At 49.3% G+C, this 122406-nt stretch overlaps 7 protein-coding genes and 2 pseudogenes across 8 annotated transcripts; 8 read left to right on the top strand and 1 right to left on the bottom strand.

Moving 5' to 3' along the window:
• The first annotated feature begins 5097 nt into the window (after positions 1 to 5097).
• Positions 5098 to 12384, top strand: LOC119248833 (membrane-spanning 4-domains subfamily A member 12-like). Its single transcript, XM_037515705.1, has 5 exons — positions 5098 to 5169; positions 5775 to 5831; positions 7412 to 7528; positions 9262 to 9369; positions 12202 to 12384. The coding sequence occupies exons 1-5, from the start codon at positions 5098 to 5100 to the stop codon at positions 12382 to 12384; spliced, it is 537 nt and encodes a 178-aa protein (XP_037371602.1).
• MS4A13 (membrane spanning 4-domains A13) lies at positions 12284 to 33562 on the top strand. Its single transcript, XM_054697500.1, has 9 exons — positions 12284 to 12572; positions 14729 to 14841; positions 16771 to 16911; positions 21652 to 21708; positions 23020 to 23139; positions 25443 to 25538; positions 30018 to 30743; positions 31474 to 31596; positions 33420 to 33562. Exons 2-7 carry the CDS (start codon positions 14791 to 14793, stop codon positions 30081 to 30083), a joined length of 531 nt encoding a protein of 176 aa, XP_054553475.1. The 5' UTR covers positions 12284 to 12572; positions 14729 to 14790; the 3' UTR covers positions 30084 to 30743; positions 31474 to 31596; positions 33420 to 33562.
• Positions 27190 to 29185, top strand: LOC119250279 (proteasome subunit alpha type-4-like; annotated as a pseudogene).
• Positions 33563 to 33660: 98 nt separating the features above from the next.
• LOC119248832 (39S ribosomal protein L11, mitochondrial-like) lies at positions 33661 to 34614 on the top strand (annotated as a pseudogene).
• Positions 34615 to 51189: 16575 nt separating this feature from the next.
• Positions 51190 to 66271, top strand: MS4A18 (membrane spanning 4-domains A18). Its single transcript, XM_054697554.1, has 9 exons — positions 51190 to 51219; positions 53951 to 54014; positions 57329 to 57392; positions 59028 to 59067; positions 60948 to 61061; positions 61476 to 61532; positions 62387 to 62476; positions 64440 to 64553; positions 65876 to 66271. Exons 1-9 carry the CDS (start codon positions 51190 to 51192, stop codon positions 65984 to 65986), a joined length of 684 nt encoding a protein of 227 aa, XP_054553529.1. The 3' UTR covers positions 65987 to 66271.
• An 8064-nt stretch (positions 66272 to 74335) lies between these two features.
• On the top strand, positions 74336 to 80207 carry MS4A15 (membrane spanning 4-domains A15). Of its 2 annotated transcripts, XM_037518282.2 has the most exons (6): positions 74336 to 74575; positions 76947 to 77069; positions 77687 to 77743; positions 78536 to 78628; positions 78921 to 79034; positions 79283 to 80207. In XM_037518282.2, exons 1-6 carry the CDS (start codon positions 74351 to 74353, stop codon positions 79397 to 79399), a joined length of 729 nt encoding a protein of 242 aa, XP_037374179.1. In that variant the 5' UTR covers positions 74336 to 74350; the 3' UTR covers positions 79400 to 80207. The 2 variants fall into 2 exon arrangements, with proteins under 2 accessions (XP_037374179.1, XP_037374178.1); XM_037518281.2 differs by lacking the exon at positions 76947 to 77069 and having other exon boundaries at positions 74351 to 74575.
• An 8685-nt stretch (positions 80208 to 88892) lies between these two features.
• MS4A10 (membrane spanning 4-domains A10) lies at positions 88893 to 97702 on the top strand. The gene is made up of 7 exons (XM_037515704.1): positions 88893 to 89075; positions 89423 to 89542; positions 90436 to 90492; positions 92093 to 92218; positions 93369 to 93479; positions 94030 to 94155; positions 97577 to 97702. Exons 1-6 carry the CDS (start codon positions 88893 to 88895, stop codon positions 94141 to 94143), a joined length of 711 nt encoding a protein of 236 aa, XP_037371601.1. The 3' UTR covers positions 94144 to 94155; positions 97577 to 97702.
• Positions 97703 to 110135: 12433 nt separating this feature from the next.
• On the top strand, positions 110136 to 116996 carry CCDC86 (coiled-coil domain containing 86). Its single transcript, XM_037517840.2, has 4 exons — positions 110136 to 110997; positions 113315 to 113444; positions 114861 to 114935; positions 115106 to 116996. The coding sequence occupies exons 1-4, from the start codon at positions 110192 to 110194 to the stop codon at positions 115223 to 115225; spliced, it is 1131 nt and encodes a 376-aa protein (XP_037373737.1). The 5' UTR covers positions 110136 to 110191; the 3' UTR covers positions 115226 to 116996.
• PTGDR2 (prostaglandin D2 receptor 2) lies at positions 115543 to 118329 on the bottom strand. Its single transcript, XM_037517839.1, has one exon. It carries the CDS (start codon positions 118324 to 118326, stop codon positions 117109 to 117111), a length of 1218 nt encoding a protein of 405 aa, XP_037373736.1. The 5' UTR covers positions 118327 to 118329; the 3' UTR covers positions 115543 to 117108.
• Positions 118330 to 122406: the final 4077 nt, after the last annotated feature.

Below are 122406 nucleotides of genomic sequence, written 5' to 3'. Positions count from 1 at the left end.
AGAAGGTTTGATGATATCAAAAGGACAGGACCACAGCAATACAAGACAGGCTCACCAATGTCCTCTTTAAATAAGATTTATGGCCTCCCTGGTGGCGCAAGGGGTTGAGCAGATTGGAGATTAGAGGAAGGAGCACGAGGTCACAGAAAGCAGATCTACAGGATATAAACCTCATATTCACAAATGTTATTTGGGAGCTAAAGGAAATCACCCCAAGAATCACAGCTATGAATCTATTTCTTTTTCCTTGTTTATAATAACCATTTGTGGATTAAAATTTGTTTCCATTTTGAAAGTTATCCCTTAGTATCAGATGTTTTCTACAATGTGTTTTCTGCCAGTCCAAGTTTTAGCCTTTTTCAGTTGTGTCTAGCATCTGAGCAGAGTCGGTTCTGGATTCAATTCTTACTGTGAAATGAGTCCATACCTCATGGGCAAAGGCTAAGAAACATATCTCACCCACTGAACAGGCAATAATAATATAGCCAGCCCATGCGTTTGTAACAGGTGTAATTCTAAGAATTTTGATATTTAAAATGGCCTTTAAGAAAGGTACTCTTACTATTCTCAAGAAACTAAGGTAACAAAGCTTATTAGGAAGTTTTGTCATACACTGAGTTAGTGTCAGAGTTGGGATTCTAACCGTGAGTTCATGCTCCCAATCATGACATTCTGCTATGCTACACGGTCAGTGTTCGCGTACTGTAAATGTTAGCTCACTAGGCAGCTCACCTGAGACTGGTTGAGGAGAAACCTTACTAACTTAATCACTGAATCACCAGAAGACAGCTGGTTAATAAAGTGTTCTCTGTAGCATCAGGAGACACTTGTTTTATTGTTGGGGAGTTACAAGAACAGAGTTCATACTGTCCCAAAGGCTGGTCTGGCAGAAAACTCCACAAGCCTCCAGAGTGGACAGTGAGGCTGTGGCCAGGACCTCCACCCCGAGGATCATGAGCTCAACTTTCTAGTCCTGGCTCTCCACAGATGATGTACACCACCTCAATCATGGCATTTAACTAGTCCAGGTTTGATTTCTCTTCTGTAAACCAACGGGGCTTGGATAAGATAATTGGAAAGACTCTTGCCTACCCTGAAATACCAGGATTCTCTGAATACATGATCTGAATAAGTGTCCCTCTTAAAACACCCATGAGCTCCTCGTACATCATCCCAAGGATGAGGGCATCCGTAATGCCTGCATTCTGGATATTTGTGATGTATAAGAAATAGTTTGAGAAGAAGGTCCCCCCCAAAAGAAATCTAAGGACAATGTTTTTTGTGTTATGATTTTTTTTCAAGGATTAATAGTGATGTCCATAACTAGTAGTGCTGGTTTACTTCCAACAACACTTCCCTTGGCCACAAGAAGGACCTGTAAGAGCTACTTTAAACTTCAGGAAGGACATAAACAAATGAGAGATGTCATGAATATGTTTCTTAAAGAGAATCAACTTAATTGACCATGGAACCTAATTGACTATAGAACTTATTTTGAGTCAAACAACCTCCACCAATCTCTGCCTCGATGAGATTTCTAGGTAGAAAGTGAACAACTTAACTCCCCGCTAATGACTACAAAAGAACACCCACTAATTTCTCCTTATCAATGGCTACTAACTCTCCTGCTCTTACCTAGCAATGATAAAGAAACAGTAAAGCCACCTGTTCATTGTTACAAAGACCCCACACTGAAATATCCTGAAGACTCCAATCCAAAATTCCAGCAAATGACCTAACCTAGTTAGACCCCCTCCCCTGCTTAACCTTTTAGAACTCCGCTAACCCCTATCCCCTATCCTAAGATGGAACACACCTTAGGCCTGTCCCTGGCTGTGGACCTGGACTATGATCCTCTTCTCCAATAAATACATTTGTCATTATTTTACAGCCTGATTATTTATTGACTGATATGACCATTGGTGAATTCTCTACTTGGAAAAGTACCAACAAATAATTATAAATCTTGGACTGTTTTTCTTACAATCTAGTTGTATTCTCAGCCCTGTATTGGTTTTTGTTTTGTTTTGTTTTGTTTTTTTGTTTACTGCTGTAACAAATTATCACAAACATCATGGTGTAAAACAACACAAGTGAACTATCTGACACTCAGTACATCAAAAGCCCACCGCCAGCCTCACTGGGCTGAGATCAAAGCACTGGTAGAGTGGCATGCCCTTCTGGAAGCTGTAGGAGAGAATCCATTTTCCTTGTTTTTTTCTGGTTTCCACCCATAATCCTTGGCTCATGGCCACCTCCCTCCATCATGGCCTCTCGCCACCATCTTCCACCTGCTTCCATCACCACAGCTCTCTCTAACTCCCTTCTTCTCATCCCTCTTCCACTTTTAAGGTTCCTTGGGGTTCATTAGGTCCACCCCAAAAAACCAGGAAAATATCTTTGCTTTTAAGATAAACTATCAACCTTAATTCCAATTGTAACCTTAATTCCCCTTTGCCATATAACCTAACCCGCTTACATGTTCCTGGATTAGAATGTGGACACCTAGGGGGAGAGGGAAAGGCACATAATTCTACCTGCAACAATCGCTTCCTTCTTTCTTGGTCCTTCAGAAGCAGTGAAGTCAGAATGGATGAGTGGCTGGATGGCTGATGGATGGCTACACAGGCAAACAGACCCTACAAAATCAACTAGGAATGGAAAAATAAGTTTATTTTCCAAAATAAAGTGTATTCCCCTCCTTTACTTCCTTCTGAGGATATGATGTACCAGATTTCATTTTTAAAAAATGATTATGTTAGTTGTCATTGTCTAGTATCTGCTCACTTGTTCACCTCCATTTTCATAAATAATTGGCATTTGACAAGATTATCTTCAGTTTCTTTTATGGATAAATGCATCATGTTTTTTTCTATTGTAACAGGACAGAATGAAGTCATCCACGCCAACACCCCAAACTAATGTGCATGAACAAATAAACAGTCTTCACCCACCAAGCAACCTCTTGCCTCCTGAGTATCAACCATCTTCAAGTCCCACAGTTACGAGCCAAGTTCAGAATGGACAGCAGCCCTTCGTCATTTCAGGAATGTTAACTAACAATTACCCGATTCAAGGAAATATACAGACAGTGAGTCCAATTACAGGAACAGAACTTAGAAGCTTTAATACAGAAGCAGTAGCACTTGGGGTAAGTCTACTTACTACTAGAATTTCAACGTTGCATGTGCAAGGTATTATTGTGCTTAGAAGTCACAGTTGGAGAGAAGTTTCTGATCTCATTGCCTCCATACACTCATTAAAAAGTTCTGAATGTCATGCTGGAAATGATCCCTTTTCGAGCCACATATAACTTCATGTGCATCTAGACTTTATCCTGAGTTCTTTTAGAGTCAAATGAAATTCTAATAGGTGACAAAGTATTCTTCCTGGCAGGACGGTGTAGTAACATTGATGTGATGGGAGCACTGCCACTTCTGCCTTGATCTCCCTTCTGCAGAGGACACTTGGACACCCCCAATCCTGTCTCTGGATTAGTTGCAAGGGTGGCATTTGTATATAGGTGAATTCATATTAGATTGAACAATTCATGGCTACCTTAAAAACAGAAGGAGCTACAAATGGACAGTCTGGAAAACAGGGTGAGGAAGAAGTAGGGAGACACATCATCAATGATGCCGCTCACCCAGCCCCCATGTAGATGTGGTGACTCGACTGCCCTCCTTGTCACTGTCACTGTCACTGCCCTCCTTGTCACATTACCTCAGTAATGTAAAACAAGTGCTACTTCTAAGGCTCCTCTTGCATGGCAGAATTGGTCAGTCAGCTGATTCTCAGCCTTAATTCCTCTTTTGCAACCTTAACTCCCCACTGCCAAGTATAACTGTCACATTCAGATGTACCTGGAAGAGAGTGTGGGCATCTTGGGGGAGCGGAAAGGCACCCACCACAATCACTCCCCTCTTTCGATTGTCCTGCAGATACAGTGCAGTCCTCCTCATGCCACTCACACAACCCACCAGGCTGCACACTCTGTCCCTGCATGTGCTTCTAACTTTTTTGCTAGAATGTTCATATGAATTATACTGAGTGCCCATTACCTGCTGGAGACTCTTCTGGAAGTCCTACTACATATTTCACGTTTCAACATTTTAGGAAAGTAAAAGTGAGCACTGGTTCCCCCGCCCTAGCAGGCTGTGGAGGTGGCCCCTCAGCTCCTCCCCCTGCCAGGTAAGAGAAAACGCCCTGCTCCCAAGAAGCTACTGGAACAAAGCAGCACCTCACGCTGTGGACCCGACACAGTCGTTGGGAATATTGCAGAGAATAAAACAGGTGCAGTCTCTGCCCTCACAGCACTTAGAACCTAGTGGGGGAAATCTAAGTGGGCATTCTAAAGAATTTGTGTACAGAGCATGTTAGAAGGTGATAACATGGAGAGGGGAAGGAGGAGCAAAAGGCTTAAGAAGACCCGGTGAGGGTCTTCTAGCAGTTGTAAGATGGCCAGGCTGCACTCTGCTTGGACATGACATTTGCGCATAGGCAAGAAGAAGGGTGAGCCGTGCAGATAGGAGTGAGTAAGGTCTTCAGGTGAGAACATGGGATGTGTTTGGAGAACAAGGAGGAGTCCAATATAGTAGAACAGAAGGAGGAAGGAAGTAGAGACAGAGGATGACTGAATATTATCAAGCATATAGTTACAGCCCAGCGAATCATTTTTCTCCCTGTTGCTAGTTCTCCCATGACTGGGGTGACCCAGCCAGAGAAACAGTCCATTTGAAAAGTATAGTCACCACGTCACAGTACAGGCATTTTTCTTGAGAGCCTTCTCTGGGGATGCTAATGCATATTTAAGCAGTAGCACTTCTGAAGAACTCTCTTTGGGCCACCCCTGCAAGTCTCCTTGGCTCCAGCATATGTCAGAAGCTTTGGGGACCTCTCCTGCTGTAGAGCTATGACTCGATGACACCCATGGGTCTCAGCAGAGCTAAGCAGTCACTGCCATGAGAGCAATGTTTTGCTATTGCCTGAAAACAAAGAAGCAATTTTAAAATGTCTGTTTTCTTTTTCTAGGCGATCCAGATCGTAATTGGATTTTTCCACATTGGTCTCGGAATTCTTTTGGGTTTTCTATCCACTATGTATCACAGTCATATGATGTTTTACTCCCTGACATTTTTTGGTGGATATCCATTCTGGGGCGGCCTCTGTGTGAGTAGATTGCCAACGTCCCTCTCCTAGTCAGTTTATGCAGTGTATCCTCATGCAGCCTATATATAACTCACTTTTTAATAAGCCCTATGGTTGATCAATGGGAGAAATTAGACAAATAACATTTCTGACTGGGGATAAGGGAGAGCAATGTTCTCCATGTTAAATTGCAGCTTAAATCCATACCCTAAAAGATCACTCTGATCAAGGCATCAATAAGCCCAAGTTTTCATTCCCTATTACATTTGAGAGGGAAATGCATGGGTTGGGTGGAGAATGGCAAAAGGACGTGATTGGGAACATGATTAAAAAACATGGAATTGATGATGAGAAGAGATTGAGCAGTGAGCTCAGAAGTCATCAGAACAAGGAAAGCTTCCAAGAGAATGAGTTCTTTGTAAACCTGCAACTAAAACACAAAAATAAAAGCAAATAAAAAAGACATCCTCTCTCAGTTATTCCAGAAAACTGAGACATGTGAGAGAAATTTTAAGAGGGAAACTAGATGAATATAAATAGAACAGCCTTTCTTAAGGAGGAGGAAGTCCCTGGGAAGAATCAAAATCCCCACAGCACCGCACAGATAAATGTGTCTCTTTCTACAGTTCATTGCAGCTGGTGCTCTCTCTGTATCAGCAGTCAAGCAGCGTAATATTTGTCTGGTAAGCTATCCCGCTTCTACTTTTTAAACCCTTTTAGAAAGATTTATTTGGAGAGGAAAATTAAGAAGGAAATTCAGAAAATTTGAAGGAAGCATTTTCCCCCCAAATATCTGTCATGGCCCCGCGGTCTGTATGTCTCCACGTGAGCCACACAATCTGCCAGTCAGCGATGGCCGCGCCTCACATCCTGACGGCAGCGCACAGGGTGGGAATGAGTCAAGCCTAGACGGTCTTCAGCTCTTTCTTGAGGGGCACCTGTTCAGCTGGGCCATGATTCCTGGGACGCCAAAGAGGAATTCGGAAGCCAGGAAGCAGGGGCTGGGCACTTCCAGATCAAAGACTAGGCGTTAGTTCGTGCCCCTTCTCAGTTCTGCCCAGGCTTGGAGTCTCCTTTTTAATTTGCATGTATCTGCTGCCCTTACTCAGATTTGTCTTTGGTTTTACGGTTCTTTAAATCATCCCTAAAGCACCTAGCTAGGTACATAAGAAGGGTTTATCAGGGAGCCACTGAGACGGTCGCAGCGCCCCGCCATTTGCAATTTCCTGGCCTACTTTTGAAACACGAGAGAGAAAATGATTTGTTAAGAATGAGAGCCAACCAAAGCAGAGGTGGTTTCAAAATTACCTTTATCCCAGCACAAAAGGAAAGAATGGGAAAATGTTGCTAGCTTCAGCTAGACTAGACTGAAATAAAATAAAGCAGCCTGGGACGGTTGTGATCCATAAACAAAAGAAAACACTTCAGAATCATGTATGGATCCTTTCCCCGGAGAGGGTCCCGGCATACAACCTGTCCAGTTGGAAATACAAAGTACTCAGTGTATTCCTATCAAAGTACACCTGAGGCCATTTTCCTAGGAGTCTGCCTTTTAGAGGATTTTGGGGGATGCGGAGGTCTCTGCAAGAGAACACACTCTATGCAAAGAGCTTGCTGAATTTCAAACCGTTATTGCAGAAACTGGGGGATGTTTGATGCACTGTCTGTATATCTCCACCCAACAAGTCTAACATTCCTCGTTCTAAACCTAGGGTTCTTTATCCAGTCCTAAAAAGGACTGGATTCTGTGTTTTCAGCAATTCCTAAACTTTTCAGCAATGTTTCTTGTGTGTATACTTTTCCACCTATAAAATTAGATGGAATCTGTATCTATCTATGATACACAATATGCTTTAGTACCACCACCTATGACGGTTGATGATTGTAAGACTTCAGCGAGATAGTTCATTTGAATATTTTAATCAGTACCTATTATAGAAAATACTCATTCAAAATTTATGTGTAAGTTTATTTTTTTTAAAGGGGCTGTAATTGTTATTGTCCCTGAGGCTTTTATACAAATGTAACAGATGAGCTTCTGCTTTGTACTTACACTTTTCTATAGATTTTAGAAATCCCCTACATTTAAGCTGCCCACAGAATAGTTTTCATGGTAACTAGGGTAGAGGGGAAAAAAATCATCTCCACTTCAAATAAATATTTTTTTAATTGCAAAGATTAAGGGCCATTAAACTCCACTGATTCCTACTACATTTAATTTCATTTATCCTATGTGATTTCTATTTACTGATATCTCCATTAGATACGAGGCAGCCTAGCAATGAATATCGTGAGTTGTCTTTTTATCTTCCCTGGAGTGATTTTAGTGCTAATAGACATGAGCCTGAATGGGTCATACAATCAAGACTACGGGGTATTGGTAAGTCTCCCCTAACCTTTCATTGTCTCCACTTCCTTCTCTTAGAGCGTGTCTGCTTTTTTTTCTCTGTCACTACTGTATAGTAGATTTAGTGTAAAATCCCTTTTTCCTTTCTTCTTTTTTAAAGATTTATTTATTTATGCATACAAGAACTGGGGTACAGGCCAGAGGTGTGGGGGTGGTGGTGAGAGGATTCACCAGAGACAGAGTGGGAAACAGAACAGACGGATCGACTGAAACACACTGCTGAGGGGAGCAGTGGGCGAGTCAGGAGAGGTCTGCTGTGCCATGAGGGTAGTTCCCTGGCTGGGGCTCGAAATTGTGCTCCAGTGGCTGAGGATAGCTTCATAGGTTGCATCTTAACCCCTTGCACCACCAGGGAGGCCCAAAAGCCCTTTTTCTATTCCAGCTTTACTGATGTGACCTCTAGGACTATAGAATAAAGTGGGAGAGTTACTTCTAGAGATGGATGAAGGCAGAAGGGCATCCCTTATTGGTCCAGCTAACTGTTAATCACATGGTCAGTGGGAAAGATTCTAGAGATGCCTAAAGGTACCCAGATAGTAATTTCCAAAGATTTAAAATTGTATGTAAATAAAATAATCAAAATGAGTTATTTTATTAGAGTAAGACTCGTATGAGAAGATAGCAGAAACCCAAAGAATATGTGACTATGAAACATAGTGTGTTCCTCTGAATATTCTCAAAACAGAATCCTCATTATCATCTTATATGCCAAAGACAAACTCCAACGGTGACCTCAGGAGTAAAGTGTAGAGAAGAGCTTATCAGGATGCAAAAATATGAGGGTTCCTCCTGGTATATAAGGTGGAGTGAAGCAAGGACACAAACTTTATCTGTAAGGCCAATCAAAAAGAACAAAAATTAGTCAAAAATCAGCTTTTAAATTGACATCAACTAGAGAAATAATAGCTACAGAACTGAATATAAGTGCTTTAGTATTTCACACCAAAAAGTGAAAAATGACTTAATCACCAAAAACCCAGAAGTGAAGAAAGGAAAGATGAGATTTCAAATAGTGTTAAACATCTTTTTTTTTTCATAATAAACCATCATTTAATGCTGTCTACATTGAAACTTGGAGGTTGAGGACCTGTAAGTTCTCAACTTCCTCATGGATTTCATAAATTCTTCAGTTTCTTTAATTTGACTTCTTTTGATTCTTTTATAATTGAGTATTTCCTCTTCAAAAATGTGAAGTATAAAATGATTCCATTTTTAATGAATATTCTCTTGCTCTCTCATCCCTCCCTTGCTTTTTCCCCCCCCTCTCTTCATGTCCCCATTTTTCTGCTTGCCTTCTGCCTATGGATGGAGATCCAGAATAAAAGGATCAAATGCTAATTTTTGTTAATTCTAGGCAGTGGCATTTGGGACAGTGGGTTGTTTTCTGTGTTGCTTGATTTATTGCGGGGGGAGGGGGGAGTTCTTTTTTGTGAAAACAGGAAAGCCATTGCAAAGAAAAAAATTCTACCTCTTTCCTAATGTTTCTAAATCAAATAGTCTATTGGCCAAAGAGAAAATCTTCTAATACATTAAAGAAAGTCTGAAGTTAATTCATACTCCCCCGAAATAGACAATCAATGATAACAGAAAACTCATCAGGGGGAGAACTGATGATGAGCCACAGCACACAAGCAAGCCATTGGCTTTTTGAAACCTGCGTGAGGCTCTCCTGATCAATGTCTCTCTGTGTTTATTTCTGATTTCAGCTTGCTGGGAAAGGAATTTTGGGCATGTTGGCTATATTCGGTGTTGTGGAGTTTATCATAAATTGCATCACAGCCCATCTTGCCAACCAAGTAGTCTGCGCCAATCAGGTGAGCGGAGCCTCTTCTCTGTAAAATAATCTGAATATATGCTGGAGAAATAGAGACCTAAGTGTCAGCTAAGCCCCACAGTGGGCTACCAGAGCACTGTTTGAACGTGACTCTGGAGGGGTGAGGCTGCTGAATAGGATTCTAGTAACAAGACTGTTTTATTCATTCTTTCCAGCCTGTCCTGGTCACTACAGCCATAACCCTAGCCAATCCTATGACAGTAGGATCTCCTTATGGTCCTTCTGTAAGTGATACCCCTCCAGCTTATGGCATTAGGAGCTAAAGAAGAGGAACAATCTACATGTCAAGGCAAAGAACTACTCAGCAGAAACTTCTTAAGGAGCTGGCCATTATTGTCCATGCTGGATGCTGAATTTTAAAGGCTGCATTTGTGATTTGCTCTTAGTTTGTCACCGGTGACAACTGTCTCCCTGTCACTATTTTTTCTTTTCTACCATTGACACACACTGGCAAAGATGAAGGACCAAAGGACTGAAAATGATTGTGCGACTGTCTTAAAATTAGAAAATTCCCTGTTAATGTTACTCTTTTTTTCAATAAAATGTTACTAGGTACATACATCTTCTTTGGTATTTGTTTGAATTCATTTTGGCTCTCTAGTGGTAGAACCATAGATCTGACAAAGCAGTCTGCAAAGCACACTGATACATTTTTTAAACTTTTTTACTGATGTGACATTGCATTTTAATATGTTTCAGGTGCATGTATGTGTATGTCCTATGTTAAGTTCCACACTAAAAGTCCAGCCTATCCTACACCACACCATTGTCCCCTTTGTCCTGATTTACCCACCCCACCACCCCCTTCCTTCCCTTCTGGTAACCACTAATCACTCTTCTAGTCCAAAAATTTACTATTTTTTGTTTTATTTAGTTCATCTGTTTATTTTTTCTCTATACCACACGAGTGAAATCATACAGTGTTTGTCTCTCTCAATCTGGCTTATTTTACTAAGCACAATGCTCTCTAGGTCTATCCATGCAAATGGCAGGACTTCATCTCTTTTTACAGCTGAATAGTATTCCATTGTGGATACAGACCACATCATTTTTATCCATTCATCCATCAACAGGCATTTTGGCTGTTTCCAATTCTTGGCTATAGCAATTTTGCTGCAATAAATATGGAAATGCATATATCTATTTGAATTAGTGTTTTTATAGTTTTAAGGTAATTAGAAGTGAGATAACTATATTATTTGGAATTTATTTTTTTTTTTTGAGGTATTTCCATCCTGCTTTCCATCATGGCTGCACCTGTTTACATTTCTACCAGCAGTTTACCAGGGTTCCCTTACAAGGGTTCCCGTCTCTCTACTTCCTCTCCAACACTTGTTTCTTGTCTTTTTATTTTTTTTAGTCTTTCTTTGGGGAGGGGTGTAGGAGAACTGCAATGTAGGCCAGAAGTGGTGGGGGAGAGGTGAGACAATTTATCAAAAACAGAGTGGGGAGAAAAACGGGTGGATTGACTGAAATACACTGCTGACGAGAGTAGGGGGCAAGAAGGGAGAGGTCTGCTGTGCCATATGTGGGTCAGCTCCCTGGGTAAGGATCGAACTCAGGTATTAAAGGTGATAGCACTGAGACTTAACCCCTAGGCCACCAGGAAGGCCCCTGGGGTGGTTCTAATGACATTAGGACCTACCTAGACAAACTGAAACTTTAGCCAGAGTCAATACACTCAAGTCAGAGAAAATGAAATTTAGTAACAACTAACCACACTCAACTAGACTTTCCCAAATAAGGCAACCCTGTTTAAGCTATTGACAATCAATTCATTTGCTTTGATTCCATGTCTTCTCTACAAAAACACAAATATGTATTCATATTTATTCAATGAATTTGAGAAACTAAATTGCTATAGTACTTAAGAATAGAATTAAAACCCTCTATGACTTATCGACCAACACAGAATATAAAAGCCTGGGCATAATTTTCTTTTAATTGTGGTCACTTTGGTATCACAATGTAAGGGTGCCAGCTATGAGGCAAAAGACAGAGTGGGTTTATAATTGGCTTTCAATCTCTTTCATGATCATAAAAGATCATAGCAGCTTTGAAATACTTTTAATTTAACTTAACAAAAAGGGGTGATAGAGGCACTCATGAGATTTATTTAAAAAAAAAATCAGTCTTCCTGAATGTTTTGCTCACTGGTTATCATTCACTAAATACTTACATCCTAAGTCTTAACTTCAAATTTTCTGAATGACAAAGAAAATTTTCCTGAAATGAATGAGAACCCACACTATTTAATAGCTACAGGGATGTCTTCTCTTGGCTTCTTCAACACCCCAGTAAGCTAATAGGATAATCTGCACTTGCCAGTTAAATTAAGATCACATTCATTTCTTGCTTGAGTTTGCTGGTTTACTGCTTCCTCATCCATCTCCCCAGCTCCTACTCCCCAGGTAGTAGGAACTACGCCTTCTGGCTGCTACCTCTGGTTCTTTACACAGATCTTCATAAACATTTAATTACTGCCCACATCAAGCAGAAAACTGAAGCCTGGAATAACCTTGGAGGGAAACTCACCTCAGTAGATGGCTCAAAAAGTCATCCCAGTGTTTACTAAATACTGACAAGAGCACTGCGGTTACTTAAGTTTAAAAGTGGGTTGTGGGGGAGGCATCAACTCATGTTACTGGCCTTTTTCAATAGTTACACCTTCTAAAGAGCATTTGTGGATAGAATTTTTCTTTGAGGACAGAAAAGGTGAGGATCGGGCCTTCCACCCCTGATCCTGGCGGCTCAGCAGCAGCTCTCTACTACAAAGGCACCAGCTGGGCCAGTATCCCCGTGCCATTCCCAGCCAGGCCCACCAGCCCGATCACGTGGTGCGGAGCCGGTCACGTGGTCCGCCTGCGCAGGCGCACGAGGGCCACACCCTGCCATTGGAGGCCCGGGCAGCCTGAGCTTCCTGCCCGAGGGCTGGCTGCACACGGGGCTCCCTGCAGCCTCGGTGATGACTGCTAGGCCCGGCCTGGAGACCTGACCCGGAGGGTTCCGCACCTGAACTCTGCCTCCTGGCCTACACACTGGCAGGGCGCGGGAACCTGGACGGGGCGCGGGAAGACCCCTTCCTGGGGGCAGGGCGACCAGCCCGCACGGGACTCCCTTAGCCTGGGCCTGCACCTGAGGACGAAACTCGATCGTTGGGACCTTCAACAAGTAAAATGCGGGGTAATGTCACTTTGCCTGCAGGATTTCTTGAGTGTCAGGAGCCCATCAATGGTCGTGGGGACTGAATTCAGTGGCCCCCATCCGCCCTCTCTTTCCCTTCCCTCGGCACAGGTCAGGCCTCACCTGTGCGCCCCATCTTTGTTTCATCACACAGGTGTCTCGGGGTCACCGCTCAGACCTGGCCCTGGACATACCAAAATAAAGTTGACCTCTGGGGGCTGATACTTGCTTGGGAGCCGGTGGTGAAAGTCGAAAGGCAACCCTCTCAGCGACAGGAAGCAGATGGAGAACACGAGGGGCCGAGGGGGTGGTGGGGAGGCAGAGCGGGCGCCCCAGCGAGGGAGGGCATCTGAAGCCCGGGGGCTGCTGAGCATGGGGAACAGTTGGTGAAGGCCTTTCTGTGCCCGGGGAAGTCAATGAGTTTCACCCCAGCTAAAGGTGGAGGAGTACTTTCTAAATATGACTTTTGTGACTTTTCCAGCTTTTCTAAGTAAAGCAAGTTTAGGGATGAGGATAGGGCTGTGAATAAGGACTAGGGGCTTGTTCTACCACTGCTTTTGGATTAGCCAGGGGGTCCCCAGAAAGTAAATGATTAATTCTATGTATTTTAGTTCAGAGTTGTTGTTTTCTAATGCTGCTTAACTGGATTATAGAACAACCAAATGTAAGGGGGGGGGTGTGTTTTAAATTTAACCATTCCAGGAATATATTGTAGCTTTTCTTATTTCTTCCATTCATCACTTTTGGAAACCAGAGACTCATTAAAATAATCAAATGAGATTTTAAGGGTGTGATAAATTTAAGGTCACTAAAGTCAAACTCCAGGGCTTGAGTTCTAAAATCATCCCTTAGATGCAGGCGTGGCTAAGAGATATGGCTTATGTTACTGACCTAAGTATGTCCTGCTGGAAGATGTAGAACAATTAATTCCAGATCCACCAGAAAATATAATTTTTTAAATTTTATATATTTTTACATCATTTTTCATTTTTGCACAATGTGTGCATTTTCATCTTGGTTATAGTCCCCATACAATTCCCCCCCACCCCACCCCACCCCCGGTTTTGATCCTACATTCTTCTCTCTCTCTCTTTCCCACCCAGTGTGTCTCTCATTTATAGTTGCTTGTTGATTTTGATTTTTACTTTATTATAATTAGTATTTTTTGAATATTACTCAGCTATCAAAAAATATAAACTCATGCAATTTGCAGCAACATGGATGGAGCTGGAAGGGATCATGCTCAGTGAAATAAGCCAGAAAGAAAAAGAAAAATACCAGATGGTCTCACTCATAGCAGGAATTTAGAAAACCTAAATAAGGGACCAGGAAAAAGACTATAATAAAGTAAAAACCAAAATCAACAAGCAATTATAAACCAGAAACTGGAAATATAATTATTAAGCAGGTTTTTCATCTTTTTTAAAAAGATTTATTTATTTGTGCATACAAAAACTGGTACAGGCCAGAGGTGTGGGGGATGAGAGGATTCACCAGAGAGAGTGGGGAGAGAACAGGCATATCTACTGAAACCCACTGCTGAGGGGAGCAGCTGGTGAGACAGGAGAGGTGTGCTGTACCTTGTGGGTTGCTTCCTGGTCAGCCGGAGATGGAACTCTTGCTGCAGTGGCTGGCTATCGCTTGTTAGCACTGTCTTTAAGCCTGTGTGCCACCAGGGAGGCGCCCTAAGCAGGTTTTTGTCTTTATATCCAAGTGCCAGGGAGAAATGCAGAAATAATATAAAGAAAACTATCACAAGCCCTTTTTTTTAATGAAGACGTACAATAACTTGATTTTGAAAATGCAAACATGGCATTATGAATTGTAATGAATTGATTATGAATTGCAAATGAGTGGATGAAAGCTTTGTTAAAAATACTGTTCCATGGGTGTTCTTTGTATTTTACCATCCAGAGACACACTGTTCTCTAAAAAGAGAAAATATATATACTAGCATTTTTAAGTCATAGAGAGGCTTTTCAGTTATGGAGGCCATTATTCAGGAAAGGTGGATGCAAGTTGATACTTCTAAAAATTATGATCTGGAAAGAAGGTGATTGCTCCTTAATTTGGGGCAGTGGTTGTAAAGCAATAAGAATCAACCATAAGAATTTTCCGTTGAGCAAAGTGTGTGTGTGTGCTGTATTGTTTTGCAGAAGTTTGCTAGTAAAAACAGCGCAAAGATCAGCGACAGTCATCTAGAGGAAATGCTGGTAGTATGGCATGTGTGAGTAGAAGACTTTCTGAAGCAGATGGTCTTGTTTTAGGGGTAAGTAAGACTTCCCTTGAACTAAATTCACAATCATGCACTATTTTTATTTAATAAGGAATATTCTTGGGTCTAGAGAGGGAATGATTTGGATAAGGCACAACTCTCATGTCCCTTCATGAGCAAATATTTGCTTAGATGGAAGGGTATATACTGACTAAGCCAGCATACACGGAGAATAAAGGAAAAAAGGGGGAAAAAAGAGTGTTTTTATTGACTGTGAGAGATCTGTTGCTGATCTCCTTTAATTACTGTATTGATGTCTAGACAGTAGGATGATTATTAATTCATGTCTTTAAATTATTAACAAAGTTTATCTAGCTCTCTTATCACGAAGGAATTACAAAGATCACTCTTTATGTGTAAAGGGAAGAAAACTTCTCCAGGGGATGTTAACTTTTCCTGTGAGTTGGCTTGTGTAGACCAGCTGTCTCAGTCTCCTACCTGAGTATTGAGCAGAGGTTCTTAATTGCTTTGACGTCACATAGCCTTTTGGACATAAAAAGAAAGCACTAAATCTTCTCCCCAGACTCATGGACATGCAGTTGTAATATCCTCTGCACTCTTTTTATTATTTGAGGGGGAGGGGGAGGTGGGAGATATCTGTGGCCTTGGAATTCATCCATTGACTCTAGTTTAAGAACCATTTTTTTTTAATTAAAAAAAACACAACAGCTGTATTCTTCACCACACACTAGCACTCTTGCTTTCCTATAGAGTTCTTACCAGGCTATTTGGCTCTGTCATAGTTTTATATAGTTTTATATAGTTTTATGACTTGGCTAGTCATAAAAAAGCAAACACTATTTTTCAAGCCCCCCTCCTTTTAATAGTTGGGAAAGTTATGTGGAATTAATGTTCTTTATTCTGATGTGCTTAGCAAGAGGTATTTACTGGATGCCTCTGCTACACTGGCCCACATATTGGAGGTTGGTGATGACAATGGAACAAGTCCAGTGTAGGTCCTGAAGGGATTGCCATCTAAGAGGATTTTCTCCCAGTCCAATCCAAAGAATCTCTAAGAATACCATTCCTCCAAATTTGATGCAGAAACTACATTCTAAATTTATAAAAATACATAAGATTGTTACCAAAAAATTAGTCTTTCTATAAAAAACTTCTCTAATATCAGCTGATTGCATTAATGTATTAAATTGACAACTTGCTTTACAAAGAGCTGGAGCTATTGAAACATAAAATAGCTTCCAATTAAGGTTTATATGAAAGTAAAAATAATGTTTAAAGAGTTTTAAACTAAAATTGTCATTTGGTATTTGGCCTATCCATTCACATATAAATTCAGAAATATATTTACTGGAATTGTAATTATCTCCTTACAAGTTAAAGTGAGTAATAATTCCACATTTCCCTAACCCACCCCTTATCCAACAGGATGACCTTGTGCAAGCAAGTCAACTTTAGAAATTGTTTGTGTCTCTGTGTTGGACTGCACCTCATTCTAGCATGCTGAGAAAAAGATCCAAACCAAGTATGCTTTGAAGAAAAAGATAAACCTTTATGAGTCAAAAAGTGATTCACCCTTAATAAGTCACTAACATAAAATATGGGATACATGGCTTCCTGTATCCAAATAGATTAGTAACCATTTATTCTCTCAAGTACCTTCCATATTCTCCTCTCGTGCTACTACTTGATAGGAATGATAACTAGTAGTAGAGTGACAATTCAGTTACAGGAGAATTGACCAGAATTAATACTGAACAGTCTGATATTTCAGGTGTAACTGATTCCTAATTGGTAACCCTTAGGGCCTTTTTGGGTTTAGTAATCCAGGAAAACATAGTTTCTTGCATTGTTGCTTTATTCACATCTTTTGTAAAAGTGTTGACTGTTTCTTACAGTGAACACTGATTGGATTGATGTTGTAAATTATGTGGTTTCAGTACTAACAGCATTCTCTTCTCACAGGCTATCCAGATTATGATTGGCAGTTTTTATGTTCTCATGTGGTATTTCCTTTTGATTTTGTATATGGCACAAATTGAAGGAGTCTTTGGGATTTATGAACCTATAACTTTCAAAACAGCAAGTTTTCTATGGGGGCTTACTGTGAGTAGAATGCATTTATATGACTTAATCATTCAGTAGATAATATGACATGAGTGGAAGAGAGGGAACAGTTTCTAAACAAAGATTTTTTTTGTAGATTTATGTAACTAAATCCCACGTTTTTACTCAAAGTCAAATTCCTTTTTTCAATAAATGCTGAGTACCTGTAACTTACCAGTATTGTTCTAAGACAAGTGGACATGGAGTGAACCCACAGTGACAGCCCGGGGTTGATTGTGCTGAGTGTGTGGAGGATGAAGACTCTTAACCATAATCCTCACTACAATGGTTAATTTTCATAGTTGTGGTTTCATAGTTGATGAGTCTATGCCATACATTTTCTAGATTTGTCATTATCTGTACTCTTCTGTGGTTTCTGGACAGTCATATGGTAGGAGGGAAATTTGGAGACTGTGGTATATCAGAAACCAAGCAAACAAAGTGTAACAAGTGGTGGGGAAATACCAACTATATGAAATTCTGTTGTTTTGTCTAATAAGACAAGGCTAAGAACTGCCCATTAGATTTAGCAATATGGAGGCCGGCAGTAAATTTGGCAAGTAGTTTCTACAGAATGATGGGGCAGCAACCTGATTGAAGTAGGTTTAAGAAATAATAGGAGACAAGGAATTAGAGGAGGCAAAGCCACATAACCTCTTTTAAGGGCTTTGTTGTCAGGGGGTATGGTGTAGTGGGGTGATAGCTGGGGAAATTTTGGTTTTCTTGTTTCAGCAAGTTAGAAGTATCATGTCTTTTTATTTATTTATTTAAATTGTAGAAGAACTGGGGTGTAGGCCAGAGGTGCAGGAGAGTGAGAGGATTCACCAGAGACAGACTGGGGAGCAGAACAGGCAGACTGACTGAAACACACTGCTGAGAGGACCAGCGGGCGAGACAGGAGGGGTCTGCTGAGCCATGTGGGTTGCTCCCTGGCTGGGGACCAAACTCAGGCTGTAGTGGTGATAGCACTGAGACTTAACCCCTGTGCCACCAAGGAGGCCCCATGTCTTTTGTTAAGGAAACTGAACCAGCAGAGAGAAAACTGAGAGCATGAAATAAGTGTGTGGGGAGGGGGTGGAGGGAGGTATTAGAATTACATATTTGTGCAGAGGAGAGATGATGAATTTTAATATGCAAATAGCAAGAAGCATGGACAATCATCTCTACCCGTGGTCCTCAACTAGAGGTGATTTTGCTGCTCTCCAGATGATATTTGATAATACCTGGAGACATTTTTGTTTTCACAACTAGAGGGGGGTGCATCCGGCGGACAGAGGTTAAGGGTGCCGCTAAACATCTTACAATGCACAGAGCAACCCTCACAACAGATTATCGGGATAATCTGTTGGCTTTCGGGACCTGGTTGGATAATGAGCTGGGTAAGAGGGCTGTGTGTTTGAAATGCCGAGTTCCGCCACGTGGGTGCAGGCTTGCAGCGAGGAGGGAAACTGCTTTAATCAAGATTTGTGGTTTGACCATGTAATTGTGATCAAACAAGGGTGTATTTGTAACAGGTGGCCACGAAACAAGATGGTGAAGGAGAGACTATAACAATGGGCTGAAGGATTCAGATGGGATAAATTCAGATGGGGTCAAAGGATTGTCAGAGCATAAGCTAGAGAGGTAGAATGTGGCTCTCAGAGTAGACACTTGAAATTGAGATTTGAGAGGTGTTACACGTCTTCTCAGAAACAAAGACAAGATACTGGAGGAGAGTGACAGATAGGATGGAGTCAAAGGATCGGAGGAGAGAAATTCAAGGAACCACAAGCTCATGTTAAAAGAATGTATGAACATATGTATAAGTTAAAATTACTAAAGATTAAGAGATGTAGACAAGAGCTAGAGATGCAAGGATCACGATCACCAGAAAGAGAAGCGTGACCAAAGGGACAGTAGATAACTTCAACCAGCAGAGATAGTAGGTGAACGAGTCCAGTGGCATTTGATTCAAAGCTAGAGGTGCGAGAATGGCTGGAAATAACCAAAGGAGCAGAGAGATCACTCACCCCAGGCTTAGCCTCAGTGTTATAAGGGCTGTCAGATATAAGATGGTCACCGTTTGAGAGGGCTACAGGTGAAGCAGTGACCTCTGGGAGATCCCTGTCTTTGTAAAATGTCCTGCAAGTGTCAGAGCTTTCCCTTAGAACAGCAATAGGAGAAAAACACTGAGCTTTTCACTGATATCCAGATGATTCATGTTTCTCAGTGATTAATTTTTCATGTTACATCAGTAGCATATGTAACTGCTGTAGTAAATTACCTAAAATTTTAATTTAAGCCAATGTACAACTTCTCATTTAGGGTGATAAACTTTGAAAGGCGTTTTTGTAAAGCACATAGTTTGATAATCTAGTTAGAGAGTGTTCTGGTTTACAATTCACAAGGTATTTTCACTTCATATTTTGGACTAGCTCTTACCTTCACTGTGTACCTCCTTGGAAACCTCAGCTTTGGTTACAAAACGAAGTGCTGAGTGTGTAGATTTATGTTACCCTTGAGTATTTTTCTACAAGTTAAGCCTTTGATTTAGATTTGTGTCAAAGCCACTAAAGCATGTAAGTCAGAAGGGAGTTGTGCAATCCACCTTCACACACCATGGCTTAGCTACACACTTCTGGGAGATAGACTAAGTAGCCTGGTGTGAAATAGTGGAGCCTCTTTAAAAAAATAAGGCCAAAATGTAAATAGCAGCTGTTACCTTAATAATGGCTACAGCCTCAATTAAGAGGTTTTTTTAATTTTATTTTTATATTTCCCATACAATTGCAACCCCCTTATTTTGACCCCAATCCCGCCTTTCCCTGCCCTCCCCCCGCCATAGTGTGTCTCTGGTTCATAGTTGTTTGTTGATTTTGATTTTTTTCTTTCTTATAGTTATTCTTTTTCCTGGTCCCTTATTTAGGTTTTCTAAATTCTGCTATAAGTGAGACCATCTGGTATTTTTCTTTTTCTTTCTGGCTTATTTCGCTGAGCATGATCCCTTCTAGCTCCATCCATGTTGCTGCAAATTGCATGTGTTTATCTTTTTTGAATGCTGAGTAATATTCCATGGTGTATATGGACCACATCTTCTTGATCCAGTCATCTATTTTGGGGCATTTGGGTTGTTTCCAAAGCTTAGCTATTGTAAACAGTGCTGCTATAAACATAGGGGTGCAGGTGCTCTTTGGAATTGATGTTTCTGTGTCCTTTGGTTAAATACCTAGGAGTGGAATTGCTGGATCATATGGAAGCTCTATCTTTAGGAGGTTGAGCAATCACCACACAGCTCTCCATGGTGGTTGGACCAGTTTGCACTCCCACCAGCAGTGCAGGAAAGTTCCTTTTTCTCCACATAATCACCAACATTTGTTGTTGCTAGATTTTTTAATATGTGCCATTCTCACTGGTGTGAGATGATATCTCATGGTAATTTTGATTTGCATTTCCCTGATTACAAGTGATGTTGAACATTTTTTCATATGTCTGTTGGCCATTTGCATTTCCTCTTCAGAGAAGTTTCTTTTTAGCTCTTCTGCCCATTTTTTGACTGGATTATTTACTTTGTTTTTGTCGAGTCTCATTAGCTCTTTGTAGATTTTTGTGATCAGTCCTTTATCGTGAGTGTTGTGTGCAAAAATGTTCTCCCAGTCGGTGGGGTTTCTCTTTGTTTTTGTTATTGTCTCTTTTGCTGTGCAGAAACTCTTTAATTTGATGTAGTCCCAGCTGTTTATCTTTGCCTTCACTATCACTACTTTGGGTGATGTGTCTGTAAAGATGTCTTTGATGTGCATGTCATGTAGTGTTTCGCCTATATTTCCTTCTATATTTTATGGTTTCAGGTGTTATGTCCAGCTCTTTAATCAATTTTGAGTTGGTTTTTGTGCCTGGTGTGAAGTAGTAGTCAAGTTTCATTCTTTTGCATGTAGAGACCCAGTTTTCCCAGCACTATTTATTGAACAAACTTTCTTTGCTCCAGTGCATATTCTTTGCTCCTTTGTCAAAGATAGTTGACCATAAATCTGTGGGTTTGTTTTTGGGTTTTCTATTTGGTTCCATTGGTCCGTGTGTCTGTTCTGGTTCCAATACCATTCAGTTTTGATTATTATGGCTTTGTAGTATAGTTTGAAATCTGGGAGAGTGATGCCTCCATTCCCTTCTTTTTTTTTTTCAGGAGGGCTTCGGCTATTGAGGGTTTTTGGTGGCTCCATATGAATTTCATCAATATTTTTTCTATTTCTTTGAAGAATGACATTGAAATTTTAATTGGAATAGCATTGAATCTGTAGATTGCTTTTGGTAGGATGGCCATTTTGAAAATGTTAATTCTTTATAAACACAATTTGGAATAGACCAGTGGATCGCTTTCCTCATGTCTGGGTATGTACCCAGTAGTGTTCATCAGTGACATCATCTCACTGGTAAGGATAGGTTAGAAGTGGTAATGGAGTGAGTTCAGAAAGCATGCACAGATAGACACAGACTTGGTCCCCTGATCAGGACTGCCTGAGTCATCTTTGGCATAAACTGTGACCTGAATTCTGCCACTGTCCCCTCTATATGTCTGTCATTAGTGACCCTATCTTTAATTACTAATGATATACGCTTGCCCTGACCCCTTCCATTAATAAAACTTCTTTATATTTTGTTGTGTTTAGTATTCTAAAAATGATTGACTTAGAAGAGGGAGTTATTAAAAAACACTTTAAGTGGATGAGCATTATCAATGAGTATTTATAATATGTGTTTTATATCCAGTTTATCATTTCAGGAGTCTTGGTAATAGTGGCAGCAAGGCATCCGTCTCTGCAACTGGTGAGTTGGAATGTTTCGAGTATTCTAGAAATCACTTGTCGAAAAGCGAAATACTTTTGATGACAAAATAGTGAGTAAGCAATTAAGTTATCTACCCTACCTGTAAAATAATTGAAGGTACTAAGTGGAAATTCAGGAGACGAACTTAATGTAGACAAACATGCTACACTTGTTAGAATCCTGTTTGTGTAAAAGTTTCTAAATTTAAATATGGGCATTTTTTTTTTGTTTGATAGTCTGCCTTCTTTTAACATTATATGAACTTTACTGTTCAATAGTAAATAAGATTTACTATTTTATAAATAGTATTCAATAAAATTCAATAAAATTAATGGGATCTAGTGCCTTTATAGAGATGCAGTGCTTCCAGACAGCTATACTGTCCTTGCCAGCCAGTTTGAGAAAAGGGTATATCTTGGAACATGGTAGAAGGAGAATCTGTCCAGAGTAGGGATACATCTATGACCTAGGTTGAAAGACACTGCAAAAATAAAAAAACTTAGACTCTTAGACCTAAAAAATGCCATAGAAATAAATTCATCTGATCCCATAATTGTACAGATAATAAAACCAAAATCAAAATATTTTGATGAATTTCCTTAGAGAATGAAAACCCAGGATTAAAAATCATTGAATCCTCTGCAAAGAGTTTGTTCTGTGTTTCTATATAGATCAGTTGCCCCTTGTTTATTTTTGCAATTAGAAATATGAGTTGGAGCCTGGCACACTCCAGGCTTATAGGTGGGACAGCACCATCTGGCACAAGTGATCTTTATTTGGGGACACTGGGGTTCCTGGACACTGTGGACACTATCTGGGGTGAGACATCTGGGCACTTGTGGTCTTAGAAATTCTTTCCTTTTCCCAATATCCTGTTTGTTAAATAAATCCTAAAAATAAAAAAATAATAAAAATAAAAAAATAAAAATCATTGAATCCTATTTCACTTATTTCTACAGTCATTTTCCATCTTTTTTTTTTCCTTTTTGTAGTGGAACTCCTTTTGTTCAAATCATATATTGTATAGACTTTTTTCCAACTAACTCAGAAGATTGTAAAATGCAAATATTTTTGAGCCCAAATGGAAGATTGATGCTTTTTGGTATGATAATATTTCACTGTTTATTTCCCAATTAACTAGGTTTCATATAAACCAGAAATTATCATTTTACTCAAATGACAAGATTATCCACACTTGTAAAGCCATAAACCAGATCAAAGTTTTAACTTGATTTTTTTTGTAACGATATACATTATTCAACCAAAGTGTTTATTCTGGTTATTACCAATTTGTCCTCTCTCTCTTTTCAGATTACATACGCTTTGATCATGAACATCCTCAGTATAGTTGTTGCAGTTGCTTCAGGAATTCTAGTAATTATTGAGTTGTCTGACTTTAATTCTGTATCATATAGGAATTTTGAACAAGCGGTAAGTGATCGATCCTACTGGCACATCTTTGTATCAAAATGATTATTCTCTGTATGTGGCTCTTGGACAAATGTCTTCTCTGTTCCTTCATTTCTTTTTCTGTAAAAGGAGAAAATGCTAATACATGTCTGTTAACTGCTCAGTCTCCCAAGGACTGTGGTTCTAATGGCCACCTTGACTCTTCTGCTTGGATATGCTTCTAGCACCATCTCTCAAACTCAGCACATTCAAACTAGAAGATACCTACCTCTTCAAGTACTGTATTGCAAAACTCCCTTAGTTTAGTCTCCTAGACTGAAAACATTCATATAATCCTTCACCGTTCTCTTTCCACTGTCGACCCAGTTACCAAGTATTGTTTGTAAGTTAGGGCTGTCTCGTTTGTGAGTGACGGGAAATACAACCCAAATTGACTCAAGCCAAAACAGGGCACTTAACTAACTTAAGCTGGATTCAGATGTATAAATCACATGTCAAGAACTCAGCCACTCTCTGTATATATTGTTTTCTTATTTGAACTTCTCTCACAGACATCTTGCTGCTCTTAGGGAGACAGTTTGAGAATAGTATTAGCACATGTAAATTAAGGAATGTGGCAAAATGACTTCTTACAATCTTGCCAGCCCATTGGTCAGAAGAACTTTCAAACTAAAATCTATGATTGTCTCTGCCAACAAAACTAAATCAGGATTCTTAATCTTGCTATTTCAGTCCCTCTATAGTTTTTTCTTTATCTTCCTGTTAATATTGTGTGTGAATGAACTCTATACCTGAGTTAAGCTTTTTATATCATTTTCTCCAGGCATGTTATACTCATTCTTACATTCAGGTTTTGCTTACATTATCAAACCATATGTCATGTGATGTGTATTTTATGTTTTATATGCATTACTGGTTCTACTTTATGCCTCCATTTCTTAATTACTTTGCCGCACTTTTAATTTATGCTATTAAATTATTTCTGAAACAAAATAGGTTGCAAAGAAGCAACTGCCTAGAATGTTACTCCCCCTCCCTTCATTTTTTTTTAAAGATTTATTTATTTATTTATATAAGCACTGGGTACAGTCAGAAGCATGGGAGGGTGAGAGAAATCACCAGAGCCAGAGCGGAGAACAGAACAGGCAGACTGACAAAATACACTGCTGAGGGGAGCAGGGGCACGGCAGGAGAGGTCTGTCACGCCATGCGGGACCCTCGCCCGATGGCTGGGGATCAAACCGGCGCTGCAGAGGCTGCGGGCAGCTTTGCAGCCCAGCGCTCAACCACTGCACCACCGGGGAGGCCCTCTTTGTTTATTTTTTGTCTGATTTGTCCATTGGTGAGAGTGGAGTGTTGAAGTCTCCCACTGTATATGTATTTTCTTTAATGTTGGTTTTCAGAGCTGATAATTGTTGTCTAATATATTTTGGTGCTCCTTCATTTGGAGAGTATATGTTGATGAGTGTTATTTCTAAGGAAGGAGTTTTTTTAAATAACAGCATTTTTGTCAGCTAATCCCTACCACCTACCAGTTTCTTGCATGTGAAAGATATTAAATAAAGCCAACGAAAGAGAGAGAGGAATTGAAGAAAAGGAACATGATGTTCTTCTTCCTGTCTGAATATTATTCTTGCCTTTCCAAGGCTAGTACAAAGATTAAAGTCATTAGTCCATGTTAATAGCAATATCATTCATCTTGATAGGCAATTGAAAATATTTTTCTCATGGCAACAGAGAGATCTGCTTTATTTATCCAAGCAATTACAGTCACTCATACTGAAATGTTCTTTGATCTTTTTGAATTTACTCATTCTTCCATAGGATATTACAGCAATTTCTTTGAGATTTTAATCCTAGCACGTCATTTTACATAAGTTTTTGATTAATAAATGGGTTTAAATATATGAGGACTGCTTGATAAAATCTCTTGGTAGCAATCTTATAACTTGAGAAAAGAGAATCCAATATTATATCCAAATCTAAATAATTATTTATATCCAAATCTAAATAATTTGAATAGTGAGCTATTTCAGAGACTCTGTAGTGAAGAGAGAATGAAAGTTGTAAGAAGTAAGACAAGAGTGCTGAAGACCAAGAAAGGAAGTTGCAGACAATAATTAGGGGAATGAAAACTAAGAAAAGTGTAGCAAAAGGCCAAAGAGCAGAAATGGCTTAGGAAATCCAATGGTGAAAGGTTATTTACTCCTCCTCTGTTCCTTAGCTCTGATACTAAGAGCTCCTTCTATGAACATATTTGCACTTAATAAACAATCATGCAAGATTTTTCCCTTTTTTCTTTCTTTCTTTTTTTTTGGTTTCAGAAATTTGGGAGGGGAGTTTCACGTATGTTAATGATGTTCTACCCATTGGAATTTTGTATTGCACTTACCTACTCAATCTTCAGCTGTTTTAGTTTGGTAAGTATTATCCACTCTCTGGCCAATGGGAAGATACGGATTCCAAGTAAGTATGTTCTATGAGGAGAGGAAGTACACTGATAAAGTATGTTTGGAACTAATAAAAATGGAATATGTGATAATACTTTCTTTACTTTTCAGTTTGTATTTTTAGTGTTTATAAAATTAAAAAAGGAATACACGAACCTAAATAAAAAGTAAAATAAAATTATACAATGAAAAGTTATTGTCCTTTTAACGTAGTCCTCATTATACCCACATGTACAAATCTAAGCTAAAAGACATAAAGACACACAGTTTTCCTTTTTACTAATTATGTAATCATATATTATACTTTTCTCAACTATCATAAACATCTTTCCTTTTTAAAACATATCTAAACAATGGCTTCTATTAGCTTCATATTTTTCCCTAGTATTTATTTTAATATTCTTTTATTGCTGCATATTTAGCATTTTCCCAGACTCTTAAATATTATAAACAGTGATGCAGTGAACTTCCCGATAAATCTGTGCATGCGAAGCTAGTATTTCTGTAGGTATTCAATCTGTAGAAGTGTAATTGGAAATTTAATAACATCCCAAAATGCAGTAATAATTCACAGTAACACAGTGGTTTACCAGGGTGATTATTTTCTCACAAGCTTAAAAAAAAATCTGGCCCAAAAAAAAAAAAAAAAAAGAAAGTATCAGAAAAAAAAATCTGGCATTCAGCCATTCTTTCACAATTATTTATAGAGAACCTGCTATTTACAGGGCACTGTAATGAGCAATAAGGATGCAATGATTAACTCGGAACAGCCTCCCTACAGCCAGAGAGCTTGCATTCCAGTGGGGAAAAGACAATAAACAGATACACACACATCCCCACACACACTAAAATCCAGAAAGTGGAAAAATGAAGTGAAAAAGAGTAAGGAGATAAGGCAAAGATTGTTTTATAAAGGATGATAAGGGAAGGGCACACTAGGCAGGGACCAGCTGAAGTAAGTACAGCTGAAGTGAGGTACAGAAGTAAGTCTGTGACTACAGGGAAAAAGCATTTTCCAAGAGTAGGGAGTGGGTGAGACTTCCAGAATGGTTGAATGGGAATACGTCAGATTTCCCTTAAAAGAAATGATGCAGCTGGACAAAATTGTCAATAAGCAACCTTTTAAAGATTCTGGAAACTTACCAAAGCATACAACAAGTTGAGAAGTTTCTGACTCCCAGAAAGAACAGTGGATGTGCATGACATTTCAGCTTGGAGCATCTCCAGTTCTACCCATTTGTCCCACCTCCTAAGATTCCGTTTTGCAGAAATTCCACCTGTGTGGGGTCATACTGTTAGAACCAGTAGCCACACTGCTGAAGAGAGCTGATTTAATTTGGAGCAGAGCACAGAAAGTTCCATGACTAAGGGTGTTATTAAAACTGGTAGACAACCTGGAAAAACCAATGTCATTCCTGTCCTGAGATCCCAAACTTCTTGAGGCAAGAAATTGATTGGCAACCATCCAGAAATGCAACAGGCAGATTTTGAAAACAGGAGAGTTAAGTGCACCTTGATGGCATGCTGCATGCCTTTGTGTTCTGGAACATTGTAACTATGCACAGAGTTATGCACACACTAAGGAGACTGGAGAGGGCCCTAGTGAGCTACTCACTCTTCGATGAGTAAGACCTTTGTGAACAAAGTAAAAGCTGGCACAGATTTACAAATGACCTAAACTTTGACTACATTCCTTAAACTGCATTGATTGAAAAAGAGCAGAAAGGGCTATCACATACTACCACAAACTGGGTGGTTTAAACCACAGAATTTTATTTTCTCACAATGCTATAATCTGGAAGTGGAAGATCAAGGTGGTGTTGCCAAGTTGGTTTCTTCCTTAGCTTCTCTCCTTGGCTTTCAGATGGCTGTCTTTACATGTCTTTGCTGTGTTGTGTCGTAATCTGCTTATAAAAACATGCCATCTTGGATCAAAATCTACTTAATTAAAACATCATCGCTACTATAGAGACTTTAACGAGGCACGGGGGATAAGACTGTAACATGCATTTTGGGGAGGACACAATTCAACACATAACACACCACCTCTGCACAATCATTGATGAACCACTTGTGCTGGCTATGGAGAACCTGAAGAAATCACTTTAAAAATAAAAAGAAAAAAGGAAGAAAAACAGTAAATGATACGACAAGAAACATACATTGCAAGGGACAGATGCCACAAAATTTGTATAATCCAGTCACAGAAGACAGCAATAACATCCAGTCCTGGGGAAAGATGAGGCAGTCGGAATCCGAAGTTGTTCCAATATATTATCTATAATGTCCGTGTTCAAGAAAAACATGACATGCCAGTATCAGGAATAGTAACCCATCCATTAGAAAAAACAATGGATACATCATCTTTTGAAGGGAGAGGAAGACAAACTTTGGACTTCACAAAGACTCCCAAGAGCTACAGGGAAAACATGCTGAATTAAAGGATGGTGGTATTAAATAAGAATATCTGTCTATTGCCTTGATTGTTGAGATGGTATCATGGTGCTTGCTTCTATCCAAACTCGCTAAATTGTACGTGTTAAATACATGCAGTTCTTTCTATATGTTATACTTTAGTTATTTTTTATAAACAAAAATATCAATAAAAGAGATGGGAATTATTTGAAAATGGCAATACTGAAATTCTAAAATAAGTTACTGAAATTAAAAAAAAAACTAAATGGACTTAAGAGCAGATTTGAGGTGATAGATGAGCAAATCAGCAAACATGATGTAAAAATATGGATCACACTCTCTGAAGAACAGGAGGGAAAAAGTAAACAGCATAGAGAACAGCGATACTTGCAAACTGAGAATCCCAGAAAACTGGAGGAATGAGAAAAAAATTGAACAAATATTGGCCAAAATTGTCCATATTTGATGAAAAACACTAACAACTAAGAAGTTTAATGTCCTAAGTCAACTATGCCACGTAAGCTCTTGGACGTGCAAGCTCCTGGCTGGGAATTTTAGCAAACGAAGGCATTTTGCTGGCGGCAGCGACAGTGTCCACTGGCTTCTTGATGACAGAACTCTTCTCCAAAAAAAATTATAAACTCAATGAAGACCTGGTGCTGATGGTATGACTAAGGAACTGAGGCTTGTTGCTCAAAGGTTTTTATTAGAGCATTGGGAGTTGCTGTGAGCAGAGAGTCCTGTGATTCCTTGTGAGCAGTTGGTTCCAGCGCTGTGTGACCTCAAACAAGCTCTTACATAGTTTGGAGGACAATGTCCCATTGGTGTTTCGTCACTGTGCATTGAATGGGATAAAGTGTGACTCAGCCCCCAGCCAAGTGATTCTAGTAGATTTTCCATGGAAAGCCCCACATACTGGAAATAACAGCACTGCAGCCAGGTCCACATTCAAGCAAGACTACAATGAAGGAGAAATGACTTTGAAGTCGGTGCCTGCTTTGTTGTGGATGTTAATAAACTGTCTGCTGATGAGACAATGGAAAGACAGTTCTCAAACAAAAAGAAGTGGAACAGTTGATCAAAGAACATCAAGAAGAAACAGCTAAGGCTGAGCAGGAGAAGAAAGAAAAAGAACAAATAAAAAGATAATAGAAGATAAAATCAGGGATTTTATTACTCGTTTGGCCACCATTTCAGAGTAAAAGGGATCCTTCCACGTAGAAAAAGTTTGACTTTTTTTTTTTTGACTTGTATAGAGGGAAAATAAGACATCATCAACTGAATTGGGTCCTTATTCTTTTTTTCTAATTGAATATTGTGATGATTACTGTTCATGGACATCTTACCCCCTCCACCCATTTTTTTTTTGAGGGAGGGGTAATAAAATTTGAAGAGAATGGGAAAAAAAGATACATATCTAGGATAAAATATATGTTTGATATAATCAGTATGCATAGTAGCCCCCAGAGTAGAAGCAGTTCAGTTGGGTGTGTGGTCAATATTGAGGTACATTACTAAAATTCTACGTAGTAACTAAAATGTACTATACCTACATTTAATAACACAGGGAAATCTCAAGTATTACACTGACTAACTCAAAATAATGCATATTGTATGATTTCACTTATAAGATGTTTGAAACCAGACAAAACTAAAACTACATTTTAATGTTTAGGGAGAGTGCGAGCTAGTTCGTAAATTTGGAAGGAAAAGAGAGGATTGATTACCTAAAATTCAAAATGACATTTACTTGGTGGAAAAGAATAGGTAATAACTGGGAAGTGTAGTTTTGGGGCTGCTGGTATCTGTTCATGCTCAAGAAGACCATGAATATTTTTATTGTAAAACTGGAGGAATACCAAAAGTTTTAAGTGCTTATAGGAATGTAAAGGATGGGTTAAGTTAGAGGTGGGTCAAAAAGGAAGCAAATGGTGCTTTAGCATTTTATTCTATGAGCATCAGTTTTGCTTGTGTTTACAAAACACTAAGTATTATATGTATGATTTTAGGAAGTATGATATGATTTTTTTCCAGTGGGATTTTTGTGAAGATAAGACTGCTTCACTCGCGTCAGAAGAAGAAGCTGAGACCCATTTTTAAAACCCTTCAAACTGTGAGATTTTCCCTGATACTCATGCCTGCTGTGGGCCCTAGTGACATCTCTGTATAACAAAGTTGCTACAAAACTCAGATTTTGTGCAAGAGCAAATACAAAACAAGTTGGAAAATTTCTTCTCGGTGTGCAGTAAATTTCTCTACACATATTTTTGTAGACTCCAAGTGGAACTCTTTTCCCTTTTTAATTATATTATTACAAGGAAGAATTAATTTTCTAGGTACTCTGAGTAGCTGTCCTGAAAGTGATTAGTGATTGTCTGCAGTGCCTTCTGTAAAGACTTAGAGCATGACGCTGTATAATCTATGTCCTTTCCGTTAAAGTGTGCATTTCACTTTGAGTTCTTCTACCGGAACTAGCTTCCATCTAAACAAAGTATGAATCAAAAACGCATCCTATTCAATCGTTTTTCTTTGTTCCTTGCTGCCCTGAAAGTCTCTGCTGTCTCTCTCCCTTTCCATTCCCTGTCCTGCTTATCCCATGTCATTGCTTGCATTATCTGTTCAACGGTTTCCTGAAGCAAACAGGCTGCCTTTCCGCAGTAAGGAGAATTTCCCAAGGATATGTTTTGAATCCAGATTCACCCCCTCTTCTAATATGGAAAAGAACTTCAGAAGCCTCACTCGACAATACTAAGCATGGCAGTGAGTACATGTAGCTCTTTTCAGTGTGTTGTTACCACTTGTTTTCTACCTTGTCCCTAAAGAGATTTCATCAGTTATTACCTGATACTGTAAAATTCAGATTTTCAGTTCTGGGAATTTCAGTGCTTTGTTCCTATCTATGCACTCAACAAACATTTGAGTGTCTACTATATGCCAGTAAATGCATTAACCTCTGGAGTAGCAAAGTGGATTAATAATAAGATACCACACAGTTTTTCTTTGAGGAGAGAAAACAAAATGGTAACAAATCAAGACTACGTAGTATGACACTCGTGTTAACAGAGGTATGAAAAAATTAAAGTAGGACAGAGTAGATAATGGTCCTTCTCTTGATAAATAAGAGAACAAATAAGAGAAAGAGCAAAACTTTATGATAAAATGGCGTAGAACCAACGTCAGATTCCTAGTTTGAATGTTGTACTAGAATCATGAATTGTGAGCACCTGGGGAAGGACCATACGGGGCTTCTCTGTGCTCTTTGTCAACCTTAGGAATCTCTAGTTTTTACAGAATAAACAGTGAAAAACAAATAATTTCAGGGTAGTGATGTGACGGGGCTAGGCAGGGTCTTCAGAGAGGATGTTTCTTTCTTAAACTGGGTGGGGGTTACAAGGATTTTTCACTTTGGTGTATTCATTAAACTGTACACTTGATATGTACAACCACCTCTGATTTAATTCAGCCAAATTTTTCTTTTTAACAAGAACAGATGACACCAGTCAGCTGAAAGCATTGGGTGAAGTATTCAGTAAAGAGAACTCTGAGGCATGAGCCCTGAAGGAGCTTCCATTTAGGCCAGGAGGATGGGGAGAGGACAGAGAATTGATGACTGGTAAGTCACACAAGCGGTGCCGCCCCCTCCCCTCCCCAAATGTGAGTGCCTTGGCAGTGCAGCTTTGCCCTTGATGTGTCATCCGAAGCAGATGCTGCTCCTCTGCCCCTCACATCTGGACTAACCTTAGCACTTGCTTCCATCAACAGCATGTAACAGAGCATTCTCAAAAGGCTAGCATCCCGCCAGCAAGTCTGAGCTAGCTGTATCTAGCTAGTTTCAGAATACTGTGTGGTTTTTTAAGGAATTTACACATCTCCCCTAAGTTGACAAATTCATCGGGAAATTGTCTTCCCAGCATACTCTCATGGTTCCTTTAAGGTCCGGGAGACATGGAATGACGTCCAATCTGACATTTATGATTTTGCTGATTGTCACATGCACTCCTTTTCATCCTTGGAAGTCTTCCTTGGGATTTACCCATTCTCTTAATCTTTTCAAAGAACCACCTTTTGGGTAATCTGTTTTCTCACTGATTTCTATTTTGTAGATCTCTGCTCACTCTTTCTTTCCTTCTACTTTTTTGGGTTTGTTTGGGCATTTTGTACTGGGAGTTCAAATGATTGATCCTAAACTTTCTTTTCTTGTATATTTTTCCAAGCTATAAATTTTACCTGCGATAGCTAGCTGCACCCCGTTAATTCCGATATGTTTCCATAATTTATCAAAATATTTTCTAACTTATACCATCATTTCATCTCAGAAGTTTGCTTTTCAATTTCCAAATACTAGGGGATTTCTAATTATCTCTTTGTTACAGGTTTATAGTAGAACACTGTCAACAAATAACTTACATACAGTCAAAAAACCCAGTAAGTCTGGGTTGATGGCCCAGCCAATGTGATCCTGATGACAATGTACATTCTACAGTTGTGGGGTTCAGGGTTCCATAAATAGCCATTAAGTTCACAGAATTTACAAATATTATATACTCACTGAATTTTTACCCACTTTTTCTGTCAGTTATTGAGAGAGGAATGTTCAGGTCTCCAAGTCTGATTGTGAAGTTCACTATTTCATTTTTTAGTTTGGTCAACTATTCTCTCACATATGTTGAAGCTATATTATTGCACACATACAAGAGGACTCTTGCTTCCTGGTGAATTGACATTTTTTATGATGATTTTAAAATGTCCCCTTTTTTTACCAAGCTGGTGACAGAGTAGGCTCCTGAAGTCCCCTCTTCCCATAGACGCACCCCATGTACAGCGAAAACTCTGACACCTTCAGCATCAACAAGTGTTCCTAGCACTTCCCACAGCATTGCCTTTAGTCAGTCATCAAACCATTTATCCTCGTAAGTGGGGACACAGCGTCAACAGAGGTACTTTGATTCCTGTATTCATTCCTACTATGTGCCAGGCATGCCCAGTGTCCTCACACTGAGTGGTCAGTAGTTTTAAAAAAAGGCCCATGTGGTACCTGGGCACCAGGAAATGCCCTCAGGTTAGGATTCCAATAGGTTTCCTCGTTGGAACCTGCTTATAGAAGATTTCAACCTCTGTAGCCATATTTCTGTTTTCAGGGTAAATTCATATGAATTGTGAGGTCCACATACGGTGTCTCATTGTAGGTGCAATCTAAGAAACAAGGACTAAAAACATTTCATCCTCATTCACGTGTCTGTTAAAAAGGAAAGTTGAGGACTTGAGCCCAGTTTGCTGACCAGCGCACTACTCTTCAACTGCTACACTTTGTGGAGAGTAAAGGTAGAAAGACTTTTGCTGACACTTAAACCTGCAGGAAATTGGAGAACTGGAGAATGGCCTTTTTTCTTTCTTTCTTTCTTTTTTTTTTTTTGTCCCCGATGGCAACATCCCTAGCAGCCAGAGAGCCACGGCAGCCCAGAACCATGGACAGAGGGTGATTATAACACCGGCAGAAGAGAGCCGTGATGATCAGCCCCCCGCCGCACCTTCCCCTCTTCCCGTGCTAAGTCAAAGCCTACAGACCAGCAGAGCTTCGAACCCACCCCCCAGCGCGTGGTGTCCACGAGGGTCCTCGCGCTGCACACTGGGGGTCGCCGTCCTGGTCACAACCGCAGCTTTGGAACAGTGCCAGGGCATGGGGGTCACCACCCAGCTGCAGCAGCTACTCAGCGAGCGAGCGCTGCAGCCACGCCTCGGGCAGACCGGTCGGGACCCCCTGTGAGATCATGCTCCCCTAGCCAGGATCCGGAGACTCCAGAGGTAGGTCCCAGCGCCAGGTCTGCAGAGTTTCAGTTCCCCGTATTTGCTCCCCAGTCTCTTATTTGCTCCCCAGCACAGTCCTACAGTGGCGGTGGGGTTTTGCCCACTTAGGAGCAACTTAAACTCGAAGAGCAAGAGGGGAGGGCCGGCCCAAGATGGCGGCGCCCAGAGCGTCGCTCTTCCTGTCGCCCTGAGGCGAAGTAAGGCCGGGAGCAGCGCATCCTGCCGAAGCTAAGCCGGGCGCTCAAACGCTCAAGAAACCCGGACCGTGGTCCGGGCAGGCCAGGCTGAACCCGGGCCTCCGCTGGGCCCCATCCTGGGTCAGCGAGGCGTTTGCGTCAGTCAGTTCTGCAAGGAGTTCAGTGAGAAGACAAAGGACGTGAATGAAGGCGTTCCTCTGCCCGCCAAGAGTTTTGTGAAGCCGGATAGGACATTTGATACCAAGTCGGACAACCCACTGAAGTTTCCTACTTCCTGAAGGCAGCTGCTGGGATTGAACAGGGAGCCCGGCACACAGGGAAAGAGGTGGCCGCCTGGTGACCTTGAGGCACATGTATGAATTGCCCGCATCAAAGCTCAGGATGATGCCTTTGCCCTCCAAGATGTGCCCCTGTCTGCTGTGGCCCGCTCCATTGCTGGCTCTGCCCATTCCTTGGGCATTCGTGTGGTGAAGGACCTCCGTGGGGAGGAGCTGGAGCCTTCCAGAAGGAGCGGGCCTTGTTCCTGGCTGCTCAGAAGGAGGCTGATTTGGCAGCCCAGGCCGAGGCTGCCAAGAAGTGACCCCTGTACCCTGGACTCCATGGTTTTGAAGGGAGCATCTGGAAAGGGGGGGAGGGGGAGGAAGTGTTGGCACACTGTCCCAAAGTAGAGGAAGAGAGATCATACCAGCCTAATAATTTTTTCTTGATACTATGTTTTTACATATGTGGCTGTATCAGGGGATCAAACCCTAATAAACATCCTTTTTCACCCACTCTCAAAAAAAAAAAAAAAGTGAGTGTGAACGGAAGGCAAAGTTCGTACATGAATAATATAAAGACAAGGTCTAAGACTTGCAGATGGTAGAGAAGAGCTTAGAGAGCAAAAGCCCCATCAGATGCTCAAGATGGGGAAGAATACATGGTCAGCCCAGGTGAGAAAAGTTACAAGACAATTTAAAGAAGAAAAGACTTTTTGTTTGCAAAAAACAAACTATCTCTTACTAGTCTTAGCAAAATGAAGATAGAGTTACTGTGATTTGTGAACAGATTGCTTAGGCATTTAAGAGCTCCAAGTCAGCCAATTTTCTAAGGGAAAGCGAAGCTCAAACAGTGAGCCTGCAGCAATTGAAGATGCCCTGCTTCCTCGCTGTGTTTGCTGTTCTCCGGTGGCCTCTCCATGCTTCCTCTCAAAATTCACTTTCTCTACAACTCCGTCCTTAGGGAAGGAGGTAACAAAGCCACAGGTCCTCAGGTTTTCCACCTTCTGATCAAGAGAACAGCCTGAACAACCAGAAAAGCAGAGCATGGACCCAGCTTGCGTTGACTGCTCACCTTTGACCCAATCAGGCAGGATCAGGGAAAAATTCTCATAAATATTAAATATGGAACCTGTTACGGGTTATTCAGAAATCTCAAAGGTGGTCTACAATTTTAATGATAGCCATCAGTGAGTTTTAGTTGTCTTATTTCTCAAACGCCTATATTCTTGTATGTCTCTAACTTGTGAATCCTATCGTACCAAAGTAGAATAGATTGCATTTTATTTTTCAACTTCCCGTGTGGCTGATGATATAAGCTTGCCATGTGGATTCTGCCAATGGAATCTCCCCACCAAAGTTTAATTTGAGAGAACACAACATGGAATAAACCTGATTCTATGAATGTAGGGATGTGGTAATCTCTAGAGGGATTGATGGGTTGAAGCAGCCCCCACATACTTTTTATTACAGCCCAATCTGTTGAGATATTTTCAAGATAGTGATATTGATGGTTGGGGGTGGGAGGGTCATGAATTGTTGGGAGAGACCCCACGCAGTGAGCAGAACGGCCTTGACCTGAGTCCCTAAGGCATGTGAAAACACATGCATCTCAGAGGAAAACCTCTGAGTGACAGGATCTGGAGTTGAGTGCCCAGAATGTGACCTCCGTGGAGTCAGGCCTCTACATCTCCACAGTCTTAAAATAACAAAAATAATGAGCAAAATTCCCATTCTCTAGCTAGGAGGCGATAAGATTATGTGCATGAGAACTAACCACCTGGCACCCTACTGTCTGAAGTAGATAATAGTAAGAAAGTAGACTAATCATTCATATGTGTTGTTATTATATGGTATGCTTTGATGTTACACCTGCTGCAATTAAAATAGTATATAATAAGCACTAAGACAATAAAGATTTACTGCATGCTGGACATGACAGTCCCTCTGATTTCCCTCACCGTCACGTCCCAGGTCCAGGATTCACTAGAAGTCCATGGTGGAATCTCTCAAGGGACTATAAATCAGCAAAAACTAGCAGGCCTAGAATTAGATTTTCCTCTCAATTATAAATTTCTTACCAGAGAAAATAAGTTGTCTCCATATTTTCCTACAGAAAAGAAACACATTTCTCGGCATCTTATTGGAAAATGCCACCGCGTATATCGCTAAGAAAGGAAACAAGAATGCTGGGGGTAAGAACTAGATGCTACTTGAGCAAGCAAATGAGTAGTGTTACAGTTTCTAGATATGAAAAGGAGGAGATGTTGGCCACCTCTGTTAGGCACTGCCCAAATGGAGGGGAGCTAATGAAAGTGTCCTGAAGTGGTTATGTCATGTTTGCGTGTCCCACCTGAAGCCTGATGGATGAGCTGTGCACAGACTAACATAAACTAAAGCAGAAATTGTGACTATCAGCTACTTTTAAATAACCCCAAACCGTTACAAACTGGTCATATTCAATCCCATAAGGTGTACTCTGAGTCTAGAAATGGATAGAAAAATGCCCCTTTGGGGCACCTATAAGTTATTTCAAGCTTGGCTCATGACATAGTCCTGAATAAAAGGGTCAGATTTTGGGAACTAGCTAGAGAGCTTTGTGAACACTGGATATAAGGGCCCTGTGTCATTGACACCGGCACCCAGGCACCCTGGATGACTCCCAGCTAGTGTAACAGGTTAGAGTCTTTTGCACTTCCCACCAATATTAAGAATCAAATCAGCAAGAGTAAAAGTTGGTCCAAGAACATTCCCAACATCTCAAGTGAATTATTACCTTCACTTATTTAAGATTTTCCTGGTCCTGTACCAGAATTGAGCTAAGAGTCTTACATAAACCAAGCAATGAACCAAAGTTTCCTCTTCTCAATCCCAATCTTGTGATATTAAACAACGAGACTCCTAACACCTCCCTCCCTTTCTCCATGTACCTGGTCTGAGTTTGAGAAGGGTTAGTAAAAGTGTGTCCAAGAAGAAACTAGGTCCATTTCTGGCCACATTGCAGTCCTTCTGCTGAGATCTATCATTATCCAAGGGTTGGTTTAGTTCTCGCTTCATTCAACGAAACATTCCAAACACCACTTCTGGACAAGACGGAGTAGACCTACTCCTCCCTCGTACTGTCATGAATTACAGTTAACACTTTGGACAAACACAAAAGGCAGAAGAGCTAGAGACCTTGGAATTCAAGGAATGCCACAGTGGTGAGTTTCCTGGGTTTTCTTTTTGCTTCAGATATCCAAACTGGGTGCTCAAGAATTACATAGCCCAAAACACTAATAAGCACAGATCAAAAAAGGAAAAAAAATACACAAGAAAAGTCCATTTTCTTCAACGTTAGCAGATCATGTCCAGCAGATCATGTTGTCTACAAAGACAGTTTTATTTCTTCTTTTCCAATATATATCTTTTATATCCTTTTCTTACTGGTTAGCTAGAACTTCCAATTTGATGTTGAAATGAAGTGAGGGGATGTGGTTGCCTTTTGCCAGATGTTCATGGGAAAGCTTTGACTTTCTCACAATTACGGATGATAATAGCTATCACTTTTAGTGGATAGTCTTTAACAAGTTGAGGAAGTGCCTCTGTTTTAGTTTGCTGGAGTTCTTATCATGAATGGGTGTTGGATTTTGTCAAATTGTTTTGTACTGCATCTGTACAATCTGTACAATCCTATGATTTTTCTATTTTAACTTGTTGATGTGATGAATTACATTCAATGATTTTCAAATCTTGAGCCAGACTTGCCTATCTGGGATAGATCCTACTTTCTCATGGTATATAATTCCTTTTATAGAGTGTTACATTCAATTTGATAATATTTTATGGCGGTTTTTGCATCTAGCCTTGTGAGCAATAGTGACCTGTAGTTTTCTTGTAATGTCCTCCTCTGACTTTGATATTAGGGCAATGTCTGCCTCATAGAATTTTAGAATTTTTCTATCTCTGCCCCCAAAAAAGTTGAGATTTTTATAGGGGTTGTATTGACATTTTAGATCGTTTTGGATAGTATCGACATCTTAACAAGATGTAGTGCTTCAGTTCATGAACATGTGCTTTTTGATATCTTAAGTTTTTTCAGCACTGTTTTGCAGTTTTCAGTGTACATCTTAGTTAAATTAATTCCAAATTTTTTATTCTTTCTTAAGCTATTATAAATGGAAATTCTTTAATTTTCTGATTGCTAGTGTACAGAAGCAAAACTCATGGGTTTTGTATGTTCACTTTGTATCCATAACCTTGTTGAATTTTTTCTAAGATGTAACATTTTTGTGGAATCTTTAGGTTTTCCTATATATCAGATCCTAGCACCTGCAAGCAGGAGTCAATTGATTGCCTCCCTTCCAATGTGAATGCCTTTTACTTCTTGCCAAATTGCCCTCACTATTACTTCTAATACTATGTTTAGTAGAAATAGTAGAAGTGGGGATAATTGTTTTGTACCTAATTTTAGAAGAAAAGCTTTCAGTCTTTCACCATTAAGTATGAAGCCAGCTGTGAACTTTACACATGGACCCTCTGTTGGGTTGAAGTAGTTTCCTTATATTGCTTTTGTTGATTACTTTATCAAGGAAGAACACTGAACTTCTCAGAATGCTATTTTAGTTACTATCCTATTTTTCATCTGATACTTTTCATGGGGAAGTCTTGGAGCTTCCTAGTCTGTCAACATGCTAACAGTAAGTAATATCTCGAGTGTCATAACATAGAATACAAAATACCCTAGATACAACTAGAAATCGCTCATCAAAAAACAATCAAAAAACAACAACAAACAATCTCATCAAAAAACAAAAAAACCCCAGGAAGATCTCAACTTGCATGAGAAAAGACAGACAATGAATAGCTTGCAGCAAGAAGATAACACAGATGGACATGTGGGTGGACAGAAGAAGAAATCGAAGACCAAATTCCAGGTCAGGGAAAATGAGAGAAGGTCAGAAATACCAGGGATAATACCCTGGGGGATATAGAACCACAGCTGCCCATGTGCACCGTCTACCCCATAGTGACTGGTGGACGTGGAGGGGGATCCTCTCTCTTAGTGCTCCAGGACTCGTGCCCTGTGATCTCTTGAGCCAAGTAAATAAAGAGGCTCCTAGTACGCTTTTCTTGGATATGTCAGTGTGGTTGTATCTGCAAACTGCTCTGCTATAATAACAAACCCTCCTCCTCGTCCGAGTTTAACATTGAGAATCCTGAAAAGAATTTCAGGTTGATTATCCTTCTTCACCACCTTGGCTTTTTCTTGATGTACTCTCCTTTCAAAAGGTAGACCGGAATAGTAGTAAGTAATTCATGGCATTTTTTTTCTCCCAGGCCATACAAATAATGAATGGTCTGATTCTTCACCTCCTGGGAGTGATGTGGACACATCTGTTTCTCACACAACATAGTGCATTTGGAAAAATTTATCATCCTCTCGCATTAATGACAGCATACCCATTTTGGGCATCTGTGATTGTGAGTAATAATCTACTCTCTGTTCATTATTCATTAATTCATTAAAGTTAATGACTTTCCGACCAAGTTGAGCAGAAGGTCAGAGATAGAACACTGAAAAAGCGCCATTCCTGTTCTTAAGAAATACAAATCTAGTTCAAAAGGAATGTATGAATATGAAAAAACTCAGATTCTTACCATCAATATTCTTTTTTATTAAAAGATCACTCCTTACATGCCCTTGGTTATGAGGGTCAATGGTAAGATGCGCAAGGAGCATTATGGAAAAGCAGAAAATGGTTGGTGGCTACCTGCCTATTGATAAGACACTTACTGTACCATTGGGGCCAACCATATGAGACAGCATAATTGCTAAGCAAGTAGTGTCCTTTCTAGAACTCGTGTAGGAAAAGAAAATGAAATCTTTTTGTTCTATTGGCCCAAGAAGAATTTACACAGAGATTTCTAATATAAATGTTATTGTGTCTGACAGTATAGTGAGTAACAATAGCCATTGTCCCTACAAAGTCTTGAGTGAAAGGCTTAAGAATAATAATAAGAAATCCATTCATAATTTGTTATGTCAGCCAACACTTACTGAGTACCCATTATGTTTTAGGTGCCTGAAATATATCAGTGAACCAAACAAAGATCCCAGCCCTTATGAAGATTTATTGTAGCAGGAGGTAGTATGTTTGATGATGAGAAAACTATAGAAATAACAGAAAAAGTAGAGTAAGGCGAAGAGAAATTGGATTTCTGAACAAGTAAAGGGTTATGGGATATTGTAAGCTGGATGCTCTAGGTAGATCTCATTGGAAAAGTTACTGTTAGTAATCTATCACTATATAACTAATCACACAAACAGTGGCATGCAGCCACGAGTCTTTATTTTTTATTCCCACATATGTAAGTTGGCAGAGATTGAGTTGATCTGAGCTAGAACTAACCAGGCTTGGCTTCAAGCCACAGGTCACCCTCCTCAGGCTGGTGGCTACTGGAGGCACATTCTCCTCACCAGGAAAAGCGTCACACCCAATCACACACTAGTATTTTTCAAACCGTGGCTTATCTTGGCTTATGCCTACTAACATTCTAGCCGAAGCAAGTGACATAACCAAGTCCTAAGAGTCACACAGTCCAGCCTCCATGTCACCATGTATCAAAGATGAAATCAGTGCCTGAGAGTGATCCTAATTCTCCTGTTGCCATACCACATCCCACTAACTGATCTCTAGGCCCTAAACCCCCCTTCAGAGCCCTGTGTGAATAGGGAATTTACATCAGTGAAACAGCAGATGTGCTAACTGAAAGTCGTTTGGAATTTACTGTTGCTCATATACCCTTTGGATTTTATCAATCAAAAGCAAATTAACGAGAGAGTGAATGCATGTGCTTCTACCTCAGCACCTGTGGCCTCTGCATCATGTGATGAATGGCTATAGCCATTTTATTTATGGCTGAGAGGTTTTGCCTGAGAAACCTTACAGCCATAAATAGAGAAAACATTGGCTTGGTATAGTTTTCTTTTTGACAACTTTGTTTTATGTTTTGATTTTCTGGGGGAATTTTCTAGAATGAGAACCCCAAGTGGAGAAAGTCCAGCATACTAAGGAGGAACAAAGGGTCTTCTCTTTGTTCTCTTGCTATATGTAGAATATCGAAGATATAACTAGAAGACAAAAATAAAACACTTAAAAGGTCTAGGAAGAGGGGCCTCCCTGGTGGTGCAAGTGGTTAAGCACCGCACTGTGAAGCAATCCACAGCATGAGTTCGATCCCCGGCCGACCAGAGAGCTCCCCACACGGCTCTGCAGACTTCTCCTGACTCGCCCGCTGCTCCCCTCAGTGTATTTCAGTCAGTCTGCCTGTTCTGTTCCCCACTCTGTCTCTGGTGAATCCTCTTACCCCCTGCATCTCTGGCCTGTACCCCAGCTCTTATATGCATAAATAAATAAATCTTAAAATAAATAAATAAAAGGTCTAGGAAGAGTCCCAAGAAAGATATGTGGAAGTAGAAAAGATAACAGGAAATTAAAAAATCAATAATATTTGCCACTTGTCCACACCTTGGGTCCTGTGGTACAGTTCTTCTTCACTGCAGGATTTTGTAAAGAAAACAGACCACTACAAGACCTATGGGAACATGGAAACGTGTGAGAATTGAAACCATCATAAATGTGGGCATTCCCAGAGTTGAGAAGTTGAGTCAGAGAATGGGAGTTACCACCTGCTCCCGCCGCAGGTAGGAGCACTTGCAGTAGTGGGCAAGCGGAAGGTGCAATTAAATTGAAGAGTTGTGGGCTCCTGGCCACGAGAATGGGCTGCAAGTGGAAGAGCATGGAGAAGTCTGTGCTACCTCTGGAAGACAAAATGGAAAAACAGTGGAGGAGAGGAAGAGAAACGAGGCCACACTTGCTGTCTCTGACCGCTGACCCACTGAGAGCGCTAGTTTCTGCTCTCCTCCCTTCCAATGTGAGTTGGCATTTTCTCTTGGTAATTGTAAAAGGAACCACGCAAGGAAAGAAATTCCAGTTTCTGAAATACCAGCTTTAACTTGGTGGACCAAGTTAAATATAAATAGTTCAGCTAATTTCTTTATAGATGACTTACTACAACAATACAGTGACACAACAAGGAAAAAACACTAATCCCCACTTTACCAATGAAAATGCAAAACTAGTTTAAAGGATTTCTCTTGACTCACAGAGAAGGCTAAGTGCAAAGAATTCAAAATCAGATCCTTCTGACCCCAAAATGCCTTTTAGTACTGACCTATCTGGCTTCATTTTGTGGGTAATATCCCTTCCCTCTACTACTAAGTGAATTGTTAATTTTTTTAAGGTTCTGAGAAGTGTCCATTCATTCATGAAAGCTGCACCAATGAGGAAAAAATAATTTCTGGTACACCATCGCTGTCATCTTTCTAGCAAGTACTAGGACAAGATGGAAGGACTCAGAACAACTACTCATGGAATATCTATGTCATTCTCATATTAAAATATGTAAAATGAAGCTTTAATGTTTTCTGAAAGATGTTTTCTATTACTAAACATTTTAACGTTATATTACTGGGGGAAAGGGGCAGGCAATGAGGGAGGCTTTTATGTTATTTTATTTTAAAGATTTATTTATTTATTTATACATACATACATACAAGAACCGGGGTACAGGGCAGATGTGTGGGAGGGTGAGAGGATTCACCAGAGACAGAGTGGGGAGCAGAACAGGCAGACTGACAAAATGCACTGCTGAGGGGAGCAGCAGGCGAGACAGGAGAGGTCTGCTGCGCCATGTGGGACCCTCGCTGGCTGGCTGGGATCGAACCAGCGCTGCAGAGGCTGCGAACAGCTTCACAGCATGGCGCTCAACTGCCTGTGCCACCTGGGGAGGCCCAATGGGGGAGGATTTTAAAAAATTATAAAAAATAAAAATACTTAGACGTGAAATCTTCAAGATAGAGCATTGTTCAATAGTCAACTCATTGACTTATTAACTGAGATAGTTTCTTGTACTTCTCTTTATGGACTCAGTAAATTGTGATGGACACAAAAAAGTAAATTTTGACTCTTTCTGCCCCATAAAAATCTGTATTATTGTCCATTTCCAATACATGTGTTACATTAATGACCAAGTAAGCAAATATTTTAAAAATTATAATTTTAAGTATTATGTACAAAAGAAAGTGCTCTTCTAAAGGATAACTGTTGATCCGAGGCAATCTTACTTAGGGGACGACTCCTCGTTCTTTATGTTCCAGACACACTGGTCTTTGCTCTATTCCTAAGACAAGTAAAGATTCATGGCTTCCCCTTGTCTGCAATGGAGAGCCCTTGAATTATTTCCTGGGTAATTTTCTCAGCTATCTCACTGAATGGTTAAGATGGTCGTCTTCATGTTACATCATTCTAGAGTTCTCTTACTCTTTAAGTTTATAAATAAACACATTGACTGGCTATTAATAAATGTGACTTCCATATCCAGTTTATCATTTCAGGAATCCTGTCAGTATACATGGAGAAGAAGCGTTCAATGTGCTCGGTAAGTCTGAATGTTTGTAGCCACTCGAGAGATAACAGTTTGATTTGCCCAAAGAAGGAAAGTCAATAGGGAGGGACCTTTGTTTCTGGGTCACTAGAAATCTACCCTAATTTTGGAGGAAAAAATTTTTAAATATAAGGATTTTAAATTTCTGCTGCATTTTTATTTTTTTAAAAAAATAGGGTACACTCCAATTACTAATTTTTTTGTTACATTAGCCACAAAAAATAATTCAGGGTGTATGAAGTTCATCATGGAATTCTAGAGCATAAATCATTGAATACAAATTAAAATTTTGCTTATAACATGTAAATTTTGATACCTTGAAATGACCTCATATCTGTTGTTATATTTTTTTTCTCTTGATTCTTTACATGTCTGGGAACTTTGCATTATATGGTGGATACTAGATATTATCAGGGTATGTTAATTCCTTGAGAGTATTTTGGATTTTGTGTTGACAGGTAGTGAGATGGTAGAATAAGAAATTAGAGTGACAGCTGATATGAAGAGCTTGACTTCAGGAATGACAGAGCAAGCAATTCCATGAGCCATTTTTTTTCTGTTTTCAATTTTGTTGAATTTCTTTTTTTTTTTTTTTAAATTGAGGTAACATTAGCTTGCAACATTGTAGATGACTCAGAGGTAAAGAGCACACCTCTTCAGATGTGTGGTACCACAGCACAGCCACCACCAAGCCAGCACCATTGTCCATCACCATAGTCCATTGTCCCTTCCCCGCTTTGCTTCTCAGCCCCCCTCCCCTTCTGGAAGCCTCTGTTCTGCAGGCAGATATCAAGGGTTTGTTTCAGTTTGTTTTTGTCTGTTCCATTGCTTTGTTTTTTATATTCAACATATGCATGAAATCACCCAGTGTTTGTTGTCTTTCTCCTTCTAACAAAGGAAAACTATGGTGGAAAATTACTGGCGCTTAGATAAATGTATAATTTATCTGATAACACAGATTTCAGAATAAAGTAGTTTTCACTTTTATTATCTAATTCATGTAAGATCGCTAGAAGGAATTCTCCTGTGCAAATGAGAATAAGGAAATTGTAAGATAGGAGCCCCCCATCTTCCTAACAATATGCATCGACCTTCACCTCGCCTCGCCTCGCCTCTGGGCCAAGCGCCCTAGAGCGCAGCCACATGCTGTGCATGTGCTGTCGAGTGCGTAGCCTGGCTGCAGTAGGTCTGAAACAGCTTCCGGCTGTGTATTTCTTCTCTCTCCAAGATAAAATCCAAAAACCCGCTGTCTCTTCAACAAAACTCCCTCCAACACCCGTTCTTGCATTGTAAAAGGAACCATAGCAAACTCCTGGGACCTGACCCCATAGGCCACAATGAATTTGCCTATTAGTTTTCTATTCACATTTAACGTGCTCTTGTTTCTCTGCCTCAGTAGTCTGAAAGTTCCTTGAGTGCAGAAACCCTTTCCTTTCTCCTTCTTTGCTAACACAGACCATAGTTTGCCTGGTACAGAACAGACATTCAATAATCATACGTGCTACATCAAAAGCTTTCTTCTCTCCAAATTTGTTCGTTCTTTTGGGGATTCTGAAAGGTCTGCAGTTATGACCTTACAGAACTTATATAAATCTTGTACATGCCAGTGATGCATGTGGACAGCATGACCGAGTCATCTCTTTATCTATTCCAGATAGCCTATGGTATCATAGTGAACACCTTCAGCGTCTGTATGGCAATGATTGGTCTGGTGGTACTATCTTTTGAGCTTCTATTATTTGCTTTAACTGCAAAAGATCCTATTTGGTCACAGGTAAGTACCAAATTTCTGTGAGAATCTCATCACAAATTTAGAATTACATTTAAGATTCTTTGGTGAGTGATCAAAGTAGTTAAGTACTATATAAGATATCAACCTTAGTTTATTCTTTAGCAAATGCTTCTACTTCCAGTGTGGTTCAAACTACAGTTTATGCTCCTCAACCAAGGGTCACCCCAAACCTCAAGCCAAATGAAAGGTAGTGTAAGTATTAATAGATGGGGTATGAGTAATTCAGCGTTATATTCCATTCTGGCCCCACCTGTTAGCTAAGATATTGGTATGATAGGCACTCTCAGCTCTCACCTGTATCTCTAAAAGCAGTTCTCCCAGATCTTAAAAGATAGTATACCAGGCCTTGATCTTCAAAGAAGAACTAGCATCTTTATGTACTTACGATGCCCAGAGGTTCACATTCAGTGTCGGGGCTCTAGTGCATAGACGCTACAGCTGAATCTGGGCATGTGTGTAATTTGGAAGACATGTGTGCCTGCGTGGTGCCAGTGTGGCTGTGTGGACATCTTGGTGCCCTGCTCTGTGTCTGTCGGCAGGGCTCTGTGTGTCTGTTTAAGTGCACCTGTGTTTGTGCTTCAGGTCTGGGTCTGTCCGTCTTTGTGCACAGGGACTAGGCCTATGTGCACGGTGTTGGTGTGGAGAGGAGGGACTAGGAAGGCCAGGAGCTGGGGGTCAGTGCTAAGCAAGTTAGGTGGGAATTGAAGCCATAAGTCCCAAAGCCTTCTTGGTGGAATCCTGTCCTTTTATCCAATCTCACCTGCCCACGGCTTGATGGAAGTCAAAAGGGCTGGACCTTTGACCAAAACCTAAAAACCAATTTTTCTGGGTTGACTCCATTGTATATTGCATGTTTCTTCATTCCTAACTCAAGTAAGCAAGCTCTCCTTATTTCAACACCCCAGACTCTTGATTAATTAGCTAGTAGTCCCAAAGCATTGTTGCTTTGCATTTTGCTGAATTTTTCTTGTGTCTGTGGAGGTTTGAGAATGATTTTGTAGCAATGGGATTGCAAAGGTCCTCAGAGAATGATTCATGTATCAGGTTCAATAAGAGAAACAAGTTTAGAAATGTTCAGCTGCTTGCTCTGGGTCACAGGGTTATTTATTGCAAAACCTTTCTTCCAATTGAAAATGACCTAAGTTTCAAGTTCCTCCACCACACAAAACTGAACCCTAACAGAAATCAATTAAATGGCCTATCAGAGAGAACTACCTCACTGCTGTAGGGCATGCTGATATTTTATGACACATACCTGGAAGACTGCCTTACACTAAAATCTTAAGTAAATACAAACTTGCAGATATTGCTTAAGATTATGTTTGCATAAGAATTTCTCACTTTACTGGATCAGGGTACACTTGCAGTCTTTACTCTTTCATTTTCCCTTTTAATCTCTTGAACCACCAGTGCTCACATTAGTTAAGAATTCCAATATCATCTTCTGGAAGCCCCTTCCTTATGGACCCTCTCAAGTTATTCAAGAAAAATGGGAACCAAAGGCTCAGTGTTGACTCCAAACCTCTGCTGATGGAATCCTAGAGCATCTCGGCAGGCCACCTACATGCCCACAATTTCTGATGTCTTGACTTCTGTTGCTATCGGATGGTGCCAGTACTGAAAACTGATCCATCTGGCCCTTGGTGCCTGGTCACAAAAGTGCTTGGGGTCCTTGAGGCTTGGGTTTCCAGTATCTTAGAGTTCATGTTCCTGTTCCCAATCCAGCTACCCTTGAGGATTTGGGTCCATCAGGGTTTATAGTTAGAGGTGCGATCCCGAGAAGAAACCACCAAACTCTAGAAGATATAGGCCTCATGTGGAACCTAGGGCGCAATCCACGCCTCCTCTTCCTTCACTGTAAGGTCCTCTGTAGGACCCTTTCCTGACAACAGCCTAATTCTGAGCATCTCACCTCAAGGGTGTCTCAACTCCATCTTCTCCAGAGGTTCATCAAACTCAAGGGTAATGTGTTGACTCCAACAAAGAGGAAAACATAGGCAATAGTTCTCAGTCATCTGGCAGAAATTTGTCAGTTAATAATCACCCTAAGATCATGCTCAGTGAAATAAGCCAGAAAAAAAAAAAAAAAGAAAAATACCGGATGGTCTCACTTATAGCAGGAATTTAGAAAACCTAAATAAGGGACCAGGAGAAAGACAAATGATAGTAAAGTAAAAATCAAAATCAACAAGCAACTATAAACCAGAGGCACACTACAAGGAGGGGAGATGGGAGTAGGATCAAAACAAGGGTGGTGGCAATTGTATGGGGACTATAACCAAGATGAAAATGCATACATTGTGCAAAAATGAAAAATTATGTAAAAAATATATAAAATAAAATAAAATAGATTGTAGTATTATGGGGACTGCACCTGAGGGGAGGAATCAAATACTGTCTAAAAATTAACAATGGTATAAGAAAATTAATAAACTAAAATGTTTTCAGTTAAACTAGAATGTTTAAGATAAATAAAATAAATAGGCTGTAAAAAAATAATAATCACCCTAAGTTAGCAAATGTGATATATATGCCCATCGTTGCTGAGGGGGGATAGGAGTTGAGTTGTTTATTCTTCTATTTTTCATCTTCTTCCTACAATTTTATGATACTTTTATTATTTTTGAGGTGTTCATATATGAAAGTCAGTAAGGAATGTATTTCTTCTTTTTTGGAAATAGAAAAGTGGCAAAATGCTTTCAGAATATTTGCTCTTATTCACCTTCTTGGAGTTGTTTGCGGCAAGCACAGTGCTTTATTGGGGCTACCGTGCAAAAAAGGCAATGTACTAAAGATGCGGTGAGTATCTCATCTCCCGCTTGGTGAGTCCGAGGATACTGGTTTCTCTTACGAACCTTGTTTGAAGACCTAAATTTCTACTAGGAGTTAAGCGTAAATAGTGTCATCTCTAAATTGCGATTAGAGGGCGATTTGGTGATGGGTGATCTACGGTGACCCCACATGAGGGGAGAAATTCTTTATTGTGAAAAAACTGTCAAGAATGTAAAATAATGGTATTCAATAAAAAATAAGAAGGGAAGAAAGAAATGTGACTAGCGGTATCGAAAAAGACCCTTCCTAACTACCGTGCCCTAGACAGAGGCGTTGTGTGTTATAAGACATTTTTATATTTACTCCCTCATGAGAGAAGAAGGTAGAAGGTCAATGATTTTTCTGGCTCAGGTCTGTTTAATTCAATAGCTGTTCCCCTGGAAACAACAACAAAAACCCTTTGTGGAGGCTGTTAGCCGCCAGTCGGAGATAGTTTACCGTTAGACATGAGGAGAAGTAGGTGTGGAGGAAAGAGAAGATAGTTTCAGTGGAAATGTTCTTGACCTTCTCTTTCAGTTTCTTTGTCCTCAGTTGCTCAGTTCTCATTTCTTTCAACAACAAAAACCCTTCGGGGAGGCCGTTGGCATCAGTTGGAGATAGTTTACCACTAGACATGAGGAGAAGTAGGTGTGGAGGAAGGTGGAAGACAGTTTCAAAGAAAATGCTCTTGACCTCCTGTTTCACTTTCTCATTCTCAGTGTTGGTATCGCTGACGCAGAGAACTTGGGTGACAGACCCGCTTCCCTTTCCTCCCCAGGCCTGCACCCGGGGGCGGCTCTTCAGCATCAGTGCCGTCAGGAGGACAACTCAGGAGCAGCCAGAGTCACCGTGAGGAGGAGAGCAGCCTGGCCGTAACCCAGACCAGACACGGGGGTGTGGGGGTCGCAGGAAAGACCCAGAATGGCTGAGACCCGAGGGTCTTGCATCAGAAAAAGGAAAAGGAGAGTTGAGAGAAGAGAAGGAAGGAGATGCTGACAGATCCCGTCTTCAAACATTCCTGGCCCTCGTTATTCTCTGAACAAGGTGGAAACTGGAAAGCCCCAGCCGGACAGGCCGGGAGTTGGGGTGGGGGGGGCGCCCCTTCTCACCGTGCCCCGTGTGCTTGCAGGGACCGACGGCCTCCCCCACTCCCCCCGGTGCCCCCCGCGCCCCCCTGGTCCCCCCGCAGGACTTCAGCCCTCGCCTCGCTCGGCCGCGGTCAGGCGTCTGTGCTGTCCCTCAGCAGCGCACGATCCGCACCCCGGGGACGGGCTCCGCTCTCCGCCTCGTCAGTGTAACCCGATTAAAGTGAACGTGGTGCTCAGTGAACGCGAGCTCGTCTTCAGCTGGAGCCGAAAAGCGTGTCCCTGCGTGTGGTGCGCGCGCGGCTGTGTGTGCAGAGCCCCCCGGGCCTTCCAGGGGAGCCCCGCCGCAGGCAGGGAGGACGCGAGCGAACGAAAGAGCATCAGAAACAAATCGCTAATTTGAAAATCTCCCCGAGAATATTTCTATTGGCGTTTTCCCAAAATTCGCCCCAAAATCTTAGAGTTCTTTACTTTAGAGTGTGCTCATACCCCAGCTCCCCTCAGCTACCTGACAGAAACGCAAGCACCATCATCACCGCCGTCAAGAAAGTGTAGAGGTGAATGAGGCACTTCTCTAAGAGGCTTCTTGGAAATATATTCTAATTAATTCCACCTCAATATTTCTTTTCCCCCATTTCAGTAATAGAATTTTAAATTGATAGATAGTGATAGATATGATTTTTTTTCTCCTGTGTGGGGATGTGAGCATAAATCTCCCTGGCCTGTTGGGAATCGAACCCACGCTGCAGAGGCTGCGTCGCTTCACAGCACGGCACTCAGCATGGCGCTCAACCTGCTGCGCCACGGGGGAGGCCCAGCCACCTGGTTTTTAACAAGTGTTCCAGGTCGTTCTGATGCTCTCTCAAGTTTAAGAACCTCTGCTCAATGGTATTTTCTCTAATGATTGTTACTGCTTTTAATTTCAAACATCAGCTCAAATGGTGGTATGTATAAATGGTGTCTCCAAAAGCAGCCCATGCCACATGTAGACAGCCCTACTCAGAAGCTCTTCCAAAGAATGCTAACTCATTAAGCAGACATCCAGATAGAACACTCCCCAAGTTATCACCTGGAAGATTAAACGTTGACTTTCCCCTCCCTTAGATTTGAGCAGCGTGTTGGGTAAGACTCTGTCCCAGCCCATCCATTTCTTGCCAAAGCCTCTGGTAGATCCAAGTCCCTCAAACCTTCCCTTCGGTCAACTCTTCTTCCCATATCCCACCCAGATGAGACCACTGTCAAGTGTACTTTTTATGTCACATAAAGTTAATCAGCAACCAGGAGTTGACAGAAAGAGGCTGAACAGATACAGAGGTGAGGAAGACATAAGCAGGGAAATCAGTCTTGGCCAAGGTAAGGTGCCATAAAATTCCCTGAAGGACTAACCCCTGGACCAGTGCAAAGTCTGCCAGTTCCCCTGAAATCCAAGAATATCCCCACCCTCAGGCCTGAGCACTGCACAGGGATGTAGCTGCCCGCTTAATGCCTGCTGAACAAAATCAGTGTTCTGAAAAAAGAAGGAAGGAAACATTTATGGAGCCTTAATATCTACCATTAATCTGTTCAATGCCTTTCACCTGCATTCTCTCTCCTTTCACATTCAAAACTATACAAAATAGCACTAGCTATGTTTTTAAGAACAAGAAATCTGAAAATCTGGGCCTCAGAAAGGTTAAGTAATTTGCCCTACTCCACACTATTGGTGGAGCTGGGTTTGAATCCATGTCCCTTGCCTCCAAGACCCACACTCTTGAACCAACTCATCCTGTAATGCCAGCACTGTCCTGCCAGCAGTACCAGGTACAAGTTGGAGCCCCAAAACTAGGCGGTGAGGCCACCACCTTTAGGATATTAAAGCTCCACCTAGCCACTCAACTCTGCCCCCTAGTTCCCAGCAGCTCCCTGGCTCAGGAAATCTGGCCCCTGGCACACTGGGAGTTAACAGCGCAGGGTACCTGTGAGTTCCTCAGCTTGGATGTGGGGGTGGATTTCATTTGGGGCATCTTTCACTGACTTGGAATTTGCTCCTCACCATTCTTCTGTTAAACATGCACAGACTACTCCAGTGGGCTGCTCATGCTTCCAGCCTCTTTACAGCAAGGTGGCCTTTTTCTAGAATGTGCCTGTTGAGGCTCAGAGCGTTCCTCCCCAAAACATGCCAAAGTGGCATGTTGAGTACTGTGAATTAAAGTGCTTGAGAAACAGACAAAGCAGGAATTCTACTCTGACCCCTTCTGTCTCACCGAAGGCAGGAAATAAATCTCCCTTGGGACAGGCACTCTCATGTATGAAGAGGGAAGAAGACATCCTTGTTACCAGGTAAGGGATTCCAAGCCTTTTTGGCCTATGTAAATAAACTTAGCTCCTCACTAAATTAGTGTCCAAATCAAAAATGTCAAAAATGTCTTCATCCTGTCAATTCCTCACAAATGTATTGTCTATTTGTCTCAGATTTATATATGCATGATGCTGTGTTCATCTTACAGGTCCCGTATTCAGATGGCATTTCTGTACATACAAAGTTAAATTGGTTGATCTGTTAATCTGCCTAGAGTGCATTTCATTATCAGGCCAACCAAAAAGACTGAGAGGAATAGGGAAAATTCTGTCCAACACACCTCAGAACTCTCCTAGCCTCTACCCACTACCTAGACACATAAAATTAACCATCCACATTTTTATGTATTTGTTACAATGGTGCCCCTACTTCTCAGCACCTATTTTCTGTATTAGCCAAGGTTCTCCAGAGAAATGGAACCAATTGGTTATAGATATGAGAGAGGAGATTTACCTTGGTAATTGACTCACAGCAGCTCATAGGATTACATAGGCTGCCCTCTGTAAGCTGGAAAGCCAGCAAAGCTAGTGGTATTGAAAACGTGGTGGTGCGATGGACCTTTCCTATTCCTGCTTATCTTGCAAGAAAAGTCATCTTTGATGACTCCAGGGATTTTTGCTGCCTGGACCATTTACCAAAGGGGCTTGGCAGTCAACAGCGTGTTGAATCGGTCCTGAAAAGATGTATGAAAAACATTTTTGAGGGCCTCCCTGGTGGCGCAAGGGTTTAAGCACTGCATTATGAAGCAATCCACAGCCTCTGCAACATGAGTTCGATCCCCTGCTGGTCCTGTGGGAGCAACCCACATGGTGCAGCTGACCTCTCCTGTCTCACCTGCTGCTCCCCTCAGCAGTGTATTTCATCAGTCTGCCTGTTCTGTTCCCCGCTCTGGCTCTGGGGAATCCTCTCACCCCCCACACCTCTGGCCTGTACCCCAGCTCTTGTATGCATAAATAAAAAAATCTTTAAAAAAAGAAAAAAAGAAAAAACATTTTTGAATAACTGGAATGACCTAAAAGAGCTGACTATTTAAAAGACACCTGAGTTTCTGTGCTACAGAAAGAGAGCTGAACTACTTTACTACCCCTTTTGTAGTGCCTTTTCCATTGATGAGATTTTTAAATTTAATCATCTTTCCCTTCCTAGTACAGAATGGGAGGTGTCCTCACCAATGGATTTCCTGCATAAATGTAAATTTCCCTTACTAAAGGGTAACTTACTCTGTTTCCAAAGATTTTTCCGTGTCTGCTATTCTCCAAATAATAATACTTATGCCAAAGAGGCATACCGTGGTGGCACAACCTACCATTCTCCAGTAGGTACCCATACCTCTGCTCACACTTCTGGAATGCCATGTGACTTTTGTGCAGCTTTTTTAAAAAATTTTTTTAAAGATTTATTTATTTATGCATACAAGAACTAGGATACACGTCAGAGGTGTGGGGGATTCACCAGAGAGGATTCACCAGAGAAGATTCACCAGAGAGGATTCACCAGAGTGGGGAACAGAACAGGCGGATCGACTGAAATACACTGCTGAGGGGAGCAGCGGGTGAGTCAGGAGAGGTCTGCTGCACCATGTGGGTAGCTCCCTGGCCAGGGATCAAACTCGTGCTGCAGTGGCTGCAGATAGCTCCATAGGTTGCGTCTTAACTCCTTGTGCCACCAGGGAGGCCCCTTTTGTGCAGTTTTAATTCCACTCTCCTGTCAATGTCCAACCTAAGTTGGGAGTTCCATTCAATGTCCAGCTACTCAACAAGGGGACCGACTCCACAGACCAGTCCAGCAACTTCTTCCCAACAACTGACAATCTGGCTATTGTTTTCCGTAGTCCTAACTTGTACTGTGATTGTAAAACAATGGTTCTATTATTCTCTCTTGCTTATTCTTTTGAATTTCCAGAGATCTTTATATTTCAGAATGGAGGCATACCACCTGTCACATGGCAGACGGCCAATAAAATTCTGTTAATGGATTACTATGGGTAATCTATTGACTTATCCTAACAGCCCACTTCTAGATTTAGCAATCCCTCAAAGGAAAACTTTGGAAAGCTATAAATAATCCAAGGGACAAATCAACCCAAAGTGGAAGCCGGAGAATGAATTCCTTTGAATCAAAATGAAACTGAAAAGAGGACTTTGGAGCTTCAAAGAGAAACCTAATTTTTCTTCCTTCACCAGGAATTTCTAGACCAGACTGCAGAGGTCCACAGAGTCTGAAGAAGGAACAGCCAAAGGCACGCCACAAATACAAGGTAAGACTTCTGCGAATTCTCTCCAGACTCTGCTGGAGACTGTATCATACCAGGAGAGACATGGGCCTCACCTGGCCCTGGGAACTGTCTCTGGGGAACTACAAAAAAGTCAGGGTTCACATATTGCTTTTTTATAAAAGCTTTTGAAACTAGTGCACTCCAGCAAGACACAGAACAGCAACCTAACCTTGGCACTGCAGAGCTGGACTTCTGGCAGGCAACCAAGAGTCAGAACAAGTTCTTAAAACTACTTTCTAGCTCTTCATGGACACAATGATCTGTAGCTAGAAGGCTGCGGAGCCTGCAGGCTGCTGGCTCGCCCCCTCCTGAGTCCAGCAGCATGTGTGCACTGTGATTAGGTTTATTTAGATCTAGAACTGGTAGAGAGTCCTCAGACAGAACTGCCTCCCTCTGCTCCTGCTGGGAAGTGACACTGAAGGGGTCTGAGGAGTGGCCACTGTAGGACTCAGCCGTCTGTGCCAGAGTGTGCCCTTCAGGAAGCGAAAACACGGTGAAATGAAGATAAACGTAAAAAAAAAAAAAAAAACTAATTTGAGGGCCTCCCTGGCGGTGCAAGGGGTTGAGACGAGCCTATGGAGCTGTCAGCAGCCATTGCAGAATGAGTTCGATCCCTAGCCAGCATGAGTTCGATCCCAAGCTGCCCACATGGCACGGCAGACCTCCCCTGACTCGCCTGCTGCTCCCCTCAGCAGTGTGTTTTGTCGGTCTGCCTGTTCTGTTCCCTGCTCTGTCTCTGGTGAATCCTCTTACCACCACCCCACCCTTGTACCTCTGGCCTGGACCCCAGTTCTTGTGTGCATAAATAAATCTTTAAAAAAAATTAATTTGAATCCTAGAACCACTCTTATCAGTCAGGTAAACACAGGTGAGTCGTTCTAACTTCAGAGCCTCAGTTTCCCTCGGGGAGGGCCAGTGCCTGAGCTGTTGGGTTGTAGCTGAACGCAGGCCCACTGTCTGCTGACACGGGAGCTACCAGCCAAGCCCCAGCTTTCAAGAAAGGAAGAGTTTATTGCAAGCTCACACACATGGCAGGAGACTGGAGGGAGGCATGGCCCAAATCTGGCTCCCCAAGGATGAAGCTTTGGTATTTAAGGGATTTAGGGACAAAGAAAGTATTAAAATGCAAGTGGGGGCCTCCCTGGTGGCACAAAGGGTTAAGCACAGCACTGTGAAGCTATGTGCAACCTCTGTAGCACAAGTTCAATCCCAGCCAGCCAACTAGTGAGCTACCCACATGGTGCAGCAGACCTCTCCTGCCTCGCCCGCTGCTCCCCTCAGTAGTGTATTTCTGTCAGTTTGCCTGTTCTGCTCCCCACTCTGTCCCTAGTGAATCCTCTCATTCCCCCGCACCTCTGACCTGTACCCCAGTTCTTGTATGCATAAATAAATCTTTAAAAAAGTAATAAAAATAAAATGCAAGTGGGTAGAGTCTGGCAGCTTCACTCTGCTAAATCATAGCAACTCACAATTGGGTTCAGAACTGCAACAAAGCTGAGTACCCCCCGATTCTGCATACTATCATTTAACCATGATCCGGGCATTTTTGGTCCATTTTCCATGGCTATTTTCAGTTCAGATGGTGAGCGTGTCCTTGAGAACAGTGAACACGCTTCAGGGCCTGCACTCTGAAATACAGCTTGGCCAACTCATGAAAAGTCTGGTTTTCTCCACATTTAATTAGGGGAGGGTATTTTTGTCCTACTGTTTCACTCTTGCAAGCCCCGCTATACTTGCAGGATAAGCAGAAGCAGGAAAGAACCACCAAAATTCAAGGGGACAGACCAATAATTATCCTTATGGAAGAGTTGGAAGAACACTTAGAAGCCACTGAGCTTAAAATAAGGAAAAACCTAGGCCTTAGCTCAAGTTCTCTACAGCCAGTATTTTTAACTGCCAACGTTGAAGGGAAGGGGCATGAAACCACCAAGAGAAGTGGGGGGCCTTTCTGTGTGGTAGTAGAGCCACCTGGGAAGGTCTGTAAGACACAAATTACTGCACCCTCCCCTGGGTTTAGATTAAGTAGGTCTGGAAGGAGGCCAAGAGTTCCCATTTTTTTTTAAATTTATTTATTTATGCATACAAGAACTGTGGTGTAAGCCAGAGGTGCGAGGGGTGAGAGGATTCACCGCAGAGAGTTGGGAGCAGAACAGGCAAATTGACTGAAATGCACTGCAGAGGGGGGCAGCAGGGGAGACAGGAGAGGTCTGTTGTGCCATGAAATCTAATGAGACCCCATTAGTGCTGATACTGCTGATCCAGACATCTCTCTTTGAGATCCGCTGCCATTGAGTCCAAATGTGTAGGGTAAGAAAAAAGTATCAGGCTTTTCCACCCTCCCGCCATTAGATTGAATGCACACCTGATGGTGGACACCTGGAGTAGGGCGTGGGCGCGTAGGTGGGCGTGCCTGAGCAGAGTGGCTGGGCATATAAGGCCAGGACGCCAGAGGAACAGAACCAGAGAAAGAGAAGAGAAGGGAACAGCAGAACCACCAGCAGAGAACAAGAGAGAGAAGCAGGGGCCACAAGAGAGCAGAGAGCTCAGAGTGTGCCTGCTGTGTGCCTGGTAAATCCCAATAAAAGCCTGCTAAAGCCGCTGAGGGCTCCAGGACTCTCTCCTTTGCTCGGGTCATAAAGAACCCGCCCTGTGACATCCGGCCCCTACAAAATGGAAACAGTATCAGTTGTTTGAGATCTGTGAGGCTAGACATTCAAAACAATGGCCCCTTTCTCTCAGAGACAGATGGTTTCAGTTCTTCTATCCTAGGCTCTGTGCCAGAAGCTTACTCACTTAATCTCCATAACACCCTTCGAGAAGGTGCCATTATTATTTACCTTTTGATAAGGAAATTGAGACCTACAGAGCTTGTGCAATTTGCTCAAGGTCTAGTAACTAGTGAATGAGGGAACTAGGAAAGGGACCGGGGCTGTCTGAGCTCTTAGCCCTGGGGCTGTCTCTTGCTTTTAAGTTAATTTTTCAGCTGATTAATATTAAATAGTGCCAGTCAATCGGCCAGCACCAAACCCAAGTTGACAGTTGGAATGTTTTTCTCATTAGGGGCCCTAAGGTATGTAAGGAGCATGTAAAATTTAAGTGGAGACAAGACAGGCAGCCACCACAGCCCGCTCGCTCCGGGTCATCCCACCCTCCGAGACCTTGGGGTCCCCAGGAGGCTGTGGGCCTGCCTACTCCCATTATACATTTGCTCCTCCGTGGGAGAGTTGAGAAATTCTCCGGGTCTCTCTCAGCTTATCAGAGATCAAATGAGGACCCTCTCCCATGTCTCATTCCAGGTGATCCCCGACTCAACCTTCTGCAGTCTCAGGATCTGCTCGTCACAAAGGCCACTCTCCCAGTGTAAGTGACCAAACCGGGGCTTTCACTCCCTCCCAGAAAGCCCAACTCTGAGTCACCAGACCGGCTTTACAAACACAAATTCAAGATGACTGTCAAGGGCAATTGGGTTAGCGCCCTAATAACGCTGCCTACACCCCCCCCTACCACCCCCCACCCCCACCCCCACCCCCAACCCCCAGTGGTGGGATTGCTGTGATTTTATAGGATGGGCGTTTGAAGCTTTGTATTTCCAGGTCGGAGGAGGTGCGGGACATTCCGGGTGTTGGACCTTCCCAGCAGGGAATTTTCTCCGCAACCAGAAGATGTTTGTTTCTGCTGTCACTATCAACTCAGAGAAAAACAGAATTATTAGGGTTAAAATGTAGTCAGTTTTTCCAAAACTTCCAGAAAAGCAGTTGGAGGAAGTTAAGGGTTAATTGTAAGGAGTGAGTTAACAGCTCACACTAAAGAGGGCATGTAAAATTTATTCCCCAGGTTTCTTGTTGCAAATTGGAGGGGATCTAGCTACAATAATCTCTGGTACCCTGGGCCATAATGATTTTAACACAGAAAAAAATATAATAAATCAGCAAAATTTCTACACGATCCCCACCCCAACGGTAGCATGGGCAAGTGCCGGAGGCCAGACCTGGCAAAAGGTCGTGTGAGGGTTCCTGCAGGACGAGACAGTGTAGATGAATGTGAGGGGGGAAGGGTATCGGGAAATGAGGAGACACAGACACTTGGTGAGGTGCAAGTATCTCCTGCCGATGTATAAAATTTATTTATACATCAGAAATTTTTTATTTGATCATTCCATCATGCAATCATGATTGATTTTATTTTTACATTGTTTCAGAAATTATTATGATCATTAACAGTGCACAGCCCTTTCTTAATTTTCCCAGTCTATGATTCACTTGGTTACTTGGTTACATTAACTTGGTTCCATTATTTCCCTAGGTGATGCATGTTATTCAGAAAATAGAAACAGGTGCCACACACAATGTGATTTATGCCGTCAAGCTAAAAGATTAAGCAGGCCCTGTAAGATCGAGGGCGGCTTCCTATTTTCTGTAGAGAACCACAGGGTCCCGGGACCATGGGAACATGTGGTGTGTTTTTCTCGGACCGTTTCGCCTCCCGGGGCTCCTCAGGGCCTTCTCTTGTGGGGACTTTTACCGGGCTCAGTTCCATCAGCTCTATCAAGCGTGGCTTGTAAAGAACTCAGTGTTACTCATGGTAACTGAATTACAAATTGGAGGACGTGGAGAATTATTGGGAATCGTTTCATGATCCATCATGTTGGAAGGCACATTTCTCAAAGCACTGAGGGGTGCATTACCGAAACTGGCGTGAACGCCAACACTCATTGTGTTATTCTAAAGCTTGTAGAAAATTTCTATGGTTTCAATAACTGCCATAAACAAATGAAAGGAAGCCAGCTATGGAGTTTTCTGACTTTTCAGAAATCTTCCTCATGCCTGGACCTTGTCAGACAACGTGGGCTCCCTGACTTTTCAGGAGTTTTCCCGCTTGTTTTGTCTATCATGCTACATGGTTTTTATTTAATGAAGATGAAACTGAACAGTGGGGTAAGATGCATTATTCACCTCATCAGAGGAGGGAAAATGCACTTTCTTGCGTGTTTTGCAGGAATTGTCCACCATGGCCAAGCAGGAGCTTCGGACCAACGGTATGCCTGGTGGTATTGCCCCAGAGAATGTCCGTGGTATCCAGTCTGGAAGCTCCCTAGCTTCTGGAAACCATGGGCAGCCTTTGGGGGAGACCGCTTACTCAAACTCAAGAGTGACGCAGTATGATGCAGGAAGAGTGAACTTCCAGACCCCAGTCGTGGGGGTGCAGAGCCCAGTGGGAGTCATACAGAATCAGCACATCCCAGGAGCCACAAATCTCCAGACCCGGCCCGGGGGCCCACAGAATCCTCCAATGCACGCCTCCAGCCAGCCCCAACAGGGCACGGCATTTGGGTCACTTCTTACATTTGATCCCAGGAAATTCATAAATATGGAGACCAAAACACTAGGGGTGAGTGGGCCATCTTGTTTGGGGTCACTGCATAAGCCCACCCCTCTACACCACATGGACAAGGAAGGATGTAGCGACAGGAAGGCGCAGGGCAGGTTTTCTGTGACCCGAGTGGAGGGGTAGAGGAGGAGAGTCCTGGAGCCCCCAGTGGCTTTTGCAGGCTTTTATTGAGCTGACCAGGTTCATGTCAGGCGGGGGTGCAGGGGGACCGGGAGGCTGGCAAGCCTCCCAGCGCCCAGCAAGTCTTCACTGTTTCTGGGCTCTCTGGCCTTCTCTCGTGGCCTCTTTCTCTGCCGCTCTTCTCCGGCATCCCCGTGACGCCACCCTTATAGGCCCAGTCTCAGCCCGGGTGTGCCCACTTCCGTAGACCCACACCCGCTCCAGGTGTCGGCCATCAGGCGTGCGTTCAAGGCTGCAGGATTCATCATCAATCCTAATGGCGGGAGGGCAGGGCAGCCTGACAATCATTTACCCTACAAAGGGATAGAGGACGAAGGACAAAAGCAGGGAGGGTGGCAGTCTCTGGAGCTGGACCAGAACAGCCCCGCCCTCCCTCCCTCGCCTGCCCTCTCCCGGCCCGAGGCGCCCAAGGCGTGGTCTTCGGGAGAGGTAGTAAAAGGTGATAACGCCTCTCCCCTCTCCAGCTCCTGGGGTAAAGATCAGCAGAAGTTTCCCTGAGACAGCTGTCAGCTGGGAAGGCAGGCGGTCCAAGTTTCTGGGTGATTCATTTGCTGGGTGTCCTCGGGCACCCCCTCTCCCTTCCCTGGGCCCCATCTCCTCATCTTCAGGAGAAAGCCTAGCACGCTGCCACCTCAAACTGCCTCTCATGTTTTGTGGTTTCCTCTTCCACCAAGGGGGTTCTGGCTCCATCTGGTAACCTGCAAAGCTCAGTTTGATTCCATTTATGAAGCAGAAAGCAGGTCTGTCCTGCACCCCACTGGACACCCAGCCAGCCCCCCAAGTGGCGCCTGGCAGGTAACAGCGCCCAGTCCTGGGCACCTGCCCAGTCAACACAGCCAGCACCTGCCCGTGCAGAGCTGAGGTCCAGGATGCCGAGAAGACCAAGGAGGGTCTTGTTTGGGTCGGAGTTGTAATTATAATATGTGCTGGCGGTTGCCAGAGAGATACGCGCAGACCATCACGGGCACGGGCACCCACAGGGGGCACAAGGCCCTACTGGGCCATGAGGGTGAGGACAGGTCCAAGAGCAGGACAGGCTCACAGACAGGGCCACAGTGGCCAGCACGGGGCCGGCTCCCAGCCTCGTGGTTTGCTGCCAGAGTCCGGCCCAGGCTGCTTCTCAATACGCCTGGCCCAGCAGAAGGCGGGTGTTTCCCCCTCTGCTCTAAACTGTCTCCCGGGGCACACGAGCAGCACCTGTGGAGTTTTACAAAGCACCCAGGCAAGTCCCCACCCCAAAGTGGGGATCCAGTTGATGAGGGGTAAGCCTCAAAACCAGTGCCACCACGGGGATTCTGGGGTACAGAGCCCGCTCTGCTCCCTCACAGAGACTTGTCCTCCCTGCAGGTCGTGCAGATCCTCATCGGCCTGATCCACATCTTCTCTGCAGTCAAGCCTTGGGAGTATTACCGATATTCTATAACTGCAATATCAGGGTACCCGGTCTGGGGAGGCATATCCGTGAGTACAAGGCCACGTGGCCTCCTCCCTGGTGCAAATTTCAGGTGTTCCAGAAAAGAAGGTGTGGGCCCTGCACTGGGGGAGTGAAAATGTGGAGGCAGACGGATGCGACAAGGCGTAGGGACCTCAGAGACAGCTGAAAGCCCGTGCAGAGCTGAGGTCCAGGATGACGAGAAGACCAAGGGGGGTCTTGTTTGGGCCAGAGTCGTAATTATAATACTCACTGGCAGTTGCCAGAGACATACGCACAGACCGTCACGGGCACCCATAGAGAGCGCAAGGCCCTACTGGGCCAGGAGGGTGAGGACAGGTCCAAGAGCAGGGCAGGCTCACAGACAGACAGGGCCACAGCGGCCAGCGGTACAACACAGGGCCATACGGTGCAACATCTCGCTCTCTTTCTCGTCTGCATAGTTTATTATATCTGGATCCCTCTCGGTGTGTGCTGAAACGGACCCCGACCCTTGTCTGGTGAGTCTCACTGCCGTCTTTCCCCAGCCTGGGCATTAAAATTCAACTCTCCACCCAACACGAGAAAGAGGCCTCACATAGTGGGGTGGCCTGGCTCTAGGTTCAGCTTTTACATCCTTTATCGCATTGGCCCCCACGCATCTATGTAGTTCTATTATGTTCCTTTTGCAGAGGAGGAAACTGAGGCACAGGGAGGTCAGGTGACTTGCCTAAGATCACACAGTGGGAACGTGGCAGAGCCGGGACTGGAAGCCAGGGCTCGCTGACTCCAGGGATTGCTTTTGCCCTGTTGCATTTTACTCAGAAACAGCAGTTTGGAAAATGCACAAGTTTTCACAGCACAATGACCTAGGGGGTGCCCTGAGCCATTTCAGTCATTCCTTTAAGGTATTTCCTGTCCTTCCCTTTGGCTGGACCTGGAAAAAAGTGAGGGGAATGTTCACCTTTAACATATTAGAGTCCAGATCACAGGCACAGGGCTCAGAATTCCCCTGCAGCTCTGCACTGTTGTCTCTGTCTCAACAGTCAGCAACACATGTGCTGCTGTTTCCCCCAGATCTCTGCTCGCTTCTGCAGGGCACTGTGGCGTCCTCCCTATGTCTCCCTCCACCCCACCTTTCCAGTCTCCTCTGCTGCTCCTCAGCTGATTCTTGGGGTATTTTCCCAGTTAATTGCAACCGCTGCCCTACACAAATCTGCATCTCGATGAAGAGTGATCTTGTCCCCTTGTTGGGAACAAACCAGCCTCTCCACTCTGCCTGACCCTCTCTTTCCCACCCTGACTCCATTTCTCCTACTCCCCGAGAGGGCCCACCTGCCCGGCTTCACCGCTTCTTCTCCCTCGGCCTCACCAGGTCAACGGCAGTGTCGGCATGAATGTGGTCAGCGCCATTTTCTCTCTGGCTGGCATCAGCATTCAGCTTACAGATATGTTCAAGTACCCGGTGAGCATTCGGGCTGCCTGGGACCCTTCACTTCCAAAAGACCAGAAGGGCTTGATTTAGAGGTTGTTCCAGAACAGGAAGGAATTAAGCTGAAATCCACCCCGGGATGACAATCGCTAGGTGCAAGAACTATGTAACCATCCCCAAAACCCTGTGGCCTCTGAGGCAGGCAGGGCAGACCCCTCTGCAGACAAGGACAGAGACTCAGCTGAAGCCCTCCCTACTCCCCCCAACACACACACCCCTGTCCTATTACTGCTCAGAGGCAGCAGGTGCCAGCAGCTGCTACACTCAATGCATCAGATCACCTGCCCCGGAAAGGTACATAGAGGGGACCACCTATTGCATAAAAGGAGGTGCTGGTGGTAGGCTCTTGTCTTATTTGAGGTCCCCCAGATGCAGATGCTGAGACAAGAATTCAGGCACAAATTATTCAAGTCCAAAGTTATCCCAGAAAACCCCAGGGTGGGAAGGAGAAGGAACAGAAGCCTCCCTATAAGGTGGCTTAAGGCCACCCCATAAGTCCCCTCTGGAGCTCAGTGCCGCTGGGGCTCTGGAGGGCAGTGAGGCCCATGCATCTTGGAGTCACAGCCTGTCCTGGGTAAGAGAGCTGGGGTGCTTTTTCCCCAGCTCCCCTCAATTGCTGACTGCTAACTGCTTCTGAGGAGCACCAGGGGCCCAGATTTCCGGCCAGCACCTTGGGGTAAAATCAGCGCTCTGCAAAGCAAGTGGTGAGGAGTCAGCCAGAGAGGCCAGACAGCGCAGCGGGCTCTGGGCGGGGCATGACCAGTGTCCACATCTGCCTGGGCCTGAAGCCCAAGGTCAGCAGTAACTTGTTCCACAGTTGCCTGAAACCTGATGCTCTCAGCACTCCCCAGAGAAGGCTGGTGGGTACAGGGGTGTGGGCAGTCCATGAAGGGGGCGCTTGAGGTAGGCCCAGCTGCTGCAGCCTTGTGTCTGAAGATGGCAGCACCCACAAACCCAGAGAGGGCTCTTGACATGAGGCAGCAAGGACATGCCTGTGTGGGGTGGATCAGAGTCCAGCCACAATGTCTGCCTGTCCTAAACGTGGTCATGACAGTTGGGGCCACCGTCGATCCAGGGAGTATGAAGGTGCTGCAGCACCTAGTATCCACCCTCCGTTGCAGAGAGGAGCGTGGAGGGTTAGGTGTTGGGGGTGTTGCACACAACCCTGTGCCCATGCCCACCACGTGGTGGGTGGGACCAAGGCCTGGAGCCCACTGATCTCCAATCAGACTTGGCCAGGGCCAAGGCCAGCCCAGCACCAGGGCTGTCTCAGCAGAAGCTCCGAGGGGCCGAGTTCAGCCTTCTGAGCAGCCTCCAGGCCAGATGCAGGTGGTGGGGCTGAGAAAGCCAAGGGCCATGCACAGCCGGCGGATGCCCCTGTCTTGCTGGTGCCCCTTCCCTGAGCCTCAGCCAAGACACCCAGCTCCTTGCCAGAGTCCTCGCTGAGATGAGTCTCTGTCTGAGTTCCGGCCAGAGCTGAGTGAGATGAGAAGTTGGAGCAGAAGGAAGCTCCGGCGGTGATGGATGGGGAGGAGAAGGGGCGCGTTATCAGGTCATCACCGCTCAGGGCCGCCGGGGCTTCACTGGAAAGATGGTGCAAAGCAAGGCTCAGTCACCCCAAAACTAAGGGGGAGGAGCCAGGTATTGATCCCCTGAGCCCAAACCATCCTTAAGAGAGGGCTGCCGTCCAGGGGCATTGATTTCTGGGGACTTCAGGCCTGTTGTGCAAACAGCAAAGTGGGCTCCCGGGGCTGCAGAGGCCCCGAGCACTGGCAGCTGGTTGCTGGCGTGGTGTGCACAGAAGGCACCAGCTCCCAGGTGCCAGGTGCAGAGAACCTGGGCCTTCTGGGTGAGGGCGGGGCACTTGCTCGGGGGAGCCTGGCAGGTGTACTGTCCCTGGACTGACTGAAAGTCTCCCTTTCCTCTCTGCCCCTAGCCCTACGGGGTGATTTTCTCAGGTAGTCTCCTCCCGTTCGCCCTGCTGGAGTTCTGCCTCGCCTGTATGGTCTCACATTTGGGGTGCCAGGCCGTGTGCTGGAATAAATATTTGGTGAGTGTTGGGAAGCAGAGCATGCTCTGGAGGGCAGGGGGTGACCTGATCACAGGGAGAAATTAGGCCTGAGGGAGTGTCTGTCAGGTCAGGCTGCTATAACAAGCGTACCACAGGCTGCGTGGCTTAAAAACAGCCAGAAATCTTTCTCACAGTCTGGAGGCTGGAAGTCCTAGATCAGGGAGCCCGCGGGGTCGATCCTGGCGAGGGGCCTCTTGCTGTCGTCTTCTTTCAGCCTCATGGCAAAAGGAGAATAGAGAAACTCTCCAGAATGTCTTTCATAAGAGCCCTGATCCTACCTGTGGACTCCTTAGCCGAATCCAAAAGTCGTCTTTCCAAAGCCAAGGTGCTCCCCACTACATCACGGGGTACCCACTCCCCAGCCTGCTGGGGCCGTTTCCTTGTGCTTCTCCAGCCTCCACTTGCCCCCAGTCCTGAGCCAATGTGTGAGCTAGATTCCATCACCTGCCGGAGGCCCCTAAGGCCAGCGGTGCTGAGACAAGGAAAACACCAAGGTCATGGCTGAAAACCTGATCAGCTCGGGTGGGAGGACGGGCCCGTGGGGATGTTCTTTCTTGTGTCTGTGAAGCTGTGTCTGGGGGACAAACTGGATTAGAAAAAGAAACAGAACGACCTGATGGCGCAGACCCGTGGCGGGGAATGTGTGCCGGGGCAAGGCCAGATGCTAAAAGAACGCTTCGTTGTCTGTAACCAACTGTGGGCGGGTAGGAAGGCTGCTTGTAGCAATAAACACGAGCTGCCCGGGGCACTCGGGACGCTTGAGCACAAATGAGAGGCCTTGTGTCCCCAGGCTCCCGCTTAAACTTTATTTTGTGTCTGTCATTGCTTGGTAATTTCCACGGCCCAATCGGATTCCTCTCTGCTGGACTCGGCCCTCACCCCACCACCCCCGTCTAGTCAGCAGTGTCTGTGGCAGCTAGCTTTGAGTGCACGTCGCACAGCCGCAGGTGGCATGGCTTGAACAGTAGCCTCTTCTGTGACCCTTGGGGATCATGTCTGCTGGGCAGCTCTGGTCTGATCCGGCCCCGTGGACCCCTGCAGACCCCCGGGAGTCGCGGTAGCTGGAGGACCTCAGACGGTCTCAGCCGGGGTGCCTGGCAGTTGACAGGCGGCCTGACGATGCAGACAGCGGCCCTGCTGCCTCTCATGAACCAAGGCCGGCCCCGCTTGCTTTACGGCCGGCCTCGGTGTCCCGAGGAGCAGCAAGGCCCCAGGCGTGCGGCCAGGATGAAGAAGAACCTGTGGTCATTTTTGCAGTTTCCCACAGAGGAAGATGATGCCTCATGCCCTTTGCCTTTCAGTACGTCACCCCGGTTCCATTGACTGTCGTCAACACAGTCAACGCAGCCAACACCACCAACCCGGCCGGCGCTGCCGCCAGCCCTGTCAAGCCGACTTACTGCAGTGCTTAGCTGGGTATGCCACCCGCCCTAGTGCTGTCGCTGATTATTCCCAGGGCTAGAGAACACGGGACGTCTGTTTCAATGACAAGGAGGAACCGTCACCGCAGGATCTTCCTTCTCCCCAAGCCCTCCACGACCTTCACGCCAGCACTCAGCCGGGCCAGCACAAACAACCATTTTTCCTTCTTTATTCCTAAACTGCCTTCTTATTTTTTATTGATGTCTTTTTAAAATTCATTCATAGTCTCCTGGTGGTTCTGGGCATCTTTTAACCTCCATTAAAAAATGCAGACTAGGGAGCCTCCCCAGTGGCGCAGCGGTTGGGCGCTGGGTTGCAAAGCTGCCCGCAGCCTCTGCAGCACCGATTCAATCCCCGGCTGCTCCCCAGCCACCAGAGGAGGGTCCCGCATGGCGCGCAGACCTCTTCTGCCGCCCGCTGCTGCTCCCCGCTCTGACTCTGGTGAATTCTCTCACCCTCCCGCGCTTCTGACTGTACCCAGTGCTTGTATAAATAATAAATAAATCTGAAAAAAAAAAAAGAATATTATAAAAAAAAAAAATGCAGACTATACCCCTCTGTGATTTTCTAAGCAGGCAAATGGTCGGAAAAGCATCAGACAGAATCAGAGAAAAAGTGAAAAATAAGTTTAATAGCACGTAGACCTTCTGTATACATGGGAGAGACCATAAGACTGAGCCCCTCGCCCGCAAGCCTTCAGACTCCATCTTAAATAACTCAGCCAAGAGGATGCTTGGGGGGAGAGAGTTGAGGTCAGTTAGGGAGGTCAGGGCTCAGTCACCAAGGGTAAGGCTGTTATGCAGATTTAGATCTGCCTTCCCCATGGAGAAGAGATCACAGATTGGGTCTCCCAGACAGTGAGGGAGGCCACCTGAGGGAGAAGAATCCCCTTTAGACATGTAGATGTCGTTCGCAAAAGGGAACCTCCACTCGGCCCTCATAGCCCTCCCGTGAAATAAACCTCTTTGGGAAAAGACACCTTTTGGGGTGGCAGAATTTTACTCCCTATAGTAACAACAGTAAAAGCCTCACCGGCAACCACAAGAATTATATTGCTCACGTGTGTGTGACCTGGGCAGGACTCACTCATGCACTTGTGTTTAGACGAGGGCCAGTGAGGTCACCCCCTGCCTCTGGGGGACTGCTGGGCTGACTTGCTTCTGCTCCATCTGCTCATCCCCCAACAGGCTCGCCCGGACGTGGCCACGTGGCTGCATTTTCCAAGGGAGAACAGAAGCAGGTGAGGCCTCAGGTCAGAACTGGCATACAGCATGTCTGCCATGTTCTGTCGGCAAAGGAAGTTGCAAAGTATCCCAGGGTCTGGAAAAAGACCAGTTTGGGCCACAAGAGGTGCAGCTATGGCACCATGGTCGCCACCATCAGAAGGAGCAGCGGAGGCGAGGGCAGCTCTTTTAAGCTTGTCTTCACAAAAGCAAGAGCACGTGATGCTGGGGAGTGAGCCACACCGCCTGCACGGGACCAGGAGGCCGGGCCACGCTCAGAAAAGACATCAGTCAAGTCCATGCTCCTGTGCTGTCGGCCCACTCCTTAGCCAATAAAATTTAACTCATCTATTCTTTACCTTGCTCCCCCAAAATCGATATAAACCTGGTCCCTTTCCTGGGCGGGAAGACATTTGAATTTTTGCTCCCCTGTTCTTGCCAATCAACTCAAACCTTTTTCTTTATTTCAGATAACTGCTGTCATAATATTGTTTTTACACACTCCACGCAGCAAGCCCGTCAGCTCCAGATCAGCTACGTGGAGAGGGAGAGAAGTACGGCCATTTTGCAATCAACCTGCCGACCTTTGCCCGGCTTAGCTGAGAACTGGTCCAGGCCATGCCTTACCCCACTGCCCACCTCCACCACCAGGCCATCCCCCTGACTTTCCATGGCCTGAGGAGCTTTTTTTTTTTTTTTTAAAGATTTATTTATTTATACAAGCTCTGGGTACAGTCAGAAGCACGGGAGGGTGAGAGAATTCACCAGAGCCAGAGCGGGGAACAGAACAGGCAGACTGACGAAATACACTGCTGAGGGGAGCAGCGGGCACGGCAGGAGAAGTCTGTCGCACCATGTGGGACCCTCGCTGGCAGCCAGGGATCGATCCGGTGCTGTAGAGGCTGCAGGCAGCCTCGCAGCCCAGCGCTCAACTGCTGCGCCACCAGGGGAGGTCCCCTGAGGAGCTTTTTTTGCTGAGAATCTAAATCCAGAAACAGATGCGTAAATTCTCAGTGCCTGTGCCACTTGAATATCACTCTGCACGTGTGCACACTCACACCTGCTCACAGGCTCAGATACACTCACACATGTTCACACCCTCCACACCCACTCACACCCACACATTCAAGTACACTCACACCCACCTCACACATGCACACACACCCACACACACTCATACATGCTGCACACGTTCACACACATTCTCACACCTACACCCGTATGTGTTCTACATATGTTCACGCTCAGGCACTCACATGCTTTCACATATTCATACGCTTTCTCTCACTAACACATGCTCACATGTGCTCAAGCTCTCACACACATTCATGCTCTCACACGCTCTGATGCTTACACACTCTGCCCCCCGCCGCTGGCCCCTCCTTCACACTGGATGGTGGGGGGGTGAAAGCCAGGCAGCCCCTGTCCCCCTGGGCCCCCGCTCAGCCTCAGGCGTGGGAGGCCAACGTGGCTCCTGCTCCCTGCTCTCATCTGACAGCAGGAACCCCATGGGCCGTGTGCTTCTCTGGGCCTCGGTTTCCCCTACCACACATTGAAGAAAGAACTAGATGCTCTCCCAGGGCCCTTGCACAGGAGACCAATGATTCCAGCAGCTTCCTGGGCCCCCTGGGTCAGGGGGTGGAGACCTCAGAGCCGGGAGGGACTTGAGAACTTCCCAGAGGCAGCAGCTCCTCAGCAGAGCGGATTTCCAAGCCCCACGCGAATCGCAGAGCAGCAAGCCTTTCACATGAGTATGTGTGAACTCGGGAGCGGCAGCTGCGGGAGCGCAGAGGCAGCAGCAAGCGGGCGGCGGCGGGCGCAGCGAGGTGGCAGTCCGGTGAGTACCAGCTGCCCTGCGGGTCACCCAGTCCCGGGGGCGGGGGGCAGGGGCATGCGGAGCCCGGCAAGGAGACAGGGAGACACCACAGAGGTGGGGAAGCTGTGCCTCGTGGCCTCGCACCCACCCGGCAGGGCACAGGGCAGGACAGCTCCCCGAGGCGACTGAACTCCCAGTGACAGCGGCCCCCGGCTCAGGCCCGGCCTGCTCACAGGGGTGTGGGGCCGAGCAGGGGCGTCTGCCTTCTCCTCCCTGGGATGGCTCGGGTGTCCCCAGAGACCCCTGGACCTCAACCATCCCCAGGGAGGCAGACTCGGCCTCTCCACCTCTCCTCCCCGTCCAGGTGGGCAGAGCGGGGCTTCCTCCCCGTGTGCAGGCGCCAGCCCTTCCCCTGGGAGAAGGGAGCTGGCAAGAGGCTCCAGGCAAATATCTCCCCTAAATGTCACTCCTCATTTACAGATGGAGAAACAGAGGCCAGAGAGGGGAAGGGCTGTCCCCCCGGCCAGGCTGTTATTAGGGGCGATGGTGGGGGGCTCGCACTTGTCCCCTACTCTGGGAGGTGGCCTCACCGTCCCTGAGGCTGGCTGCGTTTAAACTTTCCGCACCGAGGTGTGTTGCGGGGTCTCCCTCCAGGGCCCACTCTCCCACCCCCCTCCCTCAACGCAGAAATCTAGCAGGTGCAAATGCAGGGGGTGCCTGTCAAGGTCCCCGGGTCTCCCTAAAGCCAGCCTCTGCAGCTTGCCTGGAGGAGAACAGGGGTGTGTCCACCACCCCCACCCCGGGCCCAGCTCCCTCTAAATGTCCTCCCCCCAAATCCTCTCTCAGCTCCACTCCCACCCCTGCGGCTGAGAGTCACGTCTATTACAGCAGGTGCTCGGCCCCTGCCTTTGCCAGTCCCCGGGGCCAGCTGGCTCCGCTCGCTCCTCTGTCAGGTCTCGGGACACCTCTTGTTTCAGCATCGGGAAGCGGCATCCAACTTCCAGGCACGGGGCTGCAAAGTGCGTGGAATGCCACCTACCCCCGGGGAGGACCCAGGGTCTATGGCCGCACGCAGGCCGCCACTCTGCAGACTGCAGGGCCGTGCGCTTGAGGGGCAGCGCCACACTGCTCACCCTTGTCCGGGTGTTTCCCCGCCTCTGTCCCGGGGCAGCTGTCCCCTGGAGCGGGGCTGTGGCCTTCCCGGTTCCTCAGCCTGGCCCTGGCATACGCTCGCGCGCACGGAGGGCATGCTGGCTGATTCTGGGTGGCACAGATTCTGGGTGGCACGGAGTTGGGAGCCTGAGGCAGGCTCCCCGGCCTACGGGTGCGGTGGGGCTGGCGGGGGCGCTACAGACAGGGCTGCGGTCCCCGGGGCGGAGGGCCGCTTCGCGCCTGCCACTCACCCGCCTTGGCGCGCAGAACCTATTTTGGTAGGTGTTTGCACTTCTGCTAAGGAGGGCGAGGTCTCGGTTTCAGCTCCTTTCTCACCCCCTGCCCTGAGCGATGCTGTTAATTACGCAAGTGCTCCCTCCCCAGGCTGGGTCCCGAGCTGGCCCTGAGCAGGTAGGGGCCGGGAGAAAGCTAAACCCCTAAACCACCTGCCTCTGGGGGGCGGCACCGCCTTCCCTGGTCTCTGCTGAAGGGACAAGGGCAGGCAGAGCAGGGCGCTCGCCCGCCGCAAGCCGCAAGCGTGTGTCCTTCCTCTCGAGTGAGGACCTTCCACCTCTCCGGTGGGCAGCGCCCTTCCCGCGCTGGTGAGGACAGGGTGACGTTTTGCGTGAATCTGCCGGAAGAAGTGGGACGCTGTGGCTCATCCTGCGCCCAACCTGTGTCAATTTACTGATCTGTGGACTCGGAGCATTTCGGGCCTCTGACTTCAGGGGCTCTGACCAGAAGTGCGGGTCCCCCGCCCGGGCAGTGGCAGGAGTGACGCCTTCCAGAGCCGCCCTCCTCCCTAGATGAGTCCGGGCCTACCCCTGCTCTCCGCTGCTGCCGTGGGGGACACGTGCTGTGACCGTGGGGGGACACCGTCACCCTCTCTGAACCTCCCTCCCCTCATCTCTGGACACAACAAATACTCCACTCCTGTCCCTCCTTTGGGATAAGACATTCCCGCGCAAGAGGCCAAGACTGGGGTGCGGGGCCCCCACTCTCCTGCCCACCCACCCTCGCGGCCCATTTACTGCGATTCTCAGGCCAGGAAATGTTTCATGTAGTGGTCTGCAATTACCTGCTTTTCTCAAATGCCTGACAGGGAGGGAAATGCGCCATGGGAGGGGCTGGAGAAGGAGATTGAAGTAGAGGAAAAAAAAGCAAAGGAATGTGGGGTGGGGGTGGGGAGAGAAGAGGCACAGCCCAAGGCCTCTGTTTTAGATCCAGGTCCTCCTTGAGGACTTCCCTGAGCTCCACGCTGGGGCAAACAGCTCCCCCCTCTTCCACCAGAGAGCCCAGTCTACCTTGCAAGGTCTGTGGGCGGGGCATCTGGGCTTAATTCATCTTAGCATTCCCAGCCCCAAAGCTTGGTAGATGCTCGATGGTCATTTATGGGAGTGAAAGGCAAACCTCTTTTCTCCTCCTGCTTGTCCCAGGCTCCTGGAAGACACGGGCTCTGCGTCTGACCCTGATCTGTAGTCATTTTTTGGAGAGTGTAACAGGCAGGCCGAGCTAGGTTATGCTGCTGTAACAAACAGCTCTGTGGTCTAGCACAGCAAAGATGTACTTCTTCCTTGTTCCAGTGGTTCTTCTCCAAATCATCCTCCCTCAGGGACTCGGGCAAGTCTGAGATGTTGCTAATCCTTGCAACAAGAGAAAAATCCCTGCAGTGTCTTGCTCTGATGACTAAACGCTTCCACCCACAAGCTATACAAATACAGGCACACGTCACTTAATAATGAGCTCTCGGGCTGAGCAAGGCGTTGTTAGATGGTTCTGTCACTGTCGTGCATACCTAGATGGGGTCACCAATGACACACCTAGGCTGTGGCCCTGCCATCACATCTGGGGGTCCGTTGTTAACCAAAACATTAAATGACCCATGAGTGCACTTCCCCGCACATGTGTGTGGTCCAAACAGGACTTTACGGCATCCAGAAGGGAAGAGCTGGAGCAATGGGTAGATAACTGATGGTTTTGGGGAGTGGAGGGACAGAACAGGAGGACAAGAGCAGGCTTTGGGGAAGGGCAGCTGGGGCTGGGGTAGGAATCCTGGTTCTGCCATTTACAAGTCAGGTCCCTTGAGCTTGTTCCTCGGTGGTCTGAGTCTTGTCATCTCAAACCTTCATGAATTGTCAAATATCCACGCAAGGATAAAAAATAATATGTTAGCTACAGATTCGTGGACACCTCATTTGTGCCCTGGGATCAAATGTCTTTGAAACCTGTGCCTCGATTTTTCAGTTTGCAGTCAATAAATCTCCATTTAAGTCAGGGAAAAAAAAGAAACATCTGAAGTGTTCCAAGGAAAGAGTAAGTCCCCAAAAACATAATGACTATAGGCGTTTGTTAACCCAGTTCCCAGCACTGAACTGGGTTACTGTGCAGCCTGGCTACTGAGCATTATTCCAGCAACTTCCCAAGAGGTGCTCGATGAGATAGGACCACATCCACGCTGCTTTGAAACTACAACCCTAAAAGCAAGCCCCCAACACATTCCCAGCACTTGGTCGATTTCCAAGGACTTTCTTTTCCATCCACATTTCGCCCTCCACATACACCTCTGAGGCAGAGCAAGCAGCCACCATCATCCTGATTTTATAGACATCTAGTCTTGCTCCAAACAGTTTCACAACTTACCCCAAACCAGAGCAAATAATCACTGTAAACAATATTTGAAGCCATAGCTAAAATTTACTGAGCATGCCCTGTGTGCCAGGCAGCATTCTAAGAACAGGATCCAAAACCTCAGCCAGGACCACCATTGCCACAGGTCAGATCTGCCCATCACCTGTGGTATAATAAACTTTGTAAAGAAGGTTTTATTGGAACACAGTCATGCCCATCCCTGTCTGCGTCGTGCTCATATTTGCAACAGAAGTCAGAGGGTGCCCTAGACCCCTAAATATTTACTCTGACTCTATGGGAAATGTGCCAACCCTGTTCCAAGCAGCGGCCATGTCTGTTAATCATCACTTCTCAGTTTCTGCAAATGAGTGGCCGCTGTGAGGGGAAATCCAGCCTAATCCTGTGGCGACCCATTCTTGGCATCACCTTCTCAGCTCCCAGGCTGCAGGAAGCACTTCCAAATGACAAATCACTTCCACCGGCCAGTGAACTTTCACCCTGTCCTTCTCCAACCCTTTCTCTGGAGATGCCTCTGCTCACAGAAACCTGCTGAGCAAGGACATTTCTTTCTAGCACTGAAGAGGACGCATGTTAACTGCCCGTCGTGTCTGTCTGGCTTATACATCTACATTATCTTTAAGAAAATACGTCAGGTGGATAGTATTACATTACAACAAATCACACTCTCAAGGATGGATTTTATCAGCCTGTGTGTGCTGTTTCCATCTCATTCACACCAAACCCTATGAGAGCAGAGCCAGGGTAACCATCACCCCTTACAGGTGAGGACACGGGCCGGGAGGCGGCCATCTTGCCTCACATCTCCCAGTCTCTACAGCAGCCAAGCCTCTCTCTCCAGAGCCATGCCCTGAGGCAGCACATGCCCAAGGGGGGCGAGGGGGCGGACTGCTTTGTAAGGTCTGGTAGGGCTCTCTGGCCTGGCCTAGCAGCCCATCTCCCGACTGCCGGTGGGTAAGGAGTAGAGCCGAGCAGAGTCTCCATTCTCGCGCTTAGCCCAGCCTTGTGCATGACGATGGCCTGGCGGGGGAAAGGAAAGGCTCCCGGCGCAGGAAGTTACCCGGGAGGCTGGTGTGCAGGCTCGTTGGTCCCGGGCTAAGGGACAGTGGAGTCCTGGTGCACAGGCCATGAGGCTCGAGCTGGCTCGGCGCTGCCTGGCACTAGCCGTGTGTTCTTGGACAAGCCACTTGCCCTCTCTGGGGAAAGGAAGTTTAAACGCACGTCCCTCCTTGAGGTCCTTCCATGTTAACAGAGCGCAGAGATTAGGAGCAGGACTTTGGGTCAGAGAGAGGGGGATTACGTCGTGACCTTGCCTCCTCTACAGACCCTGGAGTTCTGGCATTCCTTCCTGCCTCCTCCCATGTCTCCCCGCTGGCAATCAAAGATTTGGGGGGGCATCACCAGGGGTCTGCAGAGAGCAAGGGTGGGCAGGCATGTTGCTATATAAACTAACAAGCTTTGTGCAAATGTCTCGTCACAACGGTCATTCTCTTTGTCCCCCAGGCTCTCTCAGCACCATGTCCGCAGCCCCTACCAGCAATGGGGTGTTCGTTGTCATCCCGCCCAGCAACGCCAGTGGCCTCCGCCCCGCTCAGGCCATCCTGCCCACCTCCATGTGCCAGCCCCCCGGGATTATGCAGTTCGAGGAGCCACCTCTGGGGGCGCAGACGACAAGGGCCACCCAGCCGCCAGACTTGCGGCCCATGGAGACATTCCTGACGGGAGAACCCAAAGCTTTAGGGGTAAGAGCAGCCCCTGCAGACAGCCTGAGGCTGCGCAGGGAGGGAGCGCCCCAGCACCAGAACATTCGTGCACACGCTGGAGCAGGGAGCAGGGAGCAGGAGTCCTGCTTAGTGAGGACGGCAGGATCCAGCCCTGCACCAGACAGACAGGCTCCTTGCCCCACGGAGCTCAGAGAGCGCAAAGCAGTCAACAAACGGCTAAGAGAACTTCAAACAGGGTGGCAGGGGTGAAAAAGATGGAGGGGGAGGGGCAGCGTGGGCAAGAGTGGGCAGAGGGGACTCTGGGGCATAAGGGCTCACCAGGCAGAGGGAACAGCCAGGTAAAGGTGTGGCATGTCCCAGGGTGACATAGAAGGTTGACCTCGCTAGAAAGTCATGAGCAAACGAAGAAGGAGATGAGCGGACGTCGCAGTGGTGGGTGAGGGTGAGCTCCTGCGGGCTCGACAGTCTTAGAGATGACCTGTAAGGGCTTTTCCAGCCTTGGATGACCTTGACGTATCGGTCTCTAGGAGGGAATAGTAGATAGATGATAGCTGGGTAGATGATAGAGACCGATAAGTAGAAAAGTAAGTAGGTAGATGTGGATAGAAATTTATCTGTGTATATGTGTCCAGCATCCAGTTTATCCCTTGGCCTCAGTTTCTCCAAGGGGAAGATGAAAACATGGCGTAAGCAATGGAAGACAAAAGTGATGATGATGATGATGATGGTGATGGTGATGCTGATGATGGTGATGATGGTGATGGTGATGATAACTGCCCTCGCCTTATTGAGAGGTGCAGACTCGGTGCTAGGGAATTTGCAGGCACTGGCTCAGAGTCTCACCTCCACCTTGTGGGTCAGCACCCATTGCACAGATTCGGAAACTGAGTCCTGTCAAGACTAAGTCCCTGGCCCAAGGCCTCACGGCTGGTGAGTGGCAGCCTGTGCCCTGGGATGGCCTGGCCCTCACGTTCTGCTTCCAACCCCACTGCTCACAGCGCCCGGGAGCTCAGGCGTGAGCATGCTGAATCGTGGGTTCTGCAGTACATCCCCATTGGGTCCCCAGGCGCATGAAGGGGCAGTGAACAGAGCTGGGGCCATCCATTGCCGGAACCCTGAAATCCTAGAGCAGAGCCTAGAAACCAAAGGGTTCCCCCAAAGGAATTCCACGAAACAAACCCAAATTGCTGAAGAGCATAAAAAGTGGGAAATACAAATGGGCGTTGGGGGTGTTGCACAGTGAGAAGAACACCGGCTGTCGAGGTAGCAGGGCTGCCACTTCATGGCTGAGACACTCTCCGAGCCTCGGTTGCCTCAGCTCCAAAATGAAGGCAGTCATAGCTGCTCCATCGCATTAGGGTAGAGGAGGTAATGGCTGCAAAACAGCCAGCACATTGCTTGACACATACAGGCGGGGGGGTGGCAGCTGATACTTTATGAGTGATCACCACAGCAGTGCAGGGGCCTGCACAGGAGAGTGACGTGGGCAGCTGGGAGCCCCTGCCACCGAAGGAGGCTGGGGAGATGGAAGACCTGCGGCCAAAGAGAGAAGATTCCAGGGGCCCTGCCTATAAATACCCAAATTCTTGGCACTCTTGACAGAAGACACCTGTGTCCCCCGGCATCAAGAATGTGATTCCAGTTGTCACCGTGAGAGCGGCCCTTAAATGGGGGCCGCTGTGGGGACGGGGCACCTGGTCACAGAGTCCCTTTAGAGGCCAGAAGTTGGCAAGGGCGCCGTGTGGGGAGAGGTCGAATTCAAGGCTGCCAAGGTTTTCTCCCCTCGGTTCTGGAGTCCATTCGTTACCAAAAGCATTGGGGAAGACAAGCAGGGGCGCTTCCGAGAAGCCCGCACCCCTCCATCTCTGGGAGATGTGCCCATGGGGCGCTCCTCCACTTCTGGGGATGCTCCCGTGGGGTGCTGGTAAACTGACTCTCAAAAATCAGTCCTAAACTTGAGTGCAGATGTCAGCTGGGAGGAAGGCGGTGCCGGCGGCGCACCGGGTGCCTCACGGACAGACACAGCCTGAGGAAGATGCTCGAGGAGATAGTCGCTGCCGGCTGCGGGGAGAAGGGGAAGGAAATCCGAGGGTGGGGGGGTGATGTGTCGCGACAGGAGGTCTCCGGGCACGTGGCAGCCACGCAGGGACAGGCTTGAGATCCCGGGCCCAGAGCAAGAGGCAAACCCTTGGAAACAGGCTGGTGCGGCCCGAAAGCTGTGGGGAGCTGGTTTTCCTTCAAGCTATCTTGGGTGGTTGTTCTGATGATGTCCCCTCAAAAGAACCGAACCGTTGATTTCTGAGCGCGGCCAGTCCATGGGGGCGCGGGCGGGGCCTTGGGCAGCGCGCGGTGTGGAGCCAGGCTGAGCCGCCCCCCCCGCCCCCCGCAGACGGTCCAGATCCTCATCGGCCTCATCCACCTGGGCTTCGGCAGCGTGCTGCTCATGGTGCGCCGCGGGCACGTGGGCATGCTCTTCATCGAAGGCGGCGTGCCCTTCTGGGGAGGCGCCTGCGTGAGTGCGGGGCCCTGGGGCGGCGGCGGGCCCGGTTCACCTTCCCCGGCACCTTCTCCCGGCTCTGTGGGGGCCGGTGCCCGAGCCCAGATCCCACTCCTGATCACGCACCCTAATTACAAGACCCCGGCCCAGTGTGGGAAAGCCCTCCGCAAAGAGCCTGGCACGGAGAGGACCCCCAAAATAATGGGGGCGGGATAAGGACACCTGTGCCTCACCCCACTTCCCAGCCCCGGCTGCGGACACCCATCAGCTCCCCAGGGGCCCCAGCCTACATGAACCCCCTCCCCTAGGGGTCTGGCTAGATCTGAAGCCCCTCAGCTGTTCCTGAGCCCATTCCCCTGCCCACCCCCGCCCCAGGGAGGCCATCCCTGCAGTCTCCAACATGGAGAGAAAACGGGGGTGTTTACAGTGACCCTGGGGCACCTGATACGCCCGGCCACCCCGGAGAGCCAGGGCTTTGGGGTCAGGCTAGGGGGGCTCCTCTGCCTGTTCCCCCTCCCCCCACCCAGGCCCCCAGGCCCCCAGGCCCATCTCAATCACCATCTCTCAGCTAAGCCAGGCGCACCGGAGCCCCGGGGGCCCGGCAGAGCCTCACGGGGGCCTCCTCCCCGCAGTTCATCATGTCCGGGTCCCTGTCGGTGGCGGCCGAGAGGAACCACACCGGCTGCCTGGTGAGTGCGAAGGGGTCAGGGGCGCGGGAGTGACCGGGCCCCTCCCAATCAGCTCCTGGGCTCCTCAGCCAGAACTTCCGAGGCCCGCTGAGCGCCAGGCCGGGCCTCAGCTGCGTCCTGGACAGGGAGAAACAAGTGACAACCAGGGCAGAAGGGGGCGAGCCGTTCATTGAAAGATCCCGAAGGCTTCCTGGAGGAGGACCCCGCTGGCTGGGCCTTGGCGGGGGCTGGATTTAGACATGCCCAGGGAAAAGCGAGCACGGGAGGCGGCGCAGGCAGGGCTGCTCGGGAAGCCATCAGCGGCTCCATGGGGCCTGGCCACGGGTCACAGGGGGAATGGCTCCTGCGAGGTTGTGCAAGGCCTGCGAGCCTTCTGCTGGCCACAGGGAGGCGATCGGGGCTTTAAGCAGGGGCGAGTCCAGCCAGGCTCGAAGGGCAGAGCAGCAAAGGTCCAGTCCCTGCCCGCCAGGAGCTTGCATTCTGGTGTCAGTCAGGCCCCAAAGTCGGTAAATAACGCCGGAGGGCTGCAGTGTGTGAAGGTGCTGAGGTTAGCCCCCAGGCTAACGCGAGGGCCGCCCAGCTCAGCTCAGAGTCTGGGCTGGGACAGGTGCCCTGAGCCCCTGGGCAGGAGACTCTGCACCGGAGGGGGATGGGGCCGGCTGCTCGGAGAGGGGCGGGGGAGGGGAAGCGGCCACGGAACCCTGCAGGGGAGGCTGGGCGGTGGAGAAGGCTCAGCCGGACCTGTCCCTTCTCCTCCTGGCCTCGGCTCCTTCCTGTCTCCCTGTCCTGCAGGTGAGGAGCAGCCTGGGGACCAACATTCTCAGCGCCACGGCAGCCTTCGCTGGCACAGCCATTCTGCTCATGGATTTCGGCGTCACTAACTGGGTGGGTGATCCAACGCCCCCGGGAGCAGGAAACGTGGAGAGTGAAGAGCCACATGGGGGGAGGGGACTGTCCAGTCTCTGGTCCTTGGCAGGGCCTGTCAATCCCAACAGACCCCTTGGGCCTACCCCAGTGGCACTGGAGCGAGGAGCAGCCGTCTGGGCGTGAGGGGAGGGGTCAGGGTCCAGTAAGGCTCTGCCCGCACCCTCTCGCCCGGCCAGGTGACCTGGGCCAGGTGTTCCTCCTCTTTTCTAGAACCCTGGGCTTGCTTTGACTGTGGGTTTTCGGTCCACAGGACGTGGGCCGGGGCTACCTGGCCGTGCTTACCATCTTCACCATCCTGGAGTTCTTCATCGCAGTCGTTGCCACCCACTTTGGGTGCCAAGCCACCCGCGCCCAAGCCAGCACGGTATGGACTTCCACCCCACGCCCACCCCAAACCTGGGCCTCGGAGGAGGCTGCTGGCCCCTTCCTTGGTCCCTCTGGGAAGCTATTAGGAGGGACCACCCCCATGAGCTCCCCCCCAGAAGAGCTGCGGGACTCACTGTGAGGGCGCCGTGCCCGGAACCCACACCAGGGGTGCGATTGCAATGCCTCCCGGCAGGCACCAAAGCCTCCAGGACTATCGCTGGGTTTTCTTTTTCTTTTTCTTTGCAGCCTGTGATTTTCCTGCCCAATGCCTTCAGCACAGACTTCAACATCCCCAGCCCAGCAGCCTCTCCTCCCCCTGCCTATGACAATGTGGCGTATATCCCCAAGGAGTCGTCGGAGTAGATGGTCCCCGCGGCTGGTGGAGCCTGGTGCTCAGAGCCCGGCCTCTCCCCACCCCACACCCCAGTTCACGTGTGTTGTGGCTCCTGAGTGCAGTGTCCCGGGAGCCTCTGTCCCACACATTTCGCTCCAGTGGTTCCTTCCCTAAAAGACCTAGTTGATGTCATGAATGTGCCTCCCTCAGCCCCTGGGCCCCTTCCAGGAAAGCCCCGTGTGCCCTCTGAGTCTCTGCTCCTCGGCAAGCCTGGCTTCTTGGGGGGAAGGATGGAGGGCTGCCCTGACCCTCAGGCTTTGGGAGGCCATTAAGCTCAGATAGCCCAGAATCGTCCAGAAAGGAGTGCTGAGTCCCCTGCCTGGAGCAGAACGGACCATGGTCTGACCAGGGTCAGTCCTGTGCCTTGTAATCTCTGCCCCTGTGCCCCAGTTTCCCCACCTGGAAACTAAAGCGTTGAACTAGATGATTTACAAGGCCTTTCAAGCTCCCCCTGGGCTCTCTGAGGTCCTGGGTCTAAGCCAGGCATTGTCTCCATCCCCACCCCCACTGCCTCCAGAAAAGCACCCTCAAGCGATGGGGTCATATTGACTCCAGCTCTGCCCACCTTCCTGCCAGGGTTGGGGAGGTTGCATGGGAGGGCTGCACCCCAATGACATCTACAGGTGCAAAGCAATGGGGGGCTCCCCGTTCCCAGAAAGCTCCCCCTCCCAAGGAGGCTCAGGACCTCCCTGTGCCTTGCAGCACCCCTCCTTCTCCCTGCAGCCAGAGGAGCAAGGCTGGCCCGGAGGTCACCTGGGAGCTAGGCTGAGTCCGAGGTCAAGGAGACCCCTTCCCTGGTATTCGGGGCCCAGGCAGGAGGCTTGGCTCCTCCATATCACAGAGGGGAATAAACAGCGTGGCTGGAATTTTGAGCTGGTCTCATTGCGATGGCTTTTTCTTGTTAACTTCAGGGGCTTCTCAAGTTTGTCCCATGTTGATCAAAAGTCCTGGGCAACTGTCCTGCTATGACAGCAAAATGTGTGTGTGTGGTGGGGACGGAGTGGGGGCGGGGGGTGCCAGGCGCTGGGCTCTGCGTGGTGCAATCCCTGCTTTGGCCCAAACAAGAGACACTCCTGCCCAGGGTCCAGCTGAGAACACGGAGCTGTCGGGAGTCCAGGCTCGATTTCAAACCAGCTGCATCTGGCGGCAGTCTGTGCTCCTACCACACGGCTCCCCACAGTCCAAACTCCAGCGCTGGCCTCCACCCCGCTCCCCTTCCTCTGCGTCTCCATCCCAAAGACAGAGGGGCTGCTGACCCTGAGGTCACCTGGGAGCTAGGCTGAGTCTGGGGTCAGAGAGACCCCTTCCCTGGTATTCAGGGGCCCAGGTGGGAGGCTTGGCTCAGCATCCTCTCCTCTTCACCTAACTCCTCTCTCGAGCCCCAATTCAAATGTTGCCCCTCCTGTGAGGTCTCCTGAGGAGGGGCAGTGGGCTAGAGGCTAAGTGCAGCCAGCTGCAGGGTGGGAGGCAAGTGAGGCCCCCTTAGGGAGGAAGTCACCCCCAGGGCCCACCAGTGCAGAGTGGGGTGGGGTCACAACATGCTTTGGCTTTTAATATCAAGAGAAGAGACTTAAGGGCTTAGGGTTAAATGTTTAAGAACATAAAGTTGAGGGTGATATGTTTGTGGATTTAAGACCAGTTTTTCTGACACATATAGAAGAGATCGATTTCTGAATATCAGGGAGAAGTTTGGAGAGAGGGATGAGGGAGAAAAAGAAGGAAATAGAGCTCAGCCTCAGTCTGGGATTACTACCATCTGTGTCCACTTAACTAAGTCCCTCAGGAGATGTGGAAACCAAAAACCACAGATCAATTAGGAGGAATTAAAGTGCAGAGTCTTCTTCATGCCCCTGGCTGTGACAAGGCCCATAGAGATGTCCCCTGTCCAGACAGCATGGAACCAGAGATGACTGAAGGTCGTGGCCTGTGACCTGGCATGGAGCCCTCTGTGGATATGAGAAAAGCATCCAGATGTTTCCTGTGTATCAAAGAGGCTGAGAGGGCTGATGGGAACCCTGGATTGTGTGAGACTTTGTTGCAAGGAACAGTGGAGACAGTGGCTGCCAGTGGGAGGCCAGGGAGGACCGGTCATGATGGGTGGTCTGGAAGTCACAGGAAGTGACTGAGTCATCCTGAATTGGCAAGATTACGTTCGCTACCACCAAGAGGATATGGAAGGTAGAGACGTGCGTTTCAGGGAAAAGAAAAATGCTGAAAACTACAAAACAAGGTAAGAGACATTAATGATGATCAAAATAAGTGAAGAGATAGACTATGTCCATGGATTAGCAAGCTCAATGTTTTGTTTCACTGTCACTGATCTCCAAAATTTATCTACAGATTTAATACAATCACATTTAAAATTCTGGCAGTTATTTATGGGGAAATTAACAAGCTAATTCTAAAGTTCATATGGAAATTTAAAGGATCTACAATATCCAGGAAAACTTTAAAGAAAGACAGGGTTGGAAGACTTAAAAGACCAGGTTTCAAGACTTACTATAGGTCAGTAATACCTACGAGTGCATAGTGCAAAAATAGACCAAGGAATAAAATAGAGATTTCAGAATCATTGATTTTGCAACAAAAGCTCCAATGCAACTCAGTGAAGAAAAGACATTCTTTCCAATCAGTTAGGCTGGAGCAAGTGAATATTGGTATAGAAAAATAATGAACCTTAATTCCTACCTCACACCATAAATAAAAATTAAGTTAAGATGCATCATAAAGGGCCTCCCTCGTGGCGCAAAGGGTTAAGACGCAACCAATGAAGCTATCCACAGCTTCTGCAGCATCCCCAACCAGGGAGTTACCACATGGCGCAGCAGACCTCTCCCGACTTGCCCACTGCTCCCCTCAGCAGTGTATTTCAATACATCTGCCTATTCTGCTCCCCACTCTGTCTTTGGTGAATCCTCTCACCCCCTGCATCTCTGGCCTGCACTGCAGCTATTGTATGCATAAATAAATCTTAAAAAAAAAGATGGATCATAGACCAAAATTAGAAAACTGAAACAAGCGTCTAAAAAAAAGATCTTTATTACTTTGGGATAAACAAAGACGTCTCAAACTGGCCACAATGAAAGAAAAAAAAAACCCACTAATCATAAAAGAAAAGATTGATTGGAGTTTATTAAAATTAAGAACTCTGTCTATCAAAAGATACCATAAGTATGAAAATGACCCCATAGACTGGGAGACCATTTTGGGTTTTTTTGTTTTTGTTTTGTTTTGTTTTAAAGATTTATTTTATTTATTTATACAAGCACTGGGTACAGTCAGAAGCACGGGAGGGTGAGAGAATCCACCAGAGCCAGAGGGGAGAGCAGAGAAGGCAGAGTAATGAAGTACACTGCTGAGGGGAGCAGTGGGCGGCAGGAGAGGTCTGCGCGCCATGTGGGGCCCTTGCCCGGTGGCCGGGAATCAAACGGGCGCTGCAGAGGCTGCGGGCAGCTTCACAAGCCAGCGTTCAACCGCTGTGCCACCAGGGAGGCCCTGGGAGACCATTTTGAAACACATGGTCTGTGTCATCTGACAGATGACTTACATGCAGACTATATAAGTCACTCCTAAAAAAATAGGGAAGGAAATTACAACTCAATTGAAAATAGGCAAAGAATTTGAGCCAGTTTTTGACCAAGAAAGAAAAGACTATCAAAATGGTCAATAAATTATTAGGCACTAGAGAAATGCAAATTAAAAGCACAATAGATACTATAATGCACCAAAATGGTTAACATCTAAATGGCCAACATTAGATGGATGTCAATAAATAAATAAGTCACTTTGGGAAACTGAGTACACAGGTTTTGATGAGTTTGAGAAAGTCATCGTCTACATTGTTAGTGGAGGAGGGTAGGGGAACACAACACTTTGGAAAAAATATTTAGCAGGACCTGCTAAGGTTAAACATATACGTACAGTACAAGCCAAAAATTCTATGCCTGGATATACACCTGCTGCAGGGGGCCTTGTTGCCCCAGCCAGATAGGATACTGACAAGCAGCTAAGAGAAAGGGCCTCACACCGTGGGGCTGAAGATCTGGCATCCCTCTGCTTTTTGTTCTTGGTCATAGAGAGAGAAAAATTTATTAGAGAGTATATTGGGCAGTGGATTTTACGTGTCAGCAGACTGTGGGTGGATGGCGTGGAAAATTATCTGTTTAGAAATTAGTTGTTAAACATTTTGGCCCACTTGACAATGGGAGACAATTTATTGTACATGCCTGACAAGCAATCCAGCACAATAATTCTAGTAGGTCCTTCTTTTGCCTTCTCTTGAAGTTTCTTAGGAAAGTTTTTAAATGAAGTTAACTGTGTTAAGAAGTTTCTAGGTAGAAAAGGTTCTGATAGGGCCTCCCCGGTGGCGCAGCGGTTGAGCGCTGGGTTGCGAAGCTGCCTGCGAAGGCCCCCGGCTGCTCCCCGGCCACCGGAGGAGGGTGCATGGCGCGCAGACCTCTCCTGCCGCCCGCTGCTCCCCTCAGCAGACTTCGGTCCTTCTGCCTGCTCTGCTCCCCGCTCTGGCTCTGGTGAATTCTCTCACCCTCCCGCGCTTCTGACTGTACCCAGTGCATGTGCCTCTAGGGTTCTGATAGCTGAGTAGCAGCTGGTTTCCGTGTGAATAAGAAAAGTCTTTTCTTGCTTAGGCGCTGATAGGGGTGTACTGGCGGCTATCCACTGTCTTAGGTAATTGTCTAGCTGAAATAATAAGTTTTAGTGTCAGGTTTGGTTTTTTATCTATTAACCTTGACAGCTACTGTCTAGCTGAAACCTGTAGGAGCCAGTAGTCCATGGGAATAAAATACTCTGATTGTCTCTGCTTTACACATGATAATGCATTTTTTTCTGATTACTAAAAATGAATAAATAAAGACCTGCTGAGTCTCTCAGCAGAAGATACTTGCACCTCATCCAGTGTCAGTGTCTCCTCACTACCTCATCCCCTTCCCCTTAGCCCTTTCGTTTTCACGGACGCCGTCTCATCCTTTCAGGAACCCCTGACACGACATTTTGCCGGAGGCTGGTCTGCAGCATACACCCAAAATGAATGAGTGTGGATATGCACCAAAAGACACATGCAAGAGTTTTGAATGCGATCTCAAACGTTCATCAGCAACATTACAAGTAAATAGATTTATTAAAAATAAAGAAAGAAGAAAATATTGACACATCTATGAGGGAAAGGAACACGGGCTGTGGGATTCCACTGATATGAATTGCAAGGACCGACAGCACCAGTGATGAAGATGGACATCAGCACAGTTTTGCCCTGGACAGTGGTGGTGCTGAGAGGGCGAGCTACTAGGCATCCATTGGGGCCTAACAGGTGCTCTATATATCTGGATCTGGGTGATGGTGATCTGGGTGTAGACATTATAAAGATTGATCAAGTTGTGCATATTCATGCATTTTATGGATTTCTAAAAGAAGGGGGAAGAAAAACAAAAGAAGTGACTGTATTAGTATCTGTTTTTGTGTAACAAGAGACAGCAAACTTAGTGGTTCTGAGCGGAACATATTTATAACCTCACAGTCTCTGTGGTCCAGGATCCAGCTATGACTTAGGGTCTCTGCTTAGAGTCTCACGAGGCTGCAATCTAGGTGGCAACTGGGCTGTGTTCTCATCTGGAGGTTGAGCTGGGGAGGAATCCACTTCCAAGCTCATGCAGGTCGATGGTAGAGCTGGTTTCCTTGCAGCTATGGGCCTGCAGGTGCCAGCCTCCTCCTGGCTCTCAGTCTCCAGAAAACACCTGTCATGTGGACCTCAGCACATAGCTGTTTCGTTCCTTGTAGCTGGCTAGGGAGAGTCTCCAGAGCAAGTTTGCTTGTGAGATAGAGTCTTATGTAACAGGCAATTATGGATACAGTGTGATGCCTTGGTAGAGGTCTGGGTAGGAGTGTATCACAGGGCCCCCTGCTTTCTAGGGGAAGGGTTATTGAGGACCACCTTAGAATATGTCCACCATGGTTACACTTTGGTCCACTTAAATTTTGTGAATGTGAAAATACAATGTGTTTCATTCTCTCCCAGCTTAAAAAGTCCTATCTTTACCCCCTGAACCCCTTGGGCTGTGGGTTTATTTTTTCCTCCTCTCACTGTCACCAAAATAATGGGCTATTTAAAGTCCTTATTTTAATAATAATAGCTTCATCCATTTCTAAACTGTGGTCTAGCTGGGTTCTCCTCCATGCACTTAACACTCTCATCTGCTACTACTTTGGTTTCACTTAATGTTTTATTTTTTTTTTAAAGTATTTTGAAATTCCATCTTTATTTATTTATTTATTTATTTATACATACATACATACATACATACATACAAGCACTGGGTACAGTCAGAAGAGCGGGAGGGTGAGAGAATTCACCAGAGCCAGAGCGGGGAGCAGAGCAGGCAGAAGGACCGAAGTACACTGCTGAGGGGAGCAGCGGGCGGCAGGAGAGGTCTGCACGCCATGTGGGACCCTCCTCTGGTGGCCGGGGAGCAGCCCGGGATCGAAATGGTGCTGCAGAGGCTGCGGGCAGCTTTGCAGCCCAGCGCTCAACCCCTGCGCCACCGGGGAGGCCCTCACTTAATCTTTTATTTAGCAGGTGCAGAATGAGTGCCTACTGTGTGTCCAGACTCTGGGGACACCTGGGTCCCCAATCTCAGGGAGCTCAGATACGCCATCTGTCACCATCCTGACAGCTCCCAATCTCTATCTCCCACCTGTCTCTTCCCTGAGCCAGATTCACATCCTACTAAAAATCATCTTACATGTCCTCTCCCAACTCAAACCACATGACAATGTCCATACAGATGTGGCTGCTGCTGGAGGCAGAATCCGAGCAGCATTCTTGGTTCTCCCGCCTCCCGACCTCCACGTGGAATCACCTCCTATGTCCCTGTTCGGCTCTCCACTGGCTTCCTATTGCTGATTCTCCTTCCTCTCCTTTCTCCAGTTGGTCCACATGCCCCATGCCCCCATCTCAACTTAGCTCCAAGCTTTCCCAACCATTCATTCTGCTAGAAAACAGCCAGAGGGATTTTTTTCTGAAGTGCAAAAGCAATAGGGTCATTGCCCTGCTGCTATCTGATCCCTTCCTTTGACCTCAGGTTGAAGTTCAAGGCCCCCAGTAAGGTTTACAAAGTCCTGAAGACACTGCCCTACTCTTCCACCCACCCAACCACATAGCCTTACGAAACCTCTGTGAGATCCTCCTGCCTAAAGTGTGGTCCCCTGTCTTCTCTGCACTCTCCTATTTGTCCCACTTAATTCCTACCTCAGTATAGACACCACTTCCTCCAGGAAGTCTTCCTGACTTCATCCTCTCCCTCCATTAGTTGAGCTGGTCTCTGTAGTGCTCTCAAGACAGCTGAACATCCAGGACCAAGTCTCTCCTCCCTGGCCGTCTCCCTGTCTCTCTGATCGTCTTCCCTGTCAGACGGTCCATGAGCTGCCTGTTGCTGCTGGAGCCAATTACTCCAACCCCAGTGGCTTAAAACCACACATTTATTATCTTATAGCTGTGGAGAGCCGAAGTCCTAAAATCTGGGCACCCAAAGGGCTGCCTTCCTGCTGGGGGCTCCAGGAGAGAATCCACATCTTTGTCTTGTCCAGGAGTGGCCTTGGCCCTGGATTGTGAGGCCTTGGGCCCCTCCTCCATCTCCAGAGCCAGCAGTGTAGCCGCCTCCCCAGCTCTCACCTCAGGTAAGGACCAGTGATGACACATAAGCCAGATAACCTCCCCTTCCCAAGACCCTTCATCTTATCAACAAAGTCCATTCACAGTGGGAGGTAACATATTCACAGGTCCCAGGATATAAGACGCGGCTGTCTTGGGGGTCATGATTCTGCCTACCATCACACCCAAGTCCCCCAAACACCAGAGAGGCTGTCATTCCCTCCTGGACCACCCCCCCCCCATACATCCCAGGCCTAGCACAGAGCCCGGCCATCCTAGGTGCACATTAAATGCTTTATAAATGAGGGGGGTCAATTAATGAACAAGGGGGAGGGGTGCTGCAGATTGTATGTGGGGGTCTCACTTGCCCAGGGGGAGGGCAGGAGGGGAGGAACCAGATGACGGAGCGCTGCGGCTCCAGTGGTGTGCGGGGGCTCACAGGACCATCCTCTCTGCTTTGGTGAAGGTTTGAAATTTTCCAAAATTACAAAGATCTTTTCAAAGGCTGACTGTGAAGACCACCCCAGCCGCCCCGCACGATAAATAGGTTAAACTGTCAACATGAGTCTTTGCCAAAGGACACTTGCAGCTATAAGAGAGGGGGTAGGGTCTTCACCTGCGTGGGTTTGGGGCGTGGGGGAGAGTTTGACAGCTCACGCGCACCTGCGGCGCACAGCAGGGTTGGGGGGCGGGACGGAGCAAAGTCTGATGCTGTAAATATGTCCTGATCTTCCAGGCTGCCTCCGTGCGCTGAGGAGGGTCCGAAGACGCGTGTGGGTGGAAGCTCAGCGCAGAGTCCCGGGGCCAGGTGAGTGGTCCCCACAGAGGAAGCACGGAGGGGTGCCAGAATACCCAGAAGCAGAGCCCGGCATGAGGACCCGGCGCCCTGGCCCATGAGGCAGTGCTCTTGGGAGAAGAGGGAGGGAAACCGGCCAGGGCGGGTGAAAGCCCCCAAGGACAGATGTGGTGTTCAGCCAGGTCATCAAGGGGGTGCTCAGAGCATGGACTCGGCCCAGATGAGGGGGGAGGGCAGTCCCTGGGGGGCTGTGGGGGTACAGGGGAAGGGCCATAACCTAAACTTCCCAGTGGCCGCTAAGCCCTGTCCTCTAGGCACAGGAGATGCCCAGGGGTGGCCGTGACTGCGGGGTACAGCCTCCACCATCGCCACCCTCAGCACAGCTCACTGCGTGGGAGCAGGGAGGGCCGAGGAAACGGCGAGAGGGAAGAATTCACAGCCCCGCTGGGTCAGGTCACGAAGAAGAGAGTCCCTGGCAACATGCCTCTTGGCTGGGTTTCTGGGGCCCAGGAAGGAGGAGGCCCAGCCTCCCACCCCCACTCCCCACTAAGTCAGGGGACACAGTCCCACCTGCGGCCCCCCTTGCTATGAGGCTCCACCCAGGGAACCTGGCCCCTGAGCTTGTTTCTTCTGGTGCATCGCGTTCAGCTCCCCCGGGGCCAGTGGCTGGGGACTGGGCTCTGGGGCCACACCCACCAGGCCTCCTGAACCCCCAGCTCCAGTCAGTTGGGTGAATCCCATCTTGCAGTGCCTGGGAGTTTGTTGGGTCCTGGTTTCCGCCCCAAAAAGAGCTGTGCCCCATAACCCCAGAGAGGCTGTGAGCATAGCAACCCCCAATTCCCGGGGCCAGGTTACTCCAGGTCAACTCCATTCAGGGGGTACTGTGCAGGACAGCCACCGTCCTACAGGCCCCAGACCAGAGAGCACCCGGCACAGCCCCAGGAACGCGATGGGTGCTGACTCTGCCTCTCTTGGGCCCACAGCAGGGTTCTTGGGCTGAGCCATGGTAGTCTCCAAAGAAGCCGCCATTGTCCCCACGTCTGAATGTGGGGACCTCCAACCCTCCAAGCTGACCGTCAACCCCACCTCAACAAGCCCGTCCCAGCAAGTGACTCAACCCAGGCTTGTGGCTGCTGACCAGCCCTGGAAGGCGCCCGGGCGCAGCGGCCTTCTCTTGGAGTTGGGTGTGAGTGTCCCTCTCCCAGGGCCTGGGGGTGGGGAGGAGCGGATGCCTGGGGAAGGGACTGGGGAGCCCCGGGCGCAGAGGAAGATGAGAAAGCCCCCAGCTTCCCTGATGAACACTTATCCTAACATGGAAAAAGCCCCTGAGGAAGGGGAGCGGCCGTCTACACCCTCGGCCTAGCCAGCTGCTCAGTGACACGTCGTCAGTTGCCCGACAGGGCTTCCGGCCCTTCCTTCCCAGTCCCGAGCAGGCCCCGGGTGGTGGGTCAGTTACCTGATCAGCCAGGTCGGTCCAGGGCCCTGCCCCCCTCCTAGGGCCAGCCCCTAAGGCGCCCCCTGTCTCCTGCCCAGAGCTTCCACGTGGTCCTCTCTCTGCTGCACGTGGCCTTTGGGATCTACCTGCTCTGCGAAGTCAAGAACTTTCACCTGATGGTGGTGGCATCCTGGTACCCATTCTGGGGGGCTGTCTCTGTGAGTGCGGGCAGAAACAAGGGCTGGGTTGGGGGGCCGCAGGCAGGGGACCCTGGCACTGGGGAACAGACGCAGGGGTGTGGGGTGAGGGGATAGGAGAAAAGCATGTCCAGCCCCTTTCTGGGTCCCCTCATCTCTGCTTCTGTTCTCACTTCACACTGGAATTCGGGGTCCAGGAGAGCCACCGCTGTGCGCATACCCCTCAGCGAGGAGGGGAGCGTGAGCGGGGGCCACCGGGCGGGCTGGGGAGGCAGCAACACATCCGGGCCCCGAAGTCCCCCTCTGGGCGTCTGCAGGGCACTCGGTGCAAGGCGTGGCTCCAGCCTCCACGGCCCTTGGCCAGGACAGGCAGTGCCAGGCACCGGCACGCCCCGACCCCACGGCGCCACGCCAGTCCTCTGCCCCTGCTGTGCCCGGCTCCAAGCTCCAGTGGCCAAACTGTCCCCACAGGGAGTGCCTGCTCCTCGCTGGGCTCCCAGCACTGGCGCATAGTAGGTGCTCAGCAAACGTCTGAAAGGAGGACAGAAACACGCCAGAGACCTTAGAACAAGAGCTAGTAGCCTCCCCAGCGCAGGACTCGGGCAGGGAGAAAGGGTGAGCAAGGAGGGGATCCCGCAGCTTTCGGGGCTAGTGAACAGGCCAGGAGGGCGTCCGAGAGCCGACACGCCCGCCCAGGGCACCAGGGCTGCTGGGCAAGGAAAGACCGGCCTGGCTGGAGCTGGCAGGCTTCGGGGCGGGGCGGGAGCCAAGGCCTGAACAGGGACTACTCCTGGGCTGGGGCGCCGTGTTCTCTGCCCCGCTGGCATCTGGATTTCTTAGAGACTTGCGGGAAGGGAGGGAACGTGTGTTTCAAGGGACCCCGACTGTTCTCTGATGGCGCCATCTGCTTGCAGTTCTTCATGTCGGGGACCGTGACCCTCACAAGGAACGTGTTTCCTAAATTTTACCCGGTAAGTGGGAGCATGGAAGTCAGCCCCTTCCAGGCCACGCCCGGGATGACTTATGGGGCATTCGTGAGTCGGGGTGATTCAGGAGGCAGCTCCCCAGCACTGGCTAGGAGCTTGCACGAGGATTCCGGACAAAAACTGCAGCCCGGGGCCCCACACTGCCCCTCGCCCCAGGCGCCTTCTCTCCACCTTTGACTTGGCTCTGATCCTCCTCCAGAGCTCAGGCAGCCTCGCCCTCCCCCAGTGTCCCCCGCCCGCCGGGGCTGCCTTCAGTGTCCCCTCTGTCCCGTGGGCCATGCCCCATGGGTGGACCCTGCTGTCCGGGCATCTTCCCAGCGGGGCGCCCCAGGGAGGCACACGGGACCACGTGGGTAGAGGCAGAAGGATGACGGGAGGACGGTGCCTACGCGGCTTACGTCACAGCCTCAGCCCACGCTGGGCCCCGGCCGCCCTCGCCTGGCTGCCGTTGTGCCCCTGCACCTGGGCTGGACGGTGCCCGCCCAGCGGCACAGAGAACCGGAGGCTGTGGTGGGAGAGGAGGCAGGAGGTGCTTGGGGAAGACCTGCTCATCCCTCCTGGGCGGGGCCCCTGTGCCTGAGCAGAGGGACCCTCTCCCTGCAGAGAAACAAATAGGGGGTCTTGGGGGTCCGAGGGCCATGCTCTTTCCCCAGTGCAGGGGTTTGCACAGGCAAGAGACCCGGGGATGCTCCTTAGTCCAGTGAGCACGAGCAGAGACATTTCAGGGACCAGGGGGGGGGGTGGGGGCAGGGCAAGGGCAGCCCTGGGATGTGAGGACAGGGTGTCTCCAGGGCTCCTCCCGCCCTTCCTGTGGGGAGGGGGCTGCGCGGGGGCTGCTCGGGTGTCCTGGAGTCCCAGCTCGGTGGACAGAGCGGGCCAGGGTGATCAGGACTGGCTTGGAGGGGACGGCGGTCGCAACGTCCTTTATAGCAAAGCCTGCAGGTCTGAAGGCCACCCTTGGGCTCCCCAGTCTTTTTGTTAATTGACGTGACATTGGTTTATAACCTCACGTATGTCCCAGAGGTGCAGACTCATCGTCTCCCTGTGCGTGAACGACATTACGCTCATCGCCAAAAACCTCGTTTCATCCCTGACCCTACGATTGACCCCTCTGTCCCAACTGACCCCCCCTCTTCCTTCGTCCCTTCTGGTAACTCCCTTTTCTTTCTTACGTCTAGCAGCTGGTTTTCCTCATTTATGTTTGTTTCTTGCTGTACCGCATAGAAGTAAAATCACACCACGTGATTTATGTGTCTTTCGCCGCCTGATTTATTTAACCAAATGTAACACCCTCTAGTTCCACCTGTGTTATTGCAAATGGCAGGATTTCACCATTTTTTATGGCTGAGTAGCTCTTGCTGCCAGTGCTGCCCGTGAGGGTTCTCCCAACCCCATCCCATCAGAGGGGAGCCCAGCGGAGCCTCCCTGGGGACCGACTTGCTTAGCTCCTCTTGTTTAGCTGAGGAGTCTCAGGCCCAGAGACGGCAGCGTCTTTCCCGAGGTCACAGAGCAAGGCCCTGGCAGGCCTGCAGCACTCGCTAATCTTTGGATAATGGGCTGTTACTTTTGTTTTTGATTTTAAAAGTCGTGCCTGGCTACAAACATCATCAGCTTTCTCTGCGCGCTGGCTGGCTTCTTGGTCATCATCAAAGATCTCTTTCTGGATGGCCCGTTTCAGTCCCCAATCTGGAGAATGTACCCCAACAGCATGGTGAGTGCCCAGGCCCTGGGGATCCTCAGACTCCCATAGGAAATGCTGCCTTGGGCTTGCTCTAGAAAACTTGGCTCTAGAAAACTTGGCCAAGCTCTAGAAAACTTCCCTTAGTGCCAGGCGCAGACAGCATGGGGCAGGGGGCTGGAGGGTTGACCTGTCTGCTCCCACCTGTCCCCCATCCCTCCCCAGGCAGGGAGCAAAGGGAATGTGACCCTCTCATTGGTGAGCCTTGAGTCACTGAGTCCAGCACCCCTTTTGTAGATGGGGAGACTGAGATCCAGAATGGGGAAGGGGCACGTCTGAGGTTGAGCATGAGGGGGGCAACAAATTGAAGATCACCGTGGAGAACAGCTGTTTCCCTGTCCAAGGTTCTTTACATACTGGAGCCCCAGTGGCCTGTCACCTGTGAGCCCACGCCATCTTGCAGAGCTGGCCTCTCCACTTTGTTACCTGCAGGTGATGGCTGTGTTAGCAAGGTCCAGAGAGGCTAGGTTAGTGGAACAAGGCCACACAGCAAGCAGGATGTGGTGAGGACTCAAAACCTGGCTTGTGACTCCAAGCCCAGTGCTCTTCTCACACCACAGCCACCTCGAGGCAGACCCCACCGGCCCCTCCGCCAGGGTGGCCGCAGGCCCCGGGCAGGTTCCAAGCATGCTGGCCACGGTGGCTTGCTGTTCCTTGTCGCCTTCGCCATGTACACACACATGCACACGCATGTGCACATACATGAACATGTTCCTGCAGCACTCGTGGGTCAGCTGCGTGGTGGTCCTTGGCCCAGCTCCCCTGCTCCCCACTGTGAGAAGCTTTTCCCGCTGAGCCTCTGTATCCCCATCTGTTAAATGGGGGCAGACGAGGTGGCGCCTAAGGCCACTAGCAGTCCTGCCAAGGACCCACGAGGGTCTCCAGCCCTCAAAGGTTAGGCCGACCTCCCCGAGGAAGTGGTGTTGGCCATGAGCGGCGGCTGAGAAGGACCCAGCTCCACCACCTGGGGCCGACACCCCCGCTGCCCTCCGCTGGCAGGTCTGACCCCTGCTGTGCCTGGCCATGGGTGCCGGGCCTCACCTGGGCCTCACCTGGGCCTCTCCTGGGCCTCTCCTGGGCCTCACCTGGGCCTCACCTGGGCCTCGCCTGTCTCGCCTCCCAGGTCCACATCCAGAGGATAGAGCTGGGCCTGCTCTGCTTCACCTTCCTGGAGTTCTTCCTGCCCATCTCCGCGGCCATCATCGCCTTCAGGGAGAAGCCCGGGCTCACACAGGTGAGGGCCCTCGCGGAAGGGACGCCAGCAGGCAGGGCTTAGAGAGGAGGCGCCAGCAGGGCCCACGGGGAGTGCCTCACAGTCACCTGTAGCGGGAATGTACTAAGCAGGGGTTCTCGGCTTCCAGGGGCCTCCGAAGCTCTCTGGGGCCTGTCCACCATCCGGGCGCGGGCCTTCCTGCACCTCACATCTCCTCAGGAGAAGGGTCGGCTTTCCATCTTAAAGAGCAGGGATGGGGCGTGGGAGGGCTCGGTGACCCCAGGTCACACGGCCAGTGTGGCTGAGCTGGGGCCCCTCAGGCCTCCGTGCCCTCCGGCCACGAGACATGACCCAGGCGGGATCCAGCCAGGAGGACCGCTGGGAATGACCGCCACGGTCACTGGCACACACCAGCGGGAGGCTCCCTTCTCCCGTGGGGAGGGGAGGCTGGTCACAAGCCTCGGGCTCCCCCTCATCCTGGGGCCCTTGATTCAGGTGAGCTAGTGGGGAAGCGCTTTGTGAAGAGACGCCGGCCCGTGCACGCGTGAGCAGCCGGTGCCCCCTGTTGCAGAAGGAGGTCCTGTGCCTTGGCACCACACCCTTGGATCCGCTGAGCCCGCCTACGAGCAGCGCCATCGTTTCAGAAGGCAGTGACTGTGCCCACCCCGGGACGGAGGCGAAATGAGAGCAAGCGGAGGTAAGGAGCCGGCTCCCGCCCTGCCAGAATCCACCCGCGGGCCCTTCTCCCTGTGACCGTGGTGTGAGAAGAGCACTGGGCTTGGAGTCACAGAGGAGCGGATTCCAGGGGTGAGGTAGCTGAGGTAAGAGGGATCCCTACCCTCTCAGGCAGAGGAGGGACATCCAGGGCCACCCCATAATGTCCTCCTGACACCCCTGTAACTCCCCATGGCACCCCCCAATACCTCCTACTGCCCTCATAGTGCCCCTGTGACACCCCGGTAACATGCCTGTGATGGCCCTGTAAAGCGTCCATGGCGCCTGGGGCATCCTGGAGCATTCTTGCTTGACCAGCGCTGCCTCAGTGGGCCAGAGCACAACCAGGCGGACCCCACAGCACCCCCACTCACTGCATCCCTCTCCCCTCCTGGCCTGCTCTCTCCAACCAATGGTGGAAGAGCCTCTCCAAAGGCTGGGAGGGGAGCCAGGGAAGGGGTTCCCAGGACCCTGGGAGGCTGGCCCTCCCTAGCCCCAACCAGTCAGAGGTCTCTGGGTGACCTTGTGCACCTAAATCCCTGGGTTGTGGGGGGCACAGCTGACGCTATGACCATCTCTCGCCTCTGAGCCATCCTGTCTCGTCTGTAGATGAAGGCGGGTGGGTGAGCGGCCAGGGCCTCCCCACTGGCAAGCTCTGGAATGTGAGGGGGATGGAGGTGCAGATAGGGACATCTGGGTGGCCAGTGGGGCCTCAGCGCCCCCCAATCCATATCTACCTGTGCTCAGTAGGTGGCGGGAGGCAGAGAGCCCACTTTCCTTGCTTCCTGAACTGTAGTCATCCCGGGCCAGTCTTCACAAATTTGGTTCATTTGTGGACAGTCCGACATTCCCTTTACATTTCCTAAAAGGGCTTTTTTCCTCGTATTATCTGAGGGGAGTGCTCTGCGTCCATGACCAGCAGGAAATCTGTTATCTTCCCACGAAAAAAGAAGCTAAGCCCGAATAATGTAACTACAAGGAAATTAAACAAAACTGACTCCCCACACACACATTCTATGATCCCACCTTCTTCTCCCTTCATGCCCGCTCTGCTCCAGCCACCCTGGCTCCGGGGGTTCCACAGACACCCCAGCTCTGCCTGACCCCCCTCCCCAAGTAGCTGCAGAACTTGCCCTTTGAATCTTGCCCTGGGTCACTGACTCTGGAAGATTGATGTCATTTACTTTTCCTATGACTCTGTGGGCCCTGTTCTGGTCCCCACTCCACACAGGCTCAGAGAAGTTAAGCAAGTTGCCCAAGGACACACAGCCAATAAAAGGTAGAGGGGAGATTTGACCCCAATCTGGCGCCTACCTGAAGTGCTGCCCCCTGGTGGCACCCAGATGTGGCTGAAGTGAGGTCCTTGCTCCCCAGAGCTGCATCTGGGCTGCCAGACAAGCCTCCAGCACATCTGCGCAGCAGTCAGTCCCGCAGCTCCTACCCGCTCCCCCAAACAGGGCGTTTCCCAGGTGGCAGCCCAGGTGTCTAATTGCCCAGGACAGCTGTGCTCTCTGCTCTGCCATCACATGCCCTGTAGGCAGACACACCCTTGGGGTCACCCGTCCCCAGGTTCAAGGTTCTTGGGGTTCTGTCTGCCGTGCCGCCTCCTTTGTTGCTGCTGCAGCTCCTGCTTCTGTCCCTGCTTGCCAGGACCCTCTTTTCTGCACTTTGCCCTGTTCTTGTTCAGGTTGCCCTTGGCTTGAGAACAAAGTGGAATCCCTGGGGCCCTGGGGGGTGGCTGAGCCAGGAACCAGGGCAGAATGGTGGTCGGGACCAATGCAGTCTCTCTTTGTTTTAAGATTTTCTTTATTTATTTTTGCATAGAAGAATTGGGTATAGGCCAGAGGTTCGGGCGTCGAGAGGATGCGCTGCGCCATGTGGGTTAGCTCCCTGGCTGGGGACCTGGCCTCAGCTCCTTCCCCTCGCTGGGCCTCAGTTTTCTCACATTGGACTAAACGGTGGTCTGCTTCCATAAAGGGAGACAGGGCACCTTTGTGATGAATGTTTTTTAAAAATCAGTAATTTTTCAAAATTTCTTTCCCTTTAAACGGGCATGATGCCATGGCCCCTGAGGAGGGAAAGAACTGTGGGGACTGGGGAGGCAGCCCTCAGGTGGTGTGCTCCTGGCCAATCCCCCGGGCTGAGTAGCATCCCCCCCGGCCAGGCTGGTCACCATTGGTGACACACAGGGCCATCAGCGCAGCAGACGGGCTTCCCAGCCACAGGAGAGAAACTGAAAGCAATCTTTGGCTCTGGCTGAGGCTGTGCAGGCACGCCTTGAGGCTGCACAGGCACGCCTTGACTTACTGGGTCTCACTCTGTGCACTTTGCAGATGTTGCACTTTCATTCACTGAAGGTTGGTGACAGCCCCCCATCAAGCAAGGCTAGTAACACCCTTTTCCCAATAGCTCAGAGGATGGTTAACATTTTTACACAATAAAGTAATTCTGAACGGAGCCATGTCCATGGCTATTGGGATGCTATTGCACACTTGACAGACCATATAGTATGCTGTGAACATAAATTGCATATGCACTGCGAGACCCCGAATGCATGTGGCTGCCTTTCTGATGATGCCCCCCTATTGCCGTGGTCTGGAACGGGGTCCCCTATACCTCCACGGTGCACACGTAGTTGCCTTTCGGTCAACATTTTGCTATGCCTGGCTCAGAGGGTCCCCTCCGAGACCCTCACTATGACTCTGTGAAGGGAGAATTGTCCATTTTGCAGATGAGAGAGCTGAGGCCGGGGCAGGTAGGCGTTCTGCAATAAGTAAGAGGCATGAGGAGTTCCGAAGGGTGTTCCCCTGAGTGGGGGACGCGGAGCAGGAACAGCGTAGGGACATGAGAAGACGGAATAAATGATATCAAGGCTCATGTGGACGGAGACGGCGACCTTTCAACCTCCTTCTCTCTTTACAGACAAAGCCTCCTATTATAGCTTTGCTGCTCCCTGGTCCTGGCTAATCTCTCTTTTTCACCAAGAGACAGCAGGCCCGTCCCGGAGCAGGCGATGGCGGGTGAGCCGGAAGCCAGCCGAGCCCGTGGTCTTCTCTGGGTTTATTTTTATGGCCATAGGCCCAGCAGGCTCTCGGCCAAGACAGTGCTAGTTCCCAGGCCTGGTTCCATCACCCACCTCCCCGTGTTGGGCTCCGCCAGCCTTGTCCCACCTCCCTCTGGGAGTCCGAGAGTGACCACGACCTGCAGCCTCCCTCCACCCCGGGTTCCTGGCGTCCCGGACCCGTTGTCTTCTCTGGTCCTTAGGACAATTCTGCAATCTAATGGCGTTGCCACCCCCAACCTGATGAGGAACCTCAAAACCACACCCTTCCTCCCCGGCCTCTGTCCCCAGGGCAGGTCCCGGGGGATGGCAGTTTGCACTCACTCCTGCCTTCCTTCCACAGGTGAAAACCGAGTTCCGCTGTGTTGTGGCCGGGGTAGACCACAGGAGAGAACCAGCACAGCCCACCGCCTCTTTGAGGTGGAACCCGGTGGGGGAGAGGAGCACTAGTCAAATAGTCACAAATAAACCTGTGCCTGTTGTCATGGAAACCGAGTGTGGGTGAAGAACGGCCCGGGACCTGGTCTGGAATGCAGGGCGGGGCAGGGCGGGGCAGGGCCTGCAGGCTGCCTGGCACTGTCCAGAGAGGTGGAGGATGTTCCTGGGGGAAAGGACACAACAAGCTGAGGCACTGGGGCTCCGAGCTTCCTTCCCAGCCAACTGAGCCCTTCCCGAGCCTCGCCCGTCATCCACCCGCCAGCCTCCATCTCTCAGACCAGGAGCCTCAGCCTAGAAAGGTAATAGGAAAAGGCTGGGCCTGGCTTGGACGCTGAAGCCAGAGCGAGGGGTGCGCTTCCTGCCAGCCCACAGCCTCTGCCTCCCGGGGCAAGGGCCGGCTTCCCTCCTTGGGTCCCCACAGCTGTGCCGTGTCCAGGCGGCTGCCCTGAACTTCCAGGCGTTTCCCATCACCAGCTCCCACCACTGGTCAGAGGCGCCCCAGTGAGTACCTGGATGGAGACTGGCCGGGGAGGGGGCACGGCCTGGGGACTCCCTTTCTCCCTGGGCCCTGGGTGCAGAGTTTTGAGTCTGTGAAATGAGGGTGGCATTGAAGGAGGGACGTGGAGTTGTTTGGAGCTCAAGAGGAAACTTGGGTCCGCTCCCCAGGCAGGATTGGAAAGCCCCAGGGAGGGCTTATGCATACAAGAGCTGGGGTGCAGGCCAGAGGTGCAGGGGGTGAGAGGGTTCACTAGAGACAGAGTGGGGAGCAGAACAGGGGACCTACTGAAATGCACTGCTGAGGGGAGCAGCGGGCGAGACGGGAGAGGTCTGCTGCGCCGTGTGGGTTGCTCCCTGGCCAGCCGGGGATCCAAACTCAGACCACCAGGGTGAAAACGCTGAGACTTAGCCCCTAGGCCACCAGGGAGGCCCCATTACATCTGGTTTCAAGGCAGATTTCAAACGTGAATCTCTGTAGGGGAACTCAGATTCATTCCTGCACACACAGCAAATGGAATTGCCTGGCCAGCTTGTTTGGGAGGAAGGTTAAAGAGCATTCTAAGCGCGGTCACGACTGAAGCAGCCATGGTTGTGTTTGCTGTTCGGGAGTTCCCTGGGGAAATTCCTGGGTTGCTGAGGACCCTCCAATATCACCTTATAAGGCTGTTTTGCTGCTAAGGAGGAAGATGGGATTAGCGGTTTGCTGTTCTTTTTTAAGCAAATTTCTGATCCATCCCAGAAGACAGACCACAGAGTGGCTGTGACAGGGAAAAAGAACCAGCACCCCGCGGTTCTGCTGTTAAACATCCCACGTCCCGTCATTAAAACTCCATCATTGTCTAGCAATTCCTCATGTTGGCAAATGTTGTCGATGTAGTAGGCAATTGTGTTTGGTGCAGAACTTTGTTCTGAGGAAAATAATAAAAGGGTTTGCGCATGTCTCCCTGCTGAATGGAGCTGGCAGGGGCTCAGCAGGCACCCCACACCCCTCTATCAACTTTCCTCCAAGACAGAGCAAACACAGTAGTTCCCAGGCCATGAAATATTTAGCCACTGAGGTCACCACCTTAAGGAAAGTACCAGAACCAGCAGGACAGGCACTTCGTGGACCTTGTGGCATGTGGATAAATGGTTTTGCAAAAACCCTTTCCACTGGCAGCCATCCCTTACCATCCTAAAATTGCTACCCCACTGTGGCTGATTTTGACAGATGCTAGTACATTTCAAAATTTATAAACTATAAAACATGAAATACAGAGTTCACAGGCTAATGGCATGAACTGTAGTTTTATTTTTTTCAAGATTTATTTTATTTATTTATGCATACAAGAGCTGGGGTGTAGGCCAGAGGTGCAGGGGGTGAGAGGATTCACCAGAGACAGAGAAGGGAAAAGAACAGGTGGATCCACTGAAATACACTGCTGAGGGGAGCAGTGGATGAGACAGGAGAGGTCTGCTGCGCCATGTGGGTAGCTCCCTGGCCAGGGATCGAACTCGTGCTGCAGTGGCTGCGGATAGCTTCATAGTGCTAAGACTTAACCCCTTGCACACTAGGGAGGCCATGAACTGTACTTTTAGAAGGTATGAGACTCACCTGTCCAAGCACAAAGGACGAACACAGAGACCAGGCAGCAAGAAGCAGGGTTGCCCCGAGCATCCTCGCCAGGGTGGCAGGCACACAGGCCAGCAAAAGCACGTTCCACTCTCCTGCACTGTTGGTGGGAGTGCAAACTGGTCCAACCACTATGGAGAGCTGTGTGGAGATTTCTTGACCTACTAAACATAGAGCTGCCATAGGATCCAGCAATTCCACTCCTAGGTATTTACCCAAAGGACACAGAAACATCAATTCCAAAGAACACCTGCACCCCTATGTTTATAGCAGCACTGTTTACAATAGCTAAGCTTTGGAAACAACCCAAATGCCCAAAAATAGATGACTGGATCAAGAAGATGTGGTACATACACACCATGGAATATTACTCAGCCTTCAAAAAAAGATAAACACATGCAATTTGCAGCAACATGGATGGCGCTGGAAGGGATCATGCTCAGCAAAATAAGCCAGAAAGAAAAAGAAAAATACCGGATGGTCTCACTCATAGCAGGAATCTAGAAAACTTAAATAAGGGACCAGGAAAATGAATAACTATAAGAAAGAAAATATCAAAATCAACAAAAAACTATGAACCAGAGACACTCTATGGGGGGTGGGGGGTGGGGAGGGGAAGGATTGGGGTCAAAATAAGGGGATTGCAATTGTATGGGGAATATAAAAATAAAATTTATTAAAAAAAAAAAAGCATGTTCCATTTGGTGTTTCTACCCCAGTGCACAAGTCCCTTCCCCTTCATTCCGTTGGGGTGGGGGGGTTATCAGTCTTTCCCCATGTCCCCTAAATTTTAAACCCTTTTTTTGCTTTTTATGTTCCTTTTGGGGCCATCTGGCCTGTTTTGTTATCTCAGGGAACCTTGGCTGGGAACCTTGTGTTACTCAGTGCTCTCGTCTACCCGGTGGGGTCTGCGTTCCTCGGGCCTCCGTCGGCAGCTACCTGCGGCAGGGGCAGGGCTCAGCGCGTCTCCTCTGCACCTGAAGACAGGAAACGGACAGAGCAGCATTTCCTTCACTGATGTCTTACCAAGAAATGAGCCCCAGCACAGACAATCTACCCAATAAGAGCGTCTTCAACTGACAGGTGGGGCACGTGAGAAAGGAGTCACTGGTAGAATTCCTCCCCCCAGAAAGAAAAGACATTCCGTTAAACCAGAGCTCTCCACTTCAGCCACCCCGGGCACGCCTCAGATTCTGCTGCATCTCAGTGCACCTGCACTGTGAACAGAATTTGAGAGTTACTTTATTTTTTAAAAAAGCAACTTAAATGGCCTCATCCTGAGCAAATAGCTGGAAATCACGGGTCTTATCCGCTAGCTACATTTTTCTAACATGCAGTGAATATTAAAATGAGAAAATGTCATCTATGTACTACCTTGTTATGCTGTAATTCATTTTAAATTCTTTGAAACTGTTAACAAGAGGAGAAGAGGAATCCTCCGAGGAGGGAGGGGGCCCACCCGATTAATACCTGTCTCAGGTCCAGCCACTCCCCGAAGTGTGACCCTGAACCGATCCATCTAGGGTTTCCTATCCGGGCCAATGAGGTCTCTGCACATCACGAGCCCCCTGCCTGCCCCTGAGGGGAGGAGGCTTAACCCTAAGTAATATTTTCCTTTGGTAATAATTTGTCCCTCCTCCTGTCCATTTTGCGTGCGCCTTTGCTGGATGTGCCCGGCTCAAAACATCTCATGAATCACTTAATAAAGTCTTCTGCTCCTTAACGATGTACCGAGCAGCAGCTCAGGATAGAATTTCACTTGCTTCTTCACTCCTCTCAGTGAAAGATGCTGCTGCCTGGACCCGTGAGGCTCGCGGGTCCCACCGCCTGCACGGGGTCCCATCTGGAGTAAATCTTTCACGGAAGGTGCTTGTTGGAATGTTTGAAAGGACACAGCGTGGGGGCTAGACTCTTCTTGCACGAACAGCTTAAGTGGCTGTTTCTGTGCCTACTTGCTGATGAAGAAGCCTGGCAGGGGTGGTCCCGGGCTGGCCCCCTGCACGGGGGCCAAGGCTGTGGGGAAGAAAGCATAGAGCTCACATCTCCCGGGACTTCCCACAGATTTAACAAAGGCGAATGGCCAAACTGGCCTCTGTCAGCTCACAACGTATCTAAGAACCATCTCACATAATACCAGTGACATGGGCACCACATTCTGAGAAATGCCCAATTAAACCATCAAAAATCAGAAACTATTTAACAGGATAAACAACTATGTTGTATTTTATTTTTTTTTAAGATTTATTTATTGATTGATTGATAGATTGATTGATTTATACAAGCACTGGGTACAGTCAGAAGCGCAGGAGGGTGAGAATTCACCAGAGCCAGAGCGGGGAGCAGAGCAGGCAGAAGGACCGAAGTACACTGCTGAGGGGAGCAGCGGGCGGCAGGAGAGGTCTGCGCGCCATGTGGGACCCTCCTCCAGTGGCCGGGGAGCAGCCGGGGATCGAACTGGTGCTGCAGAGGCTGCGGGCAGCTTCGCAACCCAGCTCAACCACTGCGCCACAGGGGCACTTTTGAGACACTTGGACAGCTCTGGACTCAGGAGGTGCCTCACGTCTGTGGTGTTTTATAGTCACTGGCCACCAGGAGGCAGTAGTGATGCCATTTTCATTGCCTGTCTGGGCTGGGATGTCAGAAGCTGTGTGTCCACCGCCTGGGGAGGAATCTGGAGACAATAGCACGGCTTATGGTGGATTTGGGAACGCCAAGGCAAAGTCCCAAAGGCAGCTACGTCCCCAAAGCCAGTTGTTTAAGGAAGTGAATGTTGGGGTGTGAGCAGCAGTCTCCATCCAGCCCCTGGACACCTGGACCTGCTAGAGGCACTGTGACCAGAACAGAGAAGCAAGACAGTTGACTCGGGAACCTCATTTCACCAGCCTGGCGCTGAACAGGCCAGCTCAGTCGGGTGAGGCTATATTGAGTGCCCCCCAAAAGCGTGCTGAAGTGAGAGAACACACTTTTCCCCGACCCCGCTGGTCCCTGCATCAGGAAAGGGGCCTCATAATGTGCTCCTTGGTCACCAAAGCAAGGACTCCAGAGGTTGCCATGGGGGACACAGTTCTCCTGGAGCAGCTACGCCCCCTGGCAGGGCGAGGGCTAGAGACCAAAGTTTAGAGGAAGTGAGAGCAGAGGGATAAGCAAGCAGGAGGAAGGGAAGAGCGTGACGGTTGTGAAAGGCCGTCCTGGTCCAGGTCTTCGGAAGTGAAACTTGCACGTGTGCCTGTGGGATGTGCCAGCCTCGCCCTCTCTCTCTCCCTCTCTCTCTCCCTCTCGCCCTCCCTCCCTTTCTCCCTTCTGCCCCTCCAATCCATGCCTAAGGATTAAACCCCAGCTGTCACCTGCTGACACATGTCCAGGATCTGGCCCCCGGATCTACTCCCTGAAACCCAGGTGGCTCGCAGCAGGGGATGGAGGCCATTTCCAAGTGAAAAGTTCTGAGTTCAGGTCCTGCCACTTCACATTTGTGTGACTTTTAAACAAGCCCCACCCTCTCCCCACAATGCAGTTCCTCCTCTGGAAAACAGGGGAAATAATTCCTGCTCAGTCTTCCTCCAAAAGTATCCAAAAAACGTCTACCTTGTAGCAGGCACAACCCACCCCACACCTTCCCCAAGGTCAGAAGAAGGGAGGTCTTGTCTCCCCCCACCCCCTCCCCAGCCAGTTTGGGCCCCTTCCTGCCTGAGCAGAACCTGCGGTGCCTGGGGGGGATCGGGAGATAAGCTTGGCAGGCAAGTGTGAGCTTTGCAAAGCCATCCCTTGCCAACCAGTCAGTGGCTCTGCACCCTGACAGTGGCCCAAGCAGACACGCAGAGGGTGCAGCTCTCCAGGGGCTCAGATTCCCAGCCCCCTCCCCTCTGCTGAGGTCTCCGCCCCCTCTTCTTAAGAATCTGAAGCTCTCTGTGAGCTGTTGGAAACACGAAGATGCACTCTGAGATAATGTGCATGATAAGGACCGATAAGATAACGCTCGTCCTGCTGCACATCTTCAGCACCTAAAAGGTACAAAAGCAGCGATTCACACACGCGAAGGAAGAAGAGGGGCGTGTATGGGAGGAGGGGAGCTGGCGATCCAGAGAGGGCAAGTCAAAATGAAGTCGGGCCGAGGTGGAAAGCCCTGAACTGGTCCAGATGGGCCAGCGGTCAAGTCCAGGACGGGGGAAGGCACTGAGGGGATCCAGTATTGACTCAGGGAAGATAAACCTTTTATGAACCTTTTGTGTGTGTCTGTAGCGGAGTATTCATAAGTCCCTTTGAAGCGCGCGGGTGAGGACCCATAGCCAGGCAACCTGTTCAATATCGGAGCTGCCCTATAACAATAGGACTCATGCAGCAGAAAGTGACAATCCATCAGCTCCGTGGCGAGTTGACCCTGGGTTTCCAGGGAGCTCTGGGAACCCCATTCTGGAACAGCAATAGAGAGCTGGTGTCCTTTCTAAAGATTTATTGTGTTGTTGTGGGAGGGACAGATGGAGAAGCAAAGTGCCTTTTGGTGCCACAGCTGCCCAGTGGAAACACAATTCTGGGGAAGCTACAGGAAACATGTCTTCAAACACTGAGACTTCTGAGTGGAAGAAGAACAGCCTGGACAATGTGGCCTAATGAAAAATTGCCACCATCAAGATCAGATCAAGCCCGGTGATGTCACCACCACACCAGTTCTCACTCCAGCCACACTCAGCCACATCCTAGCCGCCCAAGACACTCCCCAGACTGAATAAGTCCCTCTGCTTCATCAACCCCTCGTTTTCCTGTCCTGGGCCTGAATTGGAGGGTCAGGGCTTGGATTTGGAGTCAGAAAGCCCTGGGTTCTGGTCCTGTCCTTACACCTTACACCCTCTCCTTGGGCCACCCTGCACCAAGTTGCAACCTCTCCCAGCCTGTGATTTCCTGGCTGAATGTTTGTCCCTGCCCTTCCCTGGAGGGTCATAAAGATTATTTGTTCATTCAGCAAATGCGTGAGGGCCACTGCACAGGGCAGGTGATTGGTCACCTGCCTGCACTGATGCTCAAGGGGATTAAGAAAGCACCCAGGACAGGCACCTAATAAGTGCCTGTTAGTGCCACAGCTGCCAGGACCAGTCCTCTGCCCCTCTCTGACCTTGGCACTGAGACACAGACCCCTGACGCCAGAAACCATCATCCCTTCTCAGCTGCAGCACCCTTGGTGAGTGGAGGATCAACAGTTCAGAGAAAAACACCTGATCTGTATCTCCAGTCATCTGTGGGCACATGGTTCCCTTCAGTCAGCAGATCCCAGGTACACAATAAGCTGGGTATTGCCGATTTAACAAACTCCACTGTGTGTGCACACACAGAGCCACAGCTGGTTCCATGGGACATCAGCTCCTCTCAGGACACAGGCCAGGATATTGTGAGCAACAGGTAATTGAGGGCTATGTAGGGTCCAAGTTGCCAGGCAGCTAGCTGTGCCAGCTCTGGGATTGTAAGGCTGGCTCCTCCTTGTGTAGATTGTGCCTCTGGGCAAGCTCTATAGTTTCTCCGCACTTCAGCTCAATATGAAGGTTAATAGGAAGATCTACACTTAAAATGTGCCACTTTGCACAAAGTATTCCTCACCAAAAAAAGAGTAAGAATGGTGGTGTTACACACCCAGACTTCAAACTATACTACAAGGCTACAGTTATCAATACAGTATGGTAATAGGACAAAAATAGACACACAGACCACATGGTATAGAACTGAGAGCCCAGAAATAGACCCATGCTTATATGTTAATCAACAACAAAAGATCCAAGAGTATAATGGAGACAGGAAAGCCTCTTCAACAAATGGTATTTGTAAGACTGGATAGCCACATGCAAAATGATGAAACTAGCACTATCCCACAATGCACAAAAATTATTTCAAAATGGATGAAAGGCTTGGATGTAAGACTTAAATGCATAAAATACATACAAGAAAACAGGCAAAATGAAATAGGCTTCAGAGATGTCTTTGTGGATTCTGCTCCAAAAGCTAGGAAACAGTTGAGCGCTGGGCTGCGAAGCTGCCCGCAGCCTCTGCAGCGCCGTTCGATCCCCGGCCACCGCGGGTCCCACATGGCGCGCAGGCCTCTCCTGCCGCCCGCTGCTCCCCTCAGCAGTGTATTTCGTTGGTCTGCCTGTTCTGTTCCCCGCTCTGGCTCTGGTGAATTCTCTCACCCTCCCGTGCTTCTGCTGTACCCAGTGCTTGTATAAATAAATAAATAAATCTTCAGGAAAAAAAAAAAAAAGCTAGGAAACAAAAAGAAAATGTAAACAATTGGGATTCACACCAAACTAAAAAGCTTCTGTACATTGAAAGAAACCGTCACTACTGAATGGGAGAAGATATTTGCATACCACACATCTGACCAGGGGCCGTAGGAGGTAAATAATTCTCAGACTTTTCTGCCCTCCTGCTATTAGGATTGCCCTGTCCATGGGGTACATGCATTTGTTACATTGTTATAAGTTATTTACTTCCTCGGGCCATGGCAGCAGTATTGAGATATTAGCCAAGAGAAGCAGAGGCAGGAGAGAGGAAGAAGAGAGAGAGAAGCCCAGAGTGAAGACTTGCCAGGGGCTTGGCGGCCTGCTGGCCTCCTGGCCCCCCCCCAGCACCCCTGCCTGCCGTGTGCCTGGTTGCTGCACTACATGTAAAAGCCCAATAAAAGCCTGAGAAAGCCACCGAGGGCTCCAGGGCTCTCCTTTACCATCGTCTGCTAGGATCATAGATTCCTGCTCTGTGGCTATCCTGCCCCTACAGGCTGCTAGCCAAGATCTATGAAGAACTCAACAGAAAGCCAGCCAATAACCCAATCCAAAAACAAATGGGCAGAAGAGCTACATAGGCGCTTCTCCAAAGGAGACAAATAGACGGCCCAAAGACACATGAAAAAATACTTGTCACTTATCATCAGGGAAATGCAAGTCAAAACCACACCTGTGAGGGTGGGCCGTAACAGAAAGACCAGAAACAAGCGCTGGTGAGGATGTGGAGGAAAAGAACCTTGTGTGCTGTGGATGGGACTGTAGATAGGGCCAGCCCCGGTGGAAACAGTATGGCTGTTTCTCAGAATATGAAAAATGGATCTACCACATGACCCAGAAGTTTAACTCCTCGATGTCTACTTGAAGAACATAAAAACCCTAATTCAAAGGGAAATATGCACTGCTATGTTCACTGCAGCCGTGGTTACAATGGAAACAGCCTATGTGCCCAGAGACGGATGAGTGGGCCCGGGGGATGTGGTCTACACACACAGTGGAATACTACTCAGCTACCAAAAAGACAAGCTCTTGCCATTTGTGACAGCGTGGGTGGAGCTGGAGGGGATGTTGCTAAGTGGAATAAGTCAGAAGGAGAAAGACAATACAGAATGGTGTCACTTTTATATGGATATATAGAAACAAAACAAAGGGTCAGCTAAAGCCAGACCAGTAACAATCCCTAGAACTGAGGCTATGGAGGGCCGGGAGAGAACAAATTGGGGAGAGGCCACAAAAGACTTTGGTGAAGGACGATGGGGCCTTAGTGGTGGGTGTGGTGTGGTGACAACTCCTGAATGGGGAGGCCCCATACCTCTAAACCACAAGCAACATTGCAAACCAAAAAAAATTTTAAGTTGTGGCTCAGAGGTTAAAAAGACTGGAGTGGGTCCCACCCCCACTGCTTATTTGCTGTGACTTTTCACAAGTGTCTTAGCTTCTCTGGGCCTCAGTTTCGTTCTTGGTGAAATGGGAGTAGTAACATCATGGGATGGCTGCAAGGATTAAATGGGTTGATACCACCCCAGTGCCCAGTCAGGAACTCCCTGCCCCATTGTAGTAGGCAAGGTTCCTCCAGAGCTGACTGAGACAAGGATTTACACAATAGCCTATTCAGAAAAATGGCCTCTAAGGGAGGTACCTCTGAGGGAGTGGGTGAGACAGGGACAGGGAGGAAGCCAAGAGGTGCATGAACAAGGTTGCCTTCGTAGATTATGGGGGCTCAATCCTTCTGAGGGATGGTAAAGAACCCTTCAGCATCTTCAGCATTGCCTCCCACCCAACCCTGGAAGGCAAGCAAGCTGGAATGTCTGCAGTAGAAAGCACAGGTCTGTTAGGAAGAGTTGCAATAGAGGCTGTCACCCCAGGCCTTTCTGAAAGCTTCCAGCAGCTCCTCGGGGCCCCTGCTCACCATTGATGCCTGGGTTGATTTGAGGGATGTCTATACCACATCTACCTATCTGCACCCTCGCAGGGACCTCAGAGCACCCTCTGAAATATTTTCAGCAGGACTGGGGCATGATCCATCCAGTATTTAACGGTGATCCCTCCAGCTGAGCAGAGAAAGCCTGGGGAAGGAGCATCAGCACAGGGGGTGATAGGGCAGACATTCTCTACACGCTGGGTGTGGTTCCGATCAGCAGGCCATTTGGATCTTCAGAGCAGGGAATTTAAGGAACTGAGAGTTGGAGGTTGAAAGAGCCTTGGGTAAGGAGGCTGTGTAAGGAGGGGCAGGGTCCAAGCTGCTTCTGTGATGGGAAGTGGTACCCCTGGACAGGGGCACAGAGGCTGAGCCTGCAGATGGAGCCTCAGAGGAGCCAAGAGGGCAGGACTGACACTTGTGCACAGCACAACGGCGCAGCTATTGTGAAAGGCAGTGGAGAAGCCTGGCTTACGCTTTGGGAGGTGAGCTCCACAACCTGAACTCATCCAGAAGCATCCCGGCTATGGGTGGCCCCAGCCAAGGAGTGAGAGTGTTAGAGGATTCTCAACCCCTTTTCCTCCAGGACCTTTGTCTAGATTTTCCTCCTCTCTTTCTCCTGGGTCAACAGTCAAGATACCCTGGGCCCCACCTGACACTCTCAGACCTGCTCCTGTCAGCAGCGTGACTCAGCAGATGAAGCTGTGCTCATGGCTGAGGCCCTGGGGCTCCAGCCTGCACCCCGAGCACGCTTGGACAACTTCCCAGGCCCTCTCACACTACCCCTCAGCTGGAGACACAAAGGTTTCTAAAAGAAGCCACTGGGACAGCAGAACAGGGTTCCTGGGATCCCTGAGGGCCATCCCCAAGAGGTTCTAAGAATAACAGAGAGCTGGGAGACAGTTGGGCATCTTCCAAGAAGTTCTTCTAGTGAAAAGGGATGCTGTGAGAGAATCAGAGCCCCCAGCCCCCACCCTACCCTGGGCTCTCACGCAAAGGAGAGGCCGCAGTTCAGCTGGGTGGGCAAAGGCCCTGTCTTGGCTGAAAGGAGCCTCGAACATGACCTTCCCTCTGTTTCTAGAACTGGAGTGGGAGCAGGGAGCCGAGAAGGCAGCCGCGTGGCGCCGGTGTGCCACACAGGACAAAGGCACTGCATGGTCCTGCAGCCTCAACTTCACACAAAAACATCAAAAGGGTTGCGGAGGGACAGTCACAGATGAGAAAGTGGGGGTGTGAACACTACACATATAACTCAGGACTTAGATCTGCCGTCTCCAGGCCCCACCGGGGAACACTCTCTGGGGGTCAAATTGTTAGGGGGAAAACGATGAACTAAAGCTAATTCCATACAGGCTTTGTGGACTCCACCCCCACCCCAAGCCAAAGACACTGGGAACTCCAAATCCCATCACCACCAAAGGGAAGGTGGCTGGGACCTGAGGGTGGGGTTAAGCAGCCAGGTTTGGTATAAAACCAGACACGTGGGCTTTGGAGGGGGTCCCCCATTTTGGCTCTCCGCCAGCTCGCAGCTTCCCGCCAGCTCTGAGAGTGACTTTGGGTTTCCAGGTCGGCGGATCGGGTAGGACGCATTAAAGACTTTATTTCCCTATTTTCTCCCTGAGTTGTACATTTTCCCTATTTCCTTTTCCCTTGTAAATAAACCCTTTATTAACCTTTTGTGTGTGCCTGCAGTGGAGTATTAATAAGACCCTTGTAAGCGCGCGGGTGAGGACCCACAGCCAGGAACCCGCTCAATATCGGGGCTGCCCTGTAACAAAAGCTCCCTTGGGATCATCTTAGACACCCCAAGTTGGCGCGGTCACCCCTACTGGGCGGGCCCGGGCGGGCCCCCCGCCCAAGGGTGCAAGAGTGACTTGGCAGCAAAGTTTCCACCTACAGATCTTCTCCCCACTCCGTCCTCTCCCCTCCCCGCTTGCACATTCCCTTCCCCCGGAGACTGCGGCGCGGGAAGGGCAAACGCGAAGGTCAAGCCCGGACTCGCCAAACTCAAGAAACGCGCCCCAGCGCTTTGCGCACGCGTCGGGCAAGCCCCGCCCCCTAGGGCGGTCGGTCCCGCCCCTTCGCCACCACCAGCCCCGCCACACCTCCTCGGGCTCGGCCCGGTCGCGGCGCTTCGACGTCATAAGACGGCGCCTGACGTCGTAAGACGGCGCCGTAGTCCCGGGCGCCGGAGGCTGCACGTGGGCTCAGGTTTGGCAACTCTCCGGCCCAGCCATGGACACGCCGCGGAGGCGCAGCAGGCGCCTGGAAGGACTAAACCCTGAGTCTCCCGAGAAGTCCACCGCAGCTCCACGAGCGCGACGGGCCCTGGTGGAGGTCGAGTCGAACCCTGAAGAAACGAGGGAGCCCGGGTCTCTTCACGGCGCTCTGCAGCCTATCCCGGAGTCCCCCGAACAGCAGCTGGAGACGAGCCCGGGATCGCCCAGTCCGCGGCACCCAGGTCACCCGGATGCTGGCTTGGGGTCCCCCCGGAGGCAGCCAGAGCCGGACCCAGAGTGCCCCCAGGAGATCTGCTATCTCCAGGGTCACCAGGATCCTGGCGTGCGGTCGCCCCGAAGACAGCCACGGCCGAATCCAGAATCCCTTCCACTTCAGCCAGAGCCAAACGGCGAATCACCGAAGTTCTCCCTGGGCCAAGAAGAACCGAGCTCGGAGTTGATCCAGAGTAAGGAGGAGTTGGCTCCGGGTTGCCCCCGACATCAGCTGCAGCCGGGCCCAGGATCTCCTGAGCCTTACCCCGGTCAGCAAGCGCTGGGTCCGGAGCCCTCGCGGCCGCTACAGGAACTGACACCCCAGTCACCAGGCTCCCCGCGGAGTCAGCTTGAGCCGAGTAAGCCGCTTGAGCCGAGTAAGCCACCTGCGGCGGGGGACACCGTGAGAGATGGCCTCGGGGCAAAGAAGCGAAAAGGCTCTTTGGCTGTGGCTCCCGCGTCCAAGAAATTGAAGGAGGAGGAGGTTCCTGTAATTCCGAAGGGGAAGCCCAAGTCAGGGAGAGTGTGGAAGGACCGCTCCAAGAAGAGGTGAAGTGAGGGACAGCTGGGCCGGTGGGGGGTTCTCTATGATATTAGGGGCCTGGTGCACCCCTGGGTTCGAGATAGCTCACATCGGTGGGTGTGTCACACAAACCGGTAGTTGACAGAATGCAGTAAAATGCCCTGGATCCCAGGGAGTTGAGACCATGGCCCCAAAGATTACGCTTTCTTTTTTTAAGATGTGTTTATTTATGCATATAAGAACTGGGGTACAGGCCAGAGGTGCAGGGGGCGAGCGGATTCACCAGAGAGAGTGGGGAGCAGAACAGATGGATCTACCGAAATACACTGCTGAGAGGTGCAGCGGATGAGACAGGAGAGGTCTGCTGCGCCATGTGGGTTGACTCCCTGGCTGGGGATCGAACTTATGCTGCAGAGGCTTTGGATAGTTTCACAGTGCTGTGCTTAACCCCCTGCACCACCAGGGAGGCCCACCCAAAGGTTACTCTTGATGCTTCCTCCTCGGGTCCCTGTGGTCCCTCCTACATAGTCATTCAAAAGGCATGTTCCCTTGTCAGCCCTGTCTCAGTGAGGGAGGTGGAAGAAAGTTAACCAGCCCTTACTTGACACTTGTTGAGGTCTTTACCCTCTACGATCTGTTACAGTTACTCACCTTTGTAACAAAAGGTCTAGTGGGCCTGGAAGAGTTCCCTATTGTAGCTTAACTATAGCAGTGAGAAGAAAAAAAAAAATCCTGAGGAAAGCAGGATTTTCAAGGACCTGGTTTCATTATATCACGTCCTTTCCTTTAAAGTTACGTTCGGGGGCCTCTCTGGTGGCGCAAGGGGTTAAGTACCACACTATGAAGCAATCCGCAGCCTCTGCAGCATGAGTTCTATCCCCATTTGGCCAGGGAGCAATCCGCATGGTACAGCAGACCTCTCCCGTCTCGCCCACTGCTCCCCTCAGGAGTGTACTTAGGTCGATCTGCCTATTCTGTTCCCCACTCTGTCTCTGGTGAATCCTCTCACCCCCCACACCTCTGGCCTGTACAATTCTTGTATGCATAAATAAATAAATCTGCAGTTCCCAGGAAGGACTCACCAGCACCAGGTAAATGGGATGCTGCCGAGTAAAGGCGGCCTGGGGACCAGCCTTCACACAGGAAGGGCATGTGTTATCACATCATGTGCACACGATGTGCATATCAGCCCCAGAAAGCAGCAGCAGGGGTTTGTGTTGTGGTTTTGTTTTTGTTTTTGTTTTTTTTTGAAAGATATATTTTTTTTTTTTTTTAGATTCATTTATTTATACAAGAACTGGGGTATAGGCTAGAGGCACGGTAGGGTGACAGGATTCACCAGAGACAGAGTGGGGAACAGAACAGGCAGATGGACTGAAGACACTGCTGAGGGGAGCAGCGGGCGAGACAGGAGAGGTCTGCCATGCCATGTGGGTATCTCCCTGGCCAGCCAGCAATAGAACCCACACTGCAGAGGCTGCAGACAGCTTCATAGCACTGCACTCAACTTGCTGCACCACTGGGGAGGCCCAGCAGCAGGTGTTTTGACTCATTTTACACATAAGAAAACCTGGGCTCTGTGGGGGGCCCAGAGGGTGGCCCGCCTAAGTGGGCAGGGCTGAAAGCAGAGATGCTGCAGTAAAATTAAAACACCTCTGAAAGTCTCTGTTGGGTGGGTGAAGGGCCAGAGGGCTGGTGGATTGATGTTGGGACCTTTGAAGAAGGAGCTTCGGCTGGTGGGGTTAGTGGCGAGAGAGCCCAGGTGGGGTGGAGGCACGGTCTGCGGGAGGTGCCCCAGGAAAGGGGATCTGGCTGCAGCCCCGCCTTCCATGCTTATACCTGATGCCACCTTTGCACAGCGCTCCTTGGGATGCACGGCCGTTCTCTGAAGGGTGGCATTTATTGAGCACCTACTATGTGCAGAGCAATGTGTGGAGTGTTTCCTGGGCCACATCTAAGTGAGTCCACCAAACCCCCTTTGGGTTGGGACCAATTCTTGTTTCCATGTAACACAGAATTGTGCGGAGAGCACCTGGTCCAGGGAGAGCACCTGGTCCAAGGTCCCCACATAGTAATGATGGATTTAGGTCTCAGAAGCCGGGCCTGTCCTTCAACTCCCAGGTAAACCAGTGCTCTGGAATAGCACAGCCCCACCAGCCACATATGGCGATTTAAATTTATTAAAATTAAAAAATCATTTCTGCCTCATACCAGCCACCTTTCAAATACGCAAGAGCCATCATGCCTAGCGGCTACCTCATAGACACTGTCTTTGTACAAGCTGGGTGCTTGGGGAGAAGCCCTTGAGCTGGACCTTATAAGAACCTGTTCTCCCCCATCCAGGTTCTCCCAGATGGTTCAGGATAAGCCCCTGCGCTCGTCCTGGCAGCGGAAGATGCAGGATCGGCAGGAAAGGAAGCAGGCCAAGGACTTTGCCCGGCACCTGGAGGAGGAGAAGGCGCGGCGCCGGCAGGTAAGAGGCCGGACAGCCAGGCTGGCCTGTCCACTGCAGGCCAGGGGGTCAGGGACACTCACCCACATGCCCAGAGCAAGGCTACCTGGGTGGGGGGGAGCCCGGCCAGAGTGGGAGTGCTCTCAGGGACCACGGGGTAGGAACACCCAGGGGAGCATCCAGGTGACCTGGGGTCCCTGTGGGGCAGAAAGGCTGACAGATTGGCAGGACTCATCCTGGGTAACGTTGCTGTCGTCCTCCAAGAAGCAGCTGCCACCACCCAGCAAGGTGAACAAGCCTGCACTCCTGCCGTTCTCTCCCTCGAGCTCACCCGGGGCCAAAAATGCCCCATTAGAGACTCGGCCCAACCTCCTGTTTCTCCAGGAAGCCCCAGCTGGCAGCATCAGGGAAAGCATGTGGTGGCGTTGTCCAGTGACTGCCCACCAGCACCAGGGTTATCAGTGAGAGTCACTAGTGGGCCCAGGGACCCAGGAGGAGACAAATACCTGGCCCCAGACGGGCCACTGAGTAGGGGATGGCGGGAGGCCCAGCCACTGGCTCACCTGTCCCCTGCTTTGAGTCTCCCCAGCTCAACCGATGACCTGTGGGTAGTGGGCTGCTGCGTGTGCTGGGGCCTTCTCTAACTTCCTGTGTGGCCCTGACTCCTTGGGTAACTCACTTCCTCACATGCCCTCAGAGGCACCTCTGCCCAGCCCCTGGCCCGGACCTTTCCCTGACTCTGGGCGCCCACATCTCACTTCTCCTTTCTGCCCAAGGGCCCAGGTCACCCCCACTACCCCGGGTTGCCAAAGCCAAAGGCCCCAAGCAAATGTCCTGCCCACTAGGCCTGGCTGTCAGCATTGCTGAAGTACGGGCTTCTGTCCCCCACGCAGTGTTCCCGGGGGGTGGTACTATCAGGCCCTGTACATGTTCATTCTTTCCTCAGGAGCCCCCAGCCTCTTCTCGGCAGCCTCCACCCTTCCAGCCCTGCACCCAGGCAAACCTCAGGAGCCCACCCTCACCCTTGGCCTTGCATTCTAGGGGCATGGGGCTTGGGGGAGACAGGGAGACTCCCAAGAGATTCCCTGGCATTTGATGAGGGGGATCAGAGGGACCGCTCACTGTCAGCGTGTGCCTGATTCCCAGCCTGGGAGCCCTTGGTGTCTTAGCCCCCGCCATCCCCCAGTCCTGTCTAAGCCCCTGTCCTCAGCTGCCTGTCCATCTTCTCGGAGAGAGTCAGGAACTTGCCACCATGGTCCTAGATGTGCCATGGGCTCAGAATGGCTCCTAGCTAGCCCTCTACCCACCCCCCGCCAGGAAAACCAGGAGCTGGGGTTCCCTCCTCCCTGGCACTCTGCCAGCTCCCAGTCATCTGGGGCCTTGAGACTAGGGCCGTCTGGCTCTAAGACTGAAAGCCCCTTCCCCGGTGTGTTCCAGGAGAAGAAGGAGCGCCGGGCCGAGAACCTAAGACGCCGCCTGGAGAATGAGCGCAAGGCAGAGGTCGTTCAAGTGGTGAGTGCTCCCTCCCCGGGGTCCCACCACCGGGCCGAGCGTTGTGTGCAGGACGCCTTGCGCCCCGGGCCCCTGTGGCACTCCCAGGCCCCTACAGTGGCCTCCCTTTCCCTGGGGCACCGACAGGACTGTCCAGCCACACTAATGCCCTCCCTTCCCACCACCCCCAGATCCGCAACCCAGCAAAGATCAAGAGGGCGAAGAAGAAGCAGCTGCGCTCCTATGAGAAGCGGGACACCCTGGCCCTGCTGCAGAAGCAGCCGCCCCAGCGGCCAGCAGCCAAGAGCTGAGCTTGGGACGCCCAGGCCTTCGGTGGCCAGCCACCCTGGCTGTCAGACCGGCACCCTAACGCTGGCTCTGAGACAAGCACCCTACCCCAGGGGGGGCTCAGCGCCTTTGAGAGCTTTTGGGCAGGTCTTTCGGACAAAGATCCAGAGGGAAGCCTGGGACCTGGCAGCAGCTGGAGGAGGAAAGAAGTTCGGCTTCCTCCCCACCCCCCAAAAAAAACCCAACACCTCATTTCCCCTCCTTCTCCAAGTGCCTTCAAGCCAAGAGGAGTAAATTCTAGTTCTTCAGGGAGTTGGTGACTGGAGAGGGACACCCCCAAACGTGGATGATCTGTCTTAAGGTCCTGGCTCCAACCCAGGCCAGGAGGCGGCAGTCAGGAATCCAGCTCGGATGGGGCTTCTCTCCAGCTGCCTCTTCCTGTGCCAGACTCACGCCCATCCCATCTACAGCAGAAGTATTTATTCAGCACGGGCACAATTCGGACAGCGGACAAGTCCCTGCCCCCAAGGAGCTTTCATTCTGATGGCAAAACACAATAAACACATCAAATACATAAGTATCAGGTGGCAAGTGGGAGCAGGGCCGAGGCGCTGGGGGGATGTCTGCACAGCCGGCTGATGTACATCGGTTCCGGGCGCTTCCAGGGGCCAGGCCTTGCTGGCGCTGGGAGGACAGGGTACAAAGCTCGCCAGCCAGCCCGCAGGGCCAGTCCTGGGGTGGCCTCAGGAGCACTCGCCCCAAGAAACCCATTCTGCCTCTTCCGCTAACATTTCACACACACACACACACACACACACACCCGCCAGCATTTGCCGGCACCCGCTCTGTGCCAGCCCCAGGGAGGCAGAGGTAAAATGGAGCAGTGTTTGTCCCCAGGTCCAGGGCAGGTAGAAGAGCCAGGCAGGCGGGGTTCAGTAGCAAGTACGAGGAGCCCCTCCATCTGCAAAGTGGAAGTGACAGCCGCTCTGCCCGTGTGTGGCCGGGAAGTGGCTGCTGCGGAGGTGCTGAGCCCACCCTGCAGCTCCCCCCGCCCGCACAGGTGTCCTGCTCTGGCCTGGGAGGCTGCAGCGCGTATTCAAACACCAAGGCCAGGCCCCTCTGAGGAGGCCGGTGGCACGGACCCAGCTTTCCCAGACTCCTCTCGTTCCACCTTGTAAGTGCACTTTGGGCAACGCTGGTCAGAGGGCACAGCAGGGGCTCTGATGCAGCTATCTCTTAAGTCTGTTGGGGCTGTCGGATGTCTTTCACTTCTTAAACTCAATGAGCGTACGACCCTTAGGTAAGCAGGCACCTCACTCTGCTCTTCTGTAAAGATCGGGGTTAATAAAACGAGCCCCTCGAGATTACGGGGTAAAATGTGTATGGTGTGAGTAAATGTGTGTGTGAAGAGGCTGGAGTGGAACCGTGTCCCCAAGCATTTCCCACATGGCTATCCCAAAACTACATCGGGGGTTTAATGTCCACCCCACCCCCCATCGCCAGGTGTCACTGAGCTCCAGGAAATCCGCTACCCTGGTGGAGAAGTCATGAGTCAACCTGGGCTGCTCCAGCGTGGTCCGCGGACCACAGGCCCTGACATCCTGGAAGCTGTCAGAAAGGCCCATCCAGCCCCGCCGCCCGCGCCACCGGAGCCCGGCTGCACTTCCACAGGCTCGCCAGGGCCACTCATACAAGTCTGAGTCACGCGGCGTAGCTCCCGTTGTTTCTGAAGAAGGACTCAGTCACCCTGGGTACTTGGAAACGCAGATCCCTAGACCGGACTCGCCCCTCGGGGCTGGCGGCGCGGTAGCTGCTTCTCAATGCTGGTGTCTGCAGGATGCTCTAGCGCCCAGCCACGGTCCAGCCTCGCCTTCCCGGGGAGCCTCGCCTTCGCGGGTGGCGCCTCCTAATCAGAAGTGGCGCCCAGCGCCTCCTGGTTCAGGGGCCCGGTCTCGTCCTGGGATGGGGCCCGCCCCTGCTGCTTGGACCCGTCGCGGCCGCCCCGAAGCCAGCCCAGGAGACGCGCGGAGCCGAACGAGGGCAGGCGGCGGCCGTCCAGCGAGAGGGCCGTGGCCGAGGCCGTGGTGGAGGAGCCGCGGCGCCTGCGGCCGCTGCCCAGGCCACCCAGCTCGCTGTCGTCCACCAGCACGCTCTCCAGCACGCTGCGCAGCGAGCGCCGCAGCCTGCTCAGCAGGTCGGGGCAGGTGAACACGTAGAGCAGCGGGTTGACCACGCTGTTGAAGAAGGCCAGGCTGGTGACAAAGGGCAGCCCGCGCCACGCCAGCGGCCCCAGCGCCGGGTTGGCGTGCGCCCGCGCCTCCAGCAGGCTGAAGATGTGGTAGGGCCCCCAGCAGAGCACGAAGGCCACCACGATGGCCGCCACCAGGCGCACGAAGCGGCTGGAGCGCCGGCGGCCACGGTGGCGCAGCTGCAAGCTCACGGCCACGTGGCTCGAGGCGATGACGGCCAGCGGCACCAGGAAGGCCAGCAGGAACTTGCTGACGGCCAGGGCCATCTGGCGCGAGTGGCACGTGGCGTTGCGGTCCCGGCCCGGGCTCAGGAGCAGCACGTTGTAGTAGCACATGGTGCGCCCGTCCTGCCGCTGGATGGTGTCCCGGAACACGAAGTAGGGCACCGTGTTGAGCACCGCCAGCACCCAGAGCACCAGGCAGACCTTGTGCGCCGCGGCCACCGTGCGGTGGTTCTGGGCCCACACGGGCCGCGCCACCTGCAGGCAGCGGTCCAGGCTGATGGCGCTGAGCAGGAAGCCGCTGGCGAACATGTTGAGGAAGAAGGTGGACGAGTGCAGCTTGCAGAAGGGGGTGCCCAGCTCCCACGAGTGGCCCACGGCCAGGAAGTAGGTGAAGAAGGGCAGGAAGGCGGCGGCCAGCAGGTCGGACAGCGCCAGGTGCAGCACCCAGGTGGTGACCACGGTCTGGCGCATGCGGCAGCCCACCACGAAGAGGATGAGCCCGTTCTCCACCAGGCCCAGCAGCGCCGCCAGCCCGTGCAGCACCACCGACACGTGGTCCATGTAGCGGATGCTGGAGTTCCTGTGGCTTTGGAGACGGCTCATCTGCTCCAGAAGCGGGCAGAGAGGCTTCGTCGTGGCGTTGGCCAACATGGCGGCCCTGCAGCGCCGAGAAGGGGCTGCTGAGGCGGCCGGGCCGGAGGTAAGGGGCCCTCCCGGGAGTCGCCCATCCCGCCCCTGATGTTACAGACGACACCCCCGGGGATTGGGGACGCGGCAGGAAGGTGGGGTGATGGCTCCCTTGTGCCAGGGAAGGCGCTGGATGCATTAATGGGAAGTGAACTGCACGAATACAGCTGCGCGTCTGGAACGGGCTGGCACACAGTAAGTGCCACTTGAGTGTCGCTGTGATTGTTTTAAGCAAATGGATCAAATGGGAAAATAGGAAGGCCAGCCCCGCGGGGCTCCTCTCCCCAGTCCTGACAGGGCCTGACGGGGGCCCCACCGAAGGGGCAGGCGGATTTGACTGGCCTGGGGGATGGGGCTAGAGGGAGGAGACCGAGCCTTTAAGGAATGCTGCCCCTCCCCACCCACAGCACCACCTCCCCCCGACCCCCCCCCACCCCATCTTGCCTCTGTGCAGATCCTCTGGGGACCTCCGCTCCCACAGTGGCGGCTGGCTGGGTGTGTTGACCGCAAACACTGGAGCCAGCCCCTGCTCTGATAGGGGAGAGGAAATAAGATAAGAGGAGAGAGCTGGGCAGGAGGAACTACCAGATTGGGGTTCTGGGGGGAAGGGTTAGGGACATGAGGGAGGCTTGGGGGAACAAAAGCCCTCTCTCTGCCCAGGGGCAGCCACTCGGCTGCTCAGGAAACCCATCCTGTTGGTTCACTTACCCACTCACACCCACCAAGCGCGCACACCCACTAAGCGGATCGCCCTGGGGAAGCCCAGCTCTGGGAGCCGGCAGACACCCCACAACCTGTGCCCATCACCTCCCCAAGATCCCGAGCCTGTTGGGTGTAGAGCTGGTGGATGTTGGGGGCCACCTGTGAGAGGTTGGGGACAGGAGTAGGGGCCAGGGATTCAGGTCCCCCAACACGCCAGCACTGCGGTGAGCCCTTTACATTGATAGTGTCTTGCTCACGGCTCTCTCCACCTGATTCTTTTTTTTTTTTTAAGATTTATTTATTTATGCATATGAGAACTGGGGTACAGGCCAGAGGTGCGGGGGGTGAGAGGATTCACCAGAGACAGAGCGGGGAGCAAAACAGGCAGACTGACGACATACACTGCTGAGGGGAGCAGCGGGCGAGACAGGCGAGGTCTGCTGTGCCCTGTGGGTTGCTCCCTGGCCGGGGGTTGAACTCGTGCTGCAGCGGCTGCAGATTGTTTCATAGGCTGCGTCTTAACCCCTTGTACCACCAGGGAGGCCCCTTTCCATCCGAGTCTCCAGGTGAGGACAGTGAAGCTCAGGGGGTGAAGTCATGTCCCAAGCCGCTCCAGCCCCACAGACAGGTGGAGGAGCAGCCTCCCACCCTCAGCCTTCATCCCTCTCTCCCCTGCCTCTGCTGCAAGCAGATGATGAGGGAGGAGGAAGAGCAGGGAGAGGGGGTGAGGCGGTCACTCAGGATTTGTCATTCCAGGGACATCATTGAACAGGATGAGAAAATCCACACCTTCTGCAGGTCCCTTGTGGGATGAGCTCCCAGGGTATCAAGTCAAACTTCTCTGGCTGATGAGCCCCTGGGAGCTGGGCTCTGCAGGCCGGGGAGGGGGTCTCTGGGCACACGGGCCGTGAGAGTGCGCATGCTAAGCCCGGGTCTGCAGAGCAGTCACTTTGTGGTGACCCCATGAGACCCCACCTTCCAAAGAAGGAAATGATTTTGGAGAAGCATGGGGACTCCCCCCCTGCACCCCCCTCAGCTGCTGGGGGGAGGGAGAGGGGGGTGGTCTCCATGCCCAGCAGATGTGGACATGTCCACAGCATGTGAAACTTCCCTCAGTCCCACTCCTGAGGAGCCAAGTCCCACGGGTGAGCAGAGACCCCAGTCCTGCTGCGCCCAAGCGACCCTTCCAGATGGTCCTTCTGGCTTCCTAGAGGCCCCCCAGGAGCCTCAGGGAGCCCAGCACTTGGGTCCTGTTGGGCAGGGGGCTGTGGCAGAGCACGGAGCCTCTGGAGGCAGAGACCCGCGTTTGAACCCCAGCTCCTTGACCTCCTGGCTGGGCGGACTTGGGTTAGCTGCCCTCAGCCCTCCCCTGCCCAGACGCCTGTGAGCGCGGAAAGAGAAGCTTTAATGGCTCACTCGGCGCCTGGCGTGGAGCAGTGCCTGGGAAAAGCTGCCCCTTCCCGCCTCTGTGCGTGCCCCTCCAGTCTTGGCCAGCCCTCGGCCATCCCTGCTGTTAACCGTCCTCTCCCCTTCCCCGTGGGTCCAGAACGGGCACCGAGGCTGCCCAGCTACCACCTCCTTACCTGGGCACTGAGGGGCAGATCCCTGGCCTGGAGACCGTCAGCTCGTGGCTATGGCAGAGGCAGGAGAGTGAGGCTGAGGGAGGAAATAGCTGTTGGCTCCAGAGGGTGTGTGTGTGAGTGTGTGTTTTTGTGTTTAGGGGTGGGGTCAAGGGAGGCGGGGACAGCTGGAGAGTGAGTTATCACCCTGGTGCCCAAGCTCTCTCCAGCCGCGGTGAGGGGACAGGACTGCGGGCGCCCGCTCACTCCCCGTGCCTGCCTGGCAGAGCCCCGGGCCAGTGCCAGTGCATGAGGGGAGATAGGTGCATGCAAGTGTGACCCAGAGTGAGAGTGTGCCCGGGGGTGCATTTGAGAGTGACCGGTGTGTAAAGGACGAAGGTGTTTGTCTATTGCCCACTGCCCTGGGCTGCGCTCCCCTGTCCACAGAATCTACAGACAAGAAACCCCTCTGAATCCCCGGGCAGCAGCAGGCAGAGTGGGTACCATCCGCAGGGCCCCGCCCCACCCCGGGGCATGCGGCCAGGAAGGCAGGGCAGGGCAGTAGGCGGAGAGTGCAGGGAGGCCCCCTGGCTGGGAAGGGAGCTGCTGCCCCTTGCTGAACCCTGGAGTGAGACAAGGGTGGGAGCAGCTGCCCTCACTCAGGGAGCCCGGCACCGTGGGTGCCCCCCAGTCCCATCTTCCCCCTGGGGGTCGGGCATGGGCTGTCGGGCCAGGGGGATACAACTTTACCTAGAACAGACTCGGAGCCCTAGGGTGGGGGAGTCCACTGAGGTTGCATGGAATTGCTCCTGAGGCCTGTTCTGCCCTTTGCTGACCGCGCCTCTGGGGACCAGGCCTTGGATCTCAGCGACCCCGCAGCCAGGAGATACTCAATGAAGCATGCTAAGAACTCAGTGCCCCCATATCACAGCAAGGGCACCCCCTCCGGGAGACCGATCCTACAAGAATCTGCCACTCCCCCTTTTTAAATATTTTGTAATGCCGTAACTTTGCATTGTAGCATGATGCAGGTGTCCGCCGCGCGTCATCCCAAGTCGGCATCCGCTTTTCCTACGGACACTCCCCGCGGAAAGTCCAGGTCTGTCCTTCCCCATGCCACTGACCCCTTGGGCCCTGCTCGCTAATCTCGCTCCCCCACTTCCTTGCTGGTGATCGCTAATTTAGTCTTGTAACCAAACATTTATTTTTGGCTTATTTCAAGAATCTTCCATTTAGGCCCAGGCTTAACATCGGGTCTGACGCTTAATGAACTTGCACTGAGTGAAGAGTGAGTCAGATGCTGTCCCGGCCCAGTGGGATCTTGGTTCTCACCGTGGCCCAAGAGGACAGCTCAGGAAGTCCTGAGCCTCCCAGTCACTGGCGCCAGGAGAATGCCTCCCCCCGCTGGGTCAGGGAGGGCCGGGTCTCCCCAGACAGGAAGTCCTCCCTAGAGAATGGCCAGTGTTTCCAACCCATTCCTTGGGAGGACGGTAGCTCCATCCCCGCCAGCCCACACCTGGCCTCCTGAGCCCCGGGGCCTCCCCTAAGTCCACGCCCGCAGCGTGTGCGGTGGGTAAGCCCCAGGGCGCTGGCGTCCCCGTCCCACTCCCTGGCCTTGCGGCCTGGAGCGCATAACTTCACAGCAGTCAATGATGAATTTCATCAGGGTCCCCTTCTGCGTCGCCCCACCCCACAGTGCAGGGGCCAGAGCACGCCCGCAGCTCTTCGGGCTCAGAAAGAATCGACCCTTCCCACCTAGAGACCCATCTCAGCAAGGAGGATC

This window comes from Talpa occidentalis, unplaced genomic scaffold (assembly GCF_014898055.3).
Source record: "Talpa occidentalis isolate TD23 unplaced genomic scaffold, MPIMG_talOcc4v2.1 talOcc4.17, whole genome shotgun sequence".
In the NCBI taxonomy this organism is placed as follows: domain Eukaryota; kingdom Metazoa; phylum Chordata; class Mammalia; order Eulipotyphla; family Talpidae; genus Talpa; species Talpa occidentalis.
This window is presented reverse-complemented; position numbering and strand designations above follow the sequence as displayed.

Excerpts from the sequence above, each read along its gene's own strand:
- LOC119248833 (XM_037515705.1), top strand. The coding sequence starts at position 5,098 with ATGTATCACAGTCATATGATGTTTTACTCCCTGACATTTTTTGGTGGA. Across the intron at positions 5,170-5,774 it reads CATTCTGGGGCGGCCTCTGT|TTCATTGCAGCTGGTGCTCT; the intron begins GTGAGTAGATTG and ends CTCTTTCTACAG. Across the intron at positions 7,529-9,261 it reads ATCAAGACTACGGGGTATTG|CTTGCTGGGAAAGGAATTTT; the intron begins GTAAGTCTCCCC and ends TTCTGATTTCAG.
- MS4A13 (XM_054697500.1), top strand. The coding sequence starts at position 14,791 with ATGGCATGTGTGAGTAGAAGACTTTCTGAAGCAGATGGTCTTGTTTTA. Across the intron at positions 16,912-21,651 it reads GTTTTCTATGGGGGCTTACT|TTTATCATTTCAGGAGTCTT; the intron begins GTGAGTAGAATG and ends TTTTATATCCAG. Across the intron at positions 25,539-30,017 it reads TCTTCAGCTGTTTTAGTTTG|TGGGATTTTTGTGAAGATAA; the intron begins GTAAGTATTATC and ends ATTTTTTTCCAG.
- MS4A18 (XM_054697554.1), top strand. The coding sequence starts at position 51,190 with ATGCCAGCACTGTCCTGCCAGCAGTACCAG. Across the intron at positions 57,393-59,027 it reads ACAAAGGCCACTCTCCCAGT|GAATTGTCCACCATGGCCAA; the intron begins GTAAGTGACCAA and ends CGTGTTTTGCAG. Across the intron at positions 62,477-64,439 it reads CAGATATGTTCAAGTACCCG|CCCTACGGGGTGATTTTCTC; the intron begins GTGAGCATTCGG and ends CTCTGCCCCTAG.
- MS4A15 (XM_037518282.2), top strand. The coding sequence starts at position 74,351 with ATGTCCGCAGCCCCTACCAGCAATGGGGTGTTCGTTGTCATCCCGCCC. Across the intron at positions 74,576-76,946 it reads GAGAACCCAAAGCTTTAGGG|ACGGTCCAGATCCTCATCGG; the intron begins GTAAGAGCAGCC and ends CGCCCCCCGCAG. Across the intron at positions 77,744-78,535 it reads GGAACCACACCGGCTGCCTG|GTGAGGAGCAGCCTGGGGAC; the intron begins GTGAGTGCGAAG and ends CCTGTCCTGCAG.
- MS4A10 (XM_037515704.1), top strand. The coding sequence starts at position 88,893 with ATGGTAGTCTCCAAAGAAGCCGCCATTGTCCCCACGTCTGAATGTGGG. Across the intron at positions 89,076-89,422 it reads GCCTTCTCTTGGAGTTGGGT|AGCTTCCACGTGGTCCTCTC; the intron begins GTGAGTGTCCCT and ends TCTCCTGCCCAG. Across the intron at positions 92,219-93,368 it reads GAATGTACCCCAACAGCATG|GTCCACATCCAGAGGATAGA; the intron begins GTGAGTGCCCAG and ends CTCGCCTCCCAG.
- CCDC86 (XM_037517840.2), top strand. The coding sequence starts at position 110,192 with ATGGACACGCCGCGGAGGCGCAGCAGGCGCCTGGAAGGACTAAACCCT. Across the intron at positions 113,445-114,860 it reads AGAAGGCGCGGCGCCGGCAG|GAGAAGAAGGAGCGCCGGGC; the intron begins GTAAGAGGCCGG and ends GGTGTGTTCCAG. Across the intron at positions 114,936-115,105 it reads AGGCAGAGGTCGTTCAAGTG|ATCCGCAACCCAGCAAAGAT; the intron begins GTGAGTGCTCCC and ends CACCACCCCCAG.
- PTGDR2 (XM_037517839.1), bottom strand. The coding sequence starts at position 118,326 with ATGTTGGCCAACGCCACGACGAAGCCTCTCTGCCCGCTTCTGGAGCAG.